Genomic DNA, 144179 nt, shown 5'->3' with positions numbered 1-144179 from the left:
AATAAAAGTTGGCCAAAAACAGCTGAGTGAAATGAAATTGTATTAAAATGTACCCATCCATGAAAAACATTTAGTTAAAAGATTTCGTTATTATTCATTTTATTGGAAGAAAAGAGAATGAATTTTCTTAGAGGTCCCATACTCTGATCCGTGGAACAATAGTTATTTCAGATATTTCTAATCATTCTTCCTAAAAAAAAAAAAAGAGTCCTGTTGACCCCAGTATATTGGGGAAATGCATTCTCTAACCACCTTTAGAGATTCGAAATCTATATAAGCCTAATAAATTCTCTGGAAAGTCCTGTAAATAAGAATCCTGTTTAATATTGTTTATCTTTGGGATTCACTAATTTGTATGAGCAGAAAGCACTTCTTTTCATGCTATAAATTTTCAAAAACTAGAGCTCCATAGAACCCAGATTGGTCAACTTTAGACTAGAGTAGTACTCTTCTGAAGTATTCCCAAATCTAATATTTCTAATAAGAGTAAAATTAGTTTGGCCTCCGATAGATTATCAAAAAAAATTGCCTGTGTCAGTGTTTAGATCATAAAAGTATATTGACCAGATACTTTCAGGGGAATTGGCACCTTTTTGCCTGAAGCATCCATCATAGTAATGGATTAATAGGTAATTGAATAGACATTTAATTTTCTACACTCCCACTATCTGAGCAGATCTTGGGTTCCTTTTTGTGCCTGCAAAGTTCTGGTATCCATTGACTGAAACGCTGGTGCTTTAGTACTCAGTTTCACAAAAGGATTCATGAATTTTCCCTCATGGCTTCTGATTACTCTTTGTTATATCAACTAGACCATGGTAGAGCATAAAAGCTCATACCAGCATAGGGGCCAACTTACTTGCTTAAATATAACATCTCTGAGTCATTTTCTTCCCAGAGGCTTTGTTTCAAAGTATCCCAGAAAGAAATACTGTTGTTTGGCTCAGCATTTCATCCCAGTGGTTTTCATTCCACTCTGGTTTTGCTCAACTTTCTGAGAAATTTTGCTTGTTACTGACAACTCCCTATTAGGAAAAACACATTCAGAAGTTGCCCTACAGTATTTAGGATGGATTCTTTTCTTCATTATTCTGTCAGACATTCTGTGTTCCTCAGTTCTTACAGGAGTTTAGAAGTTGCAATCTTCTGTGACCCTTTAAAAAAGGATTATTTAAATGTCACTTGCATCGAGGCCTGACTTTTATCACTTTACTCTGGTACAAACACATGTATTTTTATATCAGAGGAACAAAAGAGAGAATGTGATCTTGGAGAAATAAAAGAGTAGAGTCCCATGTACATTAACTTCTACTTCCAGGGTCTCTCTTCATCTTTGTGTCAAGACATTTGTTTTAACTTCAGGGGATGTGCTCAGAAGCCATTCAGCACTGAATATGTCTTGAGGCTTTCTAGGAAAGAAAATAATTACATAATTTTCAGCTTAGAAGTCTAAGACCAAACATAAAGCTATATGAAGAATTTAAGGAAGGTTAGAGGGAGACACTTGGATACATTTTAATCCTGTTTTCTTTCTTGCCAATTTTTATATTTATTATCTCCTACCTGAAGAAGAATCAGAGATTATGTTCTTCCTTGACTTTCACTGGTATCCTTTTTATACCTTTATTTCTATGACCCAGTCACCTATAGCTCACATGAGCTATCCCAAATGGATTTTGTGGCATCTGAATCTAGTAACAAAACCTTTGGAACCAAAGGCATTCATTCTACTCAGCACTTAGGTAAAGATTTATTATCTCTTACTATAATTAACATTCCCTATTGGTTAGACTCATACATCATGTGCCTGGTAATTTCCACTGATTTTCCGCCATTGGCTTTGGGAGCTCCTTTCAGTTCCTTTCAGCTAAAACCCTTGATGTTTTTCTGATTGAGGAGTTTGGGAATTCTGCCTTTGGGTGTAGAAAGCCTTGAGGAATGAAATATTATTTGATTTGTTGATTTTTGAATTTCTATTTTGGTTAGGCAACAGAGGGTGTTTTCTGGTACTTTGGCAAACACTTGACATGAATATCTCAGTGATGCTCCCCTTTTCGCCTTCAAAAGCCATTCCCAAAAGAGCCTTCTCATTTACACTCCAGCTGGGAAAGGACAGCTTTACAACATAGGTCTACAAGATGAAATGATAGCTGATTGCTGTGATCTTTAGCTCAATTAACCTAATAAACATTGGGTTCAGGGGCCATATGGCTAGGCTTGCAAGGTTTAGCCAAGTAAACAAGGTTTTAAATCAACAATTAATGACAGGTTTTCGACTCTGAAGTTGGTTTGTCTGTTTGGAGAACAGTTAAGTGTAACTGCATGTTTTCTCAAAAAAATGGTAGAGACTAGAACTTCCTTGTCTTGTGTGAGATTTTTAACAAATGGCCTAGGATGAAATGTTTCCAACAACAACAAAATACATAATTAAGATGTTTGTAAAAGGCTTATTTTTCTAAAATAGGACTGGGGCTGATGTTACTCTTTCTAAATTTGGGAGTTTGATCAGGACAAGCTTGCATGCGTCCCAGACTGCCTTTCTCGAGTTTACCAAGGTCTTTTAATACCTCTTCTCCCTCCCTGACCCCCTTCTCCATGGAGAACATCCTGAATAGGAAGGACAAAAAGCAGGAACTAAAGTCCCCTGAGACAGCCCACAGAAGGAGAAAAGCTCTGGTATTCCCCCACATACTTGCCTCCTTTCCTGATGCAGCAATTGAAATGATCCTTCACTCTCCTGCTCTGCCTACTCACCACTGTCACTTCTCAGCTGCTGCCATCCTCATCAATGAATGTTCTCTCCAGGGATAAGTCTTCTTTCATTGGTAACTGAGATTCTTGGGTAATTGTTAAACTGGAAATTGCTTTAAAAAAAAAAAAAAAACCCTCCAGCTATCTCACATAACACTTTAAAAGTTAAGACTTACCATTCACATAATCACAAGCTGACAGCAATGTGCAGGTTGAGCGATTCTGATTTTTTTCCTCTCCCTTCCAGAAGCAGGTGGGTTGATATAATGCCAGCCTTAAATAGAAAGCTTTATTTATAGCCTTAGCAGAATGAGAAAAGAGCTGGCATAATCAAGAGAGTACTTCACGTTTTAAAGAAGACTTTACTTTTAATATGCAAAATAGTCATTAGAAGACAACAAAAAAATGCAAATTTGTTTTACTAAATTGCTTAATTAATTCCAATAAAGTTCAAAAGATAACTGTCCATACTGATGATGGGTCAAAGACTTTATGCCTGTTCCAAAAGGCCAAAAAAAAAAAAAAGAAATTTGGTTGCCATGTTAACTTCCTTCATTTTGTTGCACACCTCCTATTCTAAATTGCTTTAATATCTTTACACTGCAATATATTCAGTAAAATCAACAATACAATATAATCAAATAATTAAACAGGAGATTAATTCAGACTTGCAAAAAAAATTTTTTCATTCTTTACAATGTATGTCCAACAGCAAACTGATTTATATACGTATCTGTGTGATAAGAGATTGGAATTGAATCATGAACAAACTTTGTATAGAGGCTATTTGGAAGAAAACATAGTCTTTTTCTCCACAGTTATAAAATCAGGTATACCATAAACACCTGAGTTGCTTCATACACAAGACAGTTGTCTTTAGGTTTTTCCCTTATGGTATAGAATGCCCCAAATCATAATTTCTATTGTTTATATATACATATATAAATATGTGGGGAAGGGTGGTTTGATTTTTTTGTGTTTAAATTATAACTGTTTTAAAAGTTGATAAGCTTGAGCAGGAGAAAAAAATGTGTATCTGTGTTTTCCTTTAATGTCTTTTATCAAAATGCTATTTTAAGAATATCCCATGATTGAAAGTTAATAACAACCTAGCAAAACTTTTCCTAAAAAATGCCTGAAAGTTTTTGTTTTCAAAAAATTGATGCTAATCACAAAAGTATCTTGATTTAGGTTTGCATCTCATTAGCTATTATTATTGGTTAATTGTTGTGGGCATGTTTTTTAACATGTAAAAACAAATTAACTTATTAACATGTAACAAGTTAGGAAAACATGTTTTCTTTGCTGATGAAAGGGCTTAAGCATCTGCCATCTCAGTTAAATTCATTGAAGTATTAATAAGAAATGAAATGCAATACAAGACAACTGGAGTCATATAAAAATACTTTCTTATTGGCAGAAGTAGGTTATATGAGTCTCACAGGGAACATGAGATACCACTGTATTAATTAGTAATCCCCAATACTGTCAGAGATGAAGCAGGTCCAGTGGAATCTCATTCAAATGCTAAAGTGAGTGGAGACAACTCAGAGAGGATTCAAAAGACAGGGTATCCAGCTACAGAAAGTTACAAAGGGGTCATAGTTCAACCTGCTGGGCATCCAAATTTATGTAATATCAACCATACTCTACAGATATTCTACTTTAGTAGAGCTAAATCCTGTATCACTTGCAAAAGTCTCCAAATTCGTGTGAATTAATTACATAAGCAAGTAATGGGCATAACTTAAGGCTTAAAATCTATTTGAGCAAGAACTGAAGGGTTCAGCAAGACAAACATACAACACCACCATCAAGTTTTTCTTTCTGAATTAGCCTTCACTCAGCCAAACGATTCAAAACATTGTGTCAAGTAGGAAGGCACAAAAAAATTAAAAAGAGAAACATCTTTAGTCTTCAAGCAAATTGAAAAAAGGGAAAGGGAAAATTGTCTAGTGTTAAAGAGGAAATGAATTGAAAATTGTTAAACTCCTCTTGGGCTGCGGGTGAAGGTGCCCTCTCTTTACCTCCGTACTTGAGGGAATGGGCTTTAGGGAGATGTGTTCAGGCAGGCGTCATATCTAGGGTATCATCTTCACTCTCCTTGTGGCTCATTAGATGGTTTCCAGTGAAGAAGGAGGAGGTGGAGAAGGAAGCAGAAAGCTGACAGTCATGGTACCTGGAAATCACTTTCTTAGATAACAAGAAAGCCTGGGATTCACCTCCAGGAAGCAACAAACACACAAATACTGAGACTGTTAGCAAGAAATCAGAAAAGGTCCCTTTGCTGCTGTTGTTGTTGTTGTTGTTGTTTTTCCTTTGAGATGGAGTCTCACTCTGTCGACAGGCTGGAATGCAGTGGCACGATCTCGGCTCACTGCAAACCTCCCCATCCCAGGTTCAAGCCATTATCCTGCCTTAGCCTCCTGAGTAGCTGGGATTACAGGCGCCCGCCACCACACCCGGCTAATTTTTGTATTTTTTTAGTGGAGACGGGGTTTCACCATGTTGGCCAGGACGGTCTCGATCTCCTGACCTCGTGATCTGTCCACCTCGGCTTCCCGAGAGTGCTGGGATTACAGACATGAATCACTGCGCCTGGCTTGCTATTCTTTAATTGCAAAATGAAAAGCTTGCCCCTAGAGAGAGAATTTCTTCTTGAAAATTTTCTGTTAATGCCAGAGCTGTTCTGGTCAGAGTTGCATGTCTGACAGTGGGCTTTTATTTTATGCTACTAAACCAGTAAGACTAAAACAAGAGCCATCTCCCATAAACATAGTTTTGAATGTGTTGGGTAGACATCTCGCCAATCAATATTAGGAGTTAGCTTGTCCAGTAAACTCACCAATCAGAGGGATAAGATGGTCCCAATACTTCAGGACTTGTACTTAAACAATGGGAAGAAGATAATATAATGAAGTGAAAGCTAAACATACTTTTAACTCAGTGGCCTGGCTTCTGGCTCTGCACTTTAAAGACTTTCTGGTCATGTATTACTTCATAAATTTAGAAGTTCATCATAGTTTTGTGTTTGTTTGGTTTCTTCTTTCATTTTTCTCAGTCATGAGCATACTGCCCTTGCTAGATGGCTGTTAATGTTTTTGTGTTGTTTGATACAGTCGAAATAAAAATTAGGAGTTTATACCTACTCCCTTTAAGGCAGATAAGCTTATTGTACAACCCTATATTCTTTTCTTAATTACTTCATTATCAGACCTAAAACACAGTACATGAAGATTAATGTAGAATAAAGCCAAGTTAAGGAGAAAGTTGAGAAACCTGAGAGGAAGTTTACCTACTATTTCTGCCACGGATAGGTGGAAAATCTGAAAACACTGGCTTCTAGGGCTCGTCACACTGGTGCCTTTCATCAACTTTTATAAACAAATGCAAAAATTATGACCCTCTATCACAAAAAATGGATTAGGAAGGAGATCCCTTATTATAGCTATGCAGGCATTGTTTTATTCCATAACACTGTCGTTGGTAAATCAGGACATGTCAAACTCTCAAAATAGTATATGTGTATTAATGGCAGAATGACACGTATATACATATATATTACTAAGAACCATCTGGAGAAAAGATAAGGGAAAAGATAAGGCAGATGGAAAATATGTGGATTCTCACTATTCTGTTTGTCTGCTAATAAAGAAAACTAAGAACTCACCTGAATCACTACAGAGTCAGGGTCTCAGAGATGAAAATCCAAGGAGAGTCTCTACAAAAAGAACAGACTGCTAGAGAGCATACCTCTTTGATTGAAATACCTAAATCTTTTATGTGATTGTAAAAGTTATATCTATAGTGAATAATTTTGTATTGTCACATTGGGAGATAAATTTTTTTACCAGATCCCCATCTAAGGCAGAAGTAACATTTATGTGAACCCTTTTCTAACTACAACATCACTATTCATATTATTTCCAAGCACAAGAGATAAAGTATGCTAGTACCATAGCACAGAGGCAATTCACTACATCTAGTCTATTCCTTTAGCCATGGGCTATTAGCTGGATGTACAAAAGACTAATAGGTTACATCCATTCTATACATGCAGGGCTCTCACAAAAGTTAAACAAACACTTCTTCAAACCCGCGCACACAAATCCATACTGTGGCATCCAGAGTTTCTTTAAGCCTCACACTGTATCAGTACAAACATCCTACAGGGAATTAATTCACTGAGCACAGAACAAATGTGTAATGCAAAGAGATTACCAAGTCAGCTCCACCACCTTGATTTATATAAGCTCTTCTATTTTAGCAACACCTGGAGAATCCAGTGGTCTGTGCTTCAGTGGTCTCAAGAGCTCTTCATGGCACTGCTGTAAGAAAGTTGCTGGCTTTAATGCAGGGCTGGTTTCAATACAGGACAGCTGTTTTCTGCTGTGAGTCTTCTGGGGAAAAAAAAAAGGGGTTCACAGAAACTGAAAGTAACTGAAAAATGTATCCTGGCTGGTGAGTCTAGGGAAGAGTAGTTCATTGTTCTGGTGGTTGAATATATTTTCAAAAGAACATTTAATAAGAATTGGAGAACACAAGCATTTCAAATAAATGGCAATGATCATATAAGCATATATAAGAGAATTTAATTGTAGAGGCAAATGGATGTTTATGCATATCACACTTCCTCTAATATTGATCTTAAGCTGGTTTCCAAATTGATAAGTAAATACACTGTATATTGAAAATGATTTTAAATGTCTATTTATATCTTTTAAATATCGCCAATAATTAGCTTAAATACATACCCTCAGAATATTCAGGAATCTACTCAGTTCTTTCCTTCTCATCCTTGATTAGAAGTTAAAAATCATATTTCTCTAGCTTTGTTTTAAAAGATACAGAAAATTTAATTTTCCACTTATCCAAGCACAATCTCCTTTCATTCATTTACTCATTTAATTATGCAACATCTACTGAGTATCCACTATCATAGTAATCAAGCTGCCCATCACTGAAGTCATTATCAAACTGTTGTTCAAACATTAATCCTGTGTTTCTCCACATTAACTCCTTTGGCTTCCATATTGATTGCAACTTGTGTCTCATTCTATCATCTAAATCATGTGGTTTAGAGATAGGCCTTAGTGTCCACCTGGCCAGGCACAAGTCTGGCGTTAAGGACCTACCTGCTTTAATGATCCACTCTCAGGGAGTCAGAACAGTTAAGTACTAAAAAGACAAGGATCTGGAGTGAGAGTCCCTAGGGCTGTGTCACTGGATTCATGTTTCTTTATGGGCAAGCTACTTAACATCTCTGCATCCCCATCTCTCAAATTAACCATAACACTACCTACCTCACAAGGGTGCTGTGAGGCTTACCATGAAAAGCATGAGGAAATGGTATATAGAATTGGGGACCTAGTAGAAAGGTGCTACAGGATTAGAGTAACTACATGTCATTGAGTATGAACCCTGCTTTCCCTGGGAGCCCCAGGTTTGCCAGAATATGTCTAATCTCTTTATGGCTAGAATCTAAAATGGTGTTGGCCATCGACTGGCTTGGGTTATCTTTAATGTCATTGACTTTTACAAAATTCATAACACCTCTTTCTCAGAGACGCTGGATTGGAAAAATTATTAAATTAATTTTAACAAAGGAGAACAAAAATGATTCACTTCCAGGTGCTGGGTGTGGGGGAACAGTTATTTATTTCAATATGAAACAAGAGTTTGAATGGATATCTTCAAGGGGATGCATTTTATTGGAGACATTTATTGCCTGGGGCTTTCTGTTTTCAGTCTGACTCCCCAGCTTTCTGTATCATTGTTTTAACATACATCCCCTTTTCTCCTTTATTGGAAGAGAAGCTATAATTCTCATTTCATGATAATTCTTTTCAGTCTGTTTTGCTCAAAGGACAAATTCTTTTCAACAACTATTGTAATTATTTTCTTAGAGGGCCATTTTTAATTGCCATATTGTTTAGCTAAGCCCTATTGTCTTGGTGTCCTTCAAAACTGTCAGTTGCTTTAAAATATAGGGGTGGGAGGGGGAGCTGATAAGCACATTGTTGTAATTGATTTGTATGTTTGAATTGTCTTATCAGAAAACAAGGTTATGAATTTCATCTGTTGAGACACAAAAATAAAATACTTTCTTAAAAAATTGTATTTTGTTGAATGTTCTAAAACAGCATTTATGCCTCTCATCTTTTGAATATTTCATTAATAGTGTTGCATTATTAATCATATAATAGAAGCCTATCCTTCTCCGACATCTATTATTATAGCTCAGTCCTTTACTACACAAACTTGGGAAACGGTAAAATAAAGTTATTCAACATGTAGAATTGAAGCAAATCATGAAGAGCCCATTCTAAGGGGTCTGAATGTAAGGCTGACCATGGAATGGCATTGAGACAGATAGATGGCTGTGAAAAATAGGACCTCCAAGGCCTACTCTTCCAATGGAAAATATCACCATAAGTGATGGGAAATGGCCAGAAGATATTATTTCTGTCAGTCAAGAAACTAAGAAATGAGATGAAAATAACTGAGCTTCATTTTTTTAAGTGCTCTGGTTCAAGATTTTGTCATATTAATTTAGAAAAACTTTAAAATATTGTTGGTATCTTAGTCAGTTCTGGCTGCCACAGTAAAATACCACAGACTTGGTGGCTTAAACAACAGAAGTTTTTCAGCCTTCTGGAGGCTGGAAAACCTAAGGTCAAGGTGCCAGCAGAAGAGTGAGTATCTAGTATCTAGTAAGGGCTCTCTGCTTGGGTTGTAGATGGACACCTTCTCTCTTTGTCCTCACAGGGTCTTTCTTCAGTGCATACAGAGGGAGAGAGAGAGTTTCATTTTTTATAAGGCCACCAGTTCTATTAAATTAGCACCCTACTTTTATGACTTCATTTAATCATAATTACCTCCTAAAAAAGCTATTTCGAAATACAATAACATTGGCGGTTAGGGCTTCAATGTATGGATCTGAGGGTGACACAATTCAGTTCATAGCCATTGGTTTCTGCACATTGATCAAAATGCTACGTCATAATGAGCAGGAAGGATGTTATAATGAAGGCAAGTTAAAGTCAATATAAACAAGCAAATATGGAACAGAAAAGGCTTTCAACTAGTAAATATTCTTCTCTTTATTGTACTTATTTTATTACTCCTTGACACTTCAAGACTCTGACCAAGTTGTCGCTAATTTTCTGCAATGGCATATGACTTTTCATTCTATAACACTAAAGTCCTGATTTCTCACAACATATCCCCAGGGCTATGTTCCCACTTACATTCCTTTCTTTCTTTTCTCTTACTCAGTATCATTAGTCAACTAACTTCTTTCTGAAATACCTATCACTCATCTGATGCTCCTCCCAAACACATCAAGTTCTCCTTTGATTATGTCCCAACACATGCTAAAACAATCACTATACAAGGGAAAAAGCGTGGTGATATTCCCTTCATGGTCCAAATAGACTCACTATCCTGGACAGTTTGTGCCATTTTCAGTATGTAAATAGGCTCATCTATGTGAGTCAAGGGATGGGCTGTTTACTTGTTCTCCATGGTTATTTCAGTATGTAAACGTTAATCAAAGTGTTCAGGTCTAAATAAGCACTGTGGTGTTTACTGGTTTACTGAGGCTTTTTGCTTGTCCTGAAGAGTCCTGATGATTGAAATGTAGAGACCCAAACTGTCTGTTTGAAGAAGATAACTGCCTAAATTAAAAGTTGTTCAAGATGCATACAAGTTCCCCTGTAGCTATTTCTATTGGTTTTGCAGATAGCACAGAGCCAGGTGTCAGGCGCAGTGTGATAAGCCAGCATATGTCGAATTCACTCATGCTCCCTGAAGTTCCCGGAGAACAAAAATGCTGGGTTGGAAACAAGTTCACAGAGACTTATCCCACACACTGGAATAAAAAATTCCAGAAACTGGGGAAAGGTCAGGGAGGAAGGGTTAGGGTCCTCATGTAAAACAACCTTACTTTGTCAGAGATTTATTTGTGTTTACTAAGCTAGACTCCCTCATATGAAACACTCTGCCTTTTGCCTTTTGTGAAGGTGAAAGGAGCTGAGGGTCCTGGCCTACCTTGGTGATGGGAATTCCTAAGGCTGGAATTTGAATTCCTAAACCTCTCAGGTCCTATTTGTATACGTCATTAGTTAATGAAGCTTCTCAAACATTACTCTTTCAAAGGGACCGTAAAAAGACATGTGATCCTGAAATAATTAACAAGGGTGCCATTTTGATTTTCCTAATTATAAAAGTAATATGTGCTTACTCAATGAGAAAATTTGGAAAAAAATAAGTCAGAAAAAATATTTTATACTCCTATCTTTCAAAGGCAATCACAGCCATTGTTATAATAGAATGCCTTTTGGTCTTTTCAAAGTAATAAAATGGGTTTTAAAATCAAGATTTAAAATGTTTCACTACCACACCACAACTCCTTCCTACCGCTGCTCTTTCTTTTTCTCCTCCCTCCTGCTTCTTCTATTCTTCCTTCCCTTTCCCGTTACTCCTTCTTTCCACTAAGCATTCCAATGCCTCTTGTAAAATGTCAACAGAGTAACTTCTGCTCCCAAAACAGAAATAACTTGCCTACTTTCTCATCCAGAACCTCAGATAAGGGTTCTGAGAAAATCCTCTACAGTGATCGTGATGTGAGTTGTATCCTTAAAAGTTCATTTTCTTTAACACAATTTACTCAGGCCAGTCTTTAGAGTTCTCTTTGAAATTTACAGATCCAAACAAGAGGCAATAATACCTACCAATTACTGGACACCTGTGTATCTGGCACTTTACAAAAGCTGGCTTGTTCATCTTCCCCATAGCCCCAGACATTCACATTATCTTTTCTTTGTTACAGGATTTTCACCTCAAGCTGTCTAATTCCAAAATCCATCCTCTTTCCACTCTGCCATGCTGCCTCTCAACTCTGAAACTTTTCTAGGTAGAACAAAACCTTGCAATCATTTCACAGAGGGGCCTCTGATTATCGTGCCGTACACGTGCCATGCAGCTTCCAGAGCTCCCTTTGCTGTTAGTTGAGATTCATTTCCTTTTTGTGCTTTCCACTGACAGCAGTTGTGGATCTCTTATTCATTCCCCTGGTGTTCTCTGCAATAATATCCATCCAGGTGAACTCTCTTACTGCTAATGTGGGCCTAAGGAGGGATGCTCTGAAAATACAATTGTAATCTAGTATTAATTAAAAATTAAATTCTAATACAGTGCAATCTTTGGTTGCCTGCTTATAAAAGCCTATTGACTGTCTTAAAGGGCAAAGGGTCATTTTTCTTCCCCTGAAATTTAACATCTTGTGATTGCACAGCTAACACAGGGAAAAAGATTCAGTCCTCATCACCTTCAAAAATCTTCTACTTTTATGTTAATAAAGTCCCTTTTTATTAGCTAGCTTGGAAAAATTGGTCATGTAATCCAAATACAACAGAGCGGTCTGCTTTTCTTCCGACATATTTTTCATGATTGGAATGGATTTTCCTGGAATTGAAGTAAAAGATAAAACTAGATTGTCACCCGTAGGAAGAGAAAACCACATCTGCTTTTTTTTTTTCTTAATAGGACATCATCTCTGTCCATTCTGCAGAACTTCAGTTTCCTACAGAAGGGAGGTGAATCTTGGAGTAACTGAAACAAAGGAGCATGTTTGCCCAATTAGAAAAGACTGGGTATTGAATAAGGCTGGGAATTTCTGTTAATTGGGGTAGGAGAGAGATAGAGACCACTCTCCCTCCAGAGGTTAATGGTGCAGATGGACACGGTGTGGCAACTCTGGCCCAAGCACCACAGCTGCCTTCCCCAGGAGGATAGAAACTCCCTTCCAACTACCAGGAGAGTAAAGATCATTAACAATGTCTGCCTGCTGGTGTTGAATAAAGCAACCCAAGCATGCCACTGGAAATTCATCTCATTCAGAGACAGATAAGCAGAACGGCATAGAGTAATTCCAACACAGAAAGCTTAATATATTATTTAGGCTTCCAATTAAACGCTTGCTTGTTAAGCAGAGACAAGGCCACTTGTCCTTGTGTGCTTTTGCAATCTCTACAGTGCAGCATGGATTATTGATGTTCCTTCTCATCTCTGTCATTTTACCATCACATGCTTTCATGTGTCAGCCTTATTACACACAAAGTACCTTTTCCAAATTCCTTATATTTTCACATGTCCGGTTGGTATACGGAAACATCTAAAGAAAGGGGCCCATTCTTGGGTGCTTTCAGTGAGATTGGAAAGTGGGTTGACACCTGGCCTCCTTGTAAATCATTTGCTCAAGTATTTACTCAGTGCCTACTCTGTCAGCTAACACACTAGGCACTGAGGCTTCTGCACTAAACAAGACACCTGGAAAAGGAGGCAACAAGTCACTGCCTGTTCTTCAGCCCCTGCTCTATCTGGAAGCCATTCAGCAGACGGGCTTTTATTCAAGCCACTGCCACCTTTGTAAGGTGGAAAACAAGGTTGGTGTATCAGTTCTGCCATGGGAAGCTGGGCCAGGCACATAGCCCAGTTTGAAATAGCAAGGAAAAGACCTTAGGCACAAACACTTGGTCACAAGTTCAGCTTTACTACCAAGGAGCAGCTCTGCTGGGCAAAAAGTCTCTTTGGAGACTGTCCAAAATGAAAACTTTTAGGATTGGGCTGATACAGACACTTTCCATTTTAGAACTACCTTCTGGAAAATGAAGATAAAGTGATATGTAATGGATTCCTTCCTCTGTCTTATAAAACTACTTACAATGGTGGTAAACAGCTCTCAATGTCAATAACCCCTTGGCGGAAGAGGAGCCTAACACAGAACACTGCATATAATATGTGTTCAATAAATGTATGCTGGATTAATGGGTGCATGACCTAGAAAGACAGGGCACATGGTGACCAATCATATCCACAGACAAGGAGTAAGAGTTTATCTATATGTATCTCTTTAATAAATTGTTCACTTTTTGTGGAGTTTATTGGTATATATTTTTAATTTTTAATTATACAATATACGTTTACTTTAGAACCACTAGAAAAAACAGATTTAAGAAACAGAAAAATTAACATTTTTAATCATTCTAACATGAAGAGATAACATTGCTAACACTTAGATGGTTACATTAACATAAGTATATATTATTATTTATATGTATATATATGTATTTTTAGTGGGCTCATATTTTATTTTTGCTTAGCATTTTATTGTGAATCTCTTTCACAGAATTCCATTCTTTAATTATACTGTAATTTAACCAAAATACTACTATTGGATATTTTGGTTGTTTCAGATGTTTTATCTGATAATAACTTACTATGTACTGAATACCTTAAGAAATAAATCTTCATTCATGCTCCTAATTACTTCCTGAAGTTAAATTATTAGAAATAGAATTACTGGGTCAAAAAGTAATGCAATTTTTTGAGGCTTTTTAGTGATAGATTAACCTCCAGAGAGGCACCAATTTACAAATTGACCAGAAGGGTACAAGATGACTCTCTTCCCTAACCCCTCATGAACTATTCTAGATTTTGATCAAAGCAGCATCTATAATAAAGGTTGTCATTCTTTCCTTTTACATGAAGCACACTTTGATCCCACCTGACCCCAATTTATTGCCCTACGATGATACTGGACCATTTGTTTGCAAAGGTTTTTTTCAGTCATGTCATTTACTCTCAAGTTCTTGCATTAAAGAGGCATGTGCCTAACAGGTCTTTTCTAATTTATTAACTGGTAAAATAAAAATACCAGTACTCACTCAACTGCAGGCAAGAAGTTTCAGTTATTCATTTACTCAATAAGCATATATTGAGTATCTTCAATGCACCAGGCACTCTTCTAGACTCTAATACGAAAACATTGAACCAGATAGATAAAATCTCTAACCACGAAGAGCTTGTATTTTGATAGAAAAGAAAGAAAATTTGCAAATAGATATACTGGATAGATTAGGCTTTCTGTCGCCACCCAAATCTCATTTTGAATTTTAATCCCCATAATCCTCACATGTCAAAGGAGAGGCCAGGTGGAGGTAATTAGATCATGGGTGTGGTTTCCCCCATGCTGTTCTTCTAATAGTGAGTGAGTTCTCATGATATCTGATGGTTTTATAAGGGGCTCTTCCCCATTCACTCTGCACTTCTTCCAGCCGTCTTGTGAAGAAGGTGCCTTGCTTCCCCTTCACCTTTTTGTAAGTTTCCTGAGGCCTCCCCAGCTATTCTGAACTGTGAGTCAACTGAACCTCCTTCCTTTATAAATTACCCAGTCTTGGACACCTCTTTATAGCGGTATGAAAACAGACTAATATGTATACAATATCAGGTAGCCATTAGTGCTACTTGTTGTTCTAGATAGGCTACTCAGAGACGCCCCCTCTGAGGAGACACCTGAACAGATACTGAGTGATCAAGCCATGCTTTCATCTGAAAGAAGGAAAAGCAATGTGCAGAGGTTCTGGAAAAGAAGTGAGCATGGCATGTTCATAGAACAGCAAGAATGCCAGTAGTAGTACTGGAGTAAAGTGGAAAGACAGTAAGCAACAAAATTGAAGAAGGGGTCAAATTAAGTAGGGTCTGGCAGGCTATTTAGCAGACTTTGAATTTTCTTCCAAGTGATGGGAGACATTGAAGGGCTTTCAACAGGAATGCAGTGTGGCCTAATTTACATTTTCCAAAGCTCCTTTGGGCTGTTATGAGACAAGCCTTTAGGCCAAGAGTGGATGTAGGAAGATGAGTTGGAAAACTCTTGTAAAAGTGTAGGCATCTAGTTATTTCAAGCCCTTCAATCCTGTTTTGGAAGGAGGCAAGAAATTAAAAGTGATATGAATACTCATGTTTAAAAGGAGAATCCCCTGGCTCAGGGACTAAAGGATGCCTGGTCATCTCCTTATCATCACTTCCACTATCTATCAAATTGGTTTCCATGTGTAGAGAAAGTCATGAGGATTGCTAATGCACAAGGGAACTCTGTCGGCACAGACAATGCATGGTCCAGTATTGTTAAGCATGATCTGTACAAAAAGCCTGAACCAATGTATTTTCCTAAGGAAGAAGCTTGAATAACTGAATGGTAATATAAGGGAACTATGGGCTGCCCCCTTTCCCTGTGACCCTTGGTCTGTCTTACCAACCAGGGCTCTAAAATAAGAACTGAGTTGAAAACAATAGTATTGCTAACATGAGAGACTAGTTATTGAGCTACTTATAATCAAATGCCTGTTAGAAAATATGGAAAAACTAAGAGTTTATTTCTAGTTCTAGAAACCTGTTCACTGAATACTCTTTAAACTTTGTTGCAAGGGGGATAGACAGGATTAACTTTATCATCTTAAAGCTGGTTTGATTTTTAAAGTACATAAAAATGGGACATGGTATATTTCCTTTAAAATAACACACAAAAATTAAAAGAACTAGTGAATCCACAAGGGCATATGCTCAGCAAAAGCCTTGGGGAAACCAAAGCATTTGGGTCTCTGTATGTATGCCTTTTTATTTTTAAGTTTTTCCTTTTAATTCCTTCTGACATGAATGTGTAATGCTGAGAATTTATGCTAATGAAGAATGTGTCCACAAGATGTATAATGCATGCCTTTTAATTAGTTCTGCTGCTATAATTTATTAACATTTTGCCTGTGCAGTACTATTACAAAGAATCAGCAGTGAAACACTGTATGCATCCAGTCCCTGTAGGAACCAAAAAAAAAAAAGCACTGAACATTGCCATTGTATAACATCTGCACTGCCAAAGTGAGCCTCTGTATTCCTATTGAAAATCTGTTGGGAGGTGCTTTAAGCAGCCTGGAAAGAAGCAGCAGAAATAAAAAACAAAATGAAAGACCAAAAGGCCCAGAGGAATGAATACAGGAAATATTATAAGGGGAGGGAGAAAGATCAAGATAAGCATGAGGAGTGTGAAAACAACCATAAGTCCACAGGAATCTGGGGCAGATGGAAGAGGTGAAAGTAAAAACTGAGAAAATAGGAAGTACAAACTGTACATACATGTATGTATAGACATCTGTGTGCATGCATGGATGTATATGTGAGCACGTGCACATATCAAATTGTGTGCAGGGTAACGATCACATATATAGAAATGTAAGACACCAGCATTAACACAGATATTTGCTGATTAAGTAAGTTCACCCAGGGCCATCTTCATCTAATTCAGCATCTCTAGCAATCACCTCCTACCCTCCACCCCCACCCAGGTAAAAGGAAGAGGCATTCATCATTCATTCCTCAGCCACATTCTCTAGCCACATACAAAGAGTGTACTATGTGTCAACCCTGTGCTAAGTAATTGACTTCCATGATGTGTCTCTTCTGGTTTCCTTCCATCTTTCTATGATATCCTTATCAGCCTCCTTTGCAAGTTTATTCTCTTCCATTCTGCTATTAAATGTTTAAGTTCCTCAAGGCTCAAACTTAGCCCTTCTTTGGTTCTTACACTATGCTCCTCCTTGGATAATTGTATCTACTTTAGAGGATCTGGAGAAGGCGTATTTCTATGTTTCAGGTTGCAGTGGGGTAGAGGGTAAGCAAACAGGGAGTTCAGGTGTTTTCAGCACAGAATAGGAGAACAGATAAACATAGAAACCTGACTCAAAGCCTGGGCCATGCCCGGGCGCCGTTGCTCACGCCTGTAATCCCAGCACTTTGGGAGGCTGAGGCGGGTAGATCACGAAGTCAGGAGACCGAGACCATCCTGGCTAACACGGTGGAACCCCGTCTCTACTAAAAAAACACAAAAAATTAGCCAGGCGTGGTGGCGGGCGCCTGTAGTCCCACCTACTCGGGAGGCTGAGGCAGGAAAATGGCGTGAACCCGGGAGGCGGAGCTTGCAGTGAGCAGAGATCCGGCCACTGCACTCCAGCCTGGGCGACAGAGCGAGGCTCTGTCTCAAGGGGGGAAAAAAAAAAGAAAAAAAAAAAAAAAAAAAAAGCCTTGGGTCATGCAAGGAAGCATTTCTGGCATAAATGATTTCTATCCAGAGACAGTCATGAAAAGTGGATGGGAAAAAGATGTTCCAGGCTAAAGGAATAACCTGTGCAAAGGACTTGAGGAAAGAAGGGCTGGGCATTTTCAAGAATTGTAAATAGTTCAGGAGAGTGGGAAGGGGAACTGTAGGTTGGGAGATTAGCAAGTGGCAGGATCAGCAAGCAGAGGCCAGATCATGAAGACCTCTCTTGAGACAGTTGGTTTGAACACAATTTAGCAAGTTTACTCATTTGAGCACTTCTTCCAGACCATGCAGCAAAATGAAGAACATGAATTTTCAAGTGAGGGAGATGGTAGACAGGACTTTTCCCCCATGCTATTCTTTAGCTAAGTATCTATTCATATCCTAGGTATTTAACTGAAAACCTGTTAGATATAGTCTAAGAGTTACTGGCCAAGATAAATACATTTGAACTTGCTCTCACTTCTCCATAACCGGCCCCTCAGCCTACCTATTCAGATACTGTAAATGCATAGTCACCCTCACTGTCCAGCAGTCCTAGTGTTTCTTTTCCTTCTTTTCATGATCATCTCATTCTTCCATTCCCCTAACACTGATTTCAAAACTTCACCTCTCCAATGCCCAGTCTTTTCCCCTATTTCTCTTCCCTCTCAGCAGATAACTTGTACTTTACAGAGAAATTAGGCACCATCAAATGGGAAGGCCTCAGTTTCCTGCCAAACCTCCACACCCCACATTTACATTCACCTCCCTCTTATCACAGTAAAGGAGCTGTGCAGCCCCCTACCTATTTGAATCCTATCCTTTCTTATTTAATTTTTTTCTTTCACTGTATAGTATCCCTTCTCACAATGTCTCTCATTAAAACACCACCACCACCACCACCACCCACTAACCCACATTCCTCCCCAGCAACTAATCTCTCTCCTTTTTGTAACAGAAGAATTTTTCAAATAATTTGTCACCATGTCTCTGTTGCTCACTTCCCAGTCTTTCTTTCGTTCACATTCATCCACCAAAGCAGCTCTTGCTAAGGATCACCAATGCCTCTTGAATACAAAATCGAAGGGACATTTTTTTGAGTGCTGCTCTTATTTTACCTCTCATTAGCATTTTATGCTGTTAACAACACCCATTGCCAGAAACACTTTCTTCCCTTGGCGTCCATGACAAGACTCTCATGGTTTCCTTCTACCTTTCTATGATCTCCTTATCAACTCCCTTTACAGGCTTATCCTTTTCCATTCCAGTATTAAATGTTTAAGTTCCCTCAAGGCTCAAACTTAACCCTTCTTTGATTCTTAGTCTATACTCCTTCTTGGGTAAATATATCTATTTCTATGTCTTCAATTACATTCTGAAAATCCCTTGAATTCTATATGCTCCTCCCTGTCTTCATTGCCACCAAGCTGCCACCTTTTTCTTCTCGCACTATTGCTGCAGCCCCTAAACTAGTCTTCTGTATCTTATTTGTCACCCTTAACAATGTGTTGTCCATGCCACAGGTAGAGAAAATTTTGTATAACAAATTTGGCAAGGTCAAAACATTTCCCTTTGCCCTCCACCTCCCAACACACACACACACACACACACACACACACACACACAATATTTAAACCACTTTCCTGGCTCTTTCTCATTTTTAGGATAAAGACCAAAAATACCTGACATGGTCAATAAGGCCCTATATGCTCTGGACCCTGCCTATATCTCTACCCTCATTTCATACTTTTCTTCCCCATTAATCTCTATGCTTCACTATGTTATTATTCATGTTAGGTTTCTCCATATTATTTCTCCCACCACAAGGTCTGCACATACTCTCTTCCATCTGCTTGGAACACACTTGCCCCTTCCTCCTTCATCTATTAAATGTCTTCTCATGCCTTAACTCTCAGCTCAGTTGTAAATCCTTTAGGGAAGGCTGCTGTAACAACCAGGCTCACCATTCTAAACTCTGAAGCCAGAGATAATCACTGGTCTTATTACTTACCTCATCATCCACAAGCAGCTATATTGACAAATATTATAAGGAGTAACTAGAAATGGATATAGTCCCAGCTTGGAGAAAATACAAAGTTGAATTATTAGTTTTATAACGTATAAACATTTCTTTTCACTGACAACCCAAATACCACACCTGGGAACTCAACAGTGGAGGTGTGGAAGGTACCTCTTGAGATTACATTTAATAGTCTATATTCAAAGTGTTTGCCTCTTGATTTCATACTTAGCACTCTACTGGTCCACAGGTTTAGTTCCCATGGGAGAGACATTTCTACCACAGCACAGACAATATTTCCACTAAATGATAGTTGACTTGCACTATAGGTATTTCAGAACCTTATGCCTTATATAAAAAACGGGGGGCATGGGATTGACTTTGTATGATTGACACAATAGCAGAAAATGTTGCTGTTGGCCATGAGGAATTTGAACCCAGAAGATAACCTAAACTACCTCCTGCTTCACTCTGCTTACCTTAAGAGCAGACTCTCTCACACTTCACGTAGGTAGGACTACTATGAACTTTGCCTTCTCAGAAATAAATATTTGTTACCATACTAGGCAAAGAATCTTGACCACCTGAGATGCTGGATAGAGAAAAAGAGGAGGTGGAGAGGCCAATATAACAGGGCATGAAAATAGTAAATGCTAGTTATGGCCTCCTGACTTATACTGTAGGAACATGCTAATGCATATGCCTGTGTGTCCTTACTTCTTCTCTTCCCTATTGTTTCTTCTCTCTGCTTATATTAGATATGTTGATGCTGGTGAACTTTCCACCTTTAGTCTGTATGGTGTCAAATATTGAGGCAAATTTAGGACAGAACAAAAGGGGAAAGAGACATTACCCAAAGATCCTGGATATAAAGAACAGAGATACCACATTCCCTCTGGATGAGTTCTAGAGATAGACAGTTCTGGCATCTGGTTCATTTATTCATCAATTCAGCAACACACACCTAAAATAAATATAAATCTACTTATGGCAATTCACAAAGCACTATGTCAGGAGAGGTGATTTTCAGTGTTCATTCTTGAGATCTCTCCAACAAGCCACAGCAACACTTTGCACCACCCAGGGTATGGGAACTTTGTGTTTGCTAAGCCCTTTCATAAGCAAGGACAAGAATATCAGCAGCACATAATTACATTTCCTGCCTCTTAAATCACAGCTGTCTTTATATGAATGTCATACACTCTGTTTCAATCTTTGCATGTTTTATGGTTTGTGATTATTTCTGTAAAGAAAGGTAGCTAGGTAAGCCCATCATAAATTTCAGAAAAATCTTCTGCATTTTTAATATACAGCAGAATCTGAACTGCTGGTAGAGACACGAGAGGGATCAATACATATTTCCCTGGACACACAGCTGTGTTGTCCATGTGTCTAGAGACAATTGCATTTGGGTAATGGGATTTTCTGCATGAAAGTTTTATCCTTTCAAGCCAAAGTCAAATGTGGGTGATTTTGTTGCTATTGCATCTGGTGCCCCAAGGTTCCAAAGGAGAAAAACTCACATTTTGGCAGACTTGGATTCTAGTGCCTCCATATTTCCCAAAGAAGGTGGAAATTAGAGCTGAGGAGAAAATTCCTTTGTAAGTGTAAGTGTTCTTTGTAGATGGTGTTGTCAACCAAAGGAAAACTGGGAACTTTTGTATACTGACTCAATCTATGAAGTTACTCAAAAATGTTTGGGGACAAAATCAATAGCATTTATTTATTGAACATCTATTATGAATCCAACAAGACCCTAAGAATTTATCCTCAGAATGTAACAGAACCAAAAAGCTACACATTTGAAGATGTTAATTGTAGCACTGTGGTAAAAAACTAAAAATAACCTTTACACTCAATAATACGGGAATGGAATAGTGACTATCACCTACTGGCAAGCTAGAAAATTATGCAACTAATAGTAATGATACTTTTGAAGATTATAGAGATGCATGCACTCATTGATGATGATACATTAAGGAGAAAAATGCAAAATTTAGACTGCTACCTACAATGTAGATCTGCAATGGGACCAGGGACCAAAGAATGGTAAGTCATACAGTATAGGAAAATAAAAATAGTTCTTCATCAGGGCTAGGAAAATTAAAATTTTCTTTTTATGTTTGAAATTTTAAATATCATTGATTCATAATGTGCTCAATTATGAAGTTATAAAAGACCCAATAATCATAGAGTACTCTTAGAGCTATGAAGCACAGTGATTTGTTGGTGGAGGGAGAGAAGGGTAAGAAATACAAAATAAAATCCTGCCTCCATGGCATTTTCGGTCTATAATAAATTAAAGCAATAATATAAGACCCTTTGTTATGAATTTCTGAGCTCACAGAAGAAGACGAGTGTAAACAATCAGGAATGGCGTCAAGGAGGAGGCAGGATATGACTTGGGTCTTAAAGAATCCCAGAGATCTGGATAGGCAGAGGTGGAAGAGGACAGCTCAGGCAGAGTGATACAAATGCAGAGCAAGACACTGACACAGAATTATGGTAGCATTGTCTTATTTGCTCTGACAAGGCATAGGCATGCATAATGGAAGAAAAAGGAGTACCCTAATCATAGATGAGATATGTTGGAGACTAGGCTCCATGTCTAGTCCACCTCAGACATATAAGTAACTGAGTAAACTAGGGTTTCTGGTATGTGTTAATTATCTTTCCTAACCAAAGCTATTGTATTCTTTTCCTACCACTTTCCAAATCACCAGTGTCCAAGTAGATGCTCAATTAATATTGGCTGTAAAAGGGTCAACGTTTATTACAAAGATGATCCCTCTTGTGCAAAACTAGCTCTCTGGAAGACTGTGGATATAGGGAGGTGAGTGCTTGCTGAGGCTGGCATGTTTGCTGATGCCTGCATCTTCCCTAAAGCCCATAAGTGCCTGCAGTAGGCTGGTGTGGCCCATATAAAAATAACCATTGGTCTGTGGACAAAGATGCCACCAGTTGGATCATCTTGCTGAAGTTAAAATACCACATGAAAATAGGCTTAAAACCTATCAATTCCAGTTGTAGCAATTAAAGATAGGGCAGAACTCTAGAAAAACAGCTCATTATCCAACAGAAGGTCACATTAATCTGCCAAGACAAATAACTTTGATTCCTTTTTCACCTGAAATTTCATTCCTTTATATTTCTCAAGGACTAACCTTTTTGTCCCTCCCTTGTTCTCTGTTCTCTGTCAAATAAGAGATAAAAAGACTAAGGCATACAAAGGCCAAAAATGCTGTTTCAATACTGTGAAGCTGGTATTAGAGAATGTGGCTTAAATCTATCTGCAAAAGGCTTCCTAATAATTCAACCCCAAATCAGAAGATTTACCCCCCCAGTAAGATTTGTTCTCCCACAAGCACATGCACATGCACACACACACACACACAAACATATATTACAACATGGAGGAGGCAGAGTGGCATGCCTGTTCTCCTCAGCTAGACAACTTCCTTAGAAAGGGAGAAAGGCAGGGGCAGAGACTCACATGTCTGTCTCTCCTTCCAAGCTCACAAATTAAAGAGATTGCTCCATCTTCCCTGGGGAGGAGTGAATGAGGGAACAAGGAAAGGCCTGAGTCTTATGTTGGCAGAGGTCCCTTCACATGGGAGAAAGCATGAGAAGTACAGAAGAAAGGATCCACATGCTCTTTGGAAAGATACGTATTTGCAATTTTTATTTTTTTTTTTTTTTTTTTTTGCAAACATAGCTATAGAATAAATACCTAGCACATGGAATGCTGGATTATTTTTATCTTCATAGATGTTGCTAAATTGCTCCCCTGAAAGACTGTGTCAATTTTCTCCCAGCAACAAAGTTTGACCCTTTTACTCTTTTATTAACCCTTTTACCACCAGCTATGGATATCATTAAACAGTTTAATATTTTCCCATCTGATGGGGAAGAGGAAGAACGATATCTCATTGTTACTTTGTGCATATCCTTAATTATGAGTGAAGTTGAGCTTCATTTCATGTTTAAGTATTTGAATTTCTTTTTTCTGTAAATTACCTTTTCTCCGCTTTTTCCTGTTTGTTTTTTAAGGTTGCTCATCTTTTTATTACTGATTTGTATTAGCACTTAGTGAAGTAAGGGAGTTAGTCCATTGTCTTATATGTTGAAAATTTGTTTTACTAGAGTGTTGTAGTCTTTTAGCTTTTTTTGTTACCATTACACAATTTGAAACTTTATGTAGGTGAGTGACTTTATCAATCTTTTCTGTTTTGGTTTAGGGATATATTGGTTGCTGTTTTTACTGTAGCTCATCAGCTAGGTTAAACATAGCTCAATGTAGATTTAACTGGATTTCTTTCTATACCTTGTCAAAGAAGAATCTTTGCTATCCTTTTAGACTGTTCAAGGCTGTCACCGAGGATAAGAAGTGGCTTCTAAGCCATCTACCTTCTTTTACAGAGCAGGTCAGACTTGATCTCTTCTAGTAATAGGGTTCTGTGTAAGATTCATTTGGGGAAAAAAAATGCTGCTAAATTAGGGGGAAAAATGAAACTCGCTTCTATTAACTTGTGATTTAGAAAACCAGATGATACCATCCCCAGTTCACTCTAAAGCCAAATTGAGTTACAAGAGCTGTTCACGGAAGGTTTTTTCCCATTTACCATCACCTTGTCTTACTCCCAGTCTCCTACATCGTGGTCCAGCTAATATTCACTCCCCTGATGGAGGAGAGCACACCAACTCAAACTTGTGCTGTAAACATTTATATACATAGTACGTTTTTATCAATTGTTTAGTGAAATGGTAGTGTCTGTGGGGAACAGGCCTAAAATACAGAGAGAGGCAAATAGTCTTAGCATCTGCCATTAAAGACTCGGTCCTGACAGGAAAAATGGCTGCAGGCATCATTCATAGAAGTCAGACACCTGAACTGGAACTCTCTCATGGCAAGGATGCCCAGCTGCTGACGATATGATTCCTAATCTCCTAGTGACCACTGACTGGAAGTTGTAAGATTCCTTAAAAGAACTACACATTTCCTTTTATTGTGGGGTTTTTTTGTTTGTTTTTTGTTTTTTTGTTTTTTGTTTTTTCTTAATACAGAGTCTCGCTCTGTCTCCCAGGCTGGAGTGCAGTGGCGCAATCTTGGCTCACTGCAACCTCCACCTCCCAGGTTCAAGCGATTCTCCGGCCTCAGCCTCCCGAGTAGCTGGGACTACAGGTGCATGTCACCACGCCAGCTAACTTTTTTGTATTTTTAGTAGAGACAAGTTTCACCATGTTAGCGAGGGTTGTCTCCACCTCTTGACCTCGTGATCCACCCACCTCAGACTCCGGAAATGCTGGGATTACAGGTGTGAGCCACTGCCTCTGGTGTCACATTTCCTTTTTTAAGTTTTTTTGAAATTTTTATTTTTATGAAATGTGTACAAGTGCGCTGGTGTTACATGAATATATTGCATAGTGGTGAAATTTGAGCTTTCAGTGTACCCTTACACAAATAATTGGACCCAAATAGGTGATGTTTCCTATGGAATATATATTGTTGGTATTTTCTTTCTAATCTGATAATCTTTTAGCTAGAATGTTTTGATTATATGTATTTAATATAAATATCAATTTCATTGGGCTTAAATATACTATTTTGTTTTTTGTTTTCTACTTATGTGATTTTTACTTTTCCCTATCTTCCTGCCTTCTTTGGGGTTAAGTATTTAATAGGATTCTGTTTTTGTTCTCCACTATTGGCTAATTGATTTTACTTCTTTGTTTTGTGTTTAAATTGTTACGCTGTGCTTTGTAATATATATCTTTACTATATGTCAATTTTACTTTAAATCTATATGTTATATAAAAGGTATGATCTTTACAGGTTTATAGTCCCATCTATACCTCATTATGTGAGCTATTGTTATTAAACATTTTACTTTTATGTATGTCATAAATCCCATGACAGATAATTGTTTTTGTTTAACTGTTCACTTTCTTAAAGGAGTTTTAAAATGAAAAATAAATTTATGGGCACAAAAACTGCCCCAAAATATTTTCAAATCTAGCAATATATAAAAATGGTACTCCATCATCAGCAAGCAAGATTGTCCCAGGAATGCTAGGTAGGCTTAACATTCAAAACTCAATCAATATAATTCATCATATTAATAGAATAAGGGAGAAAATTTATATAATTATCTCAAACGCTGGAAAAAATATTTGACAAGGTTTAATACCCATTCATAATAGAACATCTAAACTATTACAAAAATAAGAGAATTTCCTCTAAGCCATCTATAACAAATCTGGAGTTCATATCATACTTAATGGGGAAATATTTAAGGTTTTCTTCTTGAAACTTAGCACAAGGTTAGGCTGTCCAATCTCAACATACTTATTCAACATTTTCCTGGAGATCCTAGTAGTACAATAAGGCTAAAAGAAATGAAATTAAATAGACCATTAAAAAGAGGTAAAACTTCTCTCACAGATGGCATAATTGCTTATGCAGAAAAATCCTAAGAAATATATAAAATGACTACTAAAATTAATACCTAAGTTTAGCAAAGTTGCAGGATTTAAGGTCAATATTCAAAATAAATTACATTGTTGTATATCAGTATCTTCAACTGGAAAATTCAATTAAAAGAATAATTTCATTTACAATTTCTATTACAAAAAATAGAACATACTTACTAAGGAATACATTTAACAAAATACCTGTAAGACTTCTGCATTGAAGATTACAAAACTGCTGAGAGCGACTAATTAAAACTTTAATAGAAAAGGAGATAAACCACATTTATGAATTTTAGGATTCAGTATTGCTTAGATATCAGTTCTCCCCCAAATGATCTATAGAATCAATATAATACCAATCATAATTCCAATAGGCTATTTGTAGAAATTGGCAAGCCAATTCTAAAATTTATATGGAAATAGAAATGAAAATGACTTAGGACAGCTAAAGCAATCTTCAAAAAGAATAACATTGGAAGACAAATACTGTCCAATGCCAAGCCTTACTATAAAGTTACAGGACAGTGTGGTATTGGATAATGATCAACACAATGGCAAATGGATCAAAATAATGAATTTAGAAATAGACCCACATTTATATGATCATTTGATTTTTGACAAAGACACCAAAGCAATCCATAAGAAAATCAGTCTTGACAAAAGCCAGTACGAGCACAAAGGAAATAAATGAACTTTGACCCCTACCTTACACCATACTCATAAATTTATTTGAGCTGGATTATAAATCTGAATGTCAATGATTAAATTAGAAATATTCTAAAAGGAGATAGGAGTACCACTTAGATGTCAGAAATATTTCTTCCACAGGACACAGAAATAATAATCATGAGAGAAAATAATCATGTATTAGACTTCATTGAAATAAGAAATTTCCCTTTAAAATACATCATTAAGTAAATAGATAAGTGATAGACTGGGAAAGAAATATTCACATAACATATATCTGACAAAGAATTGGTATCAAAGATAAATTAGAAACTCCTATACTTTAATAATGAAAAGTTCAGAAAATAGAGAAACATCTTAAATGGACATTTTGGAGAAGAAAATTAAAATGGCCAATAAGCACACAAAAAAGGCTCAACATAATCATTTTTTATAGAAATACATATTAAAACCAGTGAGATACCACTCCATACCCACCAGAATGCCTAACATTAAAAAGACTAACAGTTCCAATTGTTGAAGAGAGTGTGCAGCAACTATTAATAGAACTCATATAAATTACATATATATATATATAAAAATATATATATATATGTACCAAAGGGACGTGAGATAATATGTCCACAAAATGTCTTGTAGATTACTTGAACTTCCAGTGATGGGAGAACTCCCAGTCTTCTAGGATAGCCTATTTCATTGCTGATTGCTGAGAAGTTCTGCTTGATCTATTTTCTTCTTTTGGTCTATAATTGGACTGTGAAACATCTACAAAATATATAGTATACATTTTTGCTAAGGTGTCCTTCTTGTCAGTCAAGCAACCTTGTTCTTCCAAAGTTCTTGTTCCCTATGGACATCCCAAAAGAAAACCTGCAAGGTAAGACAGAAAGAGAAGGAGGAGGGAGAGAGAGAGAGAAACAGAAAGAGACAGAGACACAGAGTGAGGTGATCCTAATGTTGGGAGAAAACAGGTGTCTAACCGTTGGCCAAAATGTTAAATTACTAGAGCAATTCAGTTTCCCAATTTGCCATGATGCCAGCTACCCAGAATTAACAAAGACCTGCATATACCAGCAAACAGCTGAAGATAATTTTCAGCAACATCATGCCCAAAGCAAAGAAAGGCATTCTAAAGATCTCATTAAACCTTTCAAGCCTGAATGTTCATCTGATTTCATTGTAAGCCATAGACTTTGCCTCCTGCACTCTCCAAAGCATCTCCTGAATCAACACTTTTCTAGGAAAAGTGATGCATCAAAGTGAGCAAGCCTACTCTTCAGATCTTGCAAAATCGGTCTGTGCTATTCCTCGCTCAGACACATGTAAAATATTTCCTTTCATATGTCCTGTTTAAGGTTGGTGTTGTGTGTTTTAGGGTCTGCACTTCACAAGAGGATCAAAATACAAAAGATTGTTCTTCCTTCCATATGATTTGCATTTTGTCATCTCTGAAATGAGTGCAGCCTCTGATTTGGCTACTAGGCATCAAAGCAATCAATGACAAAGAAGGTCTCCATCCTCTCTGTATATTAGTTCTTCTACCTCTCTAATTAGGCATATCAATACTCCTTTAGGATGTTTTAAGGTCTTAGAGAACCAATAAGAACTTCTAGAGAAAAAAGGAATATATTGTAAGTAATAATTCAAACCAGCTGGTAACGTTCAATAAAAGGTATCTTTAGAGATATATATAGATATACACACACACACACACACACACATATAATATATATACACATATATATACATACACATACATATATGTTTTAACGTTGGTGTTTTTTTTTTGTGTGTGTGTGTGTATATATATATATAAAGAGGCTTGTTTGCTGGGGTCCTCTCTCTCCATTCCATCAAAATTTCTTAACTATTTATCATAAAACACATACAAACGTACAAACACACACACACACACACGCACACACACACACACTCCAGCAATTCTTAATCACTACCAAAGTAACTGGGTTCGAGTGCCATGGAATATTTCTTCTAATTTCACCCCTCCTACTGAATGAGCTCACAGAAGGTGGCAATTGCAATCCAGGAGCACCTGCTTCTATAACTCCCCAAACCGTAAAACTGATGGAACCATTAAGATGTGGCTGCCTTTTACTCCCTCATTCTGAAGCTCAAATGGGACCCAGGTCAATCTTAAAGCTACCATACTCTTATTCCAAATGTTACTCGGAGGATGATGGCAATACAAAAACAGGAGTAGTGTCAGGAAACTTCATTTGAGGACTGAGTTTCATCTGTAAATTGAAAGCACACTTTGATCTCCAGCACCCCTCTGCTCAACAAACTACCACATCTGCAGTATGGTTAGGTCTGCCTCTGCCAAACTATTGACTGCAACTTTGGGTAATCCGAATGCCAGATGAACTCCTCCTTCCCCAGTTAACTGTTACCAGCCAAGTACCAGCCCCCAAGTGTTACATCCAATTCAGAAGGCAAGATTTACATATTAGTTCAAAAAGAAACACCATTCATATAAAAAACAAATGCAATTTGAAAGCAGAACAGCTTCAGCCCTATTTTAAAAAAACAGTGACGAGTACACCAAACATCAATCTCAAAAAGAATTTAAATGGCATTTGAAGTAAACAACAGAAGCTATATTCATGGAAGTATAAGGAAAAATGTTGGAACAAAAGTCATTTCTTGTCTTCCATCAACCATACGTGGGATGGGAAATAGAAATTCTTAATTAAAATCAATTTTTTATTTTTTGCTTTTGTGTTTCATGTGGCTTGGATTTGTTATTGTTTGATTTTTTTTTTTTCTTTTTTTTGCTTGGGGCACTCTTGCTGTATTCACAGGCAATTGACTCCTTTCACACTTGTGCCATCTTGAAGCCACCTTGAAGATTATGACGCTATAAAAGCAGAAAACCAGCAGGAAATTCTGCAACTGCATTTGCCTTTGCTGTTGGCTGAACAAGCTTCATTTACAAGCACTATAAAAGACAAATTCACTTTAATATTCAGAGTGCCTCCCCAAGTTGTTATGTTGGATCAAAAATGTAGCAACAAGAATCCTCAGCAATACTTATCTCTAAGTCAAGATGAACTTTTTCAGAGTTCCACCAGCCAAATGGTTTTCTTGAGTTGGCCTGATGGGAGATTGAAACTACTAAATCAATATTCATACAAAAATAGGAACATACTGGGAAATCAAAGACTGTTTTAAGCTTCATATGCCTTTTACTTATGGAATAGTAGCTTGTGTTTTCTAAAATTCAGAATTATATAATTAAACATAGTGGTCAGATTTTTATCAAAATAACTTGTATAGAATTCCCTTGCTTTAGAATTTCTAAGGGAAATATTTTTAAGTCTTCATATTAGAAAAAAGATTTAAAAGTTTGATTTATAAAGTTCATTTAGGTAGGGGAAAGCACACATTCCATTTATAATAGCTGTCATAGACTTGGCAAATGGAGTGTTCTGAATATTCCACCTAAGAATTATTTACAGGGTATTCTATCAAAGCTCAACCTTATTTATTTCTGACAAGACAAACACCCAGAAATAAAGGACATCTTTTTATTCCTTCTGAATCTGTCAATTCTATTGCCTCTGTGTCAGGAGCATGAATGATTGCGAACTTCATTCTGTATGTGACACAAGGAAGTTGATAAAGTCAGTGAATGCAAAATGAACATGTAGCAAGATGGAAAATGTCAGCTATTCAAATTGCAAGTTTGAGACCCCTTCTAAAGAGGGAGGGTGTAAAATGGAAGGAGTTGTAGACTAAATGGATTGAGATTTAGATTCTGACCCAGGGTTGTAAACCTTACTTTTTCTGGCTCTTAGATTCTTTGTATAAAAAATAAAGTATATCACTTAGGGCTTTTTTGTCTGCAGGTGTAAAAGCTTAATTCAAAATATTTTAGATGACAAAAAACTGAATTTATTACTCACATACTCCAGATAGTAAACCTCAGTAAAGGTTGGATATAGGTGCTTAAGTGGTACATTAGTAAACTATCTCTCTTTACTCTGTATTCCTTTATTGGCTTTATTCACAGAGAAGCCCTCCTCAAGGGGAGACAAAGAGGCCATTACTACAGATCCCATTAAAAGGATAATAAAAGAATTCTGTGAATAACTCGATGCCCACAAATTAGATAACATAGATAAAATGGACAAGCTTCTTGAAAGACAGTCTGCCAATACTCACACAAGGAGAAATAGACAATGTGAATAGGCCTAAATCTATTAAAGAAATTGAATCAATATTTAATAACTCTCTGAAACAGAGAACATCAGGCCCAGATGGATTCACCAGTGAATTCTACTAAACATTTAAGTAAAAATTATATCAATTTTCTTTTAGGAGCTAGAAACAGAGGAAGTACTTCCTAACTCATTCTATGAGACTATCATTAGCATTGTACTAAAATCAGACAAACATATTATAAGAAAAGAAAATGATAGCCTGTAATCCCAGTACTTTGGGAGGCCAAGGCAGGCAGTTCACTTGAGGCCAGAAGTTTGAGACCAGCCTGGTCAACATGGAAAAACCCTGTTTCTACTACAAATACAAAAACTTGCTAAGTGTAGTGGTACATACCTGTAATCCCAGCTACTTGGGAGGCTGAGGCACAAGAATCATTTGAACCCCTGAGGCAAAGGTTGCAGTGAGCTGCAATTGTACCACTGCACTCCAGTGGGCTGTCGGAGGGAGGGAGGGAGGGAGGGGAGGGGAGGAGGGAAGGAGGGAAAGAAGGAAGGAAGGCAGGCAAGCAGGCAGGCAGGCAGGCTATTTAAACCAAAAAAAGGAAAAAGAACCTTATGGCTTACATTACATAACGGTGAGAAACTCCAAGCTTTCCCACTAAGATCAGGGACAAGGCAAGGAAAATCCGTCTCACCACTACTTTTCAACGTCATACTATAGAAGTCCTAGATAATACAAAAAGATAAGAAAGGGGAAAAAAGTGTGTACAGATAGGGAAGTAAGAAACAAAACTGTCTTTGTTCACAGATGCCATGATTGTGTATGTTCATGAATAAGAATTTTCAGTACTGTTATCATAGTCCTTTCAGGCTATTATAACAAAATACTATTAACTAGGAGGCTTCTAAACAACAGAAATTACTTTCCATAGTTCTGGAGGTTAAAGATTCAGTGTCTGGTGATGGCCCAATTCCTGGTTCATAAATGGTAACTTCTCTCTGTGTACTCACATGGAGAATGGGCAAACAAGCTGCCTTTTGTAAGAGCACTAATCCCACTCAGGAGGGCTCTATTTTTAATCATGTCCCAAAGGCCCTATCTCTTAATATCATCACCATAAAGGAAATCTTTCAATGTATATGTTGGGGAAACACAAACATTCAGATGAAAGCAATTGCCAATATGCCAACTTTATCTACAGATTCAATGCAATCCCAAACAAAATTCCAACAAGTCATATTGTGGATATTGACAAAGTGATTCTAATGTTTTGATGGAGGGGCAAAAGACCCAGAACAGCTAACACAATATTGAAGGCGAACAATAAAGTTGAAGGAAGAACTGACACTACCTGATTTCAATATTTACTATAAAGGTACAGTAATCAAGATAGTGTGATATTAGCAAAAGAACAGACAGATAGTTCAATGGAACGGAATAAAGAGCATAGAGATACACTCATATAAATGCAGTCAACTGATCTTTGACCAAGGAATAAAGGCAATACAATAGAGAAAGTCTTTTCCAAAAATAGGGCTAGAATTAATGAACATCTTCATGCAAAAAAAAAAAAAAAAAGGAATCTTTTGTGAAGCTTTTGTGAATCTTCACAAAAATTAACTCAAAATGAGTCAGAGACCTAAATGTAAAATGCAAAACTATAAAAGCTTTTAGAAGATAACATAGGAGAAAATCTAGACAACCTTGGGTTTAATAATGACATTTTAGATGCAACACCAAAGGTATAAATTGTGAAAGAACTGATGAGCCTGGACTTCATTAAAACTTTCTTCTCTGAAGGGACACCATCAAGGTAATGAAAAGGTAAGCACAGATTGGGAGAAAATGTTTGCAGGACACATATATCAGATAGGACTATTATACAAAATATATAAAGAACTCTTAGAAGTCAACAACAATAACTAAACCCAATTTAAAAACTGAGCCAAAGACCTGAACGGGCACCTCATCACAGAAAATATACAGATGGCTAAAATGCATATGAAAGTATGCTCCACATCATATGCCATCATAGAAATGCAAATTAAAGCAACAAGGAGATACCACACCTATTAGAATGGCCCAAATCCAGAGCACTGACAACACCAAATGCTGTCTAGGATGAGAGGCAACAGGAACTCTCATTCATTGCTGGTGGAAATGCAAAATGGTACTGCCACTTAGGAAGGGAGTTTGGCAGTTTCTTACAAAACCAACTTTTACCATATGGTCTAGCAATTACAGTCCTTGGTGTTTACTCAAATAAGTTGAAAATGAGTGTCCACAATAAAACCTACATACAGATATTTATAGCAGCTTTATTCATAATTACCCAAACTTGGAAGCAACCAAGATGTCTTTCAGTAGATGAATGAATAAAAAAAAAGTGACACATTCAGACAATGAATATTATCCAGCACTAAAAAGAAATGAGCTATAAAGCCATGAAAAGACATGGAAAAAACTTGGATATGTATTACTAAGTAAAAGCCAATCTGAAAAGGCTACATGATATATGATTCCAATTATATGAACCTGGGAGGTGGAGGTTGCAGTGAGTCGAAATTGCGTCACTGCACTCCAGCCTGGGCGACGGGGCAAGACTTGGTCTCAAAAAAAAAAAAAAAACACTGGTTGCCAAAGGTTCTGAGGGAGAGGGATGAATAAGCAGAGCACAGGATTTTTAGGGAAGTATAACTACTCGCTATAACACTACAATTCTAGGTATATGTCATTATATATTTGTCCTAACCCATAAAATCCACAACAAAAATGAATCTTAATGTTAACTATGGACTCTGAAGGATAATGATGTGTCAGTGTAGCTTCATCTATTATAAAAAAAAAAAATCACCCACTCTGGTGGGAGCTTAGTGATAATGGAGAGGCTATGTATGTGTAGAGGCAGAGGATACATTGGAAATATCTGTATCTTCCACTCAATTTTGTGATGCACCTAAAATTTCTCTTAAAAAAATAGAAGTTTACCTTCATTATTTGCCCAAACCAGTTTTAACCTCCTAATGTAATAAGTTACATAAATTATTCTAAATAATTAGATAAACACAATATTGTCCCCAAAATCCTGTAGTTGTGGATTGTATGATAATAATAAGCAACAACAATAATTTGGTTGAATTTGTCAAATTTTTGTTCATAGGTCTGCTCCTATAAAAACATGGGGTCACCAATAAAAGTCAGTTGTATGCCCAATGGGTGTTTCATTTGATTCATGATAAACAACCAAAAATAGAATGGAAGGCCGAGGTGGGCGGATCACGAGGTCAGGAGTCGAGACCATCCTGGCGAACGCGGTGAAACCCCGTGTCTACTAAAAATACAAAAAAATTAGCCGAGCGTGGTGGCGGGTGCCTGTAGTCCCAGCTACTCAGGAGGCTGAGGCAGGAGAATGGCGTGAACTCAGGAGGCGGAGCTTGCAGTGAGCCGAGATCTCACCACTGCACTCCAGCCTGGGCGACAGAGCGAGACTCCATCTCAAAAAAAAAAAAAAAAAAAAAAAGGAAGATACTAGTACGTAAAAATCATTCATTCTCAAATGGATTAGGTAAAACAGATATACTCCAGAAATGATAGACATACTTCTCAATATTGTGAAGAAATCCACTGGACTCTGGCTGGGAAGTGTAAGAACCACCCGGACCCATTCTTGTATGGAAAGCATGAGGGGAGTTCATGGAGGCTGTAAGCAGCTAAAGATATGATCCTTGGTTGTAGGAGGTAATGGAAAAGATACTAATGATACAAAGAGAAGAAAAAATGGCAGCTCCATAGGAATGACTTTCATAATTAGGATATTAAGAATGGCATTCGTGTTTCACTTTCAATTAGTAGTTACATCAATGACTGCTCCAAAGTCTTCCATTTTATTATTTAAAAAAAAAAAATTCTATGAAAAACTGTAAGTAGTCAGCATTAGCCTTTTTTACCTCCTCATATTAGTCTTAGTCTCTTTTTTTTCTATTTACTATGACGATTCCTAATTCCTTGGAAATATTCACTACACTCTTGGTTTTTCTCTATCAAGATTGTATCTGTTGGAAGCATCTGACTATCGAATGCAAGACATTTTCTTCCAAATATAGGCCTACTAGCCTCATGAAACAGCAAGTGGTAGGTATATTTTCAAGAGAGACAGTCACTTCAGTATCTTAATAATTTCATCATTACATATGCTACTGATGCATATGGTAATTTTCCAGTGCTTTGAGGGTGTCTACAAAAATAGAGAAAACAGCACAGTAAAAGATAATTACCAAATTGTACATAAGCAAAGAAGATCTGATGGTCTTAAAATTTTTTCAATCTTGTTTACATTATGCTATGTAGATATTTAATCTACTTTTTTGTTATTACAGGATGGCCACAAACAGTAGTTATAGTCAAGGTTCATTTATTGGTGTGAGACAGAACAACAGTAGGTGAAAGGTTTTATATGAAATGGGACAGTCTTTCAGAATGCACTCAGTCCGAACATTTTTCACTTCTCCTCTACATATCATCATGGCCTATGAAACACCTATGCAGTCAAAGCTATGGGATTATTACATAGGGCATTATTTGGTTTTATTTTTAATTTCTTTAATTGTTAAGTTCAGTGGTACACATGCAGGTTTGTTATAGGTAAACTTGTGTCATGGGAGTTTGTTGTACAGATTATTTTGTACAGATATTAAACCCAGTATCCATTAGTTATTTTTCCTGATCCTCTCCCTCCTCCCAACCTCCACCCTCAAGTAGACCCCAGTGTCTGTTTCCTTCTATATGTCCATGTGTCTCATCATTTAGCTGCCACTAACAAGTGAGAACTTCGGGTATTTGTTTTTCTGTTTCTGCATTAGTTTACTAAGGATAATGGCCTCCAGCTCCATCCAAGTTCCCACAAAGGACATCATCTCATTCTTTTTTATGGTTGCCTACTGTTTCATTGTATATATGTACCACATTTTCCTTATCCAGTCTATCATTGATGGGCATTTAGGTTGATTCCATGTCTTTGCTATTGTGAATAGTGCTGCAGTGAACATATAGGTGCATGTGTCTTTATAATAGAACAATTTATATTCCTTTGTGTATATACCCAATAATAGAATTGCTGGGTTGAATGATATTTCTGTTGTTAGCCCTTTGAGGAACTGACACACTGTTTTCTCCAATGGTTGAACTAATTCACACTGCCACCAGCAGTGTATAAATGTTCCTTTTTCTCCACAACCTCACCAGCATCTCTTTTTTTTTTTTTTTTTTTTTTTGACTTTTTAATAATAACCATTCTGACTGTTGTGAGACAGTATCTTATTGTGGTTTTGATTTGCATTTCTCTAATGATCAGTGAAGTTGAGCTTTTTTTCATATGATTATTGGCCACATGCATGTCTTTTGAAAAGTGTCTTCATGGGTTTTGCCCACTCTATAATGGGGTTGCTTGATTTTTTCCTCACAAATATGTTTAAATTCCTTATAGGTGCTGGATATTAGACCCCTGTCAGATGCATAGTTTGCAAAAATTTTCTCCCATTCTGCAGGTTGTCTGTTTACTCTGAGAGTTTCTTGTGCTGTGCAAAAGAAGCTCTTTAGTTTAATTAGATCCCATTGGTCAATGTCTGCTTTTGCTGCAATTGCTTTTGGCATCTTCGTCATGAAAGCTTTGCTCATTTCTATGCCCAGGTTGTCTTCCAGGGTTTTAATACTTTGGGGTTTTACATTTAAGTCTTTAATCTATCTTAGAGTTGATTTTTGTATATGGTGTAAGGAAGGGGTCCAGTTTCAATCTTCTGCATATGCCTAGCCAGTAACCCTAGTAACATTTATTGAACAGGGATCCTTTCCTGATTGCTTTTGTCAGCTTTGTTAAAGGTCAGATACTTGCTGATGTGTGGCTTTATTTCTCAGCTCTCTATTTTGTTCTGTTTGTCTATGTGTCTGTTTTTGTACTGGTACCATGCTGTTTTGGTTACGGATCGCTATAGTATAGTTTGAGGTCAGTTAGTGTGGTACCTTGAGCTTTGTCCTCTTTGCTTAGGATTCAGAGGGCATTATTTTAGAGGACAATATATAATCTCACACATATTGCTAGCATTTTGTGTTTTTGTATACTTTTGTGGAAAAACAAGTAGTAACCAAAATCCTTGGGGAATAAAATTCATTTAGTAGGTTGCTATATAGTCTGAACTCAAAGGTTCTGTACTTTAAAGATGGAACTTGAAATAAGAGCAGCAAAGACTGGGAACACTTCATAACTAGTAAATATATTTGACCTATCTGATAAGAAATGGTGTCTACCAGAGTGAAATGTAACACTGCATAGATATTAATCAAAAAAGACTAGATTATGCTGCAGTAACTATATCTCAAATCTTAGTGGCTCAAAAGACAAAGATGTATCCCTCATTCACACTACATTTTTATTGTACTGCAGGGGGACTCTGTCATCATCCAGGGACCCAGTCTGGTGAAGTCACTCTCTGGAGTATTGCTGATCCAATAGTCATCCCTAAGAAAAAAGAATACTTTGTTCAATTTCCCACAGGTAGTTTGATTCACCTGGAAGTAACACATGTTCCTTCTGCTCAAAACTCCTTCATTAGAATTGGCCACAATTCTAATACCACAAGATATTCAAATAGTAAATGTCTGTCATTGTCTGGAAAGTGGAAAGCTGGATGTATTCTGTGAGAAGCACTGATGACTACCACAGAATGTGGTTGCAGTGGAATATAAGTGATAGAGACTAGGACCAGACCAGAAAAGTGACTGTACTGTAGTTTGCATAAAAATAGAGGGTCACCCGAACTCTAATGAGAAGGAATAACTGCACATTATAAAATACTTCTTAATGGTTCGATATGCAGAGTTTAGTTTATTTTGTAGGTCCTATTCCTTACACATTGTTTCGCTATCTTTACAAAGTCCTAAGTAAATAAATATATGTGTGTGTGTGTATATATATATATTTAGTATATAAATCTGCTTCAGTTTTGTCTAATCTATAAACTATGTTAATTAATCATACTAATTGAGTAATGCTATACATATATCCATACACATATGGCAATATTAAGGAAATCCATCTGAATTCCTGAGCTAACTAATATTCTTTTGGACCAGGAGAGAAGGTTAATAACATCTCCTACCTGACAACATTGAATATCACATTGCTTCTATGTGAACGAGCACCCCTTACTCAGGCAAACATGAAGCATGCCCGTTCCTTCCCTTCTTGGTGTACAAATCATAAAATTAATGTCCAGTATGTTTTAAGCATTGTAGAAATGCATTATGGGAACTTCTTGGACTGAAATCTAGGATCTTATCCCTGACTTAAAGAATTGCACTGTAAGACTGTTCCAGCTAGTTGCCTCCTCAGACTCCCAGTCCCCAATCTCTGGCCTAATGGTGTATGTGCCATTCTCATTATTCATGATGGAAATGGTTTTGATCAGTACGGAAATTTTAATTTATGTAACTCTTAAGACCGTGCCTCATTTGCTTTATTCTGGGAGCACAAGAAAATTTCCCTATTTGTCATTTTCTCCTTTCACAAATACTTCATTTATAACAATATTTGGTTCTTTGTGTGATTATCTGCATGGCTCCAATTTTAGGACTGCTAATAGGTTGTCCCTGGTTCATGGAGTAAGGTTGTTCTTATCTGGCCAACTTCACAAGACTAGTATTTAAAAATGATTTAAAAATATAATTGTCTGTCCCAGTAAAGTCTACAGAGAGAGAGAAATGATAAATATAAAATGATGTAATAATCCCAAGAACAATAACTTTGTGCTAATTTTGCAGACACAAAGAGGGAGTATATTACTGCTCTGTACAGGACAGCATCTTTTACAAACAAGAAGTTTGTGAGTGGCTTGATACATTTTGATTAATGTTAAAGCTAAAGGAAATTAGAGGTATGTCCCATTTTACAATGATGTAACTGAGACCTGGATTGGTTTGATGACTTTCCTAAGGTCTTGTTGTTGATTTTGGCCAAAACCAAGACTAGAATAAAGGCCATTCATCTACTGTTCTTTTGATGACAAATATTATGGCAGCACGAAGTTAACTTCTAGTTATTATTTTTACATACTTTATGAAGGAGTATGTATTTCGATGACATATTGCCATAATTGAAGTCCAGTTGAGTTCTAGTTAGTATTTTTACATAGACTCTCTGAGAGTGCAAAGGACTTTATGAAGGATGTATTAAGGAAGTTGTTTCATTCTCGGTTAAATTCTCATTCCTCATTAGGGTTTAAGAGTCCTCAAGGAGTCTTTGGGTAATCACTCACAGACTGCTTACGATCATGAATGAGGCTAAAGAGATCATTGTGCAAATTCAACAGAATTCGATTATCCATGGTCTAGAGTGACCCTGTCCTGAAAAGAGAGCTGCCCACGGATTTCTTTTTTTTAATTTTAGGCAAGGAAATTTTGTTAGACTCTACAACTTTACTCTTTTCAATTAATTGGAGAGGAAAGTCTAATTCATTGAACAGTATAAAATGTAGATTTTTTAAAGAAATTCAGTTTGGGAGAAGTATTTTAATTTTCAGATGTACCTATTAATTGAAGCTTAGCTAACTAAGCTAAGTAAGCATAAGAGACATTTGTTGAGTCAGTATTTCTCAACAAATAAATCTACTTCAGTTTTGTCTAGTCTATTAACTATGTTAATTAATTATACTAATTGAGTAATGCTAATTTCACAGGAAAGGTTGTTCATCAAGGTAACTTCAGCTTGATTTCTGTCTGAGTAATTATGTATCAGTAAAGGTCAAATATGTAAGATTTCATTGCATCTCAAAACAGTTGTGGGAAAAAGAAAACATTGGTAATAACTGAAATCCTGACCACTATTTATTTAGTATTTACCATGAACTAAGCCCACTTTATGTATTATCTCGTTTGATTCTTATAATAACACTATAAGAAGGGTGCTATTGTTATTTTCATTTTGTAGATAAAGAAACTGGTGCTTAGTACCGTTAAGTAACTTGCCCAAGGTTACACAGCTAGAAAGTAGCAAGGCTGGAACTTCAATCCTATATCTGAATGTCTGTACACATTCATATGCTTTACTGCATTCTCAATGCCCCTTTCCTTCCTCCCTTCCTCCCTTCCTTCTCTTCCTTCCTTCTCTTCCTTCTTTCTGTGATCTTATTTTCCACTTTTTCCATTCTGAGTTGGGGAAAATAAGTCTGGAGCAACATACTTTGTTTCCTAACCTCTCTTTAAACCTCTACCCCGTATTTTCCCTGCTTCTTTCCATTTGGAAAACTTGTGTGTTAGTGAGAGGAGAAACTCATCTTCTCTTTCTTCATGCTCCCAGTTCATCTTAAAATTGATATAAATGGCCCAAATGCTTAACAGACCAACTTTTGATGACAACACAATCAGTGTACTTCGTTCTATGAAGTTTGACTCTGTTAAGCACTTCCAGCAGCAAGAAAATCTTGGTTCTGCTGAAGACACTCTGGAAGAACTATTGGAAGAAGCCATAGCAAATGGAGCAGAAAATACCCCTTGATATAGTCCAGTTTGCTTGTGCTTATAGATAAATACAACTTGAATCAAAATAAAAGTCCAGATAAACCATAGAATCCCACAAGGAAATAAATCATTTGATCACCCGTACAAGTTCAGAAGCATAGCCACTACTGTCAAGCTTACAGTTTTTAAAAAATCTATTCCAAGTGTACGCTGTAAGATCAAATTGCAGGACAGATTTCATGCCATTAAAAATGTGGACAAGGGATGTTCCTAGGTCATAGAAGTCATGATTTGGGGGGCACAAATAAACTTAAATATTGAACTTACTGACCTATACTAACTTGAAATGATCTTACAAGTTATAAATAGTATCGTGTGAGATCTGTCAAAATGGACAAATACCATCCTGAGAGAGGAAGATATATGCCTCAACAAGCCCAGAAGTATCACTGGCTCCTTCCCTGCCTGCTTTTTGAGAAAGTTTGCTTCTGAACACCAAAGTCAATCCAATGATAGACTCTCCTGAAAGTGTAGGCTTGGCCTAATCTTCCTGCCTTTGTCATCACTGTGCCAGTGATAAACAACAGACTTGTCCTTATGAATAAACAACCTACAGCTGAAGGTTACCTTTACCACAAATAAATGACCTGTTTCCTTATGGATTTTATGCTCTGAAAAAAGGAAAAGGAGTCCCCAATTTATTGATTATAGATGTGACCTATCCAATCAGAAAATCAAGCTTTGGTTAGCAGAAGAAAAGACCAAAAACCTCTCATTTCCAAGCACACATCTTCATAGAAAGCAGCTAGAATAGAACCATGCAATCTTGTCCAGCTTTCTGTCCTTGAGTTCTTACTAAACAAAAGGCTATAAAAATTCTAGAAGGTAACATTGGAAACTATAAAAATTCTAGAAGATAACATTGGAAAAACCCTTCTAGACATTGGCTTAGGCAAGGGTTTCATGACCAAGAACCCAAAAGAAAATGCAATAAAAATAAAGATAAATAGTTTGTACTTAAAGAGTTTTTGCATGGAAAAAAAGAACAGTCAGCAGAGTAAAAAGACAACTCACAGAGTAGGAGAAAATCTTCACAATCTATACATCTGACAAAGGACTAATGTCCAGAATCCACAATGAATTCAAATCAGTAAGGAATAAAACAATCTCATCAAAAAGTAGGCTAAGAACATGAATAGACAATTCTCAAAAGAAGATCTACAAATGGCCAACAAATGTATAAAAAAATGCTCAACATCACTAATGATCTGGGAAATGCAAATCAAAACTACAATACAATAACACCTTACTGCCGCAAGAATGGTCATAATCAAAAAATCAAAAAACAGTAGATATTGGCATGGATGCAGTGAACAGGAACACTTCTACACTGCTGGTGGGAATGTAAACTAGTACAACCACTATGGAAAACAGTGTGGAGAATTCCTTAAAGAACTAAAAGTAGAACTACCATTTAATCCAGCAATCCCACTACTGGGTATCTACCCAGAGAAAAAGAAGTCATTATATGAAAAAGATACTTGCACATGCACGTTTAAAGCAGCACAATTCACAATTGCAAAATCATGGAACCAACCTAAATGCCCATCAATAAGTGGATAAAGAAACTATGGTATATATATACGATGGAGTACTACTAAGCCATAAAAAGGAATGAATTAACAGCATTTGCAGCGACCTGGATGAGACTGGAGACTATTATTCTATTCTAAGTGAAGTAACTCAGGAATGAAAAACCAAACATCATATGTTCTCACTGTATGTGGGAGCTAAGCTATGAGAATGCAAAGGCATAAAAATGATACAGTGAACTTTGGGGACTTGGGGTGAAGGATGGAAGGGGAGACAAGTGATAAAAGACTACAAATATGGTGCAGTGTATACTGCTTGGGTGATGGGTGTACCAAAATGTCACAAATCACCACTAAGGAACTTACTCACGTAACCACAAATACCACCTGTACCCCAGTAACTTATGGGAAAATAAATAAAGTGATTTAGCAACTATTCTAAAAAAAATTAATAAGCCTAAGAATGAAAAAAAATTAAATGACCTAGAAAACTGCATTTGAATTTCATGATGGTGTTTGCCTTAGGGAAAAGGTAGGGAGGTCAGATAACTAGGAATAGTAGTCAAAAAGAATGTTTTATAATATTTTATTTCCTATATTTTAAAATTAATGTAAATATAAAGAAATGTTAATACGTTTATTTGGGCAGTGAGATCATGGGTATTACATGGTTCCCCCTACTTTTTAATAGTTTGACATTCTTTAGAATACAAAATAGAAGAGTAATAAAGAGGGACTTTTATTACTAGTTACTAAAAAGTATTTTTAAAACACAATATTTGAAACAACATGTTACTAGTTTAAAGACTAGACAAGTAAATAAAATTAAAAGGCAAGACATATATGTCTGTTTTTAGGAAAATGTATAGTAAAATAAAAGTGGAATTCTGAATAAGTGAGAAAAAGATAAGTGATTTTACCCTGGCTACTGTGACTTCTTTTTAACAAGGTCACTTCCTGCTATATCTCCACGTGGCTCTAGATAAGAGAAGTTACCAATAATAATCTTCATAGCAGTGAAAACCACTTCAGGCTGACCTCACTCAAACAGCATAGCATAAATATTACAGGAGTTCTATAGGAAGGAAAAGTATCATTTGGGACCCATATGTTGCTCTGACATATATGATACAGATGCTGTGGCTGAAGAGAGGCAGGGCCCAGTGTCAACAATTCCAGAGGAAGGACCCTTCTAGGAAAAGAGGAGTCCACTTGGCTTCATTGTAGTATTTCTGTTGGTAGAAACCTCTGCTGTGAATACAATCTTTCATCCAGGGATGGCAAGTCTCGTTAGACCTTAATCCATGTAGGTACAGATACTCCAATGGACCCTGAGTTACTAAGTGTCAATATTATTTACTACATTTAATGTTTTGTTTTACATGTAAATAAACCAACTGCCTTACATTATGTCCTGTGTGCTTTGGACATATGGAGCTACTGTGGGTTTATCCGACACTCTGTTGAGAGATTTTTCTCAGGTGGAAGTCTGTTCCAGAAGTATGACAACTCTACCACCAGGTCCTAGCCGCTCAGAATACCAGCATTTCACACATAAGTTATACCTCTACTTGGCTTCTAAGGCAAATGAACTGAAAGAGCGAGGAGTTTCTGTTCCCTTAAGAATATATTCAATTTATAACTAAATTAAGACCTAGTATTTCTTCTCAGTAGCGGTTTAAAATGGAATGTTCCTCACCTCCTTTCTTATAATGAGGTAGATAATAAATCTTGCCATGCTTACACCTTCAACACACTGTAAAAGTGAAAAATTCTTCCTCAGGAAATGTTTTTTACCATTATTACACCCATCTCCCAGTCCAGGTAAGGTTGCTCTCCTGAATACTCCTACAGCAGCATCCTGTAGATTCCTAATCCTTGCAGTTTTAACACCATGTCATAGTTATTTGCTTATTATACTACTTCACTAAATCATAAATCTTTTAAAGGCTACTTATCTGATTTCTGGCTCTGGTCTCTGGGGTTAGAATGGTGCCAGGCATCATGTTTATTTATTATTTACTACGTGTCAACTAGTTTATATAATCTGCATTTATATTCTGTAATCTTACATATAATTATCTGAGCCATGTAAAGAACAGAGAATGTGCTCATGAAGTTACATGCTACATGGGCTACTCAAAGGGCTGTGCTCATTTTCTCTGGGTTTCTGTTTGTTGCCTAATAGAAGGGATTAGAAGGTAACTTCTGTACTGATTCTGCCAAATACTGAACTGTCTACACATATTTGAGGTTCACGTAGTTGAATATGTGGTAATGACCCCTGCATGAATCGCTCTCTTCTGGGAAGCTATTTGTCTCTCCCAAGCCGTGGCTGTTTCTCCTAAGTCATTTTTCAATGTCTGAAGTGGTCATAACAGCAATCTGTCAGCCCCCAAAACTTTTACCAAGAATGCAGAATAAAAGGCTGAGGAAATTCATTTAGCCAAAGATAGAAGTTTAACTCATAGCAGTTAGAACCCAATTTGACCCTGCAGAGTCTTACATCAGCATTGTTTTGACAGAGGAATTTTGGCAGAGGAATATAAATATAAAGATATATATATATATATCTCTAATTTGGTATGTTTCTCCCCTCATGGACATTCAGCACACTGCTTTTCTTCCAAACAATAGCAAATATTTTTAAAGTGGTTCTGCCTCTCAATATTCTATAGGCTAATAAAGAAATAACTCCATATAGGAAACTGTGAAACATGTAACATATTTTAAATTATGCTTGTGATCGCCAGTTATTAAACCACATTAATGTTTACAGTGAAATCACTCAGTGCTATTTCAAAAACTGATCATATGGATAATGGTCCCTGCCTCTACTTGCCTTTTAGCTACTTCAGATCTTTCAACTTTATTTTATGCCCTGTGTTTCCTAGATTTTTCCAGAAATTGAGTAAATAAATGCATTAATAACAACTATAATTATATACAGTATCTTTGTAACACAGTTTTCAAATCATTATTACATATATGTCCTCCTTTATTATAATACTTTAGACAAAACTATGAAGCTTTACTCCCACTGTAGAGATAAGAAAACTGAGATTAAGACTTTTGAAGGAAAGTCACCTACAGCTAGTAAGTGACAAACGCAGGGCTTCAACAAATGCTTCTAATTCCTAATCAGTATTCTACTCTCCAGGAAAATCCACGGGTGTTTTTATGTCCCTAAGATCTGCCTATCTCTTACTTGATATATCACTGTTATGGGTTGAATTGTGTGCTCTGCAAAAATGTTGACCTCTTAACTCTCAGGACCTGTAAATATGGCCTTATTTAGAAATAGGGGCTTCATAGATGAGGGGTTCAAGTTAAGGTGCGGTCACTAAGGTAAGCCTGTATCTAATGTGTTTATTAAAAGGAGAAATGTGGACACACAGAGAGATATATACAGAAGGAATACGAAGCGGAGAGAACTTCTACGCAGGGAGAACTCATCTACAACCCAAGAGATGCCTGAGGATATAGGAGGGAAGTCTGGAACAGATTCTCCTTCACTGCCTTCCTGCTGGAAATTAGAGTTTTCGGTTTACCTAAGCCCATGTTTCTAGAGTCCTGACACCTAACCTAACCTTAGCCAATCTCCTGCCCAAAGAGATTAGATGTTACCACTGGATAAGATTCTACCTCAAAATGTACTGTATAACAAAATCTTGATTGTGCTGCCTGTTTTATATTTGGCCATTGTGTGCCCCACTCACCTGTAGTAAGGTAAGGTAAGGTTAACTGCCTAAATCAGGCCTGAGTGCATCATGTAATAGCTATTTCTTGGGTGGTTCTTAGTATTGCTATGATAGATACATAACTCATTTATAATATCTCACAATAAACATAAAAGATAGATACACTGTTATTCCAATTTTACACAGAAACTGAAGCTCAGAAAAGTTGGTAAAGTCTTGCTTCTCATCCATCTCAATTTTACCATGTTTCCTTGCTTCTTTTTTAACAGTCTCTGGGATGTCAAACAAATGGATGATTTAAATATGGGTGTTAGTGTTGAGAAAATGAAGAAGTTTAGTGACTGGATCTTTAAAAATCCTCTTCTCAGTCAAGGGGTATCCAATTATTTGCTTTCAAAGAGATTAACTGAAGAACTTATCAGTTGACAGCTGTTCATAAAAAATATTTTTGATGATTAATCATTATGCAGTTTTTGTCATGTATCTCAGAAGAATTTCAAAGTGAGTGACATTGCTATAACAAAACTCCTTCCATTCCCATCTACTTTTCAGTAAATAATATTTCTCAGACATCTATAAAATTGAAAAATTGGAATAAAATTGATGTTGGTCTTTATTTCATTTAATAATACCATAAATACGTAAATAACTGGAAACAATAAAGGCTCTATCCATCCCATGCATTCCCAACAAATAATGACCTTGGTAAAGATGCAGATTAAGAGGTTAAAGAGCTAGAAATAGCTCTCATTTACTGAAAGAATCATTTTGGAAGACTCAAATGCCAGACTTGGAAATCGACATGGATACATCTTTCAGGTAACTCCACAGAGAACAGCCATCTTAACCAATAAGAGAAGCATTTGGTCAAATATGAACAACTGGTAGGCTTTGAGATAAATCTGATTATAGGGAAAATCTAAGTAGGTCAACAATAATCATTATCACACTCCAACTAAAATGCAGTAAGTATGGGATGGTAAATAATTATTTGATGGTCCCATTTAAAAGCTTTATGGTCCAAGTTAAAGCTGTCTACTCAAATACATCAGTTCAGTGGTACAACATAATTTTCTACTCTAGCAGCCATATCAAAAGTAAAAATTGGAACAATCAATTTAATTTCTGACAAGTTTAAAGTATTTAGTTTAACACTTTAATAATGGGCAACATTATAGGTTGCTATAAGAATTAAATTACATAAGGCATGGCTTGGAAAACACCTTGTATTTAACTTATTGGAGAATGAAAGTATAAGTAAACAAGTATAGATCAAGACTTAATTTTAATAGCCAAGAAGAACAATCTTGATTGGCTCTCTTTCACTATAATCCTTCTATCTCTGGTATTGGCAGCATTGACACTGGAATAATCTACGTTGATTGCAAAAGGCGTGGAGAAAAGGAAGCATTTAAATTTCCTTTTTGAATAAAGCATTAGAGACGCCCCTTAAGTAACCCCAGCTTCCAGGGACATGAAAACTATGTTTACAATTCCATTCTTTCGTGAACAGCACTTATTAAGCAATTGATATTTGCCAGGAGCTAAAACTATAAAATTAAAGAAAAAATTAATTTTTACATACTTGAGTAATTATAAAAAATAAAATGTGATGTGAAAAAATATTTAATAAAGGCATATATAATGGAAAAAGGAGTGACTAAAAGAGATTAGTAGGATCATGAGGGAGGAGATATTAGAGGTAATATTTATAAGGCATTCTGGATTTTATCAGACAAAGGTGTGAGGGAAAGAGACCATGGCTGTTATGTTCACTACGGAGCTGACACATCCTTGGCACAAAATAACCATTTGTTGTCAACAAATCATTTATTGAATATTTGTTAATAATTTGATACATTGGGTGTACAAATAAAGGAAAATTCTATATTCTTAGATCTTGCTATGTATGTTGGATGAGTTCAGATAAGCTGCAAAGTACTTGGGTTTCTTTTGTGCAGGGCTATCTATAATTGCTTCAATCTGACCATGAAGGCATGAGTATAGAACTCACCCTCTGGCTTCACATACAACAAACTTTTCTTTCACTGGGAAATTCTTACACTGTTTGTATCATGAGTTCCAGTCTTCATCTGTCTAACTTAAATACTCCTAATACTTCCAAACATTTTTCATCTGATACTGCCCTTTACTACACTTGTTGTCTTTTTTTGCTAGATATGCACCAATTTCTTTAATGTCCACAGAGAAATTGGGTCCCAATACTCTATTGTTAGAAACACAGAAGACAATAGAACAGAAGCTACAGCTTCATTTAAAGATTCATTTACACATTATTTGATTTCTACTACATGGTACCCCACTGGGAAGAAACAAAGATGTCAACACAGCATATCTAGGTAAGATCTCTGTCATGGTTTGCCAAGTGTTGTTTCTTTATTTCCCCTCTGTTTTTCTGCTGCAAGGAAGAAAAGCCGTATTATTGTGAGGAAATACATTTTTAGTATTGGGGTAACCCATTCATTGCTAGAATGTAACTTTAAGAACCAGAATATTTCTTAGACTTCACCCAGGAGCCCTGTAACTCTCTCATCAAAGTTTGTGCCTGGATAAGATTCAAGAGATAAAGATCAAATCCACAATAATTATTTATATTCTGGATGCCAACCTCCATAGTCTCCTTATCCTGGTCTTAAGCAAATTTTCCTGCATGGAGATGCTCTTACACCCTTTACAGCTTAAGCCTTGGCTTCTCCTATTTCCTCATTTTGGAATATTCTGGAGTCTCAAATATTTTCTGCAAAAGATATTGTAGAATTTCTCTTTTGGACATTGAAACAGCCTCAGAGACTTTTGTAAATAGCACAGCCAAAGCGCTAAAACTTATTCTCTCTAACAATCAAGAGTAGCTCTAAGTAATACAGGAAGATGTCACAGTCTCTGAGATTTAATGGCTTCCATGAAATGATGAACACTGTGTGGTTTTCTAATATTGTACATAGATATGGTCACTCCTAGAAATTGTCATTGATTATCTGGGGAGGAGACAACGACTTTTTTCTTCTATGTCTTCATCTCTTACTTCTGAAATTTAGGCGATCCAACATATTCTCATAGAAGCCAGTCATCCATTGTAAACCATAGTTGCATGTCCTTCTCCAGTTACTTCTCTTTTGTTATTCCCCAACTTTCAGATAAGTCTTATGCAAATAATGTAAATATCTCAAGTTTGGCCTAACTGTTAATAGAAAAATGGACTGTCTCTCAGACAAAAAACTTCAAAGGGAGCAATGCCATATACTCATGCCGTCATCTCCAAGATGGTGGTAATGAAAATTTGCAAGAAAAATTCTAGAAAAAAGAAAACAAGGCCTGGTTTTAGAGTCTGGCTAAGCTCTCACTTGTAGATATTCTCTTTGCTGCCAACTGAAGATTTTATTAAGGAAAGTGGAGGTGTATGTGTGTGTATATATATATATATATGTGTGTATATATATCTCCATCCTTTTTGAGATTCTAACTAATGCTAAGACTGTGGGATCCAATGTCTGCCCATGAGTGCTGAACACTGGTAAGAATTCTAGCTGAGTTTCCAGACTCATATCCCTAAGAGTGGCCCCACATTCCTGTAGATTTCTCAAGAACACTACTGTCCTCAAACCTCAAGAGCTGCGAAAGAACCATAAAAAGATGGAATCCCTCATTGGTGAAAAAATTCCCAAATCCCATCCACAGAAATACTCAATCCTATCACTAAAAACCTCAGGGACAGTTTAATATTGTAGCAAACCAGCCATATCTCACTTTAACACCTGCGCAAGGAAAGTCATGGTTTGGTTCTATTCACTTATTGCAGTTGCGAGGATGAGGAATTTGTCTTCCTGCCTAGCTCTCAAAAAAAAAAAAAAAAAGAAAAAGAAAAGATCTTTTGAAAAAGATTGAAATTTAAGAGCAAATGTTTCTTTCCTCTGTTTTGGTTTAAATAAGAGTCTCAAATGTATTCTCAAGAATCAATGATGTAGGGCAGAAAAAAATGTTGCAAGAAAATAGATCACCTCACAAAGCTATGCATGGCTCCTAAGAAATCTGGCCAATTCCATGCAAAGACTTACTTAACTAAGTAGATTTCTAAATATCACACATTTAATATTCTCTCAAATTATGCAAATTTCATGAAGAATTTTTCTTCACTGCCTTCATACTCACAATAGAAAGGTCAGTATCTGGGTTAATGCTGGTCCTGGACACAGTCCACAGGAACTTCTCACAAGTTTCCCATGTTTTCAATATATTGAGAATGGTGGATGATACTAGTCTCCAATTACTACCCTTCCACTCTTTTTTATATCACTTATAATAGGAAGTACATTTTAGTTTTTCATGACCTCTGGAGACTTTGAACCTAATTATAGCTACTTACTGACTAAACGCCAAGAGATGCTTTGCTGAGATACATACCTTGGTTTGCTTTACACCATCTCATCGAAACGGTCATATTAGAAAAAAAAAAAAAAAAAGCCCTTCAATAAATGGTATTACTTGCTGGTCTTTAGAGTTTAAGCTCTCTGAGCCTCAATCCTACCTTTAAAAAAAAAAAAAAAAAAAAACAGGAGGACTGGGAAAATACTTGATGACAATATAGTCTTTAATTATATTATTTACTCCCTTGGTGATGACATGCAGTAAATCAAACATGGGAAATGACCAAAGATAAATAAATGGCTTTAATAAGTTTCCCAGGCCCAAGCTTTGAATGGCTTTAGGTGTCTTTGGAATAGAGCATCTCAAAAGGCAGAGACCAGGACATCTGCTGGTCTTTCAGCATACAGGCACATATAGATAACCTAGAAAGAAAATGATAGCACTATTTCCTCTACCTCTTCCACCTCTTCCAAACTCTACCATGAGATTGATTGTGCATTCCAGGTTATCCCTATGGCCTCCTTCACAGGGACAGCTACACCCAGGCCATCACCATTTCTTTCCCAGGAAAGGATTCCAACGTTAACGTAGATGTTGTTTTTATTATTCTGCTTCCAGTCATAAATCCATTAGATCTTGAAAACTCTTAAAACTTGGGTCTCACTTTTCCTAATGCTATTGTGTTCTCAAGCCTTGAATAAGTGGTTGTAATAATCTATCTACATCTGTCAAAAACTGCATGAGAATTCCCTACTCTTATTGAACTGAGCAGCAAATGTCACAGTTAACCTGAAGTGCTATTTTAGCTAGATGCCCATTAAGGACTTTACAGGATTCACTGGCTTCCTGGGGATACGAGCACATTCAACAAATCCAGAATCAACTCAATCAGGCCACAGAGGATCTTTAGCCCCATTATTTCCAGACATCTGACCAAAATTTAACCTCTTCCCACACTATAGCTGCATATCAGGTAAAGCAGAATTATTCTTTATTTCTTCAGGGCCTTCCCAGTGCTTGCCCCTGGACTATAAATCAAAAAGGAAAAGTGGCTACACAGAATAAATATCCCCACTCATTCTGACTGCTCAGATGAACCAAGAGTTAAGTAGCATCTGTTGATTTTTCCTGTCAGGATATCCACAAACATGTTTTTGGTTATAATAATATAATTTAATAGTAGAAATTATCTAAATGAGAAAATGTCCACATCATCAATCCTCTAACAAATAAGCTGCTAACATTTCCAAATTAAGTATAGCTTTATCTATGGATAAATACATTTAAGTTGTCTTGGTGCCTAGAGAAACTTTAGCCAGTCTGGATAAGGCATTTAGTTCAGGTCCTGAGTCCCCATGGGCCTAACCAACTCCCAACTCCCTGAGCTGCCTGAGGAAAGGGTGGGGAGGAGGAAATAGTTCTGAGGAAGATCCTGGCCAGGCCCTTAAACAAAGTGAGAGTAGTGGACAAATGACCCCTGAACAAGGGCGTGGAGGATCCTGGGGAGCAGAGGAGCAGCAGGTGCTATAGGGCCAGAAACTTAATTGAGGCCATCTAAACTTGGCACACAGACTTCAGCATAGACTGGTCAGCACAGACTTTTTCAGCATTTAGTTTGAAAACTTATCTTTTGCACACCAGGTGAAAAAATACATTTTTAAGAAACAGAAATTCAATCTCAACTTACTCAATGTTCGACCTGGGCACTAAATTTTTTTCTTTAATCAAACTGATAAAGAATTTTAAGCCATTTTAAATGAATGAGAAACAGCCTGCTCTGAAACTATATTAAGAGAAGTTATTCCCGCAAAGGACCTGAAGATAAGTTTCAGGATACTTCCTCATAAATAATACACGGAGCCGGGCTCTCTTGTTTTCCCCTTGGTGGCAACATTCAGATTTGAACAACTCTAGCCTTAAAAATAGCTATCTCACCATTAGCCAATCCAAACTTTCAAAAGCACATCATAGCTTCAGAGTTTTGAGACTTTTATACCTACATACACTTCTTCTGAGGCCAAGGTAAACCAGAAACTTCAGTTGCTATGTTATTCTTTTTAATATAAATGTACATTTGACGTTGAAAGATACATCAATTATTTTTAGAAGAACTTTGGCATTGTATTACGATGCTAACATGTGTATTTAATATAGCTAGCTTATAAGTAATTGAGAAATATTTCTTAGCTTAAAATGAAAACTTAGGAGATGAGAGGAAGATGAAAGGTGAAAAAGGAGAAGATTGCGTCAGCACCTATGTTTAAGGAACACACTCAGTCATGCTTTTGTTGGAGCAGCCTGGCTGGCAGTCTGTTGGAAGAGGAAGTAAGATGCAGGTAAGAAGATCACGTAGTTGGGCTGTGGCAAGCCATCGACAGCCTCGAAATGCAGCAAAGCTTTAAATGCTCATGTTAGAAAATACGAAAAGTAAAAATGAATGCCAACAATGAAAACTAATGAAAGGTCAAAGAATTAAGATGGTCAACAAAGTCAACAACTGATTATTTGAGGGAAAAAAAACTAATAGAATAGACATTTCTGAAGGAAATTGAAAAAGATAAAGAGAAGATGGAAATGATATTAGTAGGGATTAAAAGGGAGGGAACTGGAGATTAAGTAGAGATTTAAAAGAAAATACTATGAGTAATTTGATGGCAATAAATATGAAAAATGAAACATAAGGAATTCCTAGAAAAGTATAAATTCCAAAACTGACTCAAAAGAAATATAATTGATACTATATCTGCTACACTATTTAAAAATAGTTATAAATTATTTTCATGAAAGTAAAGAAGGCCACCGTGATTTTACAAGCAAGTTCTACCAAACATTCAGAAACATCTAGCGAATCTAAGGCAAACTTTGTTAAGGAAGAGAAAAGAGGAAGTGTTCCCAATAATTTTAAGAGTCTACTGTAACCTTTATACCAATACCAGACAAAAACATTATGAATATATATATAAAAATATGTTTATTCTATTTTGACTGAGTCATTTTATTTTACATCAGACCACCTCTTGTAGCCTGAAAAACTAGAAAAGTTGGATAAATTTCAAAGCATCAGAGTGATATCAATGCAGCTAGGATTTGACATTTTAAGAAAGAAAATGATTAAAATTTTCTTGTGGTTCCTGTATACAAGAGACATTTAAATATCAAGCACATATAAATATCAATTTATGCCAAAAACAGAGAAAATAATTTGTAAAAGATAAGGGATAATTTAAGAGTAGACTTTACAAAAGATCATAACTCTGTCATTCAAACTTGAAATGAATATATAAAATATGGGAAGATATATAATGTTCTTGACCAGAAACCCTTGTCTTGTTTTTTTATAAATTGCCTACTAATCAAACTATAGACTCAACTGGAATCTAATCAAAATGCTGACAGGGCCCTTTGTGGAAGTTGGCAAGCCTATTATGAAATTTATATGGAACAGTAAAGGGTCAAGAATTACCATCGGACTCTTGAAGTATGCAATTTGCCTCACTATAAAATAAAAAGAGGAGAGGAGAGTTGATGATATATCTGTATGTGTGCACATGTTCTGTATATCGTAAGATGTGTTTTGCACTGAATTATGATAAAAAATAAAAATTGAAAATATCCATCCAAGAAAAACTTTTAAACACATGAAGAAATATGTTCAAGAGTGTTCATAGCAGCACTACTAGGAATAACAACAAAAAAGCCATAAACAACCCAAATGTCCACCAAATAGAAAACAAATACAACGTATTTGCAAAGTGAAATGCACATACAGCATATCTTAATTGGCAGTAGCCACATTTCAGATACTTAATGTGACTAAGGTATCGAACTAGTAGCTAGCAGCTAGTGACTAGTTGCTAAGGTATTGAAGACACAAGTATGGAATACTTCATAAATTTAAATAACAGAATAAAATAAATTTTTTACATGTATAGATATGTGTAGATCGCCCAGGCATATTATTCAATACTAAAAAGGAAGATGTAAAATAGTACATATAGTATGATCCAGTGTGTATAAGTGTATAGGGAAATACATGCTTTTTTCCTGAAAAAAAAAAAGAAACTGTTAACAGTGGTATTTCTTAAAAGAGGTAGAGACTGGACCCAGCGACATTTTTGTCTCTCTTTATAGCTCTGTGAAGTTTGTGAATTTTTAAGCTTGCATATTTATTAATTTTATTTTTAAGAATAGAAACAATAGTTGATAAGCATATAGCAGTGGAAAAAATATTGTAAAACAACAACCTCTCAGGTTGTACAGCTTCATGCACATCTCTGACCAAGATGTCAGAACTATTGATTTTATACTTATGTAACCATTGACCCTTCTGTCTGTTTTGATAGACAGGCATCCTAAAAAGGTTGCAATGATCACTTGTCCTGTGAACAGTCTACTTTTCTCATCATTGCAACTCCTGAGCTAACTGAAGATGGATGAAGGATTATGGAATTAAGTAAACCAAGAAGAAAACTTTTGAGACCTGCGGCTTTAGAGAGTTTAATTCAAATGCAGTGGTGCATATAAGATGCCCTAGATCTATGCTTCTCTGGAACTACTAATTTAGTAGGCCTACAAAAGAAAGAAGTAAACTTATATCTGACCTCATTTATTCCTGACACAATGGTGTTGTGATTGTTGTTTCTTTTTAAGTAGATTTGAAACAATTTAAATGAAGAAACCGCATTAAAATTTTTTCTAGGGATCCAATCAATGTTACTGGGTCATCTTGCAACATCGACTATGTTTCTTTTTTGGAAAACCAGGAAGACATAGTCCCATCTCTACTTCTGATGCCTCTCCTGTTTTTCACATATATTCTCTGGATTGAAAGCATTGTTCAGGAATCTTTCGTAAAAAATCCATCAGTGCTCTTAAGTTATTAAATATTGATCAGGAAAGTTAAAACCTTTGGGGTGGCTCTGTTTTACTCTACTTCTATAATAATATTAGTTTTGCAGCCTATAATCTGTAGCGTATTTTTAATGGGGGAATAAGAGGTTTAGGATTTGAGGGACATGGCTTCCATTTCACCATACGTTTATATTACACCGCCAGCTCCAAACAGTAAGCCTCTTGTTGACTCCCTTTTTCTTCTCTTTCCAAAACAAAATGAAAGTTTATCCTGGCTTTATCACCTTAGTTCTGTTCTTCAAAGTTCCAACAGCTTCCAGTCACCTGTCAAGGTGTGCGCAGTACTGCACTTGGCCAGGAGAGGCAGCAGAGGCCTGGAGCCAGGTGGTCATGTGGTCTAATGCCGCTTTGATGGTGGAAAGATGACTCAGAACTTCTTGATCTCACTCACCACAAGACCACACTAAAATTGTCAGTGCCCCAACCATAGCCTGAACAGAAGGGCATCAGTGGTTCTATTAGTTGATTCAACATTTGATGAAGAAACTGAAAATTAATTTTACCTTTTTAACCTGGTATGTCTTCATTTCATTTTTTTTTTTCCTTGATTCTTGTCTTTTAAAGATACCATGTAGACCATCATTATCAGTGACCCATCCCAATAGTTTCTCATTCAGGAGGTCTAGAGTCAGGTCCAGGAATCTGCATTTGATCAAACACCACAGTTGACTCTTGCTTACATTAAAGTCTGAGAACCCTAGTTAATTTAAATGAATTTCAACGCAGAGAGCTGATATCTCTTTGAGCCTCAGTTTCCTCATCTATAAAGTAATTATAAGAGTTCACACCTCACTAAATATACAGAAAGTACATCAGATACAAATCAGCTTATATTGGTGTTTCTCCCAGCTTTCCCTCTGCATCACATACCAACCTATGCAACATAATATCTGAATATAGATGCCGATATTTATAATCCTACCTTCCTTAAAGTTTCTAAATAATGCATAGAAGTGATTCACTTGTTTTTTATATTTCTTAACATATGATTGGAAAGAGAGTATAAGCAAACATTAGTAGCTACTAGATTTTTATCCATAAGGACACTTCCGATAATATTCCCCTAGTTTTCTCATCATAAATATTCAACATTTACTGAGTACTGCACAGGGTTAGTTCAGCTGACTAAATTAAAGCCTGGGGAAGTCAAAAATCATGGACCTCATTAGGTATAAAAAATGGTTCTTATCCCTTGAAAATACTGTTGATCACAGGCTACTGTCACCTGGCTCAGGGTCTATGAATCTCAAATCCCACCATTATCTTGAGTAAGATACAAATCTTTATGGACAGCCCACCAAGCATGCCAGTTTCACAAAGTCAATAACAGCCTCCCCAACCCCACCAATCAACACTTGCATTTCACTTCTTGATGTCACCTAAAACTTTCCCACCTCTGAAATCTTTAATTCTAGTTTTCTACTCTAAATCTCTGTGCCTTCACTGCTCTCGTTTTATCACTCTAATTATACCTATTCTTTGACATTAAGACCTCTAGTCCATTGAACTATATTCTTCCAAACAATAAACCCTATAGTGAAATAATTTCCCCCCACATTTGGATTAGATCTCACCCATCATTTGAACTCATATATTCCCACAATTTTATTACAGTCTTTCTATCCAACATGCCAGTCTTATATCAGTTTAATCACCTGACTTCCCTACCCTTCAAATGGCTAATCACTACTGGAGAAAAATGCACAACTATGTGGACTAATGTAACCACAAACATGCTCTCCATCTTCAGAGGCACCCTTACAATATGAAGAAACATTTCTTCTCCCTTCTCATTCTTTTTAACAACTTTCTCAAAAAGTCCACAGAAGATAAACTCTCTCTCAGCAGAATTCCAAATTCACCGAGCAAAGAAAGGCCATTGCGTGTATCTTATTCCTTCTACTCTTCTTTGATAGTGTTTGTTTGTGAGGGGAGTAGCATGTTAATTTAGTACATTTAATATTAGCTATACAACTTATTTTTAAGTGGCTACATCAACTTTACATCTAAAGAATTTCCTCTTGAGGAAAAATTACTGGTTTGTTACATCAGTATTTGTTTCTCTAGGATTTATAAGATTCATTTTGAACTCAGGACAGTCTTCCTTCATTAATATCATATCTCTTCATATATACTGAATATAAGAATCTTGCAACAGCATAGTCCATAACCCCATCACATCATTCCACTAACATTTGTGCAGTTGTTACAGATTTTATTTCCACATTTTGTATATACTGCACAATACATATTTTTGAATTAAGCAATTTATTATATTTTTTTAAAAAGCTTGTGAAGAAAAGTCTTTTTACATTTATTCACATATTTATGATGTCACTCTTCAACTCTTCGGTAGACCTGAGTTTTCATCTGGTATTATTTTTCTTTTGTGAAAAGAACTTTTTAAAATGTTTCTTGTAATACAGGTCTGCTACCAATGAATTCTCTCGTAATTTGCTTTTCTAAAATGTCTCCTTTCTTTTGCCTCCTTTTATAAAGGATATTTGTGCACGATATGGAATTCTAGTTTGAATACTATTCCATTGTTTTCTGGCTTGCATTGTTTCTGATGAGAAGTCAGTGATAATTCCTATCTTTGCTTCTCTTTATAAAAAGTCGTTCTCCCCCTTCTGGCTGCTTTTGATGTTTTCTCTTTATCACTGAATTTCAGCCATCTGATTCTGATGTGTCCTGGTATGGGTTTTGGGTGTGTATTTATCTTTTAACTTCACAGAGTTCTAGAACATACTTTTAATCAATAAGGATAATTTTGCTCATTATTTCTTTAAATATTTTTCTGCCACTATTTCTGGAACACAGATTTCATGTTAGATCGTTTGACATTGTCACGCAGTCACTGAGACTCTTCACATTGTTTTTCAGCTTGTGTCTTTGTATGTGTCTTTTGATTTAAATTATTTTGATTGCTCTGTAAGTTCATTTATCTATTTTTCTCCAGTATCTCATCTACTGTTATGCAAAGCCAGTGAATTTTCTATTTCAAGTACTGTGTTTTTCTACTTCAGAAGTTCCACTGGTTATTTTTTATATCTTCTCTTTCTCCTATACATAATTTCCTTTAAATCTTTAAACATTTTTATAATATTTTTTTAAAGTCCTTGTTTGATAATTCCATAATCTCTGTTATTCCTGGGTCTGTTTCTATTAATGTGCTTTCTCCTTGTAATAAGGTCATATTTTCCTGCTTCTTGCATATCTAATGACTTTGTATTGTACAATAGAAAATACACATTTCATGATATGGAGTGTCAGGATTTTGTTATCTGCTTTTAAAGAGGATTAAGTGTTGGTTTATTGCTCTGCTTTGAGTTTTTTTGTGTTTTTTGTTTTTTTAATTTATTTTTTGGCAGACAGATTTCAGCTTGATATTTTTAAGACTTATTTTAAGATTTTTAAAGGTGGACCTAGGATACCACTGTAGGAATAGTTTAGCCCTGCTACCAATATATATATATATATAAATAAATAAAAAATAAAAAGGTAATCCTTCTGTTGTGTTTACTAAGACTTCCAGGTTCATCCAAATCTCTCTACTCGGGATGATCAGATTCAAAGGTCTCCCAATCCTTTCTAAGTTCTGGGAATTATTCAGTACACATCTACCTTGCAGTGGTTCTTTCTCTGTTAGTTGTTCTTTGTATTGAATGTAATAAGCCTGCTTTCTTTGCAATCTGAGATATGTCCACACGTGGCTCAAGTTTGGAGGTGATCAAAGGAGGAACAGATCAGAGTACCACTCTGTTTAAGCTGTTTAAGTGTAGTATATGTCACAGAAGCATACTAATTCTAGGCTACTTGTAATAAGACTTAAGATAACTCCATGTTCTGTCTGGCCAAGCCAGAGGTTCCCATTTAGGAAATCTCACTGACCAGCCTTATAAAGTTCTAACTCTCCATAACTCTCCATACGTCCCAAGAAAAATGTTTTGTGGAGCCTAGAGGGGATTCAATTTGTTTTTAGACTCCTAAATCCTCTGTAGAGGTTGAATTCACACAGTTAAGGAAGATATATTTTTCTAGAGTTTGCCATTGGGCTTCCTTGGAGCCTAGACTCATCTAATATGAAGGAGATGAATGGTTTGATATTGCCCTATGGGCTGCTTCTGTTACCTTCTGTATTAGTTCATTCTTGCATTGCTATAAAGAACTACCTGAGACTGGGTAATTTTAAAGGAAAGTTTAATTGACTCACAATTCCACAAGCTATACATTAAGTATGACTGGGGAGGCCTCAGGAAACTTATAATCATGGCAGAAAACCAAGATGAAGGAGGCACATTTTACATGGACAGAGCAGGAGGAAGAAAGAGCAGGGGGAGGTGCTACACACTTTTAAACAAGCAGATCTCGTGAGAACTCACTCACTATTACAAGAACAGCAAGGGGAAAATCTGCCTCCATGATCCAATTACCTCCTACCAGGCTCCTGCTCCAACATTGGGGGTTACAATTTGACATGAGATGTGGGTAGGGACACAAATCCAAAACATATCACTTGCACATGTTTCTTTTCTCTCCCTAAAGCCTAAGAGAACATTACAAATTTTAAGTGACATTAGAATGGTCTAAACATGCATTTAGAAATATTTGCTCTTCGTTTGTAGTGTCTGAACACTAGCATAGCATGTATTTATCTTGCCCACCAGAGATGCATGTTCTGAAAAAGAAACACAGACAGAAAAGATAGATTCTGTCTGACAAAGAAGTTAGTGTTATTTCAGCTAATATGTTGCAAGCAAAGGAGGGAAAGTTACCAACTTTTCTCTTTGTCTGAGCATGTAATTTAGACATACAAAAGACTTTACAATGAGCTACTCTCGAAGGTAAAACCTCCACTGAACTTTTTACCTTCTTTGTGGTACCCTTTGGAAGTTCCTAAGGAATCTATCACCAGCTTACAAACAGCTGCCTTTCTTACCTCATTGTCATTGCCACAAAACAGATCTGGCCAGCAAGGCACCTAAGAAGACAGAGATGAGCCCAGGGACCCAGCTAATGTCCTGCCTACAATTAACAAATATAGATGTCAATTCCCATTATGGCAAAGCAAGGTATCAAGGGATGGTAGGCATAAATCGTCAACATTTTTACCAAAACTAGAAGCAGATGCCTTATGGTTTATGATGTAGGGGAAAGTTCCATAAGGGAAAATACCAGTATAAATCTTAAAGCCCAGAACAGTTCAAAGTTTGTTTGGGCCATGAAATTGGAGAAGAGGCAAATACAAACTATCAGATAAAAATAAGACTACTCTATTAGTTAAGGTTCTGCAAAGAAACAGAACCAGGAGGATGGATGGATAGAGAGAGAGAAAAAATGTATTACAGTGTAAGGAATTGGCAAACTGATTAGGAAGGTTGAGCAGTCCCATGATCTGCTGTCTGCAAGCTGGAGACGCAGGAAAGACAATGATGTAGTAGTTCTCAATACCAGAGGGCTGATAGTGTAAGTCGCAGTTGAGGGCAGAAGACCAATGTCCCAGATCAAGCAGATGGCAGACAGCAATTCCCCCTTCCTCCTCCTTTTGTCGTATTCAAGCTTTCAACAGATTGGATGGTGCCCATCCACCTTGGAGATGGCAATCTGCTTTACTCAGTCCACTGATTCAAATGTTAATATCACCTGTAAATACCCTCACAGCACACCCAGAATTAATATTTAATATGGGGACCCTTTGTCTCAGTCAAGTTGCCACATAAAATTAACCATCATAAATTCCAAAGAGTATAACTAAATCATGGGATTGCCTTCACCATGAGCTTACTTAGAAGGCAAAACCTACTATGAGATTTATAGAACTTACAGGACTTTTTTCTGGGAATGTCTTAGGAATCCATGACAGGACTAAGGACAGATTTCTCCTTTGCATCCAATGGGTATTGTCTTTTCTTGGTTTCTTCCCAATAATTAAGGCTTGAAAGGCAAAAGAGAGCATAAGAAAAGGAGGCAGCTTCTTTGGGAAGCAGGAAAAGAGCTGTAGTCTGAACGAGTACAAAAATTAATGGGTATTGACAATGAAAATGCCAAAAGGTGAAGGCAGGGTATTGGAAAAAGGATTTTAGAAATCCCTTGCTTGACCTGATCTTTTTGCACTGGCTCTTAATTATAACAGAGCCCAAGGTGCTCTAAGAGAGTGGGTCACTTACAGCAGAAGCGAGTATGCTAAAGGTCTTGGGCTCTGGTGTGCCTCTGTGACAAAGTCAGCTAAAAAAGGAAAGGAATACAGCTATCCCTTGAAAAGAAATGAGTTTATTAGTCTCCTGAATGTCATGAATAGAGGATGAAGGACCTTGGAAGACTGAGGGTAGAAGGGCCTATGAACCTTTAAAGAAAAAATATTAAGATGAGATGGCAAAGAATAAAGCCATTTTGCATAAGAATTAACATCCTTGTGGTGGTTTATGTGTCAGCTTGATTGGGTTAAGGGATGCCCAGATAGTTGGTAAAACTTTATTTCTGGGTATGCCTGTGAGGCTGTTTTAAGAAGAGATTAGCATTTGAATCAGTAGACTAAGTAAAGAAGATTCACCCTCACCTACATGGGTGGGTGTCACCCAATCCACTGAGCGCCCAAATAGAACAAAAGGCAAAATAAGGGCAAATTCTTTTTCTCTCTTGAAGCTGGGACATCCATCTTCTCCTGCCCTCTGACATCAAAGTTCCCAGTCCTCAGGCTTTCCAGTCTTAAGAATTTGCTTACTTAAGCCTTCTTCAGAATCACATTACCAGCTTTTCTGGTTCTCCCACTTGCAGACAGCATTATTGTGGGACTTCTCAGTCTCTATAATCATGTGAGTCAATTCCCACAATAAAACCTCTCTTGTTTATCTCTATAAATGCTATTGACTCTGTTTCTCTGAAGAACCCTAATTAACACAACCTTCCTATATCAATATTCTTTGGACAAAGAAAATAATACTAAAAAATGGACACAGTAGAACAATGAGCAAGTTTGCATGAATTGAAGCAATCTGAATGGGACTCCTGTAGGATCACTGGGTATATAAGGAAACATAAGAGTCCATAGCCACTGGAGGTGACTTAATTCATTTAATGAGAACTAGTGCTTAAAAAAAAGAAAAACTGATCACAAATTCAGAGGATGTTCAAACACTTGAGAGATGAGAGTACTTCAGCCTGTAGGCACTCTTTGTGAAGAAAAGCCCAGAGCTGACACAAGCACCAGGGAGCCAGCTCAAACACAAATGTGTCAAGGTGACAGGGCCTGAATCTCATACTGTGAACTCTTTCAGAGAGACAAGCATGCATAAAATCATGTGTTCTAAAGAAAAGAAAACTTGGGATCACAGACTTAGAAGGCCCTTAGAGATAATCTAATCAAACCTTCTTTCTACAGTTGAGAAAACTACGTGAGGCCAGAGGAGATGGAGTGATTTGCCCAAAGTTACATACATGGTTGGTTCATGATAGATCTGAAATGAAAACCCTTAGGTTACCTCCTCTAGTCTAATATTATGTGCAAAACACTTTCATTTTAATTCGTGCCACAAATCCATCTAACTGTAAAGGTAAAACTTGATAAGGAGAGATAATATACTATCAGAGATGACACATGCATTAGTCCATCTTATCTCTTTAGCATTACATCATCTGTCTTAACTAAAAAAAATCAATTAGTGATAATGCATGTGATTGGACAGACTATAACATGCATATTAACAGACTATAACAGCATATGACTTATGCTGCAAAATGGACATTTTAAAAAATCAACACTATAAGGCACTTAACCATAGTAAAGATTACTAACATGTGTAGAATCTTAATAAACATTATTAGGATGTTGACATGATCACAAGCCAATTCCTAGCATAAGATATTTTAACATTACCAGGATAAATTTCTCTTTGGAATTCATCCATAAATTCCAAAGACAAATTCAACAGAAATTCAAATTTCTCCACATGAAGGTAAATTTTGACTTCTCATGGTTCTCAAAGCACATATAACCCAGTTTCTCCAGGTTTCAGGGTACACACTGTGAAAAAGTATCCACTTGTAACTATTAAACCTTGAGTTCTCATCCTTGCAGAAAAGTTCCAGAAAGAAGCCCATCCCTGGCAAAACAAAAACTGATTAGATTCAGAGATGCCTGAGTTTGAGGTAAACTTGGCAAATTCTCCCAATTACCATACTAAAAATCCCGCCCATGGAGGAGCTTATTCTCCATTTTTCATACATGCAACCATCTAGAGGCATGATTGGAGACTATGCCTGCTCTGCCTTTATTCCACCTCTACATGTGAGGTAGAGGCTAACTAGCCTAATAAAAGTCTTGTTTGAACCTTTAATTGGGAAGGCACTACTTTGGGGAATTATCCCCCATACCCTCCTTATTTATTGCAAGTAATAAAATCCCCTTGTTAGATCTTTCTTTGTTGTGGTCATTGGACTATCACCCACCAAGCAATCAAACACACTCATTGTGTGGGTAACAACCCTGGCAACCCAGATGAGACAAAGACTCCAGTTCTAATGCTAACTTCACAAAGGCTTGCTATGGAGCAAAGAAGCGGACAGCGGCAGCTTGGCCAAGCTAACTTGCTCATGTTGCCTGAGAGGGTTGGGTACAATTCCTAAAGATCTTCATCTTGGGGTAGAGCCCACTAGGCCATCACTTGTATCTAGCCCAAAAGAGTGGAAGCAGTGGTCCAGACCTTTTGTTTGGTGCTCCTTCAGGGAGGTAAGTGGACTTCACCCTGTGGACTGACTAAAAGGGAAAAATCTTTGGATCTAGCAACAGGATCTCCAGACTAACCACAACGCACCTCTTGTTTTAGTTTCCACCTTTTGCCAGTTGGTGCCCTGGAGGATTAAGACACACTCCAATCATGGCAATTGGCAATCCTGATCCCTGGCCACTCTGTGCTCTGGAGGATTGGGAGGCATCCCTGTCACAGTAAACAGCAATCTGTTCCTAGCCAGATTAACCATGAAGATCAAGTTTTCCAAGGACACAGGTTTAAGATCCTTAGATTCAGGGGGCATTTTCCAAAGTGGGAAAGGACCCAGGTACATCTGGAAGCCCTCAGTCTTGACAGCTAGGCTGGGAAAATTTTAACAGAAGAGGCTCTTACCAATGCACTCCTGGACCACCTGAGTGAGTTCTTCTGAAGCATCAGCTTTTAAAAAAAGGAGCAGCTGCTTCACCTGACACCCAGGAGGGTCACCAAGTGATGCAATCAGTTTTAGGGAAGTTCATGGGACTACACTAGGGAACCACTGGGTCACCCTCACACATTGGTTTACTTTGGATCTACACCTTAGAGAGTTTTTTGAGAGATGCTTTTTGAGAGGAAAACCTCAATTATCATACATCTGCATAATAATTAACCTGATATTTAAATCTTTTGGAAGCTGGGATCAGATCCTGAGGGTAGTGTCTGAGGGTAGGGAAAACCAGACCTCAATCCTCAAGAAAAACCCATTAGGTTGCATCCTCCAACACTAGAAGATCTAGATTGCCAGGAGTCTCTGGGAGGCCAATGCAGTAGTAAACTTTGTGTCCTCAAGACTCAAACAGTTTCATCTCCAGCTTTATTACAATAATATCAGCCCCTTCAAGCAACTCCAGGTGACCCAAAAACTTATTTGATCTCAGCAGCCCAAGAGTTTCATTCCTCTAACTTTAGGGTACTCAACACACTCGGCCAGCATGAAATAGATACAGAAGCATGAACTCTGTCTCTAAACCCTCAGGAATGAGGAGTGGAATGTCTCAGGACCCAGGGTCCAAACCCAGGGTCCATGAGGTTTGGAATACATACTGTGAAAATGTACCCATTTGTGTGCAGCACACCAACATGGCACAAGTATACATATGTAACAAACCTGCACATTATGCACATGTACCCTAGAACTTAAAGTATAATAAAAAAAAGAAAAAGTAAAAGAAAATGTACCCATTTGTAACCGCTGCATCTTGAAGTTCTTGTTATTTCAAAAAGGTCCAGGAAGAAGCCCATCCCTGGAAAAACAAAACAAAACAAAACAAACAGTTGAATCCAGAATGCCTGAGTTGGAGACGAACTTTGACAAACTCTCCTCTTTATGGTGCTAAAAACCCTGCCCAGGGAGGAGCTTGTTCTCCATTTTCTATACATGCGACCGTGTGGAAGCATCACTGACAATTGTGCCTGCTCTGCCTTCATTCCGCCTCTGCATAGGATGACTCAGCAAACCGACCTCATAAAAGCCCTGTCTTCACCTTTGTTCAGAGAGGCACTGCTTTGGGGAATTATTCCCAGTGTCCTCCTTACTTGTTGCAAGTTATAAAAATCCCCTTGTTAAATCCTCCTTACTTGTGCTTATTGGACTGTCACCCACCAAGAAATCAAACCCAGCCATTGTGTGGGAAACACCCAGACCCCCAAATATTTCATAAAACATTATGAACAGAACATAAGAACACAGACTGTTTAAACCACATTTACGACAAGTGTTACTAAAATCATACTTTAAGGTGGAAATTCTTTTTAATCTTCATTTATGGAAATTTTGAAAACTAGAATTTATTTTCCTCCATTAGAATACAATTTTGCTGGGAAAAAGGAAGGTAACTTTTTGCTTTCAGGTTCACTAAAACTGTGATTTAATAGAAGAAAAGCATTCTATGAGAAGAATCAGAAACATTATAAGGAAGGTGGAGTGGAGAATCCGATAGAGCTACAAGCAGTCCCAGCCCCACCACTACTACCACACATACACACAGACTGCAAGGTATTCAAAGATTTACTAAGGAGCATGAAGAATCAAAATGAAGGCTATTAGTACTCGGGCAGTTTATAAAAACTATTATCCAGAATATGAAGGACTACTGCCATGTAGAAAACAGAAAGAGGAATTTGGTGAAGAATCGGAATGAGACAAATGGCAATTGCAGTGCACTCTATCCTTGGCTTTTGGCCTCCTATAAATTTACTAGTATGGTTATTTACATGGAGAAGTAAAGGAAACATTCATGTAATTACAGATACAATAGTAAAGGCAAAATAAATGGTACTGCAAACTCATTTGGTAAAAAGACGGTACCACATCCTTAAAGTAGTTATGAAGGTTTTGTTCTGTTGCTCCTCCCAGCATCTCTCCTGAAACCTCTTACCTGACTGCTGAGGGTATCAAGACATAAAAGTCCAGAGAGCAAGAAAGAGGAACATCTTGACCTTGTTGTACGCATTGAGGATCTATGCTGATGCTGAGTGGCAAAGGTGTTCTACCAGAGAGACATGTTCCCTCCCATTCATTTATCTCTTTGATTTCTGCTGTCACACCACCAGTGAAACTGTTTTTCTGAGGGTTCAGCATTTGGTGAACAGCAAATTTTCCAATTTGATGGGTGCCTTTCAACAGGAAACTCCTTCCCATCCTTCCTGGAGACTTTTTGGCATTATTGACCTCATGCTTAATCTTGACACTCCCGTCTGTCTCTTCTGCCAGGAGCCCCTTCCCAAGCCCTTTTGGTGTAAGCATTCCCAAAGCTTTCCTATCTCCCTGCACTCACTCCCTTGGCAATCTCATTTGCTCTCCTCTCACAAATTCACCATCAGCTTTCCCTGTGTAATTGTACCTTGTATTTGTCTAGACACTTACAAAATGTACATAGCCTTTCCTTTAATACTTGCAACAACCTATCGTTATTTCAGAAAAGAGGAAACTGAGACTCAGGTGCAGTGACCTGCCCAGGGCCTCAAAGCTGGAAAGTGGCAAAGTCTGTAAACTTAACTCTACCATTTAAGTCTCGTGGGTTTTCTTTTCTTTTCTTTTTTTTGTTTGTTTGTTTGTTTGTTTTTACAATACCACAAATGCCTCCAAATGATTCCCAAATACATATCCTAATCCTATATATTATGTATAATGCCTAATACCTCATCTTCTTAATTAAGTCCCAGACAAATAACAATTTACCCACCTATTAGATAACCTTACATAAATACCCTATACCTCACCATATTTCCCAAATGCTTCCTCCTTTGACTTCTATCTTTTATAATATGATCAGTATATTCCCAATTACAGGTACTTGAAAACTTAGATTTAACTTTGATATTTCTATTTATCACTAATTAGTTGCTACATTCTGTACCTATCAACTCTGGTGTCTCCCACCCAATCCTTTAAATGTGCAACGTTTCTGCCTTTCTTCTAATTCTTGGATTCTCTTCCCTAGAGTTCTAGACTATAGTACTATTACACTAATAGTGTATGGATATACTAATGATGGTTCTACCTCCAGTCTCTCTCTTCTCTAATTCCCTGTTTGCATGGCTCCAGTGGCTCTTCATTGCCTTTAGAATAACATCAAGATGTTTGAGGCCCTTATCATAAGGCTCTATCCTATGCAGAGGTTTATCCACCAATTTTCCTACCTACTGCATGAATCCTGAACTAATGACTGTTCCAATAAAACATTGTCTAATTGTAGGTGCTCAAAGATACTTGTTCAATTTACTCAAACCTGTCAGGAGTTCATTAGTTTTGTCTTAATATTTGACAGTCAAGAGATTAAAGTCCCTTCCTTTTAAAACTCCATTCTTGTTAGCATTCATTTGAATGAGTGTCCTAGAACCCTTTTCCCTTCCTGTTCTTAAATATCTATATGCATAAATCAATAACTCAAAAATTTGTAGCCATCTGTTGCTATATTTCAGCCAAGATACTATATTATATGCCAATAAAAATTATTAAAATGATGCAAATTGATGATATAATCGTTTTTCATGAAAAAAGCTTGGCGTAAATATTGAAAATGCTTTATGATAGTTTTTATTCTCACTCAGTATATAAAATATCATTTCTTTGCATAATAACTAAGAAGAGCTAATAGAACAGTAGCTTCATGAAACTTTTGATTTCAGATATTTATAAGTGGAGCAACAAAAATAATTTGTTAAATTTGCTCAGGCCATATGCATTCTAATAATTACAAAATAAATATAAAAGAATATGCATTCACATAATCTCGGAGTGAGATGCTAAGTCTGCATGGTCCCTGAGACTGTTAAATGCAGTGAGAAATAAATATCTAAAGAGTAATTCAAATATCAAGTCATCAAAATATAAACTCCATTTATGTTGTGCCACCCTCAAATATTTTGGTCTCAAAAAGATAGCCAAATTACATCATTTTGTACCTTCTCTGCTATGGCTCACTTAGCCCAACATACAGGTAGGAAAGGAAAAGTAAAGGCAAAAATCGCGTGCTAGATGTCATTTTCTTCAACAACATACAATAGGGGAGGCATTTTATTCTATCTAATGACACTGAGAAAAATTCATTTTACATAACCATGATATTGGGAGTATTTACAAAACAAAAAGAATTCATTTAAAGATACAAAATACCATTTGTAGAACACACACACACACCAGGACACCAAGTCCCCTGAAACGCTCCTACAAATTCCTGCAGGATTATATCCCTAAACATGTCTGATCTGTTTAGGAAAACATCTCTGTTGTCTTAGTTAAGGAGGACCTTCTGTGGATTGATGCATTGTGTCATTTCCCCAAGCAGTTTCCTTTAGGCCAAAACTGACACCTGCAGCCTTAAGCTACCCAGGATATTCATGTAGCGTGAGGCAAGACAGGCATCACACTACACTTGTCCTTGACTCACTTCACTTTCTCCCTTTTCTCTGTTCCCTCTGATCTCTTCTGTTTCCTTGTCCAGCCTCAGTGTGTTCAGGGAAAGAACACCACATATAAAAGAGAATTGAGAGGTTAGAATTATAGTCCTGACATTGTCACTATGTAGCCAATTTACTCTACCTGTCTGTGTCTGGCTTTCCCATATGTAGTAGTCGGAATCCCATTTCCTGTGATCCTTGTGAAAATCCAACAAAATGAGGTTCAGTATAGCATTCTGAAAACAATGGTGTGCCAGGTGCAAGTACTCTCACTTTTTCGACAGTATCTTTTAGTTTTAAAACATCTATATTGCTCTGAACTTTAACCAAAAAGTATATACAAATTGCAGCATTAGAGGGTGACATTCCTACCACAACACGGAAAACAATTCAATCATTAGAATTCCAATTTCCTCATCCACTTCTTAGTATTTTCCTAGAAAAACATGAAAAGCCTCTTAATTTCTCTACCATTGAATTCTTCCATACAGAAAAAGAGGTTTGGAGTTTGAAGCAGTCAGAATCTGTGAAAAAATCAGAGAGGAAGTGATGTGGAAGGCAAAGAAACATGTTCTAGCTATCAATTACCCAAAGAGATAACAGCAGATTCCTGAAATTTTTGTGAAGGTAGAAAATTAGACACCAGGGATTAATAAATAAAAACTTAAGGAAATTATAAAAGAAAGAGATGGTTGCTAAAATGTCCTGAAGGCTTAAAAGATGCCTCAGATTTAAACATGGACCTTTGAGGAAACAATTGAATATCCTACAAAAGGTAGTCACAACATGACCCTTTCCTAACATCATCTCTTAGTGCTTCATCTCACATTGTCCTCTGCTTCAGGTGCCTTAACATCCCACGGATCCCACAGCCACTTTGTTTCTATCCTTAATGCTTTTGCGTGGGTCAATTCATTTGCCTGGAATTCCTTTCTTTTGTTTGATCACTGACCTGATAGCTGGCAAAATATCGAAGTCAAAGAAATAATTACAATGGATACAAAAATAGTTAAAGAATGAGTAAAACCTAGTAATTGCTAACAGAACAGAGTGACTATGGTCAAAAAAATTTAATTGCACATTTAAAAATAACTAAAAGAGCTATTATAATTGGATTGTCTATAACACAAATGATAAATGAGGTGTTGGGTACCCCATTTACCTTGATGTGATTATTATGCATTGCATACCTATATCAAAGTATCTCATGTAACCCATAAATATATGCATCTACTATGTACCCACAAAAGTTAAAAATAAAAAAAAAAGGACTACATATTTGGACAAAAGTGGTTATGCCAAAATGTGCTTCTTTTGAAATTGCAACTGAGGCCAATGGATAACGATTGTCCTCTTTCTCTAACAAGAGGTGCTAGATACCCTAGAGCATGGGTCCCCAACCCCCAGGCTGCAGACCAGTACCAGTTTGTGGCCTGTTAGGAACCAGGCCGCATAGCAGGAGGTGAGTGGCAGGAGAGCCAGCATTACCACCACCTGAGTTCTGCCTCCTGTTAGATCAGCAGCAGCATTTGTTTGTCATAGGAATAGAAACACTACTGTGAACTGTGTATGAGCAATCCAGGTGCAAGCTCCTTAGGGGAATCTAACGCCTGATCTGAGGTGGAACAGTTTCATCCCCAAACCATACCTCCCTCACACACCAGTCCATGGAAAAATTGTCTTCCACAGTCCCCGGTGCCAAAAATGTTCGGGACTGCCGCCCTTAGAGGACTTGCCCAGAGAAAGTGAAACCAGTTATGAGACCTTTGTTCAGCATGCACGTCCACTATATACATAAGTGAAAGCTAGAGAATCATTGAGAAGAATAATCAGGGCAGATTTAATTGAAGGGATTTAGGTATTCACCTGCAAAGATGAGGCATCTCCCACCCTTTGCCCTTCTCTGCCTCAAGGTAAGTGAAAGAAGCCTCAAAAGCAACACTGTGTTTATCGGAATGGAAAAGGGTAGAGGAGTCCTTGCCAGAGAGTACGCTGCTTTCTTCCCACGAGTGGCTGGAGGTTTGCTGAGAGAGCACATACACCCATTGGCCTGGCTCCCTAAGGAAAGTGGCCTGGCTCTTTGAAGCAACTCATCTTTCCAGACTTTGGCAAGGCATGGATGCTAACATATCTGTGGCCCAGCTGACATCATGGAAAGTCAACAAGCTCAAATCATCTTGAAAGCTTACTGTTCAAGAGGATGCCTACCTGAAAAGTTGCACCTATCAAAAAGGATGACTCTAATAGCAAAGACATGGAGTCAACCTAGATGCCTATCAGTAGTGGACTGGATAAAGAAAATGTGGTACATATACCTCACGGAATACTATGCAATCATAACAAAGAATGAAATATATCCTTTGCACCAACATGGATGCAGCTGCAGACCATTATCCTAAGTGATTTAATGCATGAACAGAAAACCAAATACCACATGTTCTCACTTATAAGTGGGAGCTAAACATTGGGTACTCATGAACATAAAGATGGCAGCAATAGAAACTAGGGACTACAAGAGGGGAAAGGAAGGGAGGAGGCAAGGGTTGAAAAACCAGTGATGGGGTACTGTGCTCAGTACCTGAGTGACGGGATCAATCATACTCCAAAACCTCAGCATCACACAATAAACCCAAGTAACAAACTTGCATGTGTACTCCCTAAACTTGAAATAAATGCTGAATTTTTTTTCAAAGCGTGAATCTAGGTTTTGTGGGCCTGATTCTTCAACATACATGATTCTTCAACACATATAAAATTTTCTGATACTTTTACATCACAAAAGCAAATATTGCTTTAGAATGAAAAAATAAATAACAAAATACAAATTTTTAAAAGCTGACAAATGCCATAAACACCCAAATCCCCACGATAATGTAACATTTTTAATAATTAATTGTCTGACACTTCTTCGTAATAGTTTTACCCCTAATTTTGGCTCCATATTTTTTATACCTGCTTCATGTGACAATGATAGTAGAGAAAATTTTAAAATCATTTAGTCTTTCATTGGGTAAGGTTGAATCAATTTTTTTGGTTTTTCATAGTTTAGAAACTTTCTTTTTTCTTCAAATCTTATTTTGGTGATGCCATATAAACTTTTTGGATTATTATCAAATTTAGGAAACTCTGACCAGTTTTTATCATGTCTGATTTGTAATATTTGGAAGAATTTTTCACAGACTAGCTCTGAGCCTCATAGGTTTTAGACTTTATTTCTTCTTCATTATCCACATACTTCTGAGAGCAGATGCCATAAGACATTTCATGTCAATAAAACCTTTGTCCTAGGCCAGGCACAGTGGCTCATGCCTGTAATTGCAGATCACGTGAGCCCAGGAGTTCAAGACCAGCCTGGGCAACATGCCGAAACCCCATCTCTACAAAAATACAAAAAAAATTAGCCAGTCAGGGTGACGCATGCCTGTAGTCCTAGCTACCCAGGAGGCTGAGGTGGGAGGATCACCTGAACCCAGGGAGGTCAAGGTTGCATGAGTCATGATCGCACCACTGCACTTTAGCCTGGGTGATAGAGTGAGATTACATCTCAAAAAAAAAAAAAAAAACAGAAACAAAAGCAAACAAACAAAAACAAAGCTTTGTCCCCTATATCTTTTTATTATAGTGAGTGATAGGAATATTTCTGGAATCTATAGCAAAATCTTGTGACTTAGGAACCACACAAATGGAGCCCACCAAATCCTAATTTAATGGATCCCCAAATCACCTTCCCCAAATTTCCAGTGACACTCTAAGTTCACCAAACATAAGGAGAATTATTTCAAAGGAAAAACTGGAAAGGAAAGAGACTTCAGTCTTAACTGTGTTAAAATAGTTTATCCTTACAAATTTTACAAAAGTATATGACCACACAGACACATTGCTAGGGGTCTTCCTGGGACCTTGGTAGGAGCCTGTGCAAGTGAGGGGCGCTGAAGTTGAAGCATCATTAGCTTCAGGGTAAATCCACTTCTGTGTGTAGGCTATACAACTGGCACAGGACTGAGCGTGGAGCCCAAAGTTGTCAGCTGGAGAATGCACAACACACATAAGGAAACTGCCAGTTTCCCAGGTCAGAGGCCTCCAAAGGCCATGAAGAGCATTTGAATGTCTGCTGCAACATAAGGCATTGACCATCAAAAAAACAACCACCACCAGCCAAGTGAAAAGGCACTTCTCCTCTCTGTCGCTTCTTTACCTGTATTTCCTTCAAAATCTGAAGTAACAGGCATAGTGAAAAGGAGAAGAGGGTAGTGCAGGAGACGGGAGAAAAAATTAAAACAACTCGTAGAGCAGAGATTAGGGTGAAGCAAGTGAGGCATTTAGGGACCAAAATTTAAGGGGGCGGGGGACTCATCCTAGTACCGACTCAGAAATCATGCCGCTCCCCACTCCTCCTCCTGCACCCAGCTCAGGTTTTAGCTGTGGTGAGGGGAAGAGGTCCTTAGTAGAATGAGAACTTGGAATTTTGACCCATGGCACATTGGCCTTTCTAACAAGTTTTATTTATAACTGAAAGTGACAAAAAGCTATGAAATTTTCTCAGCTTATGGAGCAATTTTGAGGACATGGTGGAATTAAACGGCTTCCTGATTGTACCCTAAAGAGGACCTCCTGTTCAATAACTATATTTAAAGAAGGAAAAATTGCACTTGTTATATATACAAGATGAAGGCCCAACTCCTTAGCTTGGTACACAAGAGCTGCCACTGTCTTACCCTCCACCATCATCTCTGCTGTTGTCACCATTATAAGGCAACTCAGCAGGCCAGGCTATGGCTCTCTCTGATGCTTCCTCTCCTTAGAGTCTTCCCATCCTCTTCTATCTCCTTTAAATGCCAGCTCATTGGGGAACTTACTTTATAACCTCAAATGAATAGTTCAATCCTCTGAGCCTCATTGTACTCTTTTTGGCCCTTCTTAGGGCACTTAAGACATTGCAGTATATTTTGTTTTTAGTTCTGACTTCCCCCTAGGCCGTAATATCTCTCTAGACAAAGATCATGACCTATTCAGTCTTACTACAGTGTTTTGAATGCAGATCCTGGCACATATGGCTTGTTTCAATAACATTAGTTATGTGAATGAATGTCCTCCTTTCCTTTTCCCATATAAAAGAACTTCACACTAAGAATGCTGCCTGTAACAGGAGGCTCCCTTTGTTTAGTGAATGTGTTAACCAACTTACTATTACTGCTTAAGGATGCCTAGGTCATCTATCCCCAAGGATGTCTTGAAGGTAAAATCTGAAACGAACTTCCTTATTTGTGATTATTAAATTAGTCATTTCAGTTTAGAAATTTTCCCAATTAGGCGCAGATAACAACCAATCCTCTCAGGCAAAATGCTACATACTTAAATATCTTTATTAAAATTTCTGGTGATTTCATGAGGGGAAAAATGCCCTTAGATCCAAAGAGTTTGGGCTCCCAACAATTAATAACTAAACAATTAGATAAACACAACTTTCCTCAGGTAAATGTCTCTGAATATGTTCTTCCTCTCCTTCCTTCTGAAATGCAGCCAACTGCTCTGAAGTACTAGGTCTCCATTTTAACTAATAACTCAATTTTGTTTTAATCAAAGTATCACAATTGGGCAAATTCAGAAAGCACACTCTAAGATTTGCTTGAGGTGCAGTTGTAAATTCTTAGCGATAACTCGACTTGCTGTACTATTCCATTGATTCCATCCCTCAACATCTCCTTTCTCTCTTTAATACCAGAAATGTGAGCTCATACTGAATGTCAGAAAACCTCTGCCTTAAGTTTCTGTGTGAATTTATCTACAAGCCAGGTAGACTAGTTATTCCTTATATAAATTTGTCTTAAAAACAGGGAGGTGTTCATGGGACACCCATATTAATATTTAATAATAGCATACCAGATTGGAATAGAATACTACTACTTTTTCATAGTTACAGAATCAGATCTGGGGAGTCATAACACCCTGCCAGAACCTTGATTTTGACCAGTGTCAGTTGTCAGTATTACAAAACACAAATTACACAACAATTAAATGTGGTAAGGCTTCAATCAGAGTCTTTCATGAATATAATAGGGATAAAAATCTCCACATACAGTCATTCTCTGAAGCATTCAAAACTTATCTAAATACCCCCTTTCCCTTTTGATAGAATTTTATGTATACCTTTATTTGAAACACTTATCATGTGATACTGTAACAAATCTTTTTTTTTTTCTACTACCCTGTCTTGACTGTGACCTACTTAAGTTTAAAAACTGTATCTAACATTGTGTCCCCAACACTCAACATAGTGCTGGACATAATAAGTGATCAATGAATCTGTTGAATTCATGATAAAAGAATAAATGTATGTGATGAGTATCAAAATAAATATATGTCTAGGTAACTCTTGAAGTCTGCTTTTCCCTAATCTTCCCTGTTAAGCAGTGATTCGATACCTGCAAGTTTCCTTAAGGTCTTTGGCATTTCTCAATGTTCCAGCTTAAAGTGCCCCGCTTAGAGTGATTAATTATCCTTTGCAACTAAAGTGGGAAATCAGGAAGAGCTATACCAGGATTCACTGGGATTGGGTGCACTATGTCTGGTGTTCCCTAAGATAAAAGTGGGCACTTAATGGGACTAATTAATGTTCATGTCAATGACTCAGGACTAATTATCTTCTAAGGTCATCGTAGCAGGGGAGTATGCTATCAGGAGGAATGAATCAATGTGTCATAGAAAGGGTGGGATCTGAAGGAGAGAAATCAGGTGAGGTCCACCCTAAGAAATAAGAGATAAGAACAAAAATTCAAGAGGACTTCAAGGGATCCAGGTCTACAAAAAGCTGCAAGTCTAAGGGCTACGGCAATTCTGTAAGATTTCTTAAACCTCTACAACTTGCTAATATGTGTAATTTTTGTGAGTTTACGTCTTACTGCAATAGCAAGGAAGTCAATTACCAAAACAAAGGATCAAAGGAACAAAAGGAAAAATAAAACTCAGTGGACAAAAGAGCACCCAGGAGGCCTCACCTCATCAGCCAGGCCCTCCTGCTGCTCTGCTTGGCCAGGACTTATCCCTCAATCAGCCTGCTTTTGCTCCCCCTGGGGATGGGCTCCTGCCCTCCTGCTTTTATTCAGCTCTGTGGACCAAAGCACCTCCATCTTGTCTTTCCCCTTCTTCATCCCATGATCCACTGAACAGCAGACTGGTTCCTACACAGTGCTCCCATATACATGCACTCTATCTTAGATCTCTTTCTGTGTGGGGAGAGACTTACAAACCACTCCTTTTACCTCGTAACTGAGGTACATATATAATTTATCATCCAAATTTGAGAGTTAAAGGGGATGCTGTTCATAATCATACCAGGATAACAGGAATAAACTACACCTCTCCTAGGCAAACCCAGAAGAATTTGTAGATTAAAACAGAATTTAAACAAAGGCTGACAGATTGAAGGGACGTGCAATCAAGAGAAAAACAAGATATTAAACTTAAAGAAATCTTCATTTTCTTTTCCTCCTAAGATCTGTTATATCACAGTATAACTAATCTCACCAAAGAAACCATTTCTTTTTGGGTCTCCATGTATATGGCAATATTAGCATTACAATAGCTACAGCAACATTTTTCATAACAAAAAGTTCTTCTTCCATGAGGGACACTTCCTAGAGGAGTTCCTTCCCCAGACAACTTCTCCCATCCCTCTCTAACAGAGCTCTGGGGAAAGGGACCATGCTGGTCTTTCTTCCATCTGGTTATCTCTAACAGCTTCCCTTAAGGTGTCTTCTCAGCCCATGGCCCAGGCACTTCCCCGATAACATGACCTGCTGTGCCAGGCTTCCCTTTACCTTAATCTCTGCAAGTAGACTTGCTTAGACTAAAACTTAGGACTATGTAAACCAAATTGTGGTTTATCCAATTGCTGTTAAATATAAACCCACTATTCAAGAACTAGTCAGAGCTTGCTGTAAAAAATAGCATTAAGTCCGAACTAGAGAAAGGCTTCTTATATATATTTTGAATGTTTATATCCTATGTTGTTAGCCTGAGGCATTTACCCATTTTCAAGGTACAGTTTACATATTCCCACTTCCGAAAAATGTTTGAGGCAGCTCAAACTAAAATACGAACATATATTCACAAGATAACTTAAACTTCAGGAATATCACGAAGTACAGGGAGCAAAAGAATTCTACCTGAATTTTTAAAAATAATAAAATAATAAAATTTAAGAAGTAGAAATTCAGGAACAATGCCAAAAAGAATATCATAATGTCAACAAAAAGAATTTACTCTTTAGTTTCTAGTTAGTTGGGAGACCTGGAAAAGGTGGCATGTTAGAATTAGATTATTCCATCAGAAAATAGATTTTTACTGAGAAGCTATAGGAAACTCTGTCTATGATTAATTGTTATTAAAGTCACATTTAAAAGAAACACGAAACACTCCTTTAATTCACTTCATTCCCCCAGGTACAAAAATTGTGCTCTCTCCTAATCTTTCACTCCTCTTAGTTTGGGTCATATTGTACAGCACAGGAGAGAGATGATTTTCCAGGACCCTCAGACAAAGCAATAGAAGATCATATTTTGGAAAATGAGAGGCCAGTCACTCTGAAATCTGTCTTACAGTCACTGTCTCGAGAGTAGGGTAATTATTAGGAACACTGAAATGGATCCTTGGAGAGGTAGTGCCTTGAGAGGCAGGAAATGAGAGGGCACAGGAAACATGAAATGTGTGCCTTTCAGCTGATACATTAGCAAATCTCTGGCCACAAAGGTTCATCCGCTGCCAAGCCGGAGAGAGCAATGGGGGGAGAAATGGCAGCCCCGATTACTGATTGACAGGAGTTTCCAGAGCAAAGCAGTAGAATTATTTAAAGGCACCTCAAGTGGGATTTGATTGCACATCGTCATGAAGTGCCAGTATAAATGATTCACATTTCCTGGCGGCCACAGCAGTGGCAGAGCTGACCAGTAATCTGTTGTCTCAGAGGTTTTAACATTTCTGAGTTCAAATCAGCACAGCCTTGTAAGTTTAAAGTACTACATCTGATGAGTCCTATAATTAAAGACCCACATCAACTTTGAGCAGTCACTTCAGACCTGCTTGCATTTTGTGCTCAATTTACTTTTCCACTTGAGGTGAAAAATCTAATTATACGAACAACAAATAGTGTTATTTTTCCCCCTTGGAGAAAGCCCTGTGTTAAGTGTCACCAATTATTTAGCTAATCATAACTCTATGCATGGCACTGCTAATCCCTTAACAGCATCATCTATTCTGGGTCAGGAGTTCACGCTCCCTTAGCTGCTAATGAATTTCTTTTTTTGGATTCATCAGGTATGATCTCAGCAGCACATCAAGGAGTCACTTTAGCATTAAAATGGTCAGCTGGATAGACCACATTCTGTGCCAGGTAGGAGAAAGCAAACTGCAAATTGGCTTCAAATCCAGTAGGCTCATTCATATAAAAATTTAGCAAATATCTATTGAGGGCCTACTAGATAGCCCTTACCACCACTTACTAATTATGTAACATAAGAAAAATACTTAATCTCATAAATTGTATTTTATCTTAAGTGCAAAACAGACATGAGTACTTAATGCACATGATTGTCTTGTTCAGATCAAAAAATACACTATGCAATTGCAACTACTACAGTGTATTTAGAGCAGTTATTAAAATGTATTTAGTGCCTACTCTATACAGTGCCTTCTCTGCTAAACACTATACTAGGCATCCTGAACATATTAGCATAATGCTTGGTTTATGGTAGTTACTCAACAATGTCCATTTATTTCTTCCTCTTCAAGTTCTCTGAACAAATCACTCACAAGACATTGGCCCTGTTTTCTCCAATTTTTCCGAAAAGTTTATGCAGCTATGCTTCTTTGAAACAAAAAGCCAATTCACTATTAGCATGGGAGGTAAAAAACCTATTAGGAAGATATAAATATGTTATAGCGCTTGTATACCAGAGGAGTTGAATGACTTCAAAATAATATTTCTAACTCCTTCCTTTGCAGTCTATGAAATAAGCAGGCAATAGTGGTTTCCATTGTGAAGCTTGAAATCCACCAAATAAAAAAAAGAAAAGAAGACATGAGAAAAATATCTAAGCTGTCTTTCACTTCATTTCCTTGCAATTTCTTTTTTGTTGTTGTTGTTTTGTGTTTTTGTTTTGTTTTTTTGTTTGTTTTTTTTTGTTTTGTTTTTACCAGGAATGTCCTCAGGGTTAACATTTCCTGGGAGGCAAACTCTCTTTTCACACAATCAGGTTATTTTAAAGATTTTTCCCCTTAAGCTCTTCTTGTTTCCCTATCTTTGTCCACATGTCACACTCTGGCAAAGGACAACACAGAAATATTCCATTGGAACATGGCTAAACCACAGCCCATGAGCCAAATCCAGCCTTTACCTGTTTTGTATGGTCCACGAGCTAAGAATTTTATCAATGTTTAAATGGTTAAAAATAAAGATATTAAATAGTCTTCTCCTTTTGACTTTATAAATATTATATGAGAGAAGAATATTAGATAAAAATCAAATGTAAATATCCATACATAGATTTTTATCAGAAAACATCCATGCTTATTTATTTTCATATCCTGTGCCCGTTTTTGCCAACAACAGTAGAGTTGAGAAGTTACAATCGAAATCATATGACCTGGAAAGCTTAAATATTTACTATTTGGCCTTTTACAGAATAAAGTCTGCTCCCCACCCCGATTTAGAATACAGCTAAAATTAACTCCTATATAAGGGGGACCAAGCATGCATAGATTGTCTCACTGAACAAAGGCAAAGGCAAAGCTTTAAAAGCAAACATTGCAGAAATTCTTTTGAACAGAGTTTTTTTTTGCAAAACTAATTGGCTAAAATCTACCAAGGAGAGGACAGCTTGCCCTTAAGCAGTAGATGGAGTAAGGGAGGAAGGCAATTTCCATTATTTGATGAGTTTCTAAAAAATACTGCTATTTCAGGAGCGTGATGCTTCTGTCTCAGTTCTGGCTGCTGGTAACCTACCCATGGCAGTTTAGTTAAGTTAGGTCTGCACCATTTTCTCATGGTTTTTCGGTCCCCACTTAAGTCCACCTCAGATCCCAAATGAGGTGCTTGAGTGACCACAGGGATATCCAGTTAATGATAGTAAAATACAAATAACAATATCAGCCAGAAGAGGAAGCCAAAAAATCTATTGGCAATCAAAAATTCATTAGAAACACTTAAAAACCAATTTGTATGTAGTTTACTCTTCAGCCTAGACGTAACCAAGAGAACAATATCCATGAATAATGGCAGTCATCTTTAGATAATCAATTAGCCTTTTCTCCAAGCTAGTGATGACTTCATTTTTTTCCTGAAGTATATACCCAGGTGTATCAAGGTGTTTTAGTCATTGTACACACTTTAATCATGATTGGCCAGTAAATAGTCAAGAGAAAATCTATGACCCAGGGCTATTTTTACTAGTCAATTGGGCCTCTAAAGCTTGAGCTGCATTATTTGCTCCCTGGGCCTTAGTCAGCCTTAAATTGAGGATACATATTCCCGCGTTTGAACTTCTTAAACAGGGGAGAAATGCTCATACAATGGGTGCTATCCAGTGTTGCAGATGCATCCTGGTAAATTATTGTCAGGCAGCATTAATTGGGGGAGGGGAGTTGCTTTTGAACACATAAGAAGGGAAGATGGCCATATCAAAAGTATAGGCTAGGTTTTGATGTTGTAAGCACAGGAGAACCATCTGAACATACAGTCATACACACATATGCATGCCTGAGAGTACATCTTGAAGGGACACTAATGTGTTGTTTATGATAATCAATTGCTCTGTCCATCGCTCTCTGGCCTTAATGGGTTTGACTATAGTGAAAGACAAACAAATGGGTGAAATTTAATAAATCTTGTCATGATTTCTGTGTAGTATCATAAAAAATAATTGGATCATAGCTTGCATCATTAATTTCGTGTCCATTTTTATCTCCGTCTTCTGAATTTCTTTAAGGCTGTGCAAGATACTAATAATAGCAGCTAATTGTTGTGGTTAACCACGTTTCTTTATTGACTAAAAAGGAATGTGGCAGTACACATAGCTGTATGATTCTTACCAGAGGAGTCTAGGGTCAAATATCAAACCCAACAGTTGTGAGACTGCTGTTAACCACTGCAATTTGTTTGAAAATGGTGCATTTAGAGAGTCTGAAGAATTTAAGTGAAAGAAATGGGAGAAAAGAGGACAGAAAAGTATGATAAATGGCCTCAAGTTTTATATGGACCACTTGCTATAACCTAACACCATCCATTAATTTAACTCACGGCCAAGTTTTTCTTCCCTTGAGTTACATCTTCTGCAAGGGCATGAAGCTTTCTGAAAGAGCCAGGGCATTTAAAACATAAAGAGTTAATTTTTTTTCGTATTCAAAAATTCTTGAGTTTTCCTATCCTTGGTTTATAAAAATATTTATTACACTCTGTAAGCCAGTCCAAATAGGAACTCCTTTGAATTTAAGAGTCTTCATAATGTGATTTATTAATATCCTTCAAAATAGGTAAATGTATTTCAATGTATTTGCTAGAAAACCATGTACACTACACAGCAAAGGAAACTTATCAATCCCTTGATCAAGGAAGGAAAACTGGGGAGTAGTTATCCTCTATAGCATAGAAGCCATTTTCCCTGTTGTTGATTCTCGGGTAGGTAGCTTAGTGCAGAAATAGTTTTCTAACTCACTATAAGAAGTTTATAGAGAGAGGTTGTTCCTTTCTCTTCCAGAGAAGCAGTTTTCTCTAACACTTGTTCAACTCGATATAGAAGCGTAACTCCAAGGTTTATTTATACTTAGTTCTAGCCACTCAAAGGTTTTTCTCACATTTTGATTTAGCTCATTTGGTGAATTTCTCTAAAACTGTTCTATTATTTTCAAGGGAGTTGAGCAAAGGCCATGTACTAAGAATACTTCATATTTCCCCAAACTTAATGAGGGGACACAAAACTGTAAAAAAGCCAGAAGTAATATTCCCAATCTGCATTTTTTAACACACAGTCATGCTCTTTTATATAAGGATTATAAAAAACAAGCTCAGAATTCAGATCTCTTTGCTTTCCAAACCATATAAAGTAATTTGATTCATTGATTCCTTTGATCTTTGTATGCAGTACGTTTCTTCTCTTTGAATAGTTGATCTGGTCTGAATAAGATATCCCTGCAGTGCAAATAAATGATGATATATTATTATGACTAACTTCCGAAAGGTAGAGAGAGAGAGAGAGAGAGAATCTGGCCACAGAAACAAAAAGGGCTATAAATATGAACAGACAATTGAACATGGCTTCTTTAAGGGGAAAAAAAAGCTTTTTTCATTTATAGACCGACAGAGGAAACTGAGAGCTTTAGTTACACATTTGTATCAAAAGAAAATACACCTGTGAGCCCATCATTTTGTTTCACCTTTTGAGAATTTCACAGATTTTCATATATAAACAGTGATAACACGGCTGGGACATCATATCTAGGCTTCCAGGATTCATACAGATCAGACAGACAACACAGAAAACTATAACAGCAATGGAAAAACAAATGGTCAGTGGTATAGGAAGTGACACAAGTGACTTCCCAACCCTGTGACTGAGACCACCAGCCAATGGCCTGAATAAATGTAATAAGTTTAGTGCAAAGAGATGGGTGTCTCCAATGTCAGGAGAACCAGAATCACCAAGACAAACATGCAGGAGTCCAAGCATTAAGAGACATCCGGGTTTCCTGACTATTGCCACTTCGCAGATATCAGATTCCCTGTGTTTGTACCACTTAATCACAAAGACCAATTGATGAGAGCAAAACAATACTTTCTATATTAATACTACTAGCAAAGGGAGTAGAGTGACTATGCAAAAATCAGAATCAGGACAAAACTAGACCGGGCCAGGAACCAGATTCAGTTCACACAATTTAAGAATTATCTGCTGAATGGAGAGACTCAAAGTATTCACTTACATTCCTGAGTTTTACATTTCTCTTGGCATTGATGAATGGACTTAGATGGACAGAACACACTAGAAGTTCCATGAATAACTGTCAGGAAATAACTCAGCGACATTTAGTTATGGCAGAGCTAAAGTTTACTTGTGTGTGAGATTTCAATATTGTCTCACTGGACAAAGGCAAAAGCAGAATAGAACACAAAAGCAGAATTGGGAACACAGATTTTAAATTTTTCTCTCTCTGTTGATATTTACACTGGCTTTCCACTATTTATCCTGAATCACTTCGAGGATAGAGAGATCATGCTCTTCCAATATTTTAAGCTTTACATGAATCTTTTGATGTAAAATTTCTGTAAAATTAACTTCCCAGTGTAATTCAAGGTCTTAAAATGTGCATACTTTTTTCATTGTTAATGTTTATACTGTTGTTTTCACTATTTTAGCTTTTTGTAAATCTATGCTATGTATGTAATCTGAAAAGTGAAACAAAAAATCTAATGTTCAAAGATACTTAATGCATTGTTACTTAAAATGGTAAGAAATCTATCACTTGGAAAATTTAAACCATGCTGTCACTACTTGGGAACATTATACAGCAACTAAAATGAGTTTATAAATAGTTTCATACTATACGGGAACATATAATAAATGATCATGAAAACCAGGATGTAAAATTATGTAGAGAATATGATTACAACTACACATACATGACTATAATTAAAAATAGTTTTGAAAGACACATCAGAATACTAATAGTGGTTATATTTGGGTGGTGGAAATGCTTTCTTTCTCTTTTTTCCAGTTTTTTTTTTCGAAAAACTTTATGATGAATATTTATTGCTTTAATGATAGAAAATTCACAATATACTTGATATACACAACAAACAAACAATACTAGTAACCTCTGAAAATCCCCTGGAAGTTCTATTGAGAACCTCCGAAATGTTTTCATTTTTCTGTAACATATTTGTATTTCTTAATTCTGTAGGTTCTTTTAAAACTAATAAGTATTTTACATGTGTGCATCCTTGTATCCATTCTATGTGACATATGTTCATGATTGCATCTCAGTCATTTCCTTCTTTCTCTTAATATAGACAATATAACTCCAGAACTAGACTTATCAGTGTGTGGCAGCACCCAAGGAAGCCCACAGAGTCTCACATGGAGGCCCTAAAAGAGAACTTCTCACTATGTGTTTCCAAGTTTGAAGACAGAGTATTACAGTGACTTAGGCTAAGTTCAAGAAGTGGTGCAGGACAGTTGTCAGCTAAGCTGCATGTGAAAGTATACCTAAAGAAAGCAATATACGGCCAGGTACAGTGGCTCACACCTGTAATCCCAGCACTTTGGGAGGCTGAGGTGGGAGGATCATGAGGTCAGGAGTTTGAGACCAGCCTGGCCAATATAGTGAAACCCTGTCTCTAATGAAATACAAAAATTAGCTGGACATGTTGGCGAGCATCTGTAGTCCCAGCTACTCAGGAGGCTGAGGCAGGAGAATCACTTGAACCTGGGAGGCGGAGGTTGCAGTGAGCCGAAATCATGCCACTGCACTCTGGCCTGGGCAACAGAGTGACACTCTGTCTAAAAAAAAAAGGAAAAAAAGAAAAAAGAAAACAATATACATAGTACATCTCAATGGGTTTTTTTACTACCCCAGAAGGAGCCACTCTGTCAAAGACCATCTGTAAATCATAAATTGTGTTTTTTTCTGTTCTTAAACATTAAATAATCTCATTTAATTGGTATCATTCTGGAAAAACATGAGCTCTAGATTTGTGTTAAATTTTCTTCCTCAACTAAGTAAACAATCCCACAACCACCTTCCAGAAACTTCTATGTTAACAGCCATATAACTACTCAAAGTATTAACACTGCTATTGTTCCTCTCTTACTCTTCCTCCTCTCCAGTCCCCTTTGCCTACATGACTTCTTTCCATTTTTAAATCTCCAGTAAATTTTTAGCTTTTTTAGGGAAGATGGAATTACCCTACCTCTTCTTTATAGCACATATTATTACAGTAGCAATTTCATTTTTAATTTTTGTGATAACTTACTCAATGTCGTTTAGCTATAAGTCCCAACTGAATGTCCCTGAGGACAGAGCATTTTTTAATTGCTATACCCTCAGGACTTGGAACAGTGCTTTAATATAGTAGAAAGTTGATAAACATTGGTTGCATGAATAAATACATGAACTAATGGAAGAACTAATACATAATAAATCCATAAACAAACACATAACATATAGAAACTATAGAAACATGAAAGTACTCTTTATATCTTCACTAAATAGTATGTGATGTTTACTCAGGGGTTAAGGTTGTGTTATTGGGTTTTTAAGAGACAAAACTAACTAGAGATCAGATCTCTCCTGAAAACGGGGTTCATGTCATTATGTCCTAACATTCACCAAGGATACAGGCAATGCTCTCAGTGAACTGGGTAGAAAGATCCAAAGGGTCTGAGGCTCTGGAATCTGCCCCTTTGAGATTATGAGTGAAGAGGACAGGAGCCCTAGGTACCTTCTCTACCTTGGAGATAAGATCAGGACTGAAGGTGTTACAGGCAAGGGGTGCTGATCCAGATCCCAAAAGAGGGTTCTTGGATCTTGCACAGGAAAGAACTCAGAGCAAGTCCGCAGTGCAAAGTGAAAGCTAGTTTGTTAAGAAAGCAAAGGAATAAAAGGATGGCTACTCCATAGAGTTAGAACATTTCCAAAAGTAAGAGGAGGAACACATCCACCCTAGGTACAATGCTTGTATATATGGGGATATGTGTTCTGCTACAAGGGTTTGTGATAAATAATTTTCTTAATTATAGTATTTTGTAGAAATCAGTATTATCTTTAAAGCAAATATAGGAATGCCTTTGTTCTCCAGATATTGAGATATCTGGACACTTCCAAGTCTCAGTCTATTTAGAAAACGTTATTAATTTGTTCCCTTAACCGTAAACATCTAGAGGCTAGGAATGCCCAACTTTCTGAGAATGCAACCCAGCAAGTCTCAGCCTCATTTTCCTAGTCCTCACTCAAACTGGAGTTGCCCTGGTTCAAATGCCTCTGACAAAGGCAGTATCTGTGAAGGAAGGACACCAGGCCAGGCATCTAGGAATTTATACCAACTGTGTGAGGACAAAAGTTAGGTATAATAAGACCCAAAATAACCATTTTGGATAATATCCTAGTTTGATCCTATTTGTTCATTTTTCTAATAATAACAACCACAATCATTTACATGTAGGATAATTTTTTCCTCATGACAACTCTATAAAGTGGGTAATATTCTCCCATTTTTGCTCAAGAGCAGAGTTACTAAGAGCTGAGCTTGGATTCAAATCCATGTCTGATCAAAATTCTTGCTTTTACTCAATATTCTCTATGGTTTATAGTACTGTTTTTGTTTCTCTCCTCTAGTACGTAGAAAAGCATTTTGTCGTGCTGTTGTTTGGATGTTCTAAACTGCATACTGAGAAAAATCAAGATAAGGAGGTTTTGCCTACAGCTGGTCAGCAGTTCTAGGAGGGAGACTGAATTAACTATGTTTTTTATTTTCTGTGACCTGAGACTTCAACCTCTTGGGTCTTGCTGACTGTGGAAGGGACTGGCCCTCCCAGGGTTAGCCAATACCTAGTGGTAAAAACAACTTAGCTAGAGAGCAGAGCGTGTTTTTCAAATGCAAAGCAACCCAACCAGTGCCCATACTCCCAATGTCCTTTATCAGCTCACACATTCAGGCCACTATCCCCTGCCCTAATCACCCAAGGGACAAGTATCAGACAACTAAGGACAGTCCTATGCTCCAGAGCTCCCCTGAGATTATTCAAACTAGCTAATCCTAAATATACCTACCTTGCCTTACTGTTCCTCCCCATACAATAAAAGTTCTTGCCCACATACCCCTCACCGCCTCCCGTGGTCTCCTGACTGACCCGGAGGCTTCCCCTAGTAGCCCCTTGCTGGTGTAGTGTTCCCTCTTCTCTTGGGATCTGTGAGAAGAACAAATTCTCTTTCCAATGGCAGTCACCTGATCTATTGGTCTTGCCATACCTAAGTAATAATCAAATCTGTATTTTTAAACAGAGACTCTTTAGCATCCAAGTAAGAGTCTTGGGGCTATGGGTGAGCTGCTGACATCAGAGAACATCAGGCACACTAGAAACCACAGGAGACAAGGGCTGGACTTCTGAATGACCTGTCCCTCCTCAACTAAACTGTGTCCTTCCACTACCCTTTCTTGTTTCATAAGGGAGGCTTTATCTAACAAAAAAGTTAGGAGAGAATTATTGGAAGATGAAGGTTTAAGTGGAATTTTGTTTCCCTCCATTCCTAATTCCATTTCATTTTCTAACGTTTCTTAAGCCAGACAGGCTACTAAAGTGTACAGGAGCATTAGGGGCCTGCCAGAGTCCCCACAAAGCTGGTGAACTTTCTCTTTGTTGGGCCAGATGTGGAACCACAAGGGAAAGGGTGACTTCAGCCAGTATGAATGTGCCTGATCACCTTGTTCTCCAGGGATCCAGGACCAAGCTAAACAGGAACACTGAACTCCTTATCCCTAATTCTGGAGAAGATAAAGTCAGGGGCTTTCTCTCAGGGCCTTGATGTGGCACTGAAAACCTGTGTGCTGCTATGCTGCCAGACCACACGAGAGGCTACTAAGGAACACTGGTAGGTGGACATGAGATTACAGTTAAGGAAAAAAATGCTGCATTTAATGAGCATGCCATGCAAAAGATGAAGAAGAAGTAAAACACTCTGATCTGGGCAACTCTAGCCAAAATGGGTTACTTAAGAAATACAATAGAAGAGGAGGAAGATATGGAGAAGATGAAAGAGAAGAGGAAGGAGAAAGAGCAAGATATTTAGGAAGAGTCAAGGGTTCAAGTTAAGAGTCAAGAATATATTTTGAAACTAAACAAAAAAGAAAGCCAGGCACAGTAGTAGCACACATCTGTAATCCCAGCTACTCAGAAGGCTGAGGCAGGAGGATCACTTGAGCAAGGAAGTTGGACACCAGACTGGGTAACACAGTAAAACCCCATTTCAAAAAAGAAAAATGTTTTAAAATTATCATACATCGAAAGTGAATATAGTCATTGTTAAGGCCTTAATTAGAGACCTGAGAGACCAAGTGGAAGAAAATTCCTGAAGTACACAGCAAAAATACATGATTTATATCAGGAGGAAAATAGAAAGATACTTGGTACGTAGATGTAGGAAACCCAACAATTGAGTTCCAAAAAGAAAAAAAAAAAGTTTCAAAAAGAAAAAAAGATGAATGAGAGGCTATATTGAACAAATAATATAACAAAATTTCCAGAAGAAATATTTGAGTCTCAGATTGAAATGGCTAACCGAGTTCCAGAAAGGTTTGATAATTGAAGACACACACTTAGCATTAAAATTCATGATTTCTTAAAATAAAGTGAAAAATCTTAAAAGCTTTCAGACAGAATAATCTATTTACATAGGCAAAAGAATCAGGCTGAAATCACACTTTTCATCTGCAACACTTGGAATTGGAATAACATTTATGGACTACTGAGAGAAAAGGAGTGAAACTCAAGGCCTATTCCTAGACAAGTATGATTCACCTATCACCATTACAGATTCAGCGATTACACCTAATGGTTACTCATTATAAGAGGAGTTTGGAAAAAAAAGAAAAAAAAAGACCAATCAAAAAAAGTATCAGAACAGGAATCTCAAGACAGAGGAAGATGAAAAACTGACAGAACAGCAGTCAGTGAAACTACCAGGACAGAGAGTGAAACTTAATAGATACTAACAGACTGTTTGGTAATACAATTACACTATAATTGCAAAATATATTTATATTATTTGTTTTTATCTTGAAGTTTCTACTAAATAATATATAACAAAAGAATTGTTCCATTGGTTTAAATATTGAAAAGAAAAATTTTGCTGATTATTCTACTGTACACCAAGAAAATTAATTCAAGAAACTCCAGTGGAAAAACAAATGAACAAAAAAAAATGACTGCCAGGCATGATGACTCACACCTGTCATCCCAGCACTTTGGGAGGCTGAGGCAGGAGGATTGCTTGAGGCCAGGAGTTTGAGATCAGCCTTGGCAACATGGTGAAACCTCATCTCTACAAAAATTAGCCAGGCCTAGTGGCACATGTCTGTAGCCCTAGGTACTTGGGAGGCTGAGGTGAGGATGAGGATCACTTGAGCCAGGAGGTTGAGACTAAAGTGAGCAGTTATCATGGCATGGCATTCCAGCCTGGGTAACAGAAAGAGATCCTTTCTCAAAAAAAAGAAAATCCTGCTATAAATAACAAGAGAATTTAGTAAATTTAATGAAATGTCAACATAAAATAAAATGTTTAAAATAGCTTTTCTTTATAGTAACAAGAAGCCAACAGAAATAATATTCCAGTTATTAACATTAGTTTTGAGATTTAAAAATTTAAAGGCTGCACACATACACACACACACACACACACACACACACACAACCAACTGCCACAAATAGGAAACTTCCAATTATGTAATATACATTCGTCGTGAGGTAGTAGATTATGGGTTATGTTTAATTTCTTCTTTACACATATGTGTATTATTAAATATTTTTGTAATTAGCATGTGTTTTTAAATGGTGCCTCCAAAATGAGCTGCAGTCACCTGGGAGGAGGGAGGACAATGGCAGATGGGCAGTGGTGACTGTAGTATAGTATAAGATGGAACAAAATGATGAGAGAAAATATTAGAACTTCTATTTATAATTTCTCATCCTTATGTTAGAGAAATATGGATCACTTACAGCCAGCCAACTATCTTGAATGTTCCACCAGAGAGGGGGGTGACAGTGAGTGTCATCCTTGTTCACTTGTTCACTTTCAGTATGTTGGGTTGTTTTATACTTCATGTCTGCCTTGTTAAATGGATTTGCAAATTCTATTTCAAATGATGAAAATGATACAATACCTTGTAATGAGATAGTGAGTAACCATAACAGTTTTTTTTGTACCACACAGATATTCACTGTTAATTACCTAGCAAAGCTTTTTATTTTAATGGTGTGGATCTCAATTAGATACATTCCTCACTTTCCAAAATATAACATAAAATAAAAAACAAATATCTTAAATTGACTGATAGTTTCTGTGATGAAAAGTGGTGGGCAGTGTTCTGTTACCTAGCAACTATCGAAAACAAATACAAACATTATCTGTACCTTCAAGGTAAATGGAACACTTTAACATTGAGTTAGAAAGTAACTGCTTTTAGAAAGAAATCTGTAAAATAGATATCATCTGATTCATTTTTAGGAACATCGCTGATGCAGGATTGATATCAAAGTAGGAGGGAATTTATGAGCCAACTTTCAATGCAAACCTTTGTATAATTGGCTGATGGAGGAAAATATACTAGTATCTAGAATTGTTTCCTAGTACCTGCCTGGCAGAAGGATGTTTAAATAAATGTCTGTTAAATAAATGAATACACAACAACAGAGAGTCATAGTTTTTCTATATTTCCTATAAAGTCTCAGTCCTGGAACTTTATTCATTTTAGGTGCTCAATAAATTCTTAGAATCGGGCAATCAAAGATGTTAGAGTTGAATGGGTTATTGGATTTTTTTTCCAGAAAATTAAATGACTTTCCCAGGAGCATAACTCATCTACATCTCGCAAAAAAGAAAAAAAAAAATCAACCTGGGTGTTGATCTCAAAATACATAAATTTTTTTTTAGTCTTTGTTCTTCCTTGGAGAGATAATTTGATGTTCTGAAAGAGCACAGGATTTGGCATCAAATTCTTGGACCAGGTTCTAGTCCTTACCTGACCCTACCAGTTATCAGCTGTGCAACCTTTAGCAGGTCACATACCTTCTGGGCCTGTTTCCCCAACTAAGGGATGGTGAAACTGTTACTGATCTCACATGTATTCATGCAGCATATGCACTCCAAGTAACAACATAAATTTAGGTTTTGGTTGCTGCTATTTCTCAATTGCTTACTTCCTTCAGATGATTGTTCCCCAGACTGTGCTCTGAGGAACTGGCAACCCAAGTGAGAGAGAACTTAATTGGGTTCCCTGTTGGGAGCCTAGACTTCCCTACAGAAGGCTAGGCTCTTCAGCTTCTTTCTCTTTATTCCATTTATCTTTCAACTGTGAGTAGATTTTCTTTTCTTAATATTAGTTTGGCTATTTTACCCTGGACAAATCCCCCTGGTTATGTCTGTGTATATAACCCAGTTTCTCTCAAAGAAAGACAGTGCCCTTCTGAACTAGAGAAAATATGCTTTGAGAGTGGCTCTAAACTACCAGTGTTATCACATCCTGTCTTGTTTGTTCTATGGCAAATTCTAAGGTGTCTCATTTTTATTTTTGTTCAATTCTTCATCTCTCACCCTGAAAGAGCTCGCCAACAACTGCTTCATTAAAATTGCTTTCAGTTCCTGAAAAAGCATTTACTTCATGGTGCATTCCTCAGTCGCTCACATCTTTCCAAACGGATAGTTCTCTCTGCTGCTTCTCAACTTCGGAGAATATCTTCAATCAATCTAAGCAAGCTGTACTTCCTATCATTTGCAAGTGCTTCTATTTCAGGTAAATGTAGAAGACATTCACTGAACACCTATCCTTGGAGTTTAGAGATGAAAATAGTACAGTCTCTCACCCCCAATGAGTTCACAGACTAGACCCAGATGGAAATAATCACATGGCAGTGTGAAAAATGCCTCAGTAGAGGAATGGGTCAGAGGCTTTTTTATTCGATTATTTCTCTGCCTTGTTTCAGAACAGATTCACATTTTTCTGTGTTGATATAACATACACATGACTCCTCAAAATGTTATGTCTTAGTTCATTTACCTCATTGTGGAACATCTCTTGGATCATTTTAAGACATTCTACCTGTGATTCAAGTGAATATTGAGCCAGAGGTAGAGAAAAGACAGCCCATATTTAGAAGAAACTTTGATGAAACCAGAAAGAATCGAGAAGGAGGCACCCATGGCTGCTGAGAGAGTCTGGCAATATGGTGACGAGATTAAAGCTGTTTAGACTGAAGAAGAAAATTCTGAGGGCACATGATAGCTGGTACATGCGTTTCCTGTTGCTGCATTAAAAAAAAAAAAAAAAAAAAAAAAAAAAAAAAAAAAAAAACCCCAAAAAATAGCAGCCAAAACCAATAGCCATTTATTTTCACACAGTTGTGTAGTTCAGAAGTCAAGTCTAGTTAAAGTGGGTCTTTTACCCAGAGTCTCACAATGAAGGTGTCAGGTGGGTTCACTTTCTTTTATAGGATAGGGGAAAGCTCACTCAGGCTGTTGGCAGAATTCAGTTCTTTGAGGCTGTGTGTTTGAAATTCTGATTTCTGGTGGGCTGAAGGCTCTTAGAAGCTGCTCTTAAGTGCTTACAAATTGGCCCCCTCCATAATTCAAAGCTAGAAACAGACAATCTCCTTCACGCAGAATGTGTTTCATGCTTCAAATCTCTCACTTCAGCAAAAATCCAATCCCTTTAAAGGTTAAGCCGGTCCCAAGAAGGATAATCTCCTTTTCTGAAATCACCTGTGCCTTACAGAATAACCTAATCAAGGGAGTGCTATCCCATCATGTTCACAGTTCATGCCCACACTCAAGAGGATAGGATTATACAGGACATGTACATGAGGAGGAGGGAAACTTGGTGACCACCTTAGCATGCCACAACAACAGCTGGGTTCCCCTTTTCATGTGGAGAGTACCATGAGCCTTAAAGACATTAGGAGAGGAAGAGTAAGTAATCATGCACAAAGGGACAAATGTGTTAGGCTCTGAGAGACAGAATGATGAACCAGAGAAGAGTTGATAGTATAGGAAATGACCACACACTCCACAACCTCTCCTCAAACCCGAGGGTATGCTCCTGTTCAAGCAAACATTTTAAATGGTTTGGCACTCTCTTTGTAAGACAAAAAGAAGGCTTTGGGATAGCCACTCTGACAATCCAAGTGTGCTAACAGGATGCAACATTAAATTTGAAGTTGAAAGTAAATGTATATGTAAGCCTTGGTGCCTAATCAAAATTGTACAAATTTGGGTCAAATAAAGCCATTTGGAAAAAACTAAAAACTATGGTTAGGATGCACTTTTCCCTAAACTCCTTGACTGGGAGAAAAGAGTAAGCAAAGGCTGTTCTCTGGCTCAATAAACCATTGCACTAAAGATAATAAGAGCTAAAAATGTCCAAGGTCTTATGACGTGCTAGGTCCCATGCTAAGCACTTTGCAGACATTATTTTAATTTCTGAAACAGTTTAATGAAGCAAGCAGTGTATCTTAGATGAGGACACACACACTGGCAAATATACATACCATTTGCTCAAAATTAGAACTGCCCAGCAAGAGCCCCTCCCAGGGTCCTTCCTACCTTGTATGGCCTGGACTTCTGAGAGAATGGGAAAGGAACCTTACATATGTTTGAAAGACTGTTGCGAAGATGAGGGGGTAGACTTATTTTGCTCAGTTCCAGAAGTATCGGTGTGCTGGTAAAGTTTAACAACCAACTCTTTCCAGAGATTTCCTGATTCGTATCACTTGCAGATTTCTTCCGTATAAATATTCATACTGTGGGTGATTTCAAGCCCCAACCTGATATTACCAAATGTAGACCTAGAAAGACAGGCAACTTCAGGCTAGCAGGTAAAAACATTTGGGATCAGATTTTTATTGATGCACTGGAGAATTTTCAAACAAGTAAAGCTGTGCAATGGAACTGACTTGTTCAAAAACTAGGGGCTCCCAAGACTCTACGTAAATAGAAGCAAACTTTGATGCTGTCAGAAAAAAAAAAAAAAAAAAAAAACTGTAAAATGAAACCTGCATTTGAAGATTACAAACATAGAATGTAAAAATGGAAGGGTTAAAGATACCTGGTAATTCTCTGTTCCTTCGGCAGTATCTATGGCGCAGTCTCTTATTTGCTGGGAGGACTTTTTTCCATGAGCCACTGGCTTCTAAGCTGAGAAACGGAGCCTGCAGATCTCCCCTAGTTAATGACCTTAGAGCAATGCCAAATGGACGGCTCCACTGTTTTCTGCCTCCAAAATCACCAGTCACTCACCTTTTTCTGTTTCAACATTTTAGGCTGGGACTTTTCAAATAGTTCTTTGTAAAAATCACGTTCTTGGTAATTTTCTTCACCATTATCTCCCAAAGATTAGAACTATAAATAATACGAAAATTTAATTACAAATTTCTTTTTTAAAAAACACTGTTTGGATATGTGGTGTTTAAATCTCCATGAAATTATACCTTTGAAATTGCTTAATTGTGTTTTCCCTGCCAATTTAAATTGCTCATAAAAGGGAAATTTTGAAAATATATAGTTTCTAATTCTTTCCCTGAATCATCACAGTAGCATTGCCGTTGCTCTAGAAGAGCCGTACTATACAAATACTGCGAACATCAGCAAATTAAGGTTAGGCCCACGGTGGTGTGGGAGTGAGGGAGGAGACACTTCAATCTCCTAATTTGGTTTAATTTATGTCTAATGAATTTTTTTAAAAAAAACCTTAAAAATGTGGTTCTTATTCAAAGCTTACAGCTAAGGCATGTAATAATTTCTTTGCTAAATTTCTTTATGAAGGTGTTGTTCTCTAGTGCAATGGAACCTGGCTTTCTTTTTAATTGCAATTATTACTATATTAAGCTCACTTATTTGTATAACCAAAATAATCATTTGCATTTATCCAATTTCTTTCTTCCTTGGCGTTCATAGTCTTATGAAGTATATATCTTACTGACCTACAAAAATTCTATCACTGGTACAGATTTGTAGGCCAGCAGTCTAATAGATTGGTAATATTATAGAAATGTTCATTGAAAATTTTTTCCCTCTGCCAAGCAGCCCAATCTGCAAATAGACCAGCTCCAGAGGCACATCAAGTACTGTTTGCTTTAGTACAAAGGCCACCTTCCCAGGCTCTGTGAGCTACCATAACCAGCAAGGCAGTTGTAACACACGCAACTTTATAAACTTCTAGTCATGAAAGCAACAGAATGAATAAAAATAATAAATGATGAGTGCTGTTAAAATGGGAATCCACTCAGAAGTGCTAAAAGCGTTAAAAATTTATTCCTCTGCCACTCTGCGCAGGACCACAAACTAAGAACTAGTTTCTTTTTAGGTTACACATAGGAAGAAAGCATATTCTAGTAGTTTCGTGACCTGACTGCATTTTATAATCACCTAGAGAGCTTTTACAAACCACAAATATGAGGGCTCACAACCAGAAACTTTTAATCAATTGATCTTGATGAAAAAATTGCGTCAGCATTTTTTAAAGCTCCATAGGTCTCTTCAACGGGTAGCTCAGTGTGGGGCATCACTTGTCTAGTGAAAACAGCACTGGATTGTTTTTGGCTAACCATTAACTAATTGTGTGATCTTGAAAAAGATATTAATCCCTCTAGGTCACAGAATATTATACTGAAAAATTTGATATTTGGATTAGAATTTCCTTTCACCTCTAAACTCCTACGATTCTAAACGATAAAAATGACCAATTCTTTTTTTTTTTTTTTTTTTCCCTTGAGACGGAGTCTCACTCTGTCGCCCAGGCTGGAGTGCAGTGGCGCGATCTTGGCTCACTGCAAGCTCCGCCTCCCGGGTTCACGCCATTCTCCTGCCCCAGCCACCCAAGTAACTGGGACCACAGGCACCCGCCACCACGCCTGGCTAATTTTTTTGTATTTTTAGTAGAGACGGGGGTTTCACCCTGTTAGCCAGGATGGTCTCGATCTCCAGACCTTGTGATCTGCCCGCCTTGGCCTCCCAAAGTGCTGGAATTACAGGCGTGAGCCACTGCACCCGGCCAAAAATGACCAGTTCTAATCATAAATTATAATTTTCAACACACCTTCACTTTCACTCAGCATTTACAACATGAAAATACTACAGGGGAATATATATTGCTGGGATTTACTCTCCAAAAATAAATAAACTGTATAAGCTAATTGGGAGACCAAAACTTATGCATAAAGAGAAAATCACAATTCAAAATAACACATGCTAAGTGTGTAAGCAGTATCATGTTAACGCTGACCATTTCTCTAGAACTGGGTTACTAGTGTAAAAGAAAAGTTGCGCTGGACCAGGTAAACAAGCAAGGAGGATTTTAATCCAGACTGTTGCAATGGGGAGAGAGATTAAATTCAACTCCATTGAAACAAAAGGCTTAGAGGGGAGGGTTTGTAAATGCCGGAGTGAGTTAATGGGAAAGCACTAGAAGACATTAGGAGTGAAGGCTGATTAATGTGTGAAGCCGTCTGTGTTTGTTAATGAGAGTCCATCAAAATTAGGCTCCTACCCTCCCACAGAGACTGGGAGACAGGGGCCCCTTCTCTTTAGATTATTACATTTAAAGGGGGTGGTTCCCAGGACCTTGAGAAAGATACTTCTGAGTTACAGAAGATTTACACCTCAAAGGGGCAGAGAAAGAATGTATAACTGTAAGAAATAACACTTCTGAGTTATAGAAGATTTACACCTCAAAGGGGCAGAGAAAGAATGTAAAAGTTTCCTAAAGTAAATGCTTTAAGGAAAGGGGGAGGTCAGGAAGAAACCTATCTAAAGCTTAGTCATGTTGAGGGGAACATTAAGTCCTTTGTCACTAGGTTACTTCTTCAATTCCTCATCACTGGACAGGAAATTCCCATATCTGGATGGTTTCCTTATCTCTTGGCTATTTAGGCTGTGAATTATCATAGTTCATCAATTCTAAATCACACTTGTTTTTCACATTTTAACTTTTCCAAAATTTAAATGTGTCTTACTACCGTTGCTGTTGTCTGGGTGGCAGTGGTGACATACCAAACATTATAACTTGTCGGTCTTCAAAAAGACTGCGCTATGATTCATTTTGGAAACGAAGTCATTTTGTTGAAATGAGCCACTGCATGTAAACTTGGTATTACTAGGGAAATAAATACTTACTGTCCAAGTGATGATTGAAACTCCCTAATTTCTTGCAAAACAACAATCAAGTTATTTATAGATGTAGATGAAAATGTGTTACATTTTGTTATTGGGGCACATGCAAAAGACAGTGCCTCTCACTTGCCAGGCAATGAAATGAAGGAAAGAAAAATCACCAGTACCATTGAAAAGACAAGATACAAAGCCATAAGAGGCTGGTGTGACCAGCTGTTGGTATTTTTTTTTCTTAGTGGTGCATAAAAATACTGCGATGCATTTTTGAATCAGTGCAGTCCTAGATTTAAGAAAACATGGTAGCTTTGTCAAGCTGTGACTGTTGACCCTAAGCCACGTGTGCCAGTCCATTAGGTTTGTACCAAAGAAGCAAAATTGTTGTATCTGTATCTGCTTTTAACAAAAGATGTTTCAAAAGGAAGGTACAATTTAGATAGCAACATCCAAAGAAAGACAAACCTTTTTTTTTTTTATGATTTCCAAATATTTTAAATTCCTTCTTAGCCCCTCTTTTTATTATTTTACTTTAAACAGAATCTGTATCTCTGTCTTTCAGCATGTCCAATATGGAAAAGCCCCTGACACTGTGCATGTGCACTGCCATGATGTCTGCTCTAATTATCAGACTAAGAGAGCCTTCTGTGTATCCTTCAAAACTCAAGGCTCAAAAAATGCCTATGCCATCTTTTCATGAAAAAGAATCACTTCATGTGGGTTTATAGTGAGTAAAATTCATTGATTCAGCAAAGCCACAAGCAGATAATGGCTTTAGTTTCCTTAACTTAATCCCAAAGGAGGCAGTATAAAATAGCAAGCTGGATTTTCTTAAAGAGATGTCCTGATTTAGGTTGAAATGAAACAATTCTTAAACTGCCTGAAGTGAGGGACCCTAAGGGAATCATTAACAACTTTTCTTGGCTGTCTTAAATGGTTGGAGGTTGTCTTTTCCACACAGGGTTGAAAATTCCCAGAGGCCTTGGGAGGATTAGTCCCTCATGGCCCCTGGGGAATTCTCAGGTATAGACAATGTCACAGAGGCTAATGGCCTGCTGTAACTCTCTATTCCCAACAGTTCTCCCCAAGGTAGCTGCTGCGACCTTGTCTCTGTTGCTTGGCAGTGACAAAAATATTCTCTTGCCTGGTCTTTGAAGTCCTAATACTTCCTGGGAACTGAATGTAGTTCAGTGGGGTCCTCAGTGACATACTAGCAAAAGATCCTCTTCTGGGTTCCACTAATCTTAGAACTGTAACATACTTGCTCTTGTGTTCATGTGCAAGCTTTGAAAATGAAGCAAAAATCAAAATTTGGTGGCAAGAGCTTTCTATTTGGAAGTGAAACATTTGGTTCAAGTCCTGGCTGTGTCACTGACCAGCTCTCTGAACTTGGGCAATCTATTTAACTTTGGGTCTCAATTTCACTAACTAAAATTTGAGAAAGGCTGCTGAGAGAACCAAATGTGGAAAAGTATGTTGCAAGCTGTAAAATAATTTACCAACGTTAAATGCTGTCAAATTGCAATAATAAATGCCACTGATATGGTCTGGCTGTGTCCCCACCCAAATCTCATCTTGAATTGTAGTTTCCATAATCCCCACATGTCATGGGAGGTAATTGAATCATGGAGGCAGTTTCCCCCATGCTGCTGTTCTTGTGATAACAGTGAGCTCTCACAAGATTTGATGGTTTTATAAGGGACTTCCACCCACCCCGCTTCACTCTGCACTTCTCCCAGCTGCTGCCATACAAAGAAGGACATGTTTGCTTCCCCTTCCACCATGATTGTAAGTTACTTGAGGCCTCCCCAGCCATGCTGAACTGTGTGAATCAATTAAACCCTTTTCCTTTATAAATTACCCAGTCTCAGGTACGTCTTTATTAGCAGCATGAGAATGAACTAATACAGCCACCATCCCTATTCTCAGATGAGCCACAATACCAGGTAGAAGGAGGTCAAATGTGTATAGTGGGAAGTTTGCTCTTTTCAATAAAAATGACATTCTTTATAGTCAGTATAATAGCTCACACTGCCTTACATTGAATTTCTTTAGAAGAACTTTTAAGAATTGTTAGAAGATGCTAAGTAACTTGGTCAAAGACTTTTAGTTTAAAGGAATAAATGGACAACAATGAAAGGGTACTTCACAGAATGGAGACGAAGCAATGACTGTTTACAATATTGTGCTCCCGCTGAGATTATTTTAGAGTAAAGCTTAAATTGTTTGCTCACCCATCTTACATCATTATTGAACAGTTTGAGGACATGATTCCTGAGGAGCACTTAAACCATAAATGTCATGTTGTCAAAACCCTTAATATAACCTCGTCCTTTAAATGTGTGCTTCTATTCATCTAAGACACTGCTAGAATTTTAAGTATTGGCAAACTTCCAGTCTACATAGGAGGATTCTTGAGTATTCTTGAGGACTCTGAGACCCAAGCTCTGTCTCGATTCTCCCTATAGAACACTCCTAGCTGCTGATAAAGCTAACAAGTGGTTCACAGCATTTGCTTGTTTTCTCCAAATAGAATCATAGTACCATCAGTGCAGGAAGTGCCCCGAGAACTAGTACTATAGGAAAGCATTGGTGATGAGATAATGCATGATGCCTATGAAAATGTTTTGTAAGCTGCAGAATCCTTTAATAATAATAGCCAATATTTGTTGATTGTTTACTGAGTGTTGGGCACTGTGTTAAAATGTTTTATATGCATTATTGCATTTAAGTTTCACATGGGATTATAAAAATTGTGTGATAATGGTTATAAGAGCACAATACCTTAATAGTATTGCTTCCTAATTTCACAGAAAAGACTGGAGAGGAACAGAAAACCTCAGTGTCTTGCCCACAGAAAACAGAGCTGAGAGAATTTTGCTCAGGCAGTCAGTCTTTGAGCCCAAGGTCTCAAACCCTACATTCCAGTCACTAGGGGATGTTTTTATGATAGCGTTATTAATAGAATTGTCTCCCTCAGTTGCACAATTTCTAATCACCCTTCAGGTCTCAGCTTAAATTTGTCTTCCTCCTGGAGGCTTTCCCCAGTCCACCTGACCAGATCAGAATGTTCTGTTTTTATGTACACGCTCACAGTAGCCTGTATCTCCCCATAATAGTATTTAATACAATTGTATTTAAGTACTTTCTTGGGTAATTGCATTTCATTTCTGTCTCCTCCCACATGTTACTCTCAGACTGTAAGCTTGATCATAATTGGTGCTTCAGGAGAATTAAGACAGAGAATAGCGACATCGAAAATGCTCTTGATGCTTCAAACACTCCTTTGTCTACCACTGAAACATGAAAACTAGAGAATCCCAAAAGGACCTCAACGTGACTAATGCCTTCCTGAATATAGAACAGGAAGACTCCTTTTGGGAGGTTTGGAACACCTGACTTCATTTCTGAGCTTGATTTTCTTTATATCTGAAGCACAAAAATTCCAATTAAATAGTCTCTGAGGATCTTGCCAGATTTCATTTCCTTTCTATAAATTCATAGGCCTGAGAACTTCTTTGCCATGTGAGAAGAAAAAATATGAAAATTTTCCTCAGATCTGGCAAAACCTTCTCAAATTAATTAATAAGTGGGAACACTTCCAGATGTGAATAACTATTTAAAGATTCGTTGTTTTCTTTAAATCTACAGGTTTAAAAATCTTCTGTTCCACACACAGCAAGCTCAGACACCAACACTGAGAGTAGGCCCTTGAAACGAAATAAAATCAAAGAAAAATCTGAAACAAAAACAAGAAAAGAAATATGATGTAGTGCATGCTGTGGTGAAATGTTACTATTTAATCTAAATTTAAAACCTTTAAGTACATTCCAATAAATTTTTTCAGATTAACAAACAACAATAGAAAAATAGAGAAAGAACTAGAGCCACAATACATTTAGAAATGTCAGGCAACGTGAATCTAGAAAGAAAAAAACAAAACATAACTTTTAACTGCAGGGGGAGAAATGCAGGTTTGTTACACAGGTCAGCTTGTGTCATCATGGGGGCTGTTGTACAGATGATTTCATCAGCCAGGTGTTAAGCCGAGTACCCATTAGTTTTTCCAAATCCTCCCCTCCTCCCATCCTTCACCCTCTAAAAGGCCCCATTGTGTGTTGTTCCCCTCCATGTGACCATGTGTTCTCATCATTTATCACCCACTTATAAGCCACAACATGCAGTATTTGGTTTTCTGTTCCTGCCTTACTTTGCTAAAGATAATGGCCTCCAGCTCCATCTATGTCCCTGCAAATGAATGATCTTGTTCCTTTTTATGACAGAATAGCAGAAAAATACAATTCTTACTAATAGAAAACTAGGTCCTCCTCTTTACCACTAAATCAATTTGGAACAACCATGTAAAGAATATTGCTTAAGGAGATACCAAATTATTAGCCTGCCCATCATGTCCTCATATCTAAGGTTAATCCTGAGTGCATATATCTAAATGTAAACCCACAAGTGTACATTACAAAATTTTAAAAATTACTTTCTATCATCTGTACTATTTTGATTTTTTGAAGCATAGCACCAATATGACAGCTAAGTAGTTGTTCCTAAGAGACATTCTGGCTTAACTGGAAACAGTGTCAAATCTTGGAAGTTAATCAAGTTATTCTACTGAAGCATAGTTTAGGATTAGGTAAGTATCTCAATGTTCAAGGTTTCAAGGTCTACCTATTTATCATATAGCCTGATATTTTATTCAGGTGGAATGCTTTCTGAAAGCTTTAGAAATTCTCTGTGGTGGGGAGCAAGCAGTGCCTTTGAATATTGCTTAGAAAATGAAAATCCTTTTCAAATCAAGTTACAAATCGCCCTCAACAAGAGATGCTTGCACTAGTAAGCTAACTCATGCCAATTTCTGAACTCAGCTATGAGAATGCTAACACATGGAGAACTATTCTTGTTAGAATGATGTTTACAATTTCTGGAAATTACAACTATTTTGCTACTATAGAATGAGAAAGTAGGATGGATGGATGGATGCATGGATAAATAGAAAGGATGAAGAAAGGAAGGGAAAGAAAGGAAAAAAGAAAATACAAAAGGAGGAAAAGAAACAACAAGGAAAGAAAGATAAAAAGGGAGAAAGAATAAGGAAGAAGGAAGGGGGGAAGGGAAGGGAAAACATAGATTAAAATCTGTGCAATAAACATCCTTATAAAATAAATACAACAAAATAAAATGCATTTGGTAAAAGTGAGCCCCCCCAAAAAAAGAAAACATAATATATTCACAATGTCATCTAACGGTTATCTTAGAGAATCACATAGAATTATTGCTTGTGAGCCGACTTATGATGTTATTGTGGAAAATTGGCATTTAAATTTTGGACTGATTTGGGTCCTCAAATTTGAGAGTCATGTTTTCAGAAGATCAGCAGAAGCCCCTATAGTTCTGTAATACCATGGCATCAGGTGTGTTTAATCTACCTGATTTTTCACCTCACCAGTCAAGACTCACTATGGATGAAACATTATGTATCCCTTCAAGAAGCTTGAAAAAGTGGTATGACTTTGGAGTGGTGATTTGTGAGTAGAAGCACAGGTTTTGAAATAAAAGAACTAGAATCAAATTTGGTATTTTCTTGACTTATCTTTTTGTGCTTTAGTTTCCATTTTGATGATAAAAGAATAATAATTGATCTTCGAATTATGTTATGAGGATCAAATGAAACAATTTAAAGCTCTTAGCACCATGTTTGGCACATAACAAAATCTCAGTAAATGCTAACTTCTGCCAAAAATAACTGACAGGCATATTGTTATTTATTAACATATTATTTATTATATGCAGTGAAAACCAATAATAAATAATTATTTATTGTTAATTTATTTAACAAAACCAGGAATATAAAAGGAGGATAGGAGAAGGAAAAACCAAAGACAGTTTGAAAACTGATAATTTTCAAACTGATAATTTGGATAAATGGGTAAACTGATAATTAACTAGAAGAAAGGCTAATCAAAGTGTTCTGCTCTTAGACAGCTGAGTAAGCATCAAGGAAAACCTTGTCAGTTTCTTACGAATTCTCCAGAAGAGCTTGACCATTTCACTGTGAATTACGGGCTAGGCTACCTGAATATGTGATGCCTGTTTTTTGTCCTTTGTTAGTACCTTTATATAGGTTATGACAGGTCCGCACCATTTCTCTGTCCAAAATTTCTTTCTTCTCTACCTCAAAATCTAAATTCTATCTTCTGTTATGCTAGTTTATTGTATTAATCTGTTCTCATGCTGCTAATAAAGACATACCCAAGACTGGGTAATTTACAAACGAAAGAGGTTTGATTGACTCACAGCTCCACATGGCTGGGAGTCATAGCAGAAGGCGAATGAGGAGAAAAGTCACATCTTACATGTCAGCAGGCAAGAGAGCTTGTGCAGGGGATCTCCCATTCCTAAAACCATCAGGTCTCATGAGACTGATTCACCATCATGACAACAGTACGCCGGAAACTGCCCCCATGATTCAATGACCTCCGTCTGGCCCCGCCCTTGACATGTGGAGATTATTACAATTCAACGTGAGATTTGGGTGAGGACACAGCCAAAGCATATCACTTATAGTGCTCTATACTTTCCCTGGCGGTACTCAACTCATTTTGTAATTACAAATTTGCTTTTTGGTTATGAGATTCATGGCTATCTTTGCCCCAACGACACTGTCACATCCACTAGAGTGTGGATCTTTTCTGCGTTGTTCATCACTGTATGCTCAGCCCGTGAAATGCATAGGTGCACATGGTGTTTGAGGCAGAAAGGGGTGGAAGGAGAGGAGGGAGAAAGGCAAGCAATTACACAGGTAGGCACAGTACAGTACAAAACGGGTAAAATAAAGTTCCATGATAGTTTACAGACAAAAACTATCACCTTGGATTTCAACATCGGAATTAGGAAAAGCTTCAAAAAGACATGCCATTTTATCTGAGCTTCAATGCATGGGTGGAATTTAAACATTCCCACTGGGAAAGCATGGGACAAGAAATAAGATATGTCTCAGTTTTTCTAGAACATAAGGTCTCTGAGGAGGCATCATAAGAGTTGAGGCTAGAAGTGTGTCCCAGTCATGTCAGATGAGCTGTTTGACAATGGGGAGCCCCTGGAGGATCGGGGTGAGAGACAAGACATGCACAGATCTGTGCTCTGGAAATACAAGTTTGGTAAAGTGTAAAAGTCATATGTTGAGAGTGGAGAAATCTGAGGCAGGGAGGTGACTTAATACTGACTATGTTATTCTCTCTGACATTTCTGCAACAGTAGTTGTGTTTCCAGTGGCAAGCAGCCCACCAAACATTCCGAGTCTACTTGATTTAGACAAATGATAATGTTGCTTAATCCTTGGAGGAATTTTGTGTGTGTATGAAACAAAATTGCCAAGAAGAATAATTAGAATATTTTGAAGACTATTCAAGCCTTTCTATAAGTGCATTTATCTATGTCTGGCTGGCATGCAAATTGGGGCTCATGCTTAAAATCATGGTGAATTATATTACAGAATTCACATAGAGTAGATAAACCCCAAAAGAACTATGGGGGTTGGGAATATGAAAATCTCTTTTTTAAATAGAAAGGCAGGTGAATAACATTTTGACAGAAGTCTGCATGATTTCCAAGTTTATGTGGTTAATAGTAATAGTATTTGCTGTGTAGCTCCAATGTTCTAGGACATTATATACATTATTTTATTTAATAGTCACATAAGATTTAACTAGAGCTTAGAAAGCTCCATAGTGGCAGGTCCAGGGCTCCAACTAAGTTTTTTCCAACATATTTCTTACTAGTCTAGATGCAACTGTCCTTTGCTGGTAAATAGCTTGTTATTATTTTAAAAGACTTTTTCCAGCCTATCAGTTCACAGCAAATGATATTAAACTTAAACACACAAACACACACACACAGCCTTCCCCATCCCTGTCCCTACACCCATCCCTCCCCACCAACTTCTGCACCTATATTTCTTCCTTCTGAAGGGCATTTTCTGCCTCCGGGGAGTCACAGGTGTCCTCAGCTCACTAATTTCCCCCATCCTGTCCATCTCTGAAGCAACCATTCCTGCCCTGGGTCACCTCTATCATATCTCCACCCCATCATCTCATCTCCACCCCCACTTTCTGTTGGCTTCTCAATCCCAGCTAGCTGCTTTGCTGTCTCTAGGGCAGATGTGATAGTACAGCCCTTGTCACCTCAACCTTTGACCAACAGGGCTGTGGTAGGGTGGGTCAATGGTGACACCTGGCACAGGGATATATAGAGGCAATGGTGGGGCAGCCAAGTGGACAGTGAAAGGGAATGTGGCTGCTGCTAAGTCAGAAGTGGCCGAAGTGGTAGCTGCTGAGGAAAGTGTGACTTGAGCTATGTGCTAAGACTGCTCCTGCTTTCAAGGGCCTGGCATTCTAAAAGACAAGAAACAGAGAGTAAAATGCATAGTCCTCTGCCTTGAGTCAATTGTCACCTGTCCTGTAGTGATGGGGTTCCTCCCCTTATACCAGGGAGCATGCTAGGTGGTTACCATGGGCAATTATAAGCCAAAATAAGGACTTTGTCAGCTCAATGAAACATTGAAACATTGAGAGAATTCATGGCCAGAAGACCTGCACTACAATAAATGATAAATTCTTCAGGTATCAGGACTATGATGCCAGGATCTACACAAAGAAACTGAGACAGTTATAATTGAATTTTTTAAGTAAAAATTCATCTGGGCAGAGAATTTTGGGTTGATAGGGTTTTTTTTTCTTTCAGTACTTTAAAGATGTCATTGTCTTTCACTTGCATTCTCTCTCTCTCTCTCTCACACACACACACGCACACACAGGCATGTACATACACAGAATTATATATACCATTGGTCACCACCCAGGTAGGAGTCTCTCCAGTAGAATTTTTTGTTGATTTTATGGCTGGTGGTATAACTGCACCAGTTTGATTTGGACAAAGAGGCAGAAATGTTTTAAATCGCTGTAGATGCAGTTATTAAATAAGAGCTAACTTCTGTTAAATTTATTTTAAGGTTCTATGCAATGTACATGCATTACTGCATTTGTTACTATTATTATCTCTGCTTTTCATTGAGGAAACTTGAGTCTTAAGTCAGTTTTCATTAGGTCCATGACTGATCTGAGGGCTAAGCTGGGCTAAGGCTAGATCTCCTTGGCTCCAGAGACTGTGGTGATAACTACCTCCCCCTCAAAAATGCCCATGTGATATGTTAGGGTTTCCCAGTCCTTGGTTTTTGTTTGTTTGTTTGTTTTTGTTTTTTCATTTGTTCAAATAAAGATTTCTACAGGGCCAATGGCTGTGCTGTGTTTAACAATCTCAGAGGGGGAAAAGCAGTAAAGATGGAGTTTAGAGTCTCTGTGACTGCAACAAATGTGGGCTGCATTAAGAAAATTTGATTAGATAAAACTCCTCATGGAGAGAAAATGCCTTCTATCAAACATGTCACAAAAATTGATATGGCAAATATCTGTAGGTCATTCTCATTTTACTTAATAAAGCCAACTCTTGAAAAATAGACTACACTTTAAAAGCTTATTTCTGGTTGATTTATTTGAGCCAAAGATTCTCAGACATTGCTGCTTTGTGTAATTTGATTTTTACATGTCATAAGGGAAAAATTAGAAAAAAAAAATAGTATGTCACATGTTCAGAGTCCCATGATTGTCCGTTATGCTCTTAGAATACTTTTAACTTAATTCCACTTCTCCATCATGTGCACAGAGTTAAATAACTTTGCCAACATTCTTTTACTAACTTTAGAAGACTTTCATCTGATCCCTATCACAGACTAAGGGAGAAACACTGCTATTCAGCTCTCTGGCAGGATTTGTTCCTGAATCTACTCTCCAATTTTTTCTTACGCTTTTCTCCAGACACCTCATTCTAATTACTTTTGTTGTTGATATTCTCATTCTCATCCTGCCCCTTGGCCTCTTGACTTGATCTTTTCTTTCTCCTATCCACTCATTGTACCTGGCCTTCAGCTGTTTTAGTCCCTCCTTACCCAGTGTCTCTGAAAACAAACACCACTAACTGACCCCAGGTGCCCCCACATCTGAGTACCTGGGCGGCCAAGGATAAAAGTAAAATAATCCCTCAACCCAACTTCATGCTATTCTCTTTTAAAATTGACCTCAAACAATACTGGCCTATGCTCCAAACCTCAGGAACTCCCTGTGTGTAAATAGCTTTACATTTTTATCTTCATCCACTTTACACTTGAACTTGGCCTCTATTTAACACTACGCATGCTGTATTCTGAATTGAACGGTCTTGGCCCCTCAACAGTGAGAGTATTGTGCTGAATCAAGCCTGGGCATCTCACTCTCTTCCTCTGAGAATGATTTTATTCCCAAGCATCTCATCAGTCCCTCTAGCCGATGGATTTCATGTCTGCATCTAAGCCGTGAAAACAAATTAACGCCCATCTGTCATAGCTCAGCGACAAGGGCCTTGCAAGGTTTCTATCTGCACATGCACCCTGGGGCTCTTGGGGGCTCAGTCAGATGGCCCAGAGTCCTCCTGGCTAGAAGGGCTCAAGGACTCTGTGAAGAAAGGAAAAGGGAACTTTAGACATGGTTGATGGGGCATTAAGACTTGGTGAAAGAAGAGGAGGTACCAGTCTGCCATTTTCTTCTGCCGGTTTCAGGGAGACTGGGCAGTTCGGATCCAGGAGGAATTTCTCACACTGCAGCACAGTGTCTTTGGCAGATCATGGGCAGACTGCCTCTTTAGGCTGAACCTGGACCCATCCTTCCTCACTGGGCAGGGCCTCTCTGCAAGAATTTTAGCAACTCCAGCAAGGGGTTTACAGACCGAACTCTGATCTCCTTGGGATGGAGTCTGTGAGGGGAGGGGTGGCTGTGGTCTATGCAGATCAGCAGACTTAGTCTTTCCCCTGCTGGTCTGAGGAATCTGGGCAAACCAAACGAGCAGGATTCCCCCCTAGCCCAGCACAGCCCCTCCACCAAGGGGCAGCCAGAGTACCTTGTGAAGCGGGTCCCTGATCCCATGCCTCCTGACTGGGTGAGACCCCCCAAACAGAGGTTGCCAGACAACGTATACAGCAGCATTCCTGCTGGCATTGGGTCAGTGACCCTCTGGGATGGAGCTCCCAGAGGAAGGAGTAGGCACCCATCTTTGCTGTTCTGCAGCCTCCACTGGTGACACCTTCAGGTGCAGGAGGGACCCAGGTGAATAGGGTCTGGAGTAAACCCCCAGCAATCCACAGTAGCCCTATGGAAGAGGGGTCTGTTAAAAGAAAAACAGAAAGCAACAACTATAACAGCATCAATAAAAAAGCCCCCACAAAAAAATTCATCCAAAGGTCAGCAGCCTCAAAGATCAAAAGTAGATAAACTCACTGAAGATTAAAAAAAAAAAAAAAAATGAAAACACTGAAAACTCAAAAACCCAGAGTGCTTCTTCTTCTCCAAATGATCATAACACCTCTCCAGCAAGGGTACAGAACTGGGCTGAGGCTGAGATGGATGAACTGACAGAAGTAGGCTTCAGAAGATGAGTAATAACAAACTTTGCTGAGCTGAAGGAGCATATTCTAACCCAATGCAAAGAAATAATCAAATTAGAACTCAAGACTAAGAAACTCACTCAAAACCACACAACTACATGGAAATTGAACAGCCTGCTCCTGAATGAGTCCTGGGTAAATAATGAAATTAAGGCCGAAATCAAGAAGTTTTTTGAAACCAATGAGAACAAGAGACAATGTACCGGAATCTCTGGGACACAGCTAAAGTAGTGTTAAGGGGGGAATTTACAGAACTAAATGCCCACGTCAAAAAATTAGGAAGATCTCAAATCAACATGCTAACATCACAACTAAAACTACTAGTGAACCAAGAGCAAATAAACTCCAAAGCTAGCAGAAGAGAAGAAATAATCAAGCTCAAAGTGAAACTAAAGAAGATAGAAACACAAAAAAAAACTTCAAAAAAAAATCAATGAACCCAGGAGCTGGTTTCTTGAAAAAAAAAATTAATAAAATACATAGACCACTGGCTAGAATAATAAAGAGAAAAGAATCAAATAGACACAATAAAAATTGATAAAGGGGATATTACCACTGACCCCACAGAAATACAAACAACCATCAGAGAATACTATAAACACTTTGGTGCAAATAAACTAGAAGATCTAGAAGAAATGGATAAATTCCTGGATACATACACCCTCCCAAGACTAAACCAGGAAGAAGTTGAATCACTGAATAGATCAATAACAAGTTCTAAAATTAAGACAAAAACAAATAGCCTACCAACCAAAAAAAGCCCAGGACCAGACGAATTTGCAGCTAAATTCTACCAGAAGTACAAAGAGAAGCTGGTACCATCTCTTCAGAAACTAGTCAAAACAATTGAAAAGGAGGAACTCCTCCCTAACTCATTTTATGATGCCAGCATCATCCTGATACAAAACCTAGCAAAGATACAACCAGAAAAGAAACCTTCAGGTCAAAATCCCTGATGAACCAAAATGCAAAATCCTCAATAAAATACTGGCAAGCCGAATCCAGCAGCACATCAAAAAGCTTATCCATCACGATCAAGTCGACTTCATTCCTGAGAGGCAAGGCTGGTTTGACATATGCAAATCAATAAACAATTCATCACATAAACAGAGCTAAAGACAAAAACCACATGATTTTCTCAATAGACGCAGAAAAGGCCTTTGATAAAATTCAACATCCCTTCATGTTAAAAACACTCGTAAACTAGGTATTGATGGAACATACCTCAAAATAATCAGAACCATTTATGACAGACCCACAGCCAGTATCATACTGAATGGGCAAAAGCTGAAAGCATTCCTCTTGAAAACCAGCACAAGGCAAGTATGCCCTTTCTGGCCACTCCTATTCAACATAGTATTGGAAGTTCTGGCCAGGGCAATCAGGCAAGGGAAAGACATAAAGGTATCCAAATAGGAAGAAAGGAAGTCATACTGTCTCTGTTTGTAAATGACATAATCCTACTCCTATAGAATACCATCATCTCAGCCTAAAAGCTTCTTAAACTGATAAGCAACTTCAGCAAAGTCTCAGGATACAAAATCAAAGTGCAAAAATTACAAGCATTCCTATAAACCAACAATAAACAAGCAGAGATCCAATTCATGAATGAACTCCATTCACAATTGCTACAAAAAGAATAAAATACCTAGTAATACAGCTAACAAGGGAAGTGAAGGACTTCTTCAAGGAGAACTACAAACAAATGCTCAAAGAAATCAGGGAGGACACAAGCAGATGCAAAAACATTCCATGCTCATGGATAGGAAGAGTCAATATTGTGAAAATGGCTATAATGCCCAAAGTAATTTATAGATTCAATGCTATTCTCATTAAACTACCATTCACATTCTTCACATAATTAGAAAAAACTACTTTAAATTTCATATGGAATCAAAAAAGAGCCCATATAGCCAAGACAATCCTAAGCAAACAGAACAAGGCTGGAGGCATCATGCTACCTGACTTCAATCTATATTACAAGGCTACAGCAACCAAAACAGCATGGTACTGGTACAAAAACAGACACATCAACCAATGGAACAGAGTAGAGATCTCAGGAATAAGACCACACATGTACAACCATCTGATATTCAGCAAACCTGACAAAAACAAGCAATGGGGGGAAAATTCCCTATTTAATAAATGGTTCTGGAGAAACTGGCTAGCCACATGCAGAAAATTGAAACTGGATCCTTTCCTTACACCTTATACAAAAATTAACTCAAGGTGGATTAAAAACTTAAACATAAAACCCAAAACTATAAAATCCCTAGAATAAAATCTAAGCAATATCATTCAGAACATAAGTACAGGCAAAGATTTCATGATAAAAATGTCAAAAGCAATTGCAACAAAAACAAAAATTGACAAATGAGATCTAATTAAACTAAAGAGCTTCCGCACAGACAAACTATCATCACAGTGAAAAGACAACCTACAGAACTGGAAAAATTATTTGCAATCTACCCACTTGACCAAAGTCTAATATCCAGAATCTACAAGGAACTTCAACAAATTTACAAGAAAATAACAAACAACCCCATTAAAAGTGGGCAAAGGACATTAACAGACACTTCTCAAATGAAGACGTTGCAAACAAACATGAAAAAAGGCTCAACATCACTGATCATTAGAGAAATGCAAATCAAAACCACAATGAGATACCATCTCACACCAGTCAGAATGGAAATTATTAATATTAAAAAGTCAAGAAACAACAGATGATGGCAAGGCTGTGGAGAAATAGGAGTTTTCTTACTGTTGGTGGGAACATAAATTAATTCAACCGTTGTGGAAGACAGTGTGTGATTTCTCAAAGACTGAGAATCAGAAATACCATTTGACCCAACAATCCCATTACTGGGTATATACCCAAAGGAATATAAATCATTCTATTATAAGGATACATGCACACTTATGTTCACTGCAGCACTGTTCCCAATAGTGAATGGATGGAATCAACCTAAATGCCCATCAACGATAGACTGAATAAAGAAAATGTGGTACATATATACCATGGAATACTATGCAGCCATAAAAATTAATGAGGGTGAAAGTGCTTTGAAACTCGCACAGTTATCCAGACTGAGAAGGCGCTGAGTACAACAGCCTTCGCTGGCTATTCAAAAACCCTGACTGCTGCCAACATCCTCCCCACCCTCCTACCCAGCATGGATTAATTTTTAAAAATCTAATTTCAAGATACTATAGGTAATGTGCTGAGTACAGTGCCTGGAATCTAAGTGTTCAATAAATCACAGCTGTCATAATTCTTCTGCCACATGTCTTTACGCTTCACGCTAACCGACTACATGACAAAGTTTGGTTAATGGGCTGTGGCACAGAGGGCTGTCTACCAGATATCTATGTTACCTACCTTTCTCTAGCATATAGTTATCACTGATAAGCGGCTGCTCATTCATCGACTACATTTCCAAAACCCTCCTGTGGCCATCCCAGCCCTTTGCAGGGACAGAGATGGAACTGGAGGCCATTATCCTCAGCAAAGTAATGCAGGAACAGAAAACCAAACACCACATGTTCTCACTTGTAAGTGGGAGCTGAACATTGAGAACATATGGACACGTAGAGGGGAACAACACACATTGGGGCTTGTGGGGGCTGGCAGGGGGAGGGAGAGCATCAGGAAAAATAGCTAACGCACGCTGGGCTTAATACCTAGGTGAAGGGTTGATAGGTGCAGAAAATCACCATGGCTCATGTTTACGTAAGTAACAAACCTGCATGTCCTGCACATGTATCCTGAACCTAAAATAAGATAAAATAAAAAGAAGAAGAGGTAGAAGTGTCTCTACTAATATAAGGAGTCTACTCTGAAATGAGGGAAGGTGACAGGAAAGACACATATCACTGAATGCAAAGGCTTTGTATTAGTCCATTTTCACACCACTATAAAGAAATGCCTGAGACTGGGTAATTTATAAAGGAAAGAGTTTTAATTGACTCACAGTTCTGTATGGCTGGGGTGGCGTCAAGAAACTTACAATCATGGTGGAAGGGGAAGCAGGTACATCTTACATGGTGGCAGGCAAGACAGAGCATGGGAGGCAAGAACTGTGAAATGCTTCTAAACCCATCAGATCTTGCTAGACGCAGTGACTCATGCCTATAATCCCAGCACTTTGGGAGGCCGAGGGGGGTGGATCGTGAGGTCAGGAGATTGAGACCATCCTGGCTAACACGGTGAAACCCCATCTCTACTAAAAATACAAAAAAAAAATTAGCTGGGCATGGTGGTGGGCGCCTGTAGTCCCAGCTACTTGGGAAGCTGAGACAGGAGAATGGTGTGAACCCAGGAGGCGGAGCTTGCAGTGAGCCGAGATCGTGTCACTGCACTCCAGCCTGGGCAACAGAGCAAGACTCCATTTAAAAAAAAAAAAAAAAAAAAAAGATCTCATGAGAACTCACTATCCTGAGAACAGCACTAAGGAAACTGCCCCCATGATCCAATCGCCTCCCTCCCTCAACATGTGGGGATTACAATTCAAGATGAGATCTGGGTAGGGACACAGAGCCAAACCATATCAGGCCTGCCACATGATATCGAATGGTGTCACTCAAATAGTCCTCAGGCTTAGACTTTGGAAATATAATTTTCTCAACAGATGTTGCTGGGATTCTGAAGATGCCAAACTACTTTATGGGTCCCAAAAGGAGAATCACTTAGGGATAAGATCTTTTTAAGATTTGTAGAAAAAGTTCCCTTCACAAGAAAAAATATCTTTCCTTTGGAGACTGTAAAGGTGGAAAGGCTTGGCAGAGCAGTAGGTGAGAGCACACAGCCAACACAGACAGAGGTGCCCCACAGGGAGAAGGGCACACTGGGGACCCATCTGTGCAGTCAACCTCAGCCATCATCATAGACCCTGGAAGCCTGTGCAGTTGCTACACTATTTTCCCTTCCTGACTATAATAATCTCTAAATAAGGGAAATATCCAAGTAAGCCACCCAAGAATGAGTAACTTGGGTGGGATCTGGAGTCCTCAGAACAGATGGAGTAGAGACTGATGGCAGATGCCTCTGTACTTGTCCCCTCAGACACAGAGGATTCCTAAGCTGGTGTGGTCAGTCTGAGTAAGGTGATACATAGTTATACGTATATACAACATGTTCACAAGAAAATGAGAAAGTGAGCCATTACTTCCTTGGGACAGGCTAACTGCCATAAAAAACAAAAACAAAAACAAAAAAAACAAACTCTATAAATACAGTTGCACAATAAATCAAAAACAATAGAAGTATATTTCTTGTTCAAGCAACAGTTTTCCTGGGTATTTAAATAGGTTAGCTGATCAGTCCTTCTCTGTGTAGATATTTAGGAGTGTCGGGGAATCAGAGGCTCTGCAGTCCTCAACACATATCTTCCAGAGTCTCCTTGGGAATCCACCATTCCAAGCAGTGAGAAGGGTCAAAGAGCTCAGAGTTTCCTGAGAGTTCTCAAGACCAAGCTTTAAAGTGGCACACATTACTTTTGCTCACAATCTTTTGCTAAAACTCAGTTACATGGCCACAACTAACTGCAGGAGGGTTTTGGAAATGTAGTCAATGAATGAGCAGCCACTTCTCAGTGATAACTGTATGCTAGAGAAAGGTAGTACAGATATCTGGTAGACAGCTCCCTCTGCCACAGCCAATGGGCTGTGCCAAACTTTGTCACGTAGTCGGTTAGCGTGAAGCGTAAAGACATGTGGCAGAAGAATTATGACAGCTGTGATTTATTGAATACTTAGATTCCAGGCACTGTACTCAGCACTTTACCTATAGTCTCTCAAAATTAGATTATTAAAAATTAAACAATGCTGGGTAGGAGGGTGGGGAGGATGTTGGCAGCAGTCAGGGTTCTTGAATAGCCTGTTGTAATGAGCGCCTTCTCAGTCTGGATAACTGGGAGTTTCAAAGCACTTTCACATATATGATCTTATTTGAGCTTCACAATGGCACAGTGACTAGGTAAGACAAATCTTATTGCCATTTTGAGGAAAGGAAAATGGAAATACAAAGAGGTCAAGGGCTTTCCCTGCAGTCCCACAGCTAATGAGGACTACACTAGATTTCCTGACCTGTCGGCTGTAATCTAGTACTGTTTCCAATGCAGCTCACTATTCCTCTGGTACTTTAGCTGGGTTGCAATTGTCTAAAAGGCAATTAAATTGAGACCCTTCCAAGAAATGGTATTTCTTGAGTTTTGATCAGTAATGGTATGTATTTTATTTGATTGCTACTGAAAACTTTTAGCATTAGAGTTGAAAAAATGCATTCCTACTACCCTTTATTGTGACAGCTGAGTGAAAGACCTTTAAATGGGAGGTAATAGAGAAGCCAAGATCATTGAAGCGAGGGTAAATTTATTTGCTAATATTTAAGAAAACCTAGAGCATAGGCAGATGCTAGAAATAATTTTTCATTCTATTGGCCAGTTGACTAGGCCACGTTTTCAACTGTTATGTTGCCTCTGTGACATGGAGGCTGCACAAAGACTGCTTGGAGGGTGACCTGGCTGATTACAGATCCACAGGCCCTAAAGCTGGAGGCTTGCTCACCTGTGCTATTGATCATGCAGTGGACTTTGAGGCCTTTCTGTCCCTCTGGAATTAGACCTATGGATTCATCTTATTCCACTCAATCTTATTCTATAGTGGATAGTTACTAGGACACTCCTGGTCTGAGCTTCAAGCCACTTGGAAGCCCTTACAATTAAGTGCTAGCATAAATTAGTATCTTTCTTTACGGGATCTTCTAGAGCTTTATGAATCTCATGAGCAACACTAGAACTGTGGAGCAGCATAGCAGCTTCTCAAGTCCAGAATGAAGGATAATATTTTCCTAACACTAACATAATTTAGGTCTTTTTAATATCAAATTATTTTTCAACAAGTAGTGCTGGAGCAATTGGATATTCATAGGCGGAAAAAAAAAAATCAATGTCTACCTAAACCTTATACCTTATATAAGAACTTACCTCAAAGTAGACCATAGAATTAAGTATACAATAGAAAACTATGAAACTTTAAAAATTAGTAGAAAGTCTTTGGGATTGGGCTACACAAAGAGTTCTTAGACTTGAAAATAAAAGTATTACCTATAAAAGAGGCTGGGCATGGTGGCTCATGCCTATAATCCCAGCACTCTGGGAGGCTGAGATGGATGAATCACCTGAAGGTCAGGAGTTTAAGACCAGCCTGGACAACATGGTGAAACCCCATCTCTACTAAAAATACAAAAAAAATTAGCTGGACACGGTGGCGTGTGCCTATAATTCCAGTTACTTGTGAGGTTGAGGCAGGAGAATCACTCAAGCCCAGGAGGTGGAGGTTGCAGTGAGCCAAGATTGCACCATTGCCCTCCAGCCTGGGTAACAGAGTGAGACTCCATCTCAAAAAAATAAATAAAAATGTTTTTTAAAAAGTGTTACATATAAAAAAAGATTGGCCAAGTTTGGTGGCTCACTCCTGTAATCCCAATACTTAGGGAGGCCAAGGCAGGAGAATTGCTTGAGCTCAGGAGTTTGAGTCCAGCGTAGGCAGCAAAGCAAGACCTTGTCTCTACTAAAAATTAAAAAATTAACCAGGCGTGGTGGTGTCAACCTGTAGGCTGAGGTGGGAGGCTTGCTTGAGCCCAGGAGGTCAAGGCTGCAGTGAGTCATGATCATGCCACTGCACTCCCTGCCAGGGAAGGAAAGAGGGGAGGGAAGGAGGGAGGGAGGGAGGTCAGAAGGAAGGAAGGGAGAAAAAAAAAAAAAGGAAATATCAGGAAGTTGACCTTCATCAAAATTAAAAGTTTTTTTTCTATGAAAGTCTTCATGAAGAGGATGAAATGATGAAATGAAAAGTTACAGACTAGTAGAAAATATTTGCAAATCACACAAGTGACAAAGCACTACTATTAAAATATATAAAGAACTCTCAAAACTAAATAGCAAAAAAAAAAAAAAAAAGATCCAATTAGAAAATAGGCAAAAGACATAGACATTCACTGAGGAAGATATGCAGATGGCAAATAAGCATATGGAAAGATGTTCAATATTCTTAGCCATTATTTAAAAGCAAATTAAAACCACAATGAGGAGGTATCGTTGCATACCTAACAGAATGGCTAAAATAAAAAATTGTAATAACACCATCAAGAATGCAGTAGGAATGTAAAATGGTATGGTCACTGGAAAAAGGTTTGGCAATTTCTTGTAAACCAAACATTCAACTACTGCATGACCTAGTAAGTGCACTCTTGAGCATTTACCTCAGAGAAGTGAAAATTTATATTCATGCAAAAAATCTGCCCATTAATGTTTATGGCAACTTTATTTGTAATAGCCCAAAACAGGAATCAGCCCAGATAGCCTTCAAGGGATGAATGGTTAAATAAACTGTGGTATGTGCACAGCATGGATACTAGCCAGCAATTTAAAAAAAAAAAAAAAAACTGATACACACAAAAACTTGGATGAATCTCCAGGGAATAAGTTAAATGAAAAAGACAATTCCAAATATTATATACTATAAGATTCCATTTATATGAATTTTTTGAAGTAACACAATTTCAGAAATGAAAGACATATTAGTAGTTGCCAAAGGTTTTGGACTTGGGGAGTTGGGGAATGGAAACAGGAGGAAGTCAGTGTGGCTATGAAAGGGCAACCCAAAAGATCCTTACAGTGTTGGACTTGTTCAGAACCTAGACTGTGGCAATGGAGACAGGACCCTATGCAGGTGGGTAAAATTGTATAGAACTTAACACACACCTACACATAAAGAGAGAGAGAAAAAAAGAGAGATACGATATACCATTGAAACTAAAAGGAATCTAAATTAGATTAGTAGATTACATCAATGTCCATATCTTAGTTGTGATATTACACTATAGTTGTGTAAAATGTTACCACTGGGGGAAACTTGGCAAAATATACAGGGGATCTCTCTGTATTTTTTTTTTATAATTTCATGTGAACCTAGAATTAGCTCAATAAATAAAAACTTAAATTAAAAAATGTCCTTTGCCATCCACTCTCAATTCAGCTTATTTCACTTCTCTCATTGCCCTGTAATTTAAAGAACCTATTAAGGAAGTCAGGAGGAGTATTTGATGATTGTAAATAAGGGTTTCCTCTTATTTTCTCCTGAGTTCTTTATCCTGTGATGTACAGCATCTGCCAATTAGCAATTTAAATACTTCCAGATGGACCCAGGTGCTTCATCTGTCTCAGTACTAAGGCTGTCACTTAAAGGCAAACATGTCCTCCCCATTGCCCAGTATCCATACACTAAAAGATGAGCTCCAGATTTACATATACACCACTGGGGTATTGTGATTATCTATAATTCAGTCACAAAGGGATCTAAAAAGTTCTTCAAGCCAAAAGGAATGCAGAATGACAGCAGATGGCCCTATCCTAAAATGAAGATTTAAATATATTAAGCAGATGAACAACTCAACAAAAGAACATGAAGGGTCGCAAAAAAGCCAAACTTCTATCCCTTCAGCTAGGTGAGTACATTCTCATTTCAATTTCATTAGAGGTCAACACCCATGTCAATCATAAGACATGCTAGAACTTGGTATAACACCATAGAGGGATGATCTCAGGCTGTTGGCAGGAATCATGTATTTCTCAGCACCTCCTAACCTCAACAAACAGAAAGCAAAACTACTTACAGTGTTTCCCCCGAAACCCTGAGTTTGCATGTAAAGCTGCCAAAGAAGTACAGTTCTAACAAACTACCAGGCAGAGGAGTGTGTACAAATGAATTCTCAGTAACTCCAAACTTTTCTCCACTAGCTGAGCCATGAGTGCCTCTGGCTATGACACAGCCTGCAATACTATGGTATCTTGATGGCCTCAATCACTGTCCTGTCCCTGGGCTGGTGATGAGTCAAGGACCCAGGACCTTCGGTTGCAAATAAAATTTCAAAACCCCCTCCTCGGAGGCCCACCCCAGCTTGCAGGACTCTACATGGGTCAGGACAGATATTAACATTATTCATCTAAAGGAATATGTAAGTCAGACAGTATGCCAAGCAAAGAGCTTAAGAAGTTCATAAGCCAGAGAAGATTCCAACTGGGTCAAAAACCACAGAGCCCCAAACAAATAGTGAACACTAAACCACAGCATCGGACATCAAAGTATCAGGGAGACAAACAAGCGGCAGTGGGTACAGTATAAATTGGAAGGAGTCTTAAGAAAATAACAAGTATAGGCCCTTTTTGACTGAGCCACCATGTGCCTGCAGAAACATTGTAGATAAAATGGCCAGCTGTAATATCAGATCTGGGATAAGAAGGCAGACAGGGAAAACATGGTAAGGATTTAAACCTATGCAAAGCACCTTGGCATTTATCTCAGCTAATGCCTGTGGTGTACCGGATACAACAGTTTATTTTAAACTGTTTTTAAAATAAACAGTTTATTTTAAACTGTTTTTAAAATAAACAGTTTATTTTAAACTCATTTTAAAACTCCAACCATGGTCTCCCCGTCAGTTCCACTGGGAGTTCCTAGGAACAGCTAGGTCACAAGGGAACCAAAGGATTAAGGAGGTTTTAACACTTACTCTCCAAATTAAGTAGCCTCTGTTTAAGAATCAAACGTGAGTGAGAGAATAAATTCCTAGGAAGCCCCAAAGGTGAGTGCACAGTAACCATACTACACTGCAGGAGGAGATAAACACAGAAAGAAATAAGATTTGACTAGAGAAGGCTTGAGAATTAGAATAAGAAGGCTAACAGTGAGTGGGCTGTAGGTGAAATGATTGGCAATCATCAAATGGCCTGGGTGGAACACAGGCAGACTGTAGGGGCTTTCATGTCAGGAAGCCTGTTTTCGAGGAAGCTATGGATAACTGAGGCAGTGGAAGAAGGCAGCATTAAAAGATTCCCATGTTTCTCTCACTGACTCTTAAGACAGGGGACTTGAGGGGAAGAGGCGGGGAGGGGACGAGGGATAGAAGACTATAGATATGTTGCAGTGTGTACTGCTTGGATGATGGGTGCACCAAAATCTCACAAATCACCACCAAAGAACTTACTCATGCAACCAAATACCACCTGTACCCCAATAACTTATGGAAAAAAATTAAAAATATTTTTAAAATAAAGAATGAAAAAAAGGCAGCATTTAGAATAACTAAAATAATTGTATATCCCACCCACCCTTGGGAATCCAGAGTCCACAATTTGAGAATCAATAGGCCCCTTAATGTGTCCTAAAATGGCCAAGCAATAGAATCACTGGGGAGACTGGAAATTCAGCTTCCCAAGCTCCATCCTAGAGACACGAAATAAAAATCTCAAGTTTGAAAACAACTGTTCAAGCGGAGATCCCTAACTGGTCCTCTGCATTTACCTTACTTCTTGCTTCTGCTTCAGGAAGCAGTCTTTTGTAATCTTAGATATATTTGTTGTAAAGAGTGTTCCTTATAGCTAGGGTGACCTTAACAATTTATCATCCAAACTGGTACACTTAGAGTGTGAAAGGAGGTGCTGTAGGGTAATTACTAAATTACCCTGGAACAACAGACATAAATAAACTGGGATTGCCTCAAGCAAACTGCACTCTATTTGGAGCAAACTAAAGCCTCCCCCCAGAAACTTACACCCACTTATCCTCATTCTTCCTTTTGGAGCTATAACCATCAGTCTAATTTCATTTGAGATTCTTTTAAATCAGAATATAGCTATTCTGGCATCCCTCCTGGTTCTTTAACCATTTCTTACCCAGAATCATAATGTAAAATAAAATCAAATGTGATTGAAAGGAATGATGGGCCAAGACTCCACCTGCTTTCTTCACCTTGATCCTCATGGTGATGCCTGAGGCACCTCCCACAGCATCCAAGGCATTGGTATTTGAAAACCCTGCTGACTAAGTGAAGACCACTAGGTGACCTTTCCAATACTAAGTTTTAGATTCCTAGATGACTCTGCATTTTGAATGCAGGAATAATATGGCAAGGAAAAGACTAATATTCAATAGCCTTGCAATTCTCAGTATTTATACTTTAAATATATGTATATAAAAGTGTATACATTTGTATACTGTAGAGTATAAAAAATACAACTAACATCCAAGTAAACTTTAACAAATTAACAAAATCGAATGTTAGCACTGCATTTGAAACTGTGTCTGTTTCTCTTTCTCTTCATATCCCCCTTCTCTCTCTCAACCTCCACCCCAAAAGGTAACCACTATCTGGAATTTGTGTGCATCCTTCCTGTCACAATTTAACAGAATACCTTTAATCAAGGCCAGGAAACTGGACGAAGAGGGGGATGAAGACCCCACTAACTGAAAAGGCAGCTCTCTGTCATGCATGACCTACAATTCACTGGCAAGACCTTGAGACTATTTTCCTTTGGAAAAATATGAACCATTGGAATTAATGGTTCCATTAATTGGACCATTGGAATTAATGAATACAGACCCCAGACTTGGCCGTCTTCCAAACTAATTTGATGTGGCTAGTACAGAAATGCCAATTCCACACCGCTGTGCAGAATGCTTAGGGTTTTGATTGAGGAAACAGGAGAATCTGGCACAGAAAACCTTCACAAACCAATGATTGTGCCAGTGTTTTATGCCCAGAAATTGACTGCAGCAGTCTTTTCAAAGAAAAACGGGGCTCATTTAAATCAAACACCTAACTGAAAGCAGAAGTTAACAATAGAAGATACTGTAGAGAGAGGGTGGAGGCTGGTGAGAAGCTAAACCATTCGTGGTCTAGCCCCTTCAATCATTAAGTCAGAAGGTATGTTTTGAGATCCTATGTTTTGCCTTACATAGTCCTTGCCCACATGCTGTTTAAGCCTCATGTGAGAAGATAAATGCAGGGAATAATTATTTTATGAACAAAGTGGTGCCATTGAACATCTTTATACACATGTACATTGAAGAATAACAGTGCCATGTAGCTAGACAGTGATTGTGGGGAAGAGCTAGTAAGTACAAACAATATGAAAAGGTAAAGATCAGTTTGGCTGGCATCAGAGAAATCTTCATAGAGGCAGTAACATTTCAGCTGGGCCTTGAAGACAGGGTAGGAGATAAAGAAACAAAGAGTGGATGCATTTTTGTACTAATAATGAGAACAACTAGCACTCATTCCGTACTGGGCACAGTGGAAAGCACTTTACATGCATTATTTCGTATAATCCTCCCAACAACCCTTGGAAGTGTAATTCTACCCATTTTTACAAATGAGAAAACTGAGACTCAGAGAGATTAAGTAATTTTCCAAAGTCACCTAACTAGATAGTAGCAGTCAGGATTGAAGCTCCAAATGTTTGACCACACAGCCAGCGTAATGCTACACTGCCTAGGTGGAGGAACAGTATAAGAGGAAGCCCAGACATGGGAGGAAAGGAGTCAGCAAGGATCAGATCTATTGAATGGGCGATGGGGCATAGGTGATTGATCAAGTTATTCCTCTGCTGAAAAACTTCAAGTACCTGCCACATCCTCTGTACTTTGCGCACAGAGACGTTCAAGACTGCTTATTAAATTTAATTGGCAATGTAAGAAAAGGCCCCAACATGAGAAGCAATTCTGTAACTGGGGATCTTTGATGATTATATCTTCTAGTTTGGCTAATATTTTAAAGTTTCACAGGGCATAAACAGATTTATAGGGGGAAAAATATCTTAAATATCGTAGTGTACAAGATGGGAAAATGAGAGATAATGCAAGAATGAGTGTAGGAGTAGACTTTCAAAAGCTGTGAAGATTTTTTTCTTAATTCATTCAACAAACATTTCCTGATTGGCCATTTTGCATGGTTTCTGTGTTGGGTCACTGGAGTTGTAGGTCCCTCCAAAGGGGCAAAACAAAGGGAGACACGGGATTCCGCCCTACTTTGTAGCAAAATAGAATTCAATTGAACACCTGCACTATGCATTAAACAGTGGGCATTTATCAACCCCCTTCTATGTACTGGATGCTCTAAAAGATGATAGATACACATTCTTATCCTCAAGGGCCTCCAAGGGTAAATCCACAGTTGAACAAATAATTGCAACACAATGCAATGAGTACTACCTAAAGGGGGCTTATAAACTAAACAAATGTTTGTACCAAGGGAGGATGTAAAATCCTAATCTGTCTACATCTATTGAGTTCACTCAGAATAATTTTAGTAGTTTTCTGCCTTGGTTAATTAAAATGTTCATCTCTCTGTACTCCAAGGAGCAGATCAGGTGACCTCTTGAAGAACTTTGAAGCTCTAGGATTCTGTTTTTTCACTCCCCTAGCAGCTGAGAAATCAGGACATCTTTCTCTATAGGCAAGAAGAGGAAAATAATACATTAGTGACAGAAGATTACATACAGTACTCAGCTTTGCCAAGCAGACCAGGTAATGTTCACTAAAGGTTAATGTTAATTTTTTAACATGCCATCAATAAAATTTATTCAGAAATAGGTCAATGTTCCAATTTTACAATAGTAAGGAAATATCTATGAGCTTTCATCTAATTGCTAAATTCCAGTATGCCAGTAGTGGTCCACTAAAAGTCAAATATTATTAACTAGAAAAGGTAAATTCAAGCAGTAATGTCTGATCAGTTTGTTAGAAGTATAAAATTTTTAAAAAATTAAAATTCAGAAAGTTCAATTGCATGTATTAAGAAAAACAATTTCAAACCACTGCTCAATGATCACACAGAAAGGATTATAATAGTGAAGACATTTTTTCCATTAAAATTACTAAAAGAAGAATATAATCTCAGGATATAACTTACTTGTTTGTGTGACATGCCAATCACTTACTCTTTCTGGGCCTCAGTTTTCTCATCTATAAAATAAGGAGGTTGAACTAAAGACTTCATCTTTATCCTTAGCAATTTAGAATTTTAGACACGGCAATTTAGAATTGTTGTCTAGGGATGGCAAATATTTGAACCTTGAATAACACCTTCAGTGAATTGATATTTATGAGCTGCCTGGAGGATGGAGAAAGATTCTGTGGCTTAGACCAGGCTCAGCAGGAAACATCCGAAAACGTTTAGCAACGTTTCTGGATGGGGTAAATGAGACGACGAGCACACAAGAGCCATGTTTGTTCTAGTTGTTATGTTTGTTCTAGTTGAATCCTCACATTTTAAAATTAGGGTTCAGAATGTGGTTATTTGGGTTCATGCTACGTTTACAAAGAAAAGTGATAAGTAACACAATTCGAAGTTGAATTTGTATTACCTCTCATCTTTACTCTCTTTAAAAAAAATAACAATTATTGTATCATCTTGTATCTTGTCTCCAAAAGAAGTTAAAGTGGCTTATAATAGTGTTTATAATGCAGTGAGATTAATGAATACAAAAAAAATGAGACAAAAGGAAATCTATTATTTCATTTCATTATACTTAATGTTGTCAGATGAACTTGTCCAAAGCATGGTTCAGATTACATTGCTATCCTCAATTATTCTCCCCAAAGTCTTTCATTATCTTTTCTTAGCTGCCCTACCAAACTTGTATTCTAGTTGCACTGTGCTACCATTCTCCTTGCACAGCACAGTAGACACTCTTCAGGATACATCTGACCAGCATACAAGTCATCTCCCCATATCTAGGAACCTCTGGATCTTCTTCCCCTGGAAGCAGTGTTTATTTGTGACTTCACTCTCCTGGCAATAGTTCATAAAATTGACATAATGTGGGGCAAGAAGATTCTCCTTGCTGCCTTTCAATTAGTTGGGGTAATTGTAGTTGACCATGTGAATGGAAAAGCAGAGAAAGCAAGTCTGCAGAGAGAAAGAATGAAGCTGAAGCAGAAGGACAATACCCGGGTTCCTGATTGTATACCAGTCTTGCTTCCAATTACTTCCTAAGGGCTGTCTGTATGTCTGCCTGTAAGTTTCCCTCGAACATCCTAAATGCTAACAGTAATTTCCCCTTCTCTTAAGCACACTCTTTTTGGGTTACCAACAAGTCTTAATGAATCTGCCTCGCTTTCTGTGCCTTTGCCTCGTCCCACAGCCTGCCTTCAAGTTTGTGCCCAAGGTAACTTTCTCCAGAAAGCGCTTTCTGATTCCAGGAAGTAATGTCTTCATCTTACGAATTCCTCCAGTACTTTATCTGTATATTTCTTATGATACCTCAGCCTTAGATCACACCTTTATCATTGCACATTTGGGTTTGTGTGTGTGTGTGTGTTTTCCCCCATAGTTCTAAGCTTCTTGTGGGGAAGAATCAAGGCCTTATTCATTATTGCAAATTCCACATACCGAGCAGAGTAGAAGTGGGTAGTTGTCAACCTTTATTTGTTAAAAAAAAAAAAAAAAAAAAAAAATGGTTGAACAAATGAACACCTTTTATTCATTCTCTACTATTGCGTGAATTCCTAAGCCTCTCTCTTTCAGTCTGGTATTACAGAAGTGGAGATTTGATCAGCCAATTTACCCAGTTAATGTGAGCAATGTAGGCAGACAAATAGGATAATTGTGGCCCAGAAATCTACTCCTGGGCCGGAATGATGCCGTTTAGTTGTCAATATTGATCACATTTAATTAGAAAATTGCCAGATCTCTGCCATTCTTAGTGCTGTGTGGGCATCACCTAAAAGCAAAGGGATGACAAGCTGTTCCAAGCATCTGTAGTCTTTATATAATAAGCATGTTTTCATTTGAGAACATTGGTGCCTGTTTCTGAGCAAGATCAGAGCCTTTTAGAATTTCATACCTTGTCCCCATACAAACTTTCTTCAGTGGTTATGATGAGGGAACTATTACTGTATAATTTCTAGAGTTATTAAAATAGTTAATAGTTATTAAAATAATTAAATTGTACCATGTGAAGGAGTACTTACAGAGTGGATTTAGAGTTAGGGTTTAAGAAATAATCACCTCAGGAAAAGAATGGAGTTGCTGGAGATGCATTTTGACTTTGTGAAGTGGGTTATTAACCTGTCAGGTACCTATGTCCCTTCCAAGCACTCCTTTGATCTTTTATGACCCTATCAGAGTTCTTTCCAGATGAAAGTATAGCTATAATCACTGTGTTTTATGCCATCCACTCAGTTTCTCAAATAGCAGGTGACACTCCTGGTGTGACTTGCTATTTGAGCTGTCTATATCTATGTCGATCCACCAACAGAACTGAAAAAAACCTGTCACGCTGAAGTAATAGTTAATAGAGGGTGAGGATAGCAAAAAATGTAACTATTTTGCCAGTACTTATCATTTGAAATGGTCATTTAGCAGTAACCAATTTGCTCATCTTAGTATTCAGGTTTAAGCATGTTACATTTGCCTACAGTTACCAGTAAGTAAACCTCAGGTGTGAATAAGTAAATCATCAAGAATAAACCAAGGATTAAGATTATTTATATCTATGGCATTTTCTTATCTGTACTTATTGACTAAGTAGGCTTAAATTATGAACCTGCAATAATTCATCCATGTTTTGAAAAGACATATTGTAAAGGCATAATTAACTATCTTGAACAGAAATAATTGATTATTATATCTTCTATAATTTGAAAGTCTTTTTTTTCACCTAAAAGGAACGAATCTCATAAGATTGTTGAGAGAGAAATTTGAAAGGAAAATCTTTTCTTAACATGTTAAATTCCTTTTAGCCACTTAGGATAGAATAAAAGAAAAATGCAGAAAATCAAAAAAAATTTTAAAAATCACCCTTAATACTGCTGTCCTGAAAAAAATTAGTTAAAATTTTGGTTTTATATTACTTCAGTCATTTTGTTATGCATATACATATGAGTGTGATTAAAACTTATGTTTAAAATTAAAATGATACATACCATTTATAGTGTTTTGTAATATGCTTTCTTTCACTTAACAATATAGCACAGACATTTATCTGATCCAGATGTGGGCAAGTTTTCTGTAAAGGGCTCGGTAGTGAATATTTTAGGCTTTGTAAGTCACATAGTCTTTGTCACAACGACTTAACTCTGATATTATAATGGGAAAGCAACCATAAATATATATAATATAAACAATATATAAATGATTGGACATGGCTGTGTTCCAATAGCCCTTTATTTATTAAAAAAATGGGTAGCAGACCTATTGTGTTCATGGATTGAAAGTCTCAACATAATAAAGATACTAATTCTCCTCAAATTTATGTATAGGCTTAACATAACTCATATTAATTCCCAGCAAAATATTTTTTTGCAGATACAGATAAGATTATCCTAAAATTGATATGGAAATGCAAAGGAACTAGAAGAGCTAAAACAATTTTTATAGGTAAAAACTAAAAAGGAAAGAATCAATGTATCTAATTTTAAGATATATTTAAAGCTATAGTAATTAAACTTGTGTGGTCTTTTTTACTGATACAAATATTTGTACATAATTATAAGGTATATGTGAGTTTTTTATATGTATGGACTGCATAATGTTCAAGTCAGGGTATTTGAGGTGTCCATCACTTCAAGTGTGTGTCATTTTCATGTGTTGCAAACATTTGAAGTTCTTTCTTCTAGTGATTTTGAAATATTCAATACATTGTCATTAACTACATTCATTCTACTCTGCTATTGAACATTTTATATAAATATAAAATATATCTATCTATCTATCTATCTATCTATATATATATATATTTTTTTTTTTTTTGAGACAGAGTCTTGCTCTGTCGCCCAGGCTGGAGTGCAATGGCACTATCTTGGCTCACTGCAAGATCCGCCTCCCAGGTTCACACCATTCTCCTGCCTCAGCCTCCCAAGTAGCTGGGACTACAGGCGCCTGCCACCACGCCCGGCTAATTTTTTGTATTTTCAGTAGAGACGGGGTTTCACCATGTTAGCCAGGATGGTCTCAATCTCCCAAACTCATGATCCACTTTGGGCCTCGGCCTCCCAAAGTGCTGGGATTACAGGCGTGAGCCACCTTGCCCAGCCTGAACATTATGTTTTATTCCTTCTAACTGTGTGTTTCCACCCATTAACCAACTTCTCTTTATCTTCCTACCCTCATCACCCAACACACTCTTCTCTGCCTCTGGTAGCCATCATTCTACTCTCTATCTCCATGAGATCAACTTTTTAAACCTTCTACACATGAGTGAGAACATGAGATATTTGTCTTTCTGCCAGGCCTATGTCACTTAATTTAATAGCCTCTGCTTCCATCCATGTTGCTGCAAATGACATCATTTCATTCTTTTTTATGGCCAAATAGTGTTCTGTTGTGTATATGTGCCACATTTTCTTTGTCTATTCATCCACTGTTGTGCAGTTAGGTTGATTCCATACCTTTGCTTTGTAAATAGTGCTGCAACAAACATGGGAGTGTAGGTATTCCTTTAATACATGGATTTTTTTTTCTTTGGATAAACATCCAGTAGTGGGATTGCTGGATTGTATGGTAGTTCTATTTTGAGTTTTTTGAGAAATCGTCATACTCTTTTCCAGGCTGGCTGTACTAGTACTTTACCAGCAAGAGTATATGTGTTCCCTTTTCTCTGCATCCTCACCAGCATCTGTTATTTTTTGTCTTTTTATTAATAGCCGCTCTAACTGGGGTAAGATGAGATCTCATTGTAGTTTTGATTTGCATTTTCCGGAAGATTAATTATTTTGAGCATTATTTCACATAGCATTGGCCATTTGAATGTGTTTCTTTGAGAAATGTCTATTCATGTCCTTTGCTAGCTTTTTAATGGGATTATTTGTTTCTTTTCTTTCTTTCTTTCTTTCTTTCTTTTTTACTATTGAGGTATTTGAATTCCTTCTGTAGTCTGGATAATAGTCCTTGTCAAATGATTAGTTTGCAAATATTTTCTCCCATTCAACAGTCTGTCTCTTCACTTTGTTGATTGTTTCCTTTGCTGTGAAGAAGCTTCTTAGTTGAATAATTCCCAATTGTCTATATTTGTTTTTGTTGCCTGCGCTTTTGAGGTCTTAGCCATAATATATCTGCCTAGACCAATGTCCTGAAGTGTTTTTCCTATGTTTTTATCTAGTTGTTTTATACATTATAAAGTATTATATTTGTTTTTAATCCATCTTGAGTTTATTTTTGTCACTGATGAGAAATAGGGGTCCAGTTATAGTCTTCTTCTATAAATATTAAATTTTCCCAGCATCATTTATTGAAGATGATGTCCTTCCCCAAATGTACGCTCTTGGCACCTTTGTAAAAAAAATGAGTTGGCCACACAAGCATGGCATTGTTTTAGGGTTTTCTCTTCTGTTCCACTGGTCTATGTGTTCATTTTTATGCCAGTACAATGCTGTTTTAGTTTCTATAGTTTTTGTATTATAGTTTGAAGTCAGGTAATGTTATGCCACCAGCTTTGCTATGCTCAGGATTGCTTTGGCTACTGGGGGTCTTTTGTTGTTCATACAAATTTTAGGGGTTTTTTTTTCTATTTCAGTGAAGTATGTCATTGATATTTTGATAGGGATTACATTGATTCTGTAGATTCTTTTGGTTAGTATGAAAATGTTAACAATATTAATTCTTCCTATCCATGAACATGGCAATCTTTCCTCTTTGGCATATCCTCTTCAATTTTTTAAATCAGTGTTTTACAGTTTTCATTGTAGAGATTTTTCACTTCTTTAGGAAAATTTATTCCTAGCTGTGTCATTTTATTTTATTTCATTAGCATTGTAAGTGGGATTGCTTTCTTGGTTTCTTTTTCAGATTTTTTTCTGTTGGCATATAGAAATGCTACTAATTTTTGTATGTTAATTTTGTATACTGAAACTTTACCAAATTCATTTATCAGTTCTAATAGTGTTTGGTAGAGTCTTTAGATTTTTCAAGATATAAGATTATATCATCTGCAAATAGGGACAATTTTATTCTCTCTTTTCCAACTTGGATGTCTTTTATTTCTTTTTCTTGCCTGATGCTCTGGCTAAGACCTCCAGTACTATGTTGAATAGGAGTGGTCAAAGTGTGTGTCTGTGTTTTGTTGCAATTCTTAGAGAAAAGGCTTTCAGCTTTTCCTCATTTAGCATGATGTTAGCTGTGGGTTTATCATATATAGCTTTTATTACATTGTGTGGTAGATTCCTTCTATTCCTAATTTGTTGAGAATTTTTATTAAGAAGGGATATTGAATTTTATCAAATGCTTTCTCTGAATTTATTGAGATGATCACACGGTTTTGGTCCTTCATTCTGTTAATGTGATGGATCACATTTATTGACTTGCATGTGTTAAACCATTGTTACATTCCTGGGATAAATCTCACTTGAACATGTTGTGGGTTTTCTTGTTGTTTTGTTTTGTTTTTGATGTGCTGTTGGATTCTGTTTGATAATATTTTGTTGAAGATTTATACATCTATGTTCATCAGAGATATTGGCCTATAGTTGTCTTTTTGATGTGGCATCCTTATCTGTTTTGATAGCAGGATAAAGCAGGATAATCCTTGTGTGTTTTGATAGCAGGGTAACACAAAAATTAGCTGGGCATGGTGGCACACGCCTGTAGTCCCAGCTACTCAAGAGGCTGAGGCAGGAGAATTGCTTGAACCCAAAAGGCAGAGGATGCAGCGAGCTGAGATCGTGCCACTGCACTCTAGCCTGGGTGACAGAGTGAGACACCATTTCAAAAAAAGAAAAAAGAAAGAAAGAAAGAAATGAAAAATCAAGTTTATAGTACCAAATGCCTATGTCAAAAAAGTAGCAAGATTACAAATAAACCATCCAAAGTTGCACCTCAAGGAATTGGAAAAGCCAGAACAAATCAAACCCAAAATTAGTAGAAGAAATAATAAAGATGAGAACAGAACTAAACAAAATAGAGACTAAAAAATTATCCAAGGGACCAATGAAGTGAAAAGTTGGTTCTTTGAATAGATTTTAAAAATTGATAAACTGCTAGCTAGACTAACCAAGGAAAAAAGAGGTGGGTATGACTATAAAAGGGTAGCACAAGGGAGATTTGTGTGGTGATGGAAGAGTTAGTATCTTGATTGTACTTGTGATTACAAGAATCTACACACACTTTGTACTAATGTCAATTTTATAGTTTGATATTGCACTGTAGTAAGATTTGACCAGCAGAGGAAACTAGGTGAGTGGTACATGGTACCTTTCTGTACTCTTTGCAACTTCCTGTGAATCTATAGTTGTTTCAAAATAAAAAATTAAAAAACAAAGCAGATTGCAGCCCATTTTGCCATAGTTTGGCTACAGTTTGCTATCCCCAAGATCTAGGTCATTAAGTGTTTTGATAATAATACTTTTATTAGCTGCATAATATGTTTTTCATTAAATATAAGAATTTATTGAACCCATTTTCCAGTTTCCAATTTTTCTCTTTATAAAGTCAAGATCTCATATATTTTATATCATTTTATACATCCACAATTATTTCTTCAGAACAAATATCTAAAATTACAGTGTCAAGTTTACAGAGTTTATACCTTTAAACTTCTGAAATAACCTTTAAAATATGTATAACAATTTACATTCCTATCAGCAGTGGACAAAAGGGGTTACCTAGTTTCAGTTTTCTGCATATGGCTAGTCTGTTTTCCCAGCACCATTTATTAAATTGGGAATCCTTTCCCCGTTGCTTGTTTTTGTCAGGTTTGTCAAAGATCAGGTGGTTGTAGATGTGTTGTGTTATTTCTAAGGTCTCTGTCTGTTCCGTTGGTCTATATATCTGTTTTGGTAATAATACCATGCTGTTTTGCTTACTGTAGCCTTGTGGTATAGTTTAAGGCCAGGTAGTGTGATGCCTCCAGTTTTGTTCTTTTTGCTGAGGATTGTCTTGGCTATACGGCTTCTTTTTGGTTCCATGTGAAATTTAATGTAGTTTTTTTTTTTTTTTTTGAGATTGAGTCTCACTCTGTTGCCCAGGCTGGAGTGCAGTGGCCGGATCTCAGCTCACTGCAAGCTCCGCCTCCCAGGTTCACGCCATTCTCCTGCCTCAGCCTCCCAAGTAGCTGGTACTACAGGCGCCCGCCATCTTGCCTGGCTAGTTTTTTGTATTTTTTTAGTAGAGACGGGGTTTCACTGGGTTAGCCAGGATGGTCTCGATCTCCTGACCTCGTGATCTGCCTGTCTCGTCCTCCCAAAGTGCTGGGATTACAGGCTTGAGCCACCGCGCCCGGCCTAAAGTAGTTTTTACTAATTCTGTGAAGAATGTCAGTGGTAGTTTGATGGGAATAGCATTGAATCTAGAAATTACTTTGGGCAGTATGGCCATTTTCATAATATTGTTTCTTCCTATCCATGAGGATGGAATGTTTTTGCATTTGTTTGTGTCCTCTCTGATTTCCTTGAGCAGTAGTGGTAGCTCTCCTTGAAGAGGTTTTTCAAGTCCCTTGTTAGCTGTATTCCTAGGTATTTTATTCTCTGTGTAGCAATTGTGAATGGGCATTCATTCATGATTTGGCTCTCTGCTTGTCTACTGTTGGTATAAAGGAATGCTTGTGATTTTTGCATATTGAGTTTGTATCCTGAGATTTTGCTGAATTTGCTTATCAGCTTAAGGAGTTTTGGGGCTGAGACAATGGGGTTTTCTAAATATACAATAATGTCGTCTGCAAACTGACAATTTGACTTCCTCTTTTCCTATTTGAATACACTTTATTTCTTTCTCTTGCCTGATTGACCTGGCCAGAACTTGCAATAATATGTTGACTAGGAGTGGTAAGAGAGGGCATTCTTGTCTTGTGCTGATTTTTAAGGGGAATGCTTCCAGCTTTTCCCTATTCAGTGTGATATTGGCTATGTGTTTGTCATGAATAGCTCTTATTATTTTGAGATATGATCCATCAATACCTAGTTTATTGAGAGTGTTTAACATGAAGAGATGTTGAATTTTATTGAAGACCTTTTCTGCATCTATTGAGATAATCATGTGGTTTTTTTGTCACTAGTTTTGTTTATGTAATGGATTACATTCATTGATTTCCATATGTTGAACCAACTTTGCATCCCAGGGATGAAGCCAACTTGATCATGGTGGATAAACTTTTTGATGTGCTGCTGGATTCAGTTTGCTAGTATTTTATTTATTTTTTGCATCAGTGTTCATCAGGGATATTGGCCTGAAGTTTTCCTATTGTATCTCTGCCAGGTTTTGGTATCAGGGTGATGCTGGCCTCATAAAATGAGTTAGGGAGGCGTCCTTTCTTTTCAACTGTTTGGAGTAGTTTCAGAAGGAAGGGTACCAGCTCCTCTTTGTACTTCTGGTAGAATTCGTCTGTGAATCCATCTGGTCCTGGGGTTTTTTTTTGTTTGTTTGATAGGCTATTAATTACTGCCCCAATTTTAGAACTTGTTATCGACCTATTCAGGGATTCAACTTCTTCCTAGTTTAGTCTTGGGAGTCTGTATGTGCTCAGGAATTTATTCATTTCTTCCAGATTTTCTAGTTTAATTGTGGAGAGGTGTTTATAGTATTCTCTGGTGGTAGTTTGTATTTCTGTGGGGTCTGTGGTGATATCCCCTTTATCATTTTTTTATTGTGGTATTTGCGTCTTCTCTCTTCTTTATTAGTCTAGCTAGAGGTGTATGTATTTACAGGGCTTAAAACCAAGATGATAGGTGCAGCAAACCACCATGGCACATGTATACCTATGTAACAAACCTGCACATTTTGCACATCCCGGAATTTAGAGTAAAATAACAATAAAAATTGAAAAGGGGGTTACCCATACAGTCATCAAGAATGTATGTTATCTTTTTAAAAAAATATATCTCTGCACACTTGTCAAAAAAGAGTATATGAGGTTTTTCTATTTGTTCAGTTTTTTTTTTTTATCTTTGTTCATGTTGGTCCCCTGCCTGAGACAATCTCTCCCTTACCTTGCTAATTTGTACTGAACTTTCAAGTCCCCAGTAAAACATCACTTCCTGCTGGAAGATTTCTCTGATCCCTTTTTCTGGGTTAGGTGGCCCTCTTATTCACTTTTATGCTGCCCTGTACTTCCTCTACCATACCAATTGTGATCACAGCTTGTTTAATTGTATATCTGTCATCACTAGATGTTAATCTATGTGAGGGCAGGGGCTGTGTCTCTCTTGCTCCCTCTTTTATGCACTGCATTAGCGTAGTGCCGAAAATACATATTCATTAAATATTTATTGAACCAATGAATGAAAAAAGAATACATCAATCAGAAATGGGATGTTCTGCTGTTTGAAAGTTTACAGCAATGAGTACTGTGTTTCCAGCACCATGCTGGAAAAACTGGCCTCCTACCTATGAATATAAATGTCAGGTCAGAATGGAGGACCACTCCTATATCAGAAAGATGCATTCATGAGATTATCATAGCTTTATGACACTGGCCATTAAGATTATCTAAATAACATTCATTTTGCTGACTATACTCTCTAAGTCACTTTTTAGTTATTTAGCTTTTAGATATAAACTATAGATGTCCCAGATTGAGAATATGCATGTGTCATACAAGCTTAAATTTTCTTGTCCTTAAAACAATTATATTTTTAATGAAAATTAATAAAATGTCATCTGACTTGTGCATCCATCACTCATGAATTTTATTATGAGTACCTTCCCAAGATCTCTATGATAACCTCTTCTGCAAGGTGGCAGTCACACCCGTGTGTTACCAAACGCCATTCCCTCTGGAGACTCTAATTGTTTGCTTCCTCAAACTACAACAGGCATGACTTTTAAATCATTGTGGTTTTTATACCAAATTTCTATTTCATTTGACTTTTTAAGATTTCAAATACCTTCTAAAACTCTTCAGGAAGTCACTAACCTCTGTGCTCCAACACATCAATAACCTCCTTCTCTGTAGCTCCTCCCTTAACCTGTCCATCCCACACACCAGTCAGTTTTTAAACTTCCTCCATAGTTGAGGATAGCAGGTCTCACCCACAAATGCTCAGGTAGCCCAAACCCAGGTCACTTACCTTGGACTGGTTGTAACCCCTAATTCTTGGGCCATCCCAACCCAAAAGAAAGAAGCTAATTCGGGACATGTCCCTTCCCCAACCAAAAAAAAAAAAAAAGGACCTCCTCTTCTTCTTGGACTTTGTGGGATACTTCCAGCTGTAGATTCCCAAATTCAGCTTGCTGGCCAAGCCACTCTGCACGGCCTCACATGGCCCATTCTGGAACCCCTAAACCCAGCTTACCCCATCAACTCACACTTTAAAAATCTAAAAAACCCTTGTAACGGCCCTGGCACTGGAACTTCCCAACCCCACCAAGTCCTTTACTCTGTATGTACATTTTGACTAAGGCCTTGCTCTTGGACTACTTTGCAAAACATACAGCAACTCCCCACAAGCCATTGCAAACCTCTCAAAACAACTGAACTGTCATTCAAAGCTGGCCACCCTGCTTAAAAACCATGGGTGTGGCCAAATTGCTGGCCTCAGAGGCACAGAAACTCACTCTCTACCAACACATTCCTATTTCATCTTCCCATAGCCTACAGAACCTCACAAGTCAGCAATCTCTTCTAACTCTCCCACCATCCAACTTACAGCAGGCGCCCGCCTTATTCATGGGAAACCCTCTCATCACCTTCCAGAGATGTAAAGTTCTCAATCCAGCCACCCTCCTTCCTGTAAATACCTCCAACTCTAAGCTGTCTCACTCCTGCCTGGACCTCTTAGACTCCCTCTCCTCTACCACCTTCCAACACATTTCAAAAACCCCTACATGGTTCATTAATGGAACCTTTTTTAGGGAGCCATGTTCAGCCATCATTGCTGATATAAACTCCTAAAATCCAATGCTCTCCCACCCCATACTACCTCTCAACAGGCAAAACTACCTCTCAACAGGTGGAGCTAGTTGTCCTAACCAGGGCCTTCACTCTGGCAAAGGAAAAGTAACATTTACACCAATTCCAAATATGCATACCACATCCTACACTCTCATGTCTTAATCTGTCAGGAAAGGGGTTCTCTAACTACAAAAGGAAACTCTGTAGGAAATGGCAAACTCATACACAAACTGCTGGAGGCAGCTAAACTACCACTACAGGCCGTCATTATTCATTGCAAGGACCACCAAAATGCCATAACCAAGGGAAACTCTCTGGCAAATTTGGCAACCCAGTTGGCAGCCCTTAAAACCCCATCATTATTGCCCCCTTTTCCCAACATACACCCTATATATACCCAGGAGGAACAAACCTCACTTGCCCAGGCTGATGCTATTCAGGAAAAAGTGGTTCTACCTCAATGATAAAATTGCCTTGCCCATGTTTTTAAAACTTTCTGTACTTTTATATGTTCACAACCATTTCCATACCACCCCTACTCCAGCTCTTAAAAATTTACACACAGTCTTCCACCATGGCTTCCAATCTCAAAGATATTACTAAGGCATATTTCCTTTGCACTCAAACTTCCCCTTAAGAAGCTATCAAATTACCTCCTTTCCCTGACACACCAGGCCCAAGTACACCTGCCAGGGCAGGACTGGCAAATCAACTTCACACACATGCCCCCATAAAACGAGTCCAATACTTTCTGACAATAGTAGATGCATTCTCTGGATGGGTAGAAGCTTTTCCTACCACCACTGACAAGGCACACACTGTCGCTTCTATTCTCCTCACTCATATTATCCCTGGTTCAAACTCTCCTCTTCCGTCCGGTCAAACAACAGGCCAACATTTGTTTCACAGGTTAACCAACAGCTGGCAAAAGCTCTAAACATTAAATACCTTTCCATATTTCTCATTGCCCCCCCAATCTTCAGGTAAAGTTAAATGGACCAATGCCCTTTTAAAACAATAACTAACCAGACTCTTTCCAGAGGTTAAAATGGCCTGGACTTCACTTCTCCCATTGGCCCTCATGCATTTGCAAGCCATTCCCCCAAAATCCCCTCAGCCTAAGGCCATTTAAACTCTTGTACGAGCCTTCTTTATCCTCCAGAATCTCCCTGTATCTTCTTCCCCTTATATACGAGATACTTGGCTGGCATTACACCTTACTCAACATCTAATAAAACAGTATAAGACAGTACGCAAATGCTTACTTGCCCCATCCGGAAAGTCCAGACTGGGTCTGGATCACAGACTCCTCCTCCCCTCTCCAACCTAAGTGGAGTGTCCTCACCAGGTTATCCTAGCCACTCCCACAAGGGCAAAGATTATATCCTTTCCCCACTGGATACACCATTCCAAACTTAAAAGAGCACCAGATCCACATCCAGAAATGTCCTCCCCCGAAATTTCTCTCCCTTCCTCACAGGACCAACCTCACTTCACTGAACAAAAATTCCAGAAGTTGCCAATCCAGGAGGCCGTGGTCCATAACACTCTCTGCCTCCAATTTCAAATATTTTATCTCATAGCTTGTTTCCGACCTCTCCTGGTATTCCCTCCCCAAGTCCCTGGATAATCCACTCCGATTTCTCACATTAATCCAGGAGCTATGACTGCAGGACTTTCCAAAATTTCACTCCTACTCAAATCTCCTTGTCCTTGTTTTGTCTTCTTTGTCTATGGGATACTCTAAGTCCCCAGCCCTAACCTCTGGCAATTGAGTCCACTTTGTCAACCTCAAACATCACCTCTTAAATCAGTCACACTCCTGTCTTTCTTCCAACTGTTAAATTTGTTGTTCACACAAATCTAGCAGTTCACAGCCCATCCTGCTAACCTGACTGCATAAGCCCAGTCCAAATAAACCTGCATCTCACGTACTCTGCCAATCCATTCCTAAAACCTGTTTATAATCTTGCTTGGCTAAACACCTTTCCTGCAACCTATTGAATCCACTCACATCATCACACAGGGCTGTCACCCTCCTTCGCCTCATGGCCTCTAAGCTGGATTCTATAAAACACCCTTTACTAACCTTCCCCTCTCTGCTGGCACCCCTCTCCATGTAGTCAACTTAAGGGCGCTCCCTGGAGAAACTGCGCAAACAATTTCCTCAACTGCAATCTATATCCTCTGCCCCATCAGGATCTCAATGGCTTAGTTATGAAAACCCATTTATCTCTTTCTCTCCGAAACCAAACAGCCTTCACCTCCTCTCCCACCAACATTCCCTGTCAGGCCCTTACAGGGGCTACCCTTGCTGGCAGCTATTCAACTTGGAAAAACAAAAAAAGGATGGGACAAAAAGTTCATTCAAGAGTCAACCCCCACCTTCTCATGGCTTTCCACCATACCCGATAACTTTTGTCTGTCCACCTGCAGTGTCTTCTTCCTTTGCAGTGCAAACTCTTAACTCCGCCTACCGGTCAATTGGTCAGGAACATGAGCCCTGGTGTTTCAATCTCCAAATATTAACATTTTGCCTAACAACCAAACTATTCAGGTTCCTTCAGTAATCCCTATTTCCTCCTCCTCCACACACACCAAGCAGGCTGTACACTTCATTCCCATTAGCAGAACTAAACATCTCTGCTGTACTTAGCACCGGGAGAGCAGGTTGCCCCTTTCTTATGGCCCCTAATTTTCTTCCTCAGAATACTAACAACTGGCCCATATGTATTCACATTCATATCCCACTTTACCTCCCAAAGGCTAAACTCCCTTATCCAGACAACCACCCAGAAACGCATTAATGCCATCCTCCTCCACCACCAAGTTCAGTATCAGTGCTTCAAGGAAAAAAACTCTGAAGTCGAACACCCACTACTTCAAAACCCGAACCCTGAGTACAGTGCCCTTACTCAGCAGGAAGCAGCCAGACAATCCACAATGCCACTCTTCCTTTATAAAGTAAAAGGCAAGAATGTTAGTCCAAAGTACACTATGTTGTAAGCTCCCTGCTATTTTGCAGACCTTGGTCAAAGTGAAACATTTTACAGGGGTTTGGGCCATGAGAAACATCCTTCCTAACCACATGACCACAAGGCGGACAAAGGCCCAGCTAAACAAACATCCCTATCATATCTTGCTGGACAAAGTTCCATGGAACACCACAGTGACATCCCTCTGGAACAAGAGCCAGAACCGTCTCATCATGGGTACATCTTATCAATATCCTGCCAGGCAGCAAGCCATACTGCCCAGACCCCTCCCACCCATACCTATATATTGCCACAGCCTGTAGGCAGTGGTGGGCTCTGGCATTAGGCTGGTCCCCCACTTCTGTAGGTTTTATGCTGGACATAGAGCTTGCATTTGCTATTGAGCTGCCCTCTTTCTGTGTGTGTGTCTTTAATCCTCACCTTCCTTTCAAAACCTAACAACTAACAAACCTCTGTACTTTTCCTGATTTAGCCAGAATCTATTTTTGATTGTAATTGAATTCGATCTAAACTTGGGGAGGTATTTTAATGTTCCTACTCCTGATCAGGCTGCCATGGTCCCTCTTTCACAGGGAGTTTGTAATGTGATTCTATCCTTTATCAAAACTCCTTTTTTTAACGTAAATTTGCTACTCATGTGTAAGAGGTTATTGCTTTTAACATACCACTAATTTATTTAAAGTAGTTAGGTTTATTGTATGTGCTGGTTTTTAGAAAAGATCAGAAGATATGTTTAGTGGATGAGAGTTTAGTATATGTGAAACAGAATTTCTTGAGAATGTACATTCTAGGCCATGAACATTATAACCAGTCGCTAAGGGAGACTCTGAAATGCAAAGCAGTCTGACCTGGAAATAAGGGGAGAGTCCAGAAGAGTAGGCAATATACATAGGAAACATACCAGAAGTAGTCCCATTACTAACTTGCTAAGAAACTTTGTACTGGTCACCTAACCTCTCTGAGCCTCAGTTTCCTCATCTACAAACCAAGGGAAGTGAATGAGAAGAAAGATAAATTCCCTTCCAGCTTGGAAGTTCTGTGATTCCATGACACAATTTGTCTATCTTTTCAATATCCAATCTCAATTAATGAAATTTATCTTGGAAATAGCCCTACAATCTACTTAGGATCCCCTCCATTAGACATCAATCTGTGATGTTCCTTTTCTTAGTCCAGATTCTTTTCACTGTTCTCTGTGCTTAGTAATATAAAGAAGCCCTCACTAGACTTGACTTCAGTTGGTTCATGTTAGCTCCCCCTCCCATCTCTAGCTTTCCTCTTCCCATTCCTTGCCTAGCCTGACCAGCTCTCATTCTTATGTTTTCTGGGCCAGCTCTCTACTTCTATCTAAACCAGTCTTTAGACCCAGAAGGAGGTCCAAGGCAGCACTCAGAATCTCCTTACCAAATGTTATATATAATACTCATTACAGCTTTTTCTTGACATATATCCTATTTCCCTTTAATTTTTTTGAAGTTGAGAAAACTGATCTTCAGGGATGTTAAATAAATTGCTGAAATCAAGAGGTATTATCAGGACAGCTGGGATTCAAACTCCTAGACTGCATGACTTCAGCATTTTTCCTTTTTCTACCAGATCATACAGTCTCCTATATTCCGCGAAGCCTCAGAGTTCTGGAGTCTTATTTCCGGGCCCTCCAAGAAGACGGAATAAGAGTTAAGGTCCAGCTCTGTCTTTATTTAGAGGTTATCCAGAACATGTCCAGTGGTATTTGTTTTATAATTCTTACTAGTATTTTATTTGAGGATAAAAGATCCCACTGATTTTAAAATGTTTGTATAGCACTTGCTAAAGAAACACCTTAATCTAGAGCATCATCTTTTTCTACTCATACACATTTATTTTCATAGACACTTGAGGTAATAGTCTCAGATCGAATAACCAAATCTCATCATTTATGTGTACTCAGGTACAATCTGAGAGCTAATGAAACCATAGTAGATACTCAACAAATCTTACTCTGTGCCATTCCTTCTAGAGCTATCTAAATTTAGCTATATCAAAGATGTCTTCAGGGTGGTGTATTAGGATCCCAAGACACTTATGATCTGTAAAAACTCTACAGCTGCTGTAGATGTACAATTTTAATTTTATGTTAAATATGCTTAGAGCTACATCAAGTCACATAACCATCTTTTAAAAAAAAGAAATTTCCTGTACCTGAATCTGCCCTCTTCTTTTCTTTGAGCCAATGAGTCATAATGTGTGAAAATAAAGATCTTTATTGAGGAAGAATGGATGTGCTGCAGGCTGCATGTGTGAAGAATGGTAGATAACCAAACATGCTCCTGGCCAGTGCTCTTTGAAGTAGAACATTTGGCAATTTTGCATTCGGAGGAGGGATAATATCTGAAGTTAGCTACAGGGCTTAGAAGTGTCTAGCATCAGAATGGTCAATATGTGAATAGGTAAGGAGGAAGCCAGAAGAAACAGCAGCTTCTTCTGGGGAAATAGACAAGGAGCAAAAACTATCAAACAGCCTCTGACTTGGAAAATGGCCTCTAGGTGTTTGCTGGGCTGGAATCCCGAAGTACTGAGTTTTACTATTTCCGACCCTTTTATAATTGTGTTGTTCATCAAATAAGCCACACTGGAAATGGAGAGCTAGATTGAGTGATTTGTCTGCTGACTGAAAGCTACTTACAATTTGTCCAGCAATGGCATAGGGACAGAGATGAAGGCCTCCCATTTCCTCCATGGGACTGCTTCACAAAGCTGAAAGATGGCCAGTAGTCATCATTTTGATCCAAGCAATCACTACAAAGGCAGTGCACCACTGAAAGTACATCCCAAGATTCTTAACTGAGGCGTTTTCTTACCCCATGAATATTTACTGCCAGGACCAGTGCCTCTACAGGGGCATAACAAGATATCTCAGACATGGAATGAAATCAAATAAGATTGTATACATAGACATCCTCAGCATTGCAAGGGACGCATAATAAGTATTCACAACAAATTGGTAACTTTAATCTCTGAATTCATTTCAGTTTTCTTCTCTGCAAAGTTGCGATGCCTAGGAGACTGTTACATGGAGTTGTCAGTATTCAGTGGGATCGTACTGAAGATATGGCTCAAGTTCAAAACTGAGAAGCAGGTTTATACAAGTGGGAAGGGATGGAAGCGGAAGACAGCCAATGGTAACTGTACACTTAGAGGTCATATGTCCTTTCTCGGGGACTGAGAATCACCCTGCAAGCCCTTAGCCTTCTCACTTACATTTCAGTCACCAGTTGGTCAGTGACCTGACTATGGACCGTGTTTATTATATACATTTTATGATAAAATAGGCAGCTAAAAACTTAAGTCACTGGGCCCAGTGTTAGGAAAAGGAGATTTCTTTGAGGACTTCTTTCCCTCATAAGTGCCAATGTGCTTTCCCACACATCCCAGACCTGAAATCTAAGCTCTAGTAATTGCCTCAATATCTTCCATTCTCTATCAACAGAAGTGCTAGTGGTTCAGGTCATGGCCTCTTCTCTTCCCTTTTGCTTGTAAAGAAAAAACACACATTTTAGACTTCAATTATGAGCTTTCCTGCTTGACCCTGCTGGCTTTGAAACCATGAAATGATGTCTCTCTATGTTTCATAGTTCCCCTTTTAGAAAGAGCAAGTGAGATTCAATTGGAAAGAGCATTATGGAAAAAAAAAAAAAAATTGGAACGAAAACTGAAACAGCTTCAAACACCAGATGCCAAAAGAACAAAACTGGTTAATGATCCAACTTTTAAATATATTGTGCTCTTTCTAGCAAAGAAAACAGAAGTAGGAAAACAGGCAACATAAATATGTCATGATGCCCACCAACTTAAAAAAACATTGCATTCTAATGGGGCTGGGAGTGGAAGGAATAGGGAAAAAACACAAGTAATGTTATTTGAATGCCTACTATGTGCCAGGTACCTTGACATATATTTTAAATATTACTTCATTATCTGTAACCTCCTCATATAACCTCCCATAACATTCGAGGTTTGGGTGGAATTTAAGTCTGTCTCAGTTTGAGCATTGGGATTATTAGCTGCCCATAATAAAAGTCATTTTACTATTCCTTTACAAATAAAAACGGAAATTCTCTTCAAGAGGATGTGTCGAGTCCCCGTGTTTAGAGATTCACTAAAAGGATTCATGGGACTCAGATATAGTTGTACTCATCGCTAAGATTTATTACAGCAAAGTACTAAGGATAAACAGTCGGATCAGAAGGGGACATATGCATTCAGAGTAATCCATAAGCAGGTTCGCTTAGGCTCTTCCCTCCTGTGAGGGGTCATACAGAGTACACTTTGCTCAGCAATGAAAATGCAATATGCATATTATGTGTCCGCTCAAGCAAGCCCATAGAGACTCAGTGCCCAAGATTTTTATTGGGGGCTGTCACATGGGCACCCTCTGCCTAATACAAATCAAAATTCCAGTCTCCCAGAAGGAACATAGGTATTTAGCATAATCATATTGTTAGTATAGTCTAGGCACAGTCCACCAACCTTATCAGTTAACTGTTGATGGGCACTGCTCTGACAGCCAAGTTCCCAGATGCTAGCCAAAAATCACCTTACAAGCAGGACTCTAAAGATAGCTATTGCAGGAGTGCTATGTTAACTATTCTCTGAACAGATGGTGTAGTAAGTTAATGCTTTCATGTATATTCCTGCCCACTACCACCATCCTTTTCCAAACACATGGCAATGATAGATAAAAATATGAAAAGGTAAAGTAAAAAAGATAGCTGGGCTTGAAAAATAATCTTTATGGACCAGAAACAAAATTGTAGAGATACAGCAATGTAGAGCTGTAAGTGAGACTGAAGCACAGTATGTAACTACAATGAACCAAGAAGAATGCAACAGTATTGGAATAGACTAGAGTATAAAGACACAAATTTATTTATGGAATATTAGACCTATATTGGAAATTTGTCGATTTGCAAGTGGCCTTGCAAATGGATAATTTGGTATTATTCAAGTTGAAAGTACTCGTTAGAGTAGTTCACACCCATTATGGCTATTTACTCCGATTGAACCTAAGCAGGATTAAAGTACAATTTTAAAACTTAACCAAATGAACCAAATCTGCTTGATCTCAGAAAACTTGATTTCAGAATCATTTGTTTAGTCTTCAAATGATATCAAATGTCCCAGAAGTAACTTTACATGTTCTTGCTGTGCAGTATAGTAGCTACTAGCCACATGTGACTATTGAACATTTGAAATGTGGTTAGTATGACTGAGAAATTGGATCTTTATTTTATTTTAATTTAATTAGTTATATGTAGCTAGTGAGCGCTATATTGTGAACACATTTTCTAATGGGTTCACTGCCTTGTTTACTCCTTTCAAAGTAGCTTCTTTCCAAATGTTTTTGACAGAGCTGTTGATTTTGAGAGATTAAGAGAGAGTGTGTGTGTCTTGGGCAGAGACAGCAACACCATTTACAAATGTATATACCCAATTATCAGAAAGAGAAATCTCAGCACTGTTTTTGATCATCCTAACTTAGCTCACCCATCATCTCTTCAAATTTGTAACTTAAATCATTGAAAAATCTGTAACCACATCTCATCCATTTAAGTGGAGGGGCCAAGTGAAATTTGTTGAGTATCTAACTTCTTGATAATCTCACTAAGTTAGCCTTTTCCTTAAAAAGAAAAAGGAGGAGGAGGTAGTGGTGGTGGCAATATCTAGCAGAATCTGTATTATGTATGAAGAATGGCTCAAGTTACAGTTTTACTTACTGGATTTCACTTTTAAAAAAAACAGGATGGACTATTTTCCATTTTTGCCTATGAATTTATATTGTTATGAAACTAAAGACTCATCAGGACACCATCTGAATTCTAAAAACGGTACTGACATGCTGAAACATTAGGCTAGGTCATGATGAGTAAGCTTCAGGCAGTGACATTCATTTGCTCATGAACTTCATGATATGTACTGAATGTCTCCATTGTGCAAGTCACTGTGCTAAGTCCAATGGATAGTATAACAGTAAATCCCTGACCTCAAATAATTCTGATCAAGAACCAGCACTGGGAGTAAGCCAATCTTTAAAGAGATGTTAACACAGCATACTCCTGACTGGATTTTGTAAGTCTAAAATTATTTTTTTAATAACAGTTTGTTAATAATAGGTATTGAAGGATAAGCAGGATTATCTAAAGCCCCTGACAGTTTTCTCTAGGTTGACTGGCAATCAGTTAGCTGAGATTAGGGGCTGCCCTCCCCACAGAAGGAAGGTTTGCACCTGACTTCAATGTCT

General features: G+C 37.7%; 1 protein-coding gene and 1 long non-coding RNA gene across 7 annotated transcripts in view; one reads left to right on the top strand and one right to left on the bottom strand.

Moving 5' to 3' along the window:
• The window catches only part of LINGO2 (leucine rich repeat and Ig domain containing 2), a 1182276-nt gene extending 1173405 nt beyond the window's left edge, over positions 1–8871 (top strand). For all 5 annotated transcript variants that reach the window (XM_031654837.1, XM_031654834.1, XM_031654835.1 and 2 more), the window contains one exon: positions 1–8871. This exon is cut by the window's left edge and continues 4221 nt beyond it. The gene's annotated coding sequence lies outside the window, so the exon portion shown is untranslated.
• Positions 8872–36934: 28063 nt separating this feature from the next.
• LOC116270030 lies at positions 36935–138153 on the bottom strand. 2 transcript variants are annotated; one of them, XR_004177905.1, is made up of 3 exons: positions 137312–138153; positions 65067–65131; positions 36935–37539 (listed from the first exon to the last, which is right to left on the bottom strand). It is a non-coding gene; the product is annotated as an uncharacterized LOC116270030 (long non-coding RNA). The 2 variants fall into 2 exon arrangements; XR_004177904.1 differs by lacking the exon at positions 137312–138153 and adding an exon at positions 93649–93988.
• Positions 138154–144179: the final 6026 nt, after the last annotated feature.

Source organism: Papio anubis, chromosome 13, assembly GCF_008728515.1.
Source record: "Papio anubis isolate 15944 chromosome 13, Panubis1.0, whole genome shotgun sequence".
NCBI lineage: Eukaryota > Metazoa > Chordata > Mammalia > Primates > Cercopithecidae > Papio > Papio anubis.
This window is presented reverse-complemented; position numbering and strand designations above follow the sequence as displayed.